Source organism: Amblyraja radiata, chromosome 31, assembly GCF_010909765.2.
Source record: "Amblyraja radiata isolate CabotCenter1 chromosome 31, sAmbRad1.1.pri, whole genome shotgun sequence".
Classification (NCBI taxonomy): domain Eukaryota; kingdom Metazoa; phylum Chordata; class Chondrichthyes; order Rajiformes; family Rajidae; genus Amblyraja; species Amblyraja radiata.
The window spans coordinates 28,425,831-28,568,993 of NC_045986.1; the positions used below are offsets into that span (position 1 = coordinate 28,425,831).

General features: G+C 43.4%; 7 protein-coding genes across 11 annotated transcripts; 4 read left to right on the forward strand and 3 right to left on the reverse strand.

The window, feature by feature from the left end:
• Positions 1–10,636: 10,636 nt before the first annotated feature.
• Positions 10,637–35,264, reverse strand: slc66a1 (solute carrier family 66 member 1). Of its 3 annotated transcripts, none has more exons than XM_033048335.1 (9): positions 35,154–35,264; positions 25,699–25,867; positions 24,635–24,879; positions 20,255–20,380; positions 19,149–19,236; positions 17,262–17,413; positions 16,291–16,383; positions 15,454–15,639; positions 10,637–13,572 (listed from the first exon to the last, which is right to left on the reverse strand). In XM_033048335.1, the coding sequence occupies exons 4-9, from the start codon at positions 20,351–20,353 to the stop codon at positions 13,486–13,488; spliced, it is 705 nt and encodes a 234-aa protein (XP_032904226.1). In that variant the 5' UTR covers positions 20,354–20,380; positions 24,635–24,879; positions 25,699–25,867; positions 35,154–35,264; the 3' UTR covers positions 10,637–13,485. The 3 variants fall into 3 exon arrangements, with proteins under 3 accessions (XP_032904226.1, XP_032904224.1, XP_032904225.1); XM_033048333.1 differs by having other exon boundaries at positions 20,255–20,384; XM_033048334.1 differs by lacking the exons at positions 25,699–25,867; positions 35,154–35,264 and adding an exon at positions 25,339–25,384 and having other exon boundaries at positions 20,255–20,384.
• pink1 (PTEN induced kinase 1) lies at positions 35,228–44,811 on the forward strand. The gene is made up of 8 exons (XM_033048332.1): positions 35,228–35,745; positions 37,203–37,613; positions 38,664–38,770; positions 39,675–39,857; positions 40,624–40,787; positions 41,715–41,842; positions 42,305–42,541; positions 43,690–44,811. The coding sequence occupies exons 1-8, from the start codon at positions 35,425–35,427 to the stop codon at positions 43,942–43,944; spliced, it is 1,806 nt and encodes a 601-aa protein (XP_032904223.1). The 5' UTR covers positions 35,228–35,424; the 3' UTR covers positions 43,945–44,811.
• Positions 44,812–50,906: 6,095 nt separating this feature from the next.
• On the forward strand, positions 50,907–61,447 carry agmat (agmatinase). Its single transcript, XM_033048337.1, has 7 exons — positions 50,907–51,202; positions 53,844–54,046; positions 56,082–56,130; positions 57,205–57,400; positions 58,762–58,941; positions 60,212–60,296; positions 61,228–61,447. Exons 1-7 carry the CDS (start codon positions 50,946–50,948, stop codon positions 61,299–61,301), a joined length of 1,044 nt encoding a protein of 347 aa, XP_032904228.1. The 5' UTR covers positions 50,907–50,945; the 3' UTR covers positions 61,302–61,447.
• A 1,638-nt stretch (positions 61,448–63,085) lies between these two features.
• dnajc16 (DnaJ heat shock protein family (Hsp40) member C16) lies at positions 63,086–88,924 on the reverse strand. 2 transcript variants are annotated; one of them, XM_033048338.1, is made up of 16 exons: positions 88,750–88,924; positions 88,348–88,453; positions 84,749–84,907; positions 84,248–84,314; positions 82,351–82,684; positions 81,255–81,439; positions 80,930–81,034; positions 79,787–79,945; positions 78,917–79,047; positions 75,015–75,198; positions 73,310–73,498; positions 72,414–72,490; positions 69,134–69,214; positions 67,955–68,068; positions 66,730–66,897; positions 63,086–64,914 (listed from the first exon to the last, which is right to left on the reverse strand). In XM_033048338.1, the coding sequence occupies exons 3-16, from the start codon at positions 84,904–84,906 to the stop codon at positions 64,479–64,481; spliced, it is 2,388 nt and encodes a 795-aa protein (XP_032904229.1). In that variant the 5' UTR covers position 84,907; positions 88,348–88,453; positions 88,750–88,924; the 3' UTR covers positions 63,086–64,478. The 2 variants fall into 2 exon arrangements, with proteins under 2 accessions (XP_032904229.1, XP_032904230.1); XM_033048339.1 differs by lacking the exon at positions 88,348–88,453 and having other exon boundaries at positions 64,479–64,914; positions 88,750–88,907.
• A 2,965-nt stretch (positions 88,925–91,889) lies between these two features.
• casp9 (caspase 9) lies at positions 91,890–104,649 on the reverse strand. Of its 2 annotated transcripts, XM_033048340.1 has the most exons (10): positions 104,287–104,649; positions 103,126–103,360; positions 100,382–100,446; positions 99,271–99,447; positions 98,619–98,708; positions 98,080–98,097; positions 97,213–97,363; positions 95,670–95,846; positions 93,748–93,857; positions 91,890–92,994 (listed from the first exon to the last, which is right to left on the reverse strand). In XM_033048340.1, exons 1-10 carry the CDS (start codon positions 104,416–104,418, stop codon positions 92,896–92,898), a joined length of 1,254 nt encoding a protein of 417 aa, XP_032904231.1. In that variant the 5' UTR covers positions 104,419–104,649; the 3' UTR covers positions 91,890–92,895. The 2 variants fall into 2 exon arrangements, with proteins under 2 accessions (XP_032904231.1, XP_032904232.1); XM_033048341.1 differs by lacking the exon at positions 98,080–98,097 and having other exon boundaries at positions 104,287–104,648.
• A 2,659-nt stretch (positions 104,650–107,308) lies between these two features.
• ddost (dolichyl-diphosphooligosaccharide--protein glycosyltransferase non-catalytic subunit) lies at positions 107,309–120,623 on the forward strand. The gene is made up of 11 exons (XM_033048342.1): positions 107,309–107,545; positions 109,405–109,515; positions 110,469–110,555; positions 112,293–112,396; positions 113,322–113,416; positions 114,447–114,540; positions 115,381–115,529; positions 116,162–116,309; positions 117,525–117,645; positions 118,572–118,678; positions 119,819–120,623. The coding sequence occupies exons 1-11, from the start codon at positions 107,350–107,352 to the stop codon at positions 119,966–119,968; spliced, it is 1,362 nt and encodes a 453-aa protein (XP_032904233.1). The 5' UTR covers positions 107,309–107,349; the 3' UTR covers positions 119,969–120,623.
• A 2,375-nt stretch (positions 120,624–122,998) lies between these two features.
• On the forward strand, positions 122,999–141,969 carry ddi2 (DNA damage inducible 1 homolog 2). Its single transcript, XM_033048343.1, has 10 exons — positions 122,999–123,307; positions 129,972–130,110; positions 130,615–130,881; positions 131,403–131,529; positions 132,840–132,967; positions 134,212–134,340; positions 134,776–134,879; positions 135,537–135,726; positions 136,952–137,012; positions 139,434–141,969. Exons 1-9 carry the CDS (start codon positions 123,170–123,172, stop codon positions 136,966–136,968), a joined length of 1,239 nt encoding a protein of 412 aa, XP_032904234.1. The 5' UTR covers positions 122,999–123,169; the 3' UTR covers positions 136,969–137,012; positions 139,434–141,969.
• Positions 141,970–143,163: the final 1,194 nt, after the last annotated feature.

Genomic DNA, 143,163 nt, shown 5'->3' on the forward strand with positions numbered 1-143,163 from the left:
CACCACCAACCTTGGCAGCACATTCCACGCACCCACCACTCTGTAAAAAAACGTGCCCCGTACATCTTTAAATTTATGTTTTGTTTTAGTTTATTATATTTATCATGTGTACCGAGGTACGGTGAAAAGCTTGTGTTGCGTGCTAACCAGTCAGCGGAAAGACAATGTATGATTACAATCTGACTATCTATAAATATCATAATTTTATAAACTTCTATCAGGTCTCTCCTCAGCCTCTGACAATCTCGGGGAAAACAAGTCTATCCAGCCTCTCCTTGCAGCTAATCTATAACCCGGGCAGCATTCTGGTAAACCCCTTCTGTACACTCATCAAAGTGCCACATGCTTCTCCTAAGGGGGTGACCAGAACAGCACACAGAAATGTAGTTTGAAGTCCCAGTCGAATCTTTGATGAAGTCTCACAAAAGCCAACAGACTAATAGACTTTCATTAATGTTGCTCCTACTCCATTAATTCCCACTGTTCAACTCCCTTTAAGGGAACAGTGTGTAACAAAAGGGATTTTGTGACGATTAAATGAAATGTTTAATCTGCTGCTATCCTGCTTCATCTCTATCTGGGGAAGTTCTTTCATTCGCAGAAACCTCGTCATATCTTGTTCAACAGGTTTCATTGTGTCTAATCAAAGATTCAATTTGCAAACTCACTCATTGGAACCGCGGTTTACAAGGCTGCTCTTTCTACCTGGAAACCTATTACCTTCCATGATCGCTCTACTGGTTAATTAAATTCAGTTTCAACATGTCCTGGCACTTCTTTCGACAAAGGTTCTTTATTTTTCTTAAATTTCTATTTAAAAGAAACCTAAGCTTGTTCCAACGTGCATCGGCTCAAATTCCTCACACAGTAGCAAGCATCTCCCATCTCACACAGAGGGCAGTGGGTGTATGGAACAAGCTGCCGGAGGAGGTAGTTGAGGCAGTTCAGTTTAGTTTCTTGTCACATGTACCAAGGTACAGTGAAAAGCTTTTGTTGCATGCTCACCAGGCAAGTACTATTGCAACGTTTAAGAAACAATTATACAGGAATATGGAGAGCACAGGTTTGGAGGGTTGCGGGCCAACTGCAGGCTGATGGAACTAATGTAGATGGGGCATGTTGGTCAGTGTCGGTGTGGGCAAGCAGGGCCAAAGCGCTTGTTTCCACACCGTAAGACTCTGACTCTGCACAGAATCCTTCAGAACTTGGAAATCAGATGCAACCAAGTGTGGAGTTGCAACACTGGAGCAATGCAGCACAGAAACAGGCTTGTCGACCCACCGAGTCCATGCCAGCAGCTCCTTTATACTAATCTTATTTTTTTAAATTCTCTCCACTTCCTCAATAACACACATGCATCAGAGTCTGCCCCCCCCCCATTGACCCCATCTTACAATCATTTGAACACAAAAGGATACAAAGTGCTGGAATAACTCATCAGGTCAGGCATCATCTCTGGAGAACACGGATAGGTGACGTTTCGTGTCGAGGCCTGAGGAAGGTTCAGGTGTGAAGAAGGTTCTCGACCAGAAACGTCACCTATTCATATTCTCCAGATACGCTGCCTGACCTGCTGAGCCTCTACAGCGCGCTGTGCCCTTTTGTTCGGGAAATGTGATCCATCTAAGGGTAAAGAGAGTGGCCAAAAGCCTCTACAATCTTTACCAAAGCCAATTAACTGACAACCCTGCATGTCTTTGGAATGTGGGAGGAAACCGGTACACCCGGGGAAAACCCACTCGGTCGCGGGAAGAACGTACAAACTTTGTGCAGACAGCACCCGTAGTCAGGATCGAACCCAGGTCCCTGGTGCTGTGCGGCAGCAACTCTACTGCTGTCCACTAATGACATGACTTGTCTATCACTGTGGATGTGGTCAATTTTGGACTACATTCTAAAAGGTATCTGGTACCGCTTCATAGTTTAATGTGCTCGACTGCAGAGGGTAGCTGGAAGGAACCAAGGAGCAGTACTAATTTTGAAGAGTTCAGACTGCAGGGAGTCCCTGCACACTTCCACTGTATTACAACCCAGTTTAATCTTTGTGCCTCAATCCCACACCCACCTACACCTGCATCAGCCACTTCACTCCCAAAAGCTGCCCCATAATCACAGCTGAGTGGCCTGCCGGTGGTTTCGATGAGTTTAGTTTAGAGATACAGCATGGAAACAGGCACTTCGGCTCACCGAGTCCACGCCGACCAGCGATCCCTGCACCACTAACACGATCCTATACACACTAGGGACAATTTACAATTATACCAAGCCAATGAACCTACAAACCTGTACATCTTTAGAGTGTGGGAGGAAACTGGAGATCCCGGAGAAAACCCAGGCGGGTCAAAGGGAGAACGTACAAACTCCGTACAGACAGCACCTGTAGTCAGGATTGAACCTGGGTCTCTGGTGCAGTAAGGCAGCAACTCTACTGTTGCGCCACCACGCCACCTGTTGGTAATATAGGGAAATGAGAAACCAGCCCAATGTACTGACAATTTGGGGAATAATTCACGTTTACACCGTGAATAAATCTTTGGAGAAGAGTGATCATTAGATGCTAGACTTGTACATAAAGATTCTAACATTTGAAGAACTAATATAAAGTTTTCAACTATCCCTTTAAACTACATATTACGACGTGAAAAGTGAGGAAACGAGGAACTGCAGATGCTGGCTAATACGAAAAAGGACACAAAGTGCTGGAGTAACTCAGCAGGTCAGGTAGAATCTCTGGAGAACATGGATAGGTGAGGTTTCAGGTTGAGGAGTGAAGAAGGTTCAGGTCTGAGGAAGGGTCTTGACCCCAAACATCACCCATTCCTTCTCTCCAGAGATGCTGCCTGTCCACGCTGAGTTAATCCAGCATTTTGTGTCTACCATCACCTATACATGTTCTCCGGAGATGCTGCCTGATCTGCTGAGTTACTCCAGCACTTTATGTCATTTTGTACATGAAAAGTGATCGAACTCTGGCTAAAAAGAGAAGCTAGTTTTAGATCAGAAGTAAAAGTTTAGAATGTTGATATGTAAACCTGAAATTTAAAAAAAAATCTAAGAAAAAATTGAAAAGGAAAGAGAGTGGCTCACCAGAAAAATAAAAGTAAGGATTAAGTTTATGCAATGTTTCTAGTCTTTACAGCTGCACTTAAGTAAGTAAGTAAGTAAGTAAGTTAATTGGCCAGGTATTCACATACAAGGAATTTGCCTTGGTGCTCCGCCCACAAGTAACTACATGACATACAGTGACAGTTACGAATAACTCAGAAAACACTAAACATTAATAATCTTCATCTGGAGAATGAGACTGCAACTATTTTCTCAATCGTTGATGACTTTATCTTTCTAACTATATATCCCTGAAATAATACAGTGATTTTGAGACTAATTTGTTCTGAAATCACCAAAAGGCCTGCATTGTTTAATCCAACATTCTTCACATATTCAAGCAGTTTTACTGACTTGGAGTTAATCCTCCAACAGCCCATCTCCTCACGGAGTAATGAACTCAATCAAAGATTTTAAATCAGCTTAATCAGCAGAGATCATCTCATGCAGAAGAGAAAAACACACACTCACTCACACACACACACACACACACACACACACACACACACACCACACACACACACACACACGCGCACACACACACACGCACACACACACCACACACGCACACGCACACGCACACACGCACACACCACACACACGCACGCACACACACCACACACACGCACACACACACCACACACACACACACACACACACGCACACGCACACGCACACACGCACACACCACACACACGCACGCACACACACACCACACACACGCACGCACGCACACACACACACACACACACACACACACACACACAAACACACACACCACACACGCACACACGCACACGCACGCACGCACGCACACACATACACACTCCACGCAAACCAACCTCCCTTCCATTGACTCCATCTACACCTCGCGCTGCCTCGGCAAGGCCAGCAGCATCATCAAAGACCCCGGCCACTCCCTCTTCTCCCCTCTCCCATCGGGCAAAAGATACAGAAGTGTGAAAACGCACACCTCCAGATTCAGGGACAGTTTCTCCCCGGTGTTATCAGGCAACTGAACCATCCTACCAACAACTAGAGAGCGGTCCTGAACTACTATCTACCTCATTGTAGACCCTCGGACTATATATAATCGGACTTCACTGGATTTTGTCTTGAACTAAATGTTATTTCCTTTATCCTGTTTCTGTCAAAGATCCTACAGCGAGCAAGATGGTCCACTCGATGAAAAAGACGTAGTACGGTCGTGGGCAGATTCATGGGTCATTTTCGGCCCCGTTTCCGTAACCGGCTTCCGTCTCCGCACCAAAGATCCCGTAGCGGAGCAAAGATACTAGTGCGGAGACGGAAGCCGGTTACGGAAACATCCTCGTAAAAATAAAAGTTATTTGGTAAAAATCTTCTCATTTTCAGGATTATAATCTATTAACACAAACTGTTCCCCCGCAACGTTGATTACACTGCGAGTCGGGTCGGGTCCGGTTACTGAAATGGATGAAAAAAAGGCCCACGTTCCGCTCCGTTGCGTACTACACGTCAGCCCATTGCATTTAGAAGGAGTGGTCTATCTTGCTCCGCTATATGATCTTTGGTTTCTGTACCCTGTGGATGGCTCGATTGTAATCATGTGGTCTTTCTGCTGACTGGTTAGCAGTTGAAACAGTATCGCACTGCGGCCTAACATCGAGGAGTTGGCGGCCTTTGCTGGAGACCGACTTCGGGAGCTCCAAAGCCTGAGGCCTTACCATCATGGAGCTCGCGATCCCTGTCGGGGATCGATCTCTGAACAACAACGGCAGGAGCCTGCGGACTTAACATTGTGGAGTTCATTGCGATCTCTGGTTAGAGACCGACTTCGGGAGCTCCAAGCCGCAGGAGCTACGACTGCCCCGACTCCGGAGCTTCGATCGCCCCAACTGTGGATGGTTCGTCTGCCCAGACACAGGAGAATATAAAGGAAGAAGCTTTGACCTTATTGCCTTCCATCAGTGAGGAACGTGGGGAATCCACTGTGGTGGAGGTTTATGTTAATTTATGTAGTTGTGCGTCTTGTTGCTTTTTTTTAGTATGGCTGTATGGTAATACGAATTTCACTGTTACCTTAATTGGTACATGTGACAATAAACTGCCCTTGAACCAATTCTGGTGTTAAAGGCACAGGAGATATGTAACCTGTCACAATGGCGGCACCTACTGGTAATTCAGTGCACAACTGTCACACACTATTGTCAATCGGAAATAAAAATGGATAAAAGATGGGCCATTGACAGCATTACAGGATGCATTACAGCCTGGTTTGGGAACTGCTCCGTCCAACACCGCAATAAATTGTAGAGGCTTGTGGACGCAGCCCAGACCATCACACAAACCAGATTCTCTTCCATCTACACTTCACGTTGCCTCGGCAAGGTTCACCTCTTCTCCCCTCTGGTGGGAGATACAGAAGTGTGAAACGCACACGTCCAGAATCAGGACGTTTCTTCCCAGCTGTTCCCAGACAACAGAACAGTCCTCTCATTAGCTAGAGTGTGGTCATCCCATCCACCTCATTGGAGACCTTTGAATTTTCTTTAAATCAGACTTTATTGGACTTCAATATAATATCTTTGCACTAATTGTATTTGATTGTATTCATGTATAATCTGTCTTGACTGGATAACACACAAACAAAAGCTTTTCACTGTATCTCGGTACACGTGACAATAATTAACAAACAAGTTTAGATGGCTGAGGAAGTATCTTATTGAAACCTACCAAATAATGAAAGGGGTGTCCAGAACCAGGGGCCACAGTTTAAGAATAAGGGGTAAGCCATTTAGAACAGAGACGAGGAAACACTTTTTCTCACAGAGAGTGGTGAGTCTGTGGAATTCTCTGCCTCAGAGGGCAGTGGAGGCTGGTTCTCTGGATACTTTCAAGAGAGAGCTAGATAGGGCTCTTAAAGATAGTGGAGTCAGGTGTAATGGGGAGAAGGCAGGAACGGGGTACTGATTGGGGATGATCAGCCATGATCACATTGAATGGCGGTGCTGGCTCGAAGGGCCAAATGGCCTCTACTCCTGCACCTATTGTCTATTGTTTAGATTGGGTGGATATGGAGAGGAAGTAGTGGGAGAAGGTAGTGGGAGAGTCTCGGACTAGAGACCACAGTCTAAGAATAAAGGGACGTAGCTTTAGAATGGAGATGCGGAGGAATTTCTATAGTGGGTGGTGAACCTGTGGAATCCATTGCCACAGATAGAGGCTAAGTCATTGGTGTTTTTGAAGTGGAGATTGATTAGTATGGGTGTCAAAGGTGGTGGAGAGAAGGCAGGAGAATGGAGTTCAGAGGGAAAGATAGATCAGCCATGATTGAATGTTGGAGCAGACTCAATGGGTTGAATAATCTAATTCTGCTCACATGTCTTATGAATTTATTATTTTACCTATTATGTATATTTCTCAAGGCAGAAACAAAATCATATTCCTTTACCTCCTAGACTGCAGGGCATGAATCCCCACATACACCACCGTGGGCTGATTGACAGTGGTGGACTGGGTCTAAATATATTGGTTGCCAGGAGACAAAGGGGGCCCACTTGATATAGGGGGCCCATATCATCAGAGGCCCACTTGCCATTGGGCAAGCTGACACCCTGGCCAGTCCGCCACTGCTGATTGACATGGTAACGGATCTGAGAGGCAACCACAAATAGTAAACATGATCTGCATTTGTAACAGTCGCAATAGGACACCCTGTACAATTTCACCCTTACAGTCAGAGTCATAGAGTGATACAGCATTTGGAAACAAGCCCTTCGGCCCAACGTGCCCATAGCGGTCAACATGTCCCAACCACACTAGTTCCATCATCTCGCCTTTGGTCCATATCCCTCCAAACCTGTCCTATCCATGTACCTGTCTTAACTGTTTCTTAAATGTTGGGATAGTCCCAGCCTCAACTACCTCCTCTGGCAGCTTGTTCCATACACCCACCACCCTTTGTGCGATTCCTCTTCAATCTTTTCCCCTTCACCTTAAACCCATGTCCTCTGATCCTCGATTCCCCTACTCTGGCCAAGAGATTCTGTGCATCTACCCGATCTATTCCTCTCATGATTTTATACACCTATATAAGATCACCCCTCATCCTCCTGCGCTCCAAGGAATAGAGTCCCAGCCGACACAACCTCTCCCTACAGCTCACACCCTCTGGTCCTGGCAACATAGAAAATAGATGCAGAAGTATGCCATTCGGCCCTTCGAGCCAGCACCGTCATTCAATATGATCATGGCTCATCATCCATAATCAGTACCCCGTTCCTGCTTTCACTCCATATCCCTTGATTCCATTAGCCCTAAGAGCATATATCTAACTCTCTCTTGAAAACATCCAGTGAACTGGCCTCGACTGCCTTTTGTGGCAGAGAATTCCACATCTCTGGGTGAAAATGCTTTTCCTCATCTCAGTCCTAAATGGCCTACCCCTTATTCTTAAAATTAGAGTTTCTGAATCATACTCCTGTGTGCAAGTTGGTAGTGATATTAATTTTAAGCCCTGGATCCATGTTCCCTTCGGTTCTTCTCTTTCAAGTATCTACTGTGTTCTATTTCTCCGGTGTTTATCCATTCCTGTGGTTTTCCGTTTATCCGTGGGGAATTAGGTGCAGATATTCAAAAAAGACAAACGCGCAGATTTTTGAAATAATTATTAAAAAGACCAATCCATTAGACAAACAAACATTGGCTAACATAGGAATGTTTAAAACATCTGTGTAAACCTTTACATTAGAAATTATTGTGAATTTATCACTGATTATGTCATAATACAAATCAAAGTAAAATTGCATTCAAGAATAAGAGCTTGCAATTGGAAATGTAAACAGAATGAAAGCAAGATCATGGATTAGTAACTACTGAATGTTCGAAGCAAACCAGCTAATTTCAGTGAAAATTGAATACTTTCCTAGTCACGACAGAGGCATCTCCCTTTGAGCCTGTACTGACATCCCCATTCTAGCTGATATGGTCTCCAAAATAAACTTATTAAAGGCAAACAATTTTTTTTAGTTCATCAGGGCAGGGGTATAGCGGGGCAAGAATGTTTATAATCTGCTAAATCAGACCCCTGTTGTAACAAACAATGTGTTCATCTCTGGCCACCACATCCAGGAATAACATCAAAGCCTTGATGAAGTTACACGAGGGAATTGTTTTCAGCTGGAAGTGCAGTTTTATGAAAAGGAGAGTGGAGAGTCAGCTCATCTTGGAGCACACAGGTCGAGGGAAGGAGTCCATCATTGATTGAGCAGAAGCAGCTGCATTGTGCTGTTTTCTGGCACGAGGGCTGGTGTATACACGGCACAGTCGTAATCAAGTGGCCACGAGAACCAGATGGGAGTGGAACTGAATTTCTACCATCGGTGAACAGTATTGATTGGAAACGCCCAAAGGGTGATGGAATAACGTTCAATCGGAACTTTTATAAGAGAAGTGTATAAACATAGAAGGGCAAATACTGCAAGGCTTGAGGGAAGTTGGGCAGGCAGCCCCGGCAAGAGCACCTAATTGTAAAGCCTTCTGAGAGATGGCACGGATATTTGATGGTCGGCTTGTGGAACACTGCCAAGATCAGTCCGTTTAAGCAGCAGATAATTGGATGCATTTAAACATTTATTTTCTCATTCCAAAATGGTTTGGTTAATTAAACCCACAGTACTCTGATGGCTAAGATCCTTTGATGTTTGACTTATTCAGGGGGGAAAAAAACAACAGCCAAACATTAAAAGAGCAGGAGGATGAGCAACATTCAGTTAATTAACACCTATGTTGGCACAAGCAGTAAATACATAATATATTAACCATTTCTACTAATAAATAAAATAAACTCTAAATGCCAGAAATATAACCATCATCACTGATTTACTGTATATGCTATCTTTAAAAAAAATCATTAAATCACAAATTGACATTTTCCATTAGTCAATTAACCCAGAAGGAATATTATAGTACCTGTACAATGAATTAACATATTTCTTCCCTTTAACTTGTAACTTACAATGTATCTGGAAAAGAACCACAGGTACACTAAACTGAAGTAAATCCACATAAAACTCCTGTGTTGAAAATAACTAGCTGGCAAATATAATGTTAAAGCAGATTTGCAACCGAATACTTCACGAGAAGTGGGTTGGTCAGAGTCCATCACTGCCTGTGGACACACAAACATCCTTTCTAGTGCTGGGATATCCTCCATACACTTGTGCTGCATGTTCATTTAAGATCTTTAATGAGCATTCCTGTCCACGTGGCTGTAGCAGTCAGGACAGATTCGCTCTGATACTACTTGACAATTTAATTGTGACCAAGTATCTTCATTCCCTCTTTAAAAAGCTCATATTATGAAATGCCTTGCATTAAAATCACCGCGGGACGGCAGAAATCAGAGTCTCTTCCAAGAAGCCACCGACCCCAATTGAACAGATAAGAGCCAGATTAAACGGGAACATTGAGTTGACAGATTTTGGTGAAGTGGAGAAGATTTAAAAGGCTGCGAATAAAAAAAGATCAAAGTATTGAATTGACGATCTAAGTAAATGGGAGTATGGGGTCAATGGGATCTCTATTCCTTTCTACCACGGCACATGTGCAATTGTTGTACATTTAAAGGTGTTGGGGTTATGGGGAGAAGGGAGGAGAATGGGGATGAGAGGTAAAGATAGATCAACCATGATTGAATGGCGGAACAGGCTTGATGGGCCGAATGGCCTATTTCTGCTTTCTATTTCTAAATGGCCTTTTTTCTATTGCCTTAAAGACGTCGTTCAGGATGGATTAAATGTTCATAAGTTCTAGAACTTATGAACATTTAATCCATCCTGAACGACGTCTTTAAGGCAATAGAAAAAAGGTTACATTTTCCCCCTCATCTCTCCTGCCCTCCCATCAATGGATTTTCCTGTCATTTGACCTCTCCGAGGACTATCAGACACCCAACTTTGTCAAATGCCGTCCAGAAAGATGGATTCAAGGTTGATAGAGGATCCTAGCTCAGGCAGCGTTCAACCATCCACCCAGCGAGATATCGGGGTCACATGTCCCTCTTCATACAGTTTCTTTAAGTTATGAGACCCCCAAAAACAGGTAGCCCTGACAAGTTAGAAGAGTTAAGAGTTTAACATGAGTGAACAAATACTTGCACTAGATTATTGAATCAGATACCATGTTGCCCAGAGGCAAATCTGCACACAGACACCAAATCCTTTTGCTCACCGGCTTAGTGGTGCGATTTTTCTGCTACATGCAGAGAAAAACAGAAGCCATTTTGTCCTCATTAGCACCTTGGAAATTATACTGTTTAAACCAAACGAACACAGAAGGTAACCAAGTCAAAAACAGAGTCGAATATACAGGAACTTAACCCGGATGGGAATTGAAGGGAATGCAAAGGTCACACCAACTATTGACTCAGGACAAGTATAAATTAAACAATGACATTAATAATTGATTTGAGGCTATCAGGAGGGAAGGCCTTGCTGGCATCATATGATCTGCAATCAATTGCACATTCTCCCATTTTTAAATTTTTTTTAAAAAAAAGGCCAAACTTTGGTGCATATTTTTAAATTAAATGTTGTTAAATGTGAGGAGCGGCTAGTCGAGTCCAGATGAGCGTCATAACGTTTCAGACAATGAAGTGTGGAAGCAGAGCCTAAAGTTCCAGTTGATTATAATAATGATGTAGGAGCACCGCTCTCACTAGCCCTCGTGTAGGTAGATGGGCATCTTGCCCACACGCGACTGCATTAACCATTAATGGTCAGATTCAGCATTGGGAGATAAACAAAAAACCCAACACATTTGTGCGACAGATCTCGATCTCATTACTTTCAAGTAGCATCGAGTCCAGGACTTGGAACTGGGTTCTGCCGCTGATGAAATCCAGGCAGCAAGAGCGTTCTATTTTTAGATAGCGCACATGGAAGAGACTCTGGTTTCATTCCAAAAAGAGGCTAAATAAAAAGTTCTTAAAATAAAGTGCAATTTTAAAATATCGCTACTTTGATGAGAGAGTACATTTTTAGACATCAACTCGTTTATGTAAAGTGCAACTTATCAAAGGATCTATCATTCTATATTTGACTTCTTTTGCATTATAATAACGCTGATATTCTCGAGGTAAAATTAAACGAGGTGACACTAAGATTGAGTTTTAAAAAGTGAGCAAATTGAATAAACTGTGAGGAATATAGATAGAGCATATCTAAATGTTATTGACAAAGAAACAAGGAAGTTACCTGGGCCCGTGGCCCAGAGTTATAGGGAAAACCTTGGTTTGGCTGAAACATTTTTCTTTGGAATGCAGGAGGCTGAGGATTGATTTAATTGAGGTGTACTATATCATGATAAAACTGAACGCTCACAGTCTTTTTCCCCGGGATAGAGGATTCAAATACTAGAGGACATAGGCTTAAGGTGAGAAGGGAGGTGTTGAAAATAGATCTCAGGGGCAATTTTTTTAAACTGAGATTAGTCCATATCTGGAGTGAGATGTCACAGGAAGCTATAGAAGCGGATACAATTAGGACTTTTAAAATACATTTGGACAGATGTGGATAGGAAAGGTTTAGAGGGTTGTGGGCCAAATGCAAATGGGACTAGCCCAGTATGCAAACTTGGTTGGCATGGACTCTGCAGAGTGAAATAATCCGTCTCCATGCCAATTAGTTGTATGATTATCAGGAGGAAAATAAATTACCTTGAATGGTTAGAACATAATGCAATGTCAAGGGGGGGGGGGGGTTATATAAGCAGTTGGACAATTATCTGAAGGAACTGGATAATACTTTGCCTTGATCTTGTCACTGGAGTTCACACAAGGCATATCATGTTTCAACACTGATGATGGCTTCCAAAACTAGAACTGTATTTATCATTAGCTGCCCAGAACCATCCTCTATACCCCAAAGTCCTGTTGGGGTACAAGGATATTTTTTAAAGCAGATTCTTTAACAGATTCTTGATTAGTAAATGTATCGTTATGGGGAGAAAGCAGGAGACTGGGGTTGAGAAGGAAAGATAGATCGGCCATGATTGTACGATGGAGTAGACTCGATGGGCCGAATGGCCTAATTCAGCTCTAGTGGTCATATCCCATCAAGTGTCAGTTGGATAGTCAACTTTGGAATGTGTGATGGCCAAGCCCCAGTGCATGCTTACCTGGAGACATCGCCTAGACATGGCCAAGCTCAGACAACTGGATAGAAATCTGCAACTTGGCCAACGTCTTTATGCTTCGCTACCTTAGGAATGTCATCACCAATAATCAGCAGAAACAAGGAATAACAGATTGGGCCACCTGTTTGGAATGGCTCATCACCATACCAGGCAATATTTTCACCAGGACTGTCGTAGAGTTGAGAGACACAACATGGAAACAAGCCCACTATGTCAACATCCACTTTTACACCAAATTCCGTCAACCACCATCCCCACAACAAATTTGGCAATGCGTCTACACAACAGGGCCATTTCACCGTGGCCAGTTGCCTGCTAAACCCACACATTTCATTTGGATGTGGGAGGAGACCAGAGCACCCACAGGAAACCGGTTACAGAGATCAGAGGTAAGGATTGAAGGTGGGTCACTGGGCCAGAGTGGCAGTAGTTCTACCAGCTGCATGCACCACTGTGATGTCCAGTGCTTCCTTCTATTTTTAAACAGGTGAATATCTGTATTGATATTTCAGATTCAATAAAAGTCTAATGAAAACCCACTGGTAATTTAAATCATTGCAAGATGGACAAGAATAACAATCTTGTCTAGGCAGCGTTACCAGGCCTCCCGAATTGTAACACAATATTGGCCAGTTAATTTCTGGACTACAGCATCTGCTGGTGTGAGATTTGATCCGACTCCTCTTCCAAGCATTCACGATCAAAATCACTGACCAACGTAAAAAAGGCCTGTTGATGTTAAATGTTGACATCAGCCCCCAATGTGTCCGCAGCAGCATTCATTATACACGGATAAAGAAAGCGATCGCATGTTGCAGTTCGGTGGACAAGCCCACAATTATTTTGAGGTAGACAAAAATCATTGCCTCACATGAAATGATTAGATAAGATTTTACACTCTTTTTCCCTGATCTTTCATTCAATTCTTTTCGTCCACTGATTTCCAAAGATATTAACATTGTGCATTGATTGATCCTCTTCAACCAGTTGGAACATGATGATGCTTGAAGGTCCGGATTGTGCGGCGAGTTCTTACAAAGCGAGTGTCTGGGACTCGAGGATATTTGCAAAATATATATATTTATAGTCAAGATTAATTAATGCGCTGAGATCCAGCAAGAATTTGGATGTTTCTAAAATGAACCTGGTTCTGCCCGGTTCAGCTGGTGGAAGTAGCTTCCCGTTACGTAAGAGATGTCCCCACTAGTGTAATGATTTCCGTGGTACTTTAGGAATTAATAGTTCACTTTCGGAGCTCTGTGTTTTATACATAGCAAATTGAATTAAAATCTGAGGTATCATTAAGGAGAAACAAACGTCAACGTCAAAATGATTTTGGCAATCACAAACATAAAGAAAAATCAGAAAAACAAGTGTTCCCAATTTTGACACCTAAGATGACTGCTGAGCTTTCTAGATGATCCAGGTCACAGCAGGCCATGATCCAGGGGAGAGCTTTCCCCACCTCTCCCCAATACATCAGACAGAGTATTGAGTATAGAGTTTAAGAAGGAACTGCAGATGCTGGAAAATCGTAGGTACACAAAAATGCTGGAGAAACTCAGCGGGTGCAGCAGCATCTATGGAGCGAAGGAAATAGGCAATGCTTCTTCAGTCTGAAGAAGGGTTTCGGCCCGAAACGTTGCCTATTTCCTTCGCTCCATAGATGCTGCTGCACCGGCTGAGTTTCTCCAGCATTTATGTGTACCTATTGAGTATAGCGGTTGGGTTGCAGTTAAACAAGACATTGGTGAGGCCACATTTAGGGTATAGTTTTGGTCAGTTTTGGGCACCGTGTTATAGGAATGATGATGCAGCACGGAAACAGGCCCTTCGGCCCACCAGGTCCGTGCCGACCAGTGATCCCCGCACATTAACACTACCCTACACACACTAGGGACAATTTATTTTTACATTTACAAAGCCAATTAACCTACAAATCTGTACGTCTTTGGAGTGTGGGAGGAAACCGAAGTTCTCGGAGAAAACCCAAGCAGGTCACGGGGAGAACGCACAAACTCTGCAGACAGTACCCGTAGATGGGATCGAACCCGGAGTCTCCGGCGCTGCAAGCGCTGTAAGGCAGCAACTCTACCGCTGCGCCACCGTGCCGTCCACATAACGCTATTAGAACGTGGAAAACAGCACAGGAACAGGCTCCCAAACATGACGCCAAGATAAACGAACCTCATCTGCCTGCACACAGTCCACATCCCTCCTGTCCCTGCATTTCCATGAGCCTATCCTTAAGCCTCTTAGATGCCATGATCATATCTGCCTCCACCACCAACCCCAGCATCTCCTTTCAACTCTGCCCCTCTCACCTTTAAGCCTTCATGCCTTCTAGTCTTTGACCTTTCCACCCTGGGAAAAAGGCTTTCACCGTTCCCCCTATCGATGCCTCTCATAATTTTATATACTTCTATCAGATCTCCTCTCAACCTCCAGAGAACGCTCTAGAGAATACAACCCAAGTTTGTTCAAACCCTCCTTGTACCTATCAACCCCTAATCCGGAGTAGGCGAAAAATGCTGGAGAAATTCAGCAGGTGAGGCAGCATCTGTGGAGCGAAGGAATAGGTGACGTTTCGGGTCGAGACCCTAAGGGTCTCGACCCGAAACGTCACCTATTCCTTCCAAGGACGGTCTCGACCGAAACGTCACCTATTTCTTCGCTCCATTGATGCTGCCTCACCCGCTGAGTTTCTCCAGCATTTTTGTCTACCTTCGATTTTTTCCAGCATCTGCAGTTCCTTCTTAAACAAACCCCTAATCCAGACATCATTCTGGTATAGAAAGACACAAAATGCTGGAGTAATTCAGCAGGTCAGGCAGCATCCCTGGAGAACATGGATAGGTGATATTTCAGGTCAGGACCTTTCTTCAGATTGACTGCAGGGGTGGGGGGGGGGGAGAAAGAAAGTTAGAAGAGCATACTGGCAAATTCTGTTGCACCCTCTCCAAAGCCTCCACATCCATTAATAGACCAGTGGAAACACAGCTGTCAGCAACCAACTACACATGTCTCCAGTCTGAAGAAGGCTCCTCACCCAAATCGTCACCTATTCTTCTCTCCAGACCTACATAGGTCTCCAAGTAGACTGGCTGCTGGATATCTGGCCACGAGGTACCTCTGGAGGAAAGAAAGAATGTTTGGGCAAGTAAAGGATACCATTATATCAAGCGCCATGGTCCCCAAGCTGCCCACCAACCAGGGAAGGTGATGCACCACGTAGTTAGCCTCGGTTTGCCCTCGTCTCGGGATCTTCAGCAGCACACTCAGGCCATATGTAAGATTCCCTATAATCATCAGGGCGAAGAGGGAAAGGGATATGCCTTTGGTAGACTTCCTTTTCATCTGCGGAATAAATTGCGAAAAATGTATAAATGACAGAGTTAGTTTATTGTCACGTGTACCGAGGTACAATGATGTGCACTAACCAGTCAGCGGAGAGACAAAACATGATTACAATCGAGCCAATTACAGGATAAGGGAATAACGTTTAGTGCAAGCTAAAGCCAGCAAAGTCCGATCAAAGACAGTCTGAGGGTCGCCAAAGAGGTAGATAGTAGTCCAGCACTGCTCTCTGGTTGTGGTAGGATGAATCAGTTCCCTGATCCAGCTTGCCTGATATAAAGAGCAATGTTTGACTTCGAATGTTCCTTCTATGGAGAATGAGTGTTCTGGATTTTATGAATTCCATATAGCATCAATACCGAACAATGCTTTTAATATTCATGGAATGGGTTTAGAAATTAGGTGCAGGAGTAGGCCATTCGGCCCTTCGAGCCTGCACACTTTGAGAGGGAAAGATAGATCAGCCATGATTGAATGGCAGAGTTGGCTTGGGGGGCTGAACAGCCTAATTCTGCTCCTCACATGAACTTAGGAACCTTAATGGAGTCAGAGTCATAAGGCACGGAAACAAGCCCTTCGGCCCATCTCGTCCCTATCTATGCTAGCCCCATTTGCCCACCTATCCAGTTTATTAACCTGAAATGCACTTACATTTCTGCACAGCTGAGGTAACCTGGATGCCAGGTAGAATACTGATGAAAATGATCCAATTACAAATCCACTGATTTCTTTGGGAGTAAATGCCTGCAAAGAAAAAAAACCCCCTCAAAATTACAGATTAAACAGTTTGCAAATCAAATTACAAAGAAAACAAGCACAAGGTCATATCGAAAATGAGCAGCAGCTGAACTCTTTTTCATGTAATTGAATCTTAGGATTTTAAGGAACTATATGTTGCTTTTAATGTGTGAAAACATGCAAGAGGCTTCTATAGCAATGTTTGTGTCAAACATGTGGCCAAGTTAACCTGATCTCATCTGCCTGCACACGATCCATATCCCTCTATTCCCTGCACTTCCATGTGCTTTATCTAAAAGCATCTGAAACGCGATTATCGTATCTGCCTCCACCACCACCGGATCGCAGTGCGTTCCAGATCCCCGCTGCTCTGTGTAAAAAAAACTTGCCCTGCACATCTCCAATAAACTTTCCCCCTCTCACCTTATAGCCACGCCCTCTAGTTTTGGACATTTCCACCCTGGGCATAAAGGTTCTGGCTGTCTACCCTATCTATGCCTCTTATAATTTTATAAACTTCTATCAAGTCTCACCTGAATCTCGGACATTCCAGGGAAAACAATCCAAGTCTATCCAACTTCTCGAGTGCTGGCTCGAAGGGCCAAATGGCCTACTCCTGCACCTATTGTCTATTGTCTTCTCCCTGTAGCTTGTGGTCAATGTAAATTTACTATAAGTTGCAGTACAAGCTTGTAGTAATTATGAAGATCAAGATATATCATAATTTGGTTTAGAGATACAGCGTGGAAACAGGCCCTTCAGCCCACTGAGTCTGTGCTGACCAGCTATCCCCGTACACTAGCATCATTAGGGGCAATTCTATCCTGCACAATAGACCGGGGCAAGCGGTATCGTTTGTGCGAATTCTCAAGTTAGAAACTGACCTGATTAGCAGATAATTGTGGAATAGCCAAAAGAGAGCGTTTATTAAATCTTGGTTTTTCTCCGATTGGATATATTACATGGCTGCCCGGTATTAAGGAACCAGCTGCTCCAAGCATCACAAACATGACAACAATATTAATTGCAGTCCCATCTGTAAGAAAACACAGTTTTGGATTATTTGCACCAATATATTTCAACACTTAGACAGAGTTTGCTGCATTTGCTTAGTGAAGAGTAAAGACGAGTTTAAAAAAAACAAGTGCTGGAAATATTCAATAGACCAGAGAACAACCTCTAGATGGAAAAAGTGATAAAAATGTAATGTTTGTCCACTTTCATCAGAACCAGACAATGTCGAAATATGTAGCTAGGGAAAAACAAATGTTTTGATAGGGTGGAATACAGGTTGTTTACATTTCAAAACAGGAAATGGTGCAACATAGAGATGACAACGGAACAATTTAAACAACAAAATACAACTCGATGAGTTTTAAATTACAAGTTTAGTTTGGTTTAGTTTATTGTCACGTGTACCGAGGTACAGTGAAAAGCTTTTGTTGCGTGCTATCCAGTCAGCAGAAAGACAATACATGATTACAATCGATGCCATTTACAATGTATAGATACATGATAAGGGAATAACGTTTAGTGCAAGGCGAAGCCAGCAAAGTCCAATCAAGGATAGTCTGAGGGTCACCAAAGAGGTTCAGCACTGCTCTCTGGTTGCAGTAGGATGCCTGATAACAGCTGGAAAGAAACTGTCCCTGAATCTGGAGGTGGGCGTTTTCATATTTCTATACCTTGTGTCTGATGGGAGAGGGGAGAAGAGGGAGTTTTCAGGATGTGACTCATCCTTGATTATGCTGCAGGCTTTGCCAAGGTATAAATGGAGTCAATAGAAGGGAGGTTGGTCTGCATCTAATTGCCCAGAAGGAGCTCAAGTAATCTTTTCAAATAGCTCAGAATGCACTAAATAGAATACAAACTCCTAAAGGCTCAATCAAAAGATGAGGTTCTTTTCTCCGATGTGCAACAAAACAGATTATCATCTAAATGGAAAGTAGATAAAAAATGCTGGAGAAACTCAGCGGGTGAGGCAGCATCTATGGAGAAAAGGAGTAGGTGACGTTTTGGGTCGAGACCCTGTTTAGCATCATCTAAATGGAGAGACGCCATAAATCTGAGCATGAAACACAAGTTCGCAGACAAATAGAACAAGCTATTAAGATAGCTATTAAGAAAGCAATTGGCATCTTTGCCTCTCTGTCTTGGTGGTTGGAGTTTAAAAATAGAGCATTGTCACAACTGAGAAGGCAATTGGCCGTGTCTGGTATAGAATGCATGGTTTTGTTCTACTTATTTAAGAAGGGACATAAGAGGCCATTCAAACTGGCTAATTCCCTGGGTGAGAGGGTTGTCCTATTATGAGCAGCTAAAGAAAATAGATCTATATCAGTTGGAGTTGGCGGCGTGACTCACATTATTCAGTGATGTTGGTTAGACTATAATATTATAGGTTTGTAAAGGATAAAATACGAGGCCATTGAGGCTTACGACATGGAAACAAGCCCTTCAGCTCAACCTGCCCACACCGGCCAACGTGTCCCATCTAATTAATATATTAGGCACTTAATCTGAAAAACTGTGATTGCTATGATTAGCCCAGTGCATGGGCTGACTGGCCTGTTTCTTTATTGTCATTATGATTCTATGAGTGAGCACGCAGTGTGTGCTTGGCTGCAACATTTACAAAGCACGTTATATCTATGGCATGACATGAGGAAAAAAACCCTCTCAGTTGGTTTAATACTTATGAGAAAAACAGAGAATTTGGTAAAGGACCTCAAAACGTATGGAGCAACAGCAGTTGGGAAAGAGTAGCTCACCTGGTCTGGATCGGTTCTTCACTTTGTAATAACAATACAGCGAGACCATGACTATGTCTACTATCACGTAGTACACAGCGGTGTAAGTCTGAAAGAGTGAATAACAACCGTAGAAATATGAGGTAGAGTCACAGCCATACAGCATGGAAACAGGGACTTTGGCCCAACCCCTCCATGCTAACCAAGATGTCCCATCTACACATTTGCCCGTGTTTGACCCATATCTCACTAAACCTTCCCTATCCAACTATCTTTTAAGGGCTGTTATGGTATTTGCCTCAACTACCTCCTCCAGCAGCTCGTTTCATATACCGACCATCATCTGAGAGACAAATTTGCCACTCCGGTTCCTATGAAATCTTGTCACTCTCACCTTAACTCTATATCCTCTGAATCTCTGGCCTAATGGGATACCATAAAAAATAATCTTATAGAATCTACAGAAACCCAAACCTTTACAAGATACAGCAAATTAATTCTTATGCTGCAATACTGACACACAATGCATTAATATTAACTTGAATGGGTAATTTAGTGGATCTAGCCTTTGTTTATTGCAGATCAAAGTCATATTTTAGTTACATTCAGTGTTGATCTAATTTTGGTGTAGGGAGGAACTGCAGGCGCTGGTTTATACCAAAGATAGACACAAAGTGCTGAGGTAACTCAGTGGGTCAGGCAGCATCTCTGGGGTAAAATAATAGGTGATTTTTTTTTAAGTCAGAACCCTTCTTTAGACTGTGAAGAATCTGAAGACGTTAGATTTTGCTCTTAGGGCTAATTAAATCAAGGGATATGGGGAAAAAGCAGGAACGGGGTACTGATTTTGGATGATCAGCCATGATCATATTGAATGGCGGTGCAGGCTCGAAGGGCCGAATGGCCTACTCCTGCACCTATTTTCTATGTTTTCTAAGTAAATCTGAAGAAGGGTTCTGACCCGAAACATCACCTATTCATTTTCTCCAGAGATGCTGCCTGACCCGCTGAGTTACTCCAACACTTCAGATATCCAATTTTGATAGCAGATTATTCCTCACCTGTAATACCAAAAGCATTCCGTGCATATAATACTCTTAGCAGTTTACCAAACAGCGATCATTTACCTGCAGAGGCAATTGTTGAGCCAGGAAAGCACCAAGAAAATTGCACGAGTCACCTCCCAACCAACCCAAGAGGAACCAGAGAGAGAGAGCTTCGTCCATGTTCCCATTCTTGTAGGAACTGTAACACTGTCTAAATAAAAAGGGAGTTACTTGGTAACATTCCTCAACAGGGAAACGAAACACTGAAAATAATACGTTTAAGAAGGAACTGCAGATGCTGGAAAATTGAAGGTAGACAAAAATGCTGGAGAAACTCTGCGGGTGAGGCAGCATCTATGGAGCGAAGGAAATAGGTAACGTTTCTGGTCGAAACCCTTGGGTTTCGACTCGAAACGTTGCCTATTTCCTTTTTTATTTGTGTGTAAGTAAACATGTTAGTCTGTGTCCAAGATGGCTGTCGGAAGGGAGAGTGTACGCTGGCACGGTTTGGCTGCCGCTGCTCTCTCTTCACATTGTGTTTTTGATTTTTTGTCTTTGGTTCGAATTCTGTTTTTAATTTGTGTATTGGTGATGTCTTTATTATTTATTTTATTCCGATTATATGTTTTATTATTCTTGTTAATCTCTGTAAGGTGTCCTTGAGACTTTTGAAAGGCGCCCACAAATAAAATTTATTATTATTATTATTATAACCCCTGACACCCATACTAATCAAGAAGATTTTCTTCTCTTTGGATGATTCAGGAGTGCTTTTCTGCAGTTAAGTTGTAACTGGATTTGAAAAATATTGAGTAAGAAACATATGAAGTTAGCATCCAGGTGTTGCAAGTAATTAGAAAGGTGAATGGAAGGTAAAAATATCCTTTATTGCTTGAGATAAATGAGCTAGTTTGTTTAGTTCATTGTCACGTGTACCGAAGTACAGTGAAAAGCTTTGCTTGTGTGCTAACCAGTCAGCGGAAAGACAATACATGATTACAATGATGTACAGATACATGATAAAGGGAATAATGATTAGTGCAGGATAAAGTCCAGTAAAGTCTTATTAAAGATTGTCCAAGGGTCTCCAATAAGGTAGATAGTAGTTGAGGACCGCTCCCTAGTGGTTGATAGAATGGTTCAGTCGCCTAATAACAGCTGGGAAGAAACTGTCCCTGAGTCTGGAGGTGTGTGTTTTCACACTTCTGTACCTCTTGCCTGATGGGAGAGGGGAGAAGAGGGAGTGACTGGAGTCAGGAAGTTTTCACGCAACTGTACGTATTACATTTGTAGTGTTGGTGTCCTTGCAATGAAGGCACTGCAGGGAAAGTCCATGAGGTTGATTCCTGGGAAGACAGGATTGATGTATGAAGAAAGGTTGATCCTGTACTCATTGGAATTTGTGCTTTCTGGTCATCCAATCCATCCAAATGAAAACTGAGGTTTACCCAGAGTTAAACATTTCATCTTCTCTAAGCTGTTCATGAACTAGATTATTTGAATAATGTGTTGTGAGCAACTGGTAGTGATGGAATTTACATCCCAGTACGATCAAGTGTTTTCAGAATAGGGGTGAACAGTGTCGCAGCTAGTAGAACTGCTGCCTCATAGCAACAGCAACCCGGGTTTGATCCTGACCCCCGGTGCTGCCTGTGTGGAGTTTGCACGTTCCCCCTACAATCACATAGGTTTCCTTTCGGGTGCTCCAGTTTCCACCAACATCACTAAGGCGTGCAGGTTTGTAGGTTAATTGTCCTCTGTAAATTTCCCCTACTGTGCAGGGAATGGAAGAGAAAGTGGGATAACATAGAACTAGTGTGATGGTTGGTTTGGACAACGGGCTGAAGGGCCTGTTTACATGCTGTATCTCTAAACTAAACTCAACAAACAGACAGATAAAAGACTTGCCTGCTGGAAATAATGGAGTAGACTTTGTACACACAAACCGATGTCACAATGCACAATGATGCAAGTTGCACTTTATTTCCTCAATCTGCTTGCGTCATGGCTTTTTGCTTAGCTTTTTTTTCAACTAACCACAGAGTACTGCTGAACTGGGCAATGCACAAAGTGCTGGAGGAACTCAGCGGGTCAGGCAGCATCTCAGGAGGTATGAATAAGCGATGATTTGGGCCCGACCCTTCTTCAGACTAATAGGAATAGAAAAGAAAAGCTGGAAAAGGCGGGAGTGGGACAAGCCTAGGCCTGTTATTCTCGAAGAACCACAAAACATGTATCAGAGCATGTTTAAACAACGGTGACAAGACTCTTATTTCACATTTCCAGTTTTTCTTGTTTATGATGTTGTTGCAATTTGTCTACATAGAAATATGATACTGCCATTGAAATAATCTTAGATTCATAGTCATACAGCGTGGAAACAGGCCCTTCGGCCCAACTTGCCCACACTGGCCAACATGTCCCATCTACACTAGTCCCATCTGCCTGCATTTGGACCATATCCCTCCAAACCTGTCCTATCCTTATACCCTGTCTAAATGTTTCTTAAATGTTGCGATAGTACCTGCCTCAACTACCTCCTCCGGCAGCTCGTTCCATACACCTACCACCCTTTGCCAGAAAAAATTACTTCTCGGGTTCCTATTAAATATTTCCCCCTTCACCTTAAACCTATGTCCCCAGGTTCTCGATTCCCCAACTCTGAGCAAGAGACTCTGTGCATCTATCCAATCTATTCCTCTCGTGATTTTGTACACTTTTCTCATATGCATCAGGACCTTCAGCACCTCTGCGACCGTAATACTAACTGCTCTCAAGACACTTCCAGTGACTACCTCTAGATCTCCATTCCTCCTGCCTTTCTCCGCGCTAAAAACGGAGGAGAAATACTCATTAAGGACCTTGCCCATCTCCTGTGGCTCCACACAGAGTTGACTGCTTTGATTCCTGGGGGGTCCCTGGTCCCCCTCTCCCTGGTTACCCTTTTTCCCTTTATGTGCTTATAAAATCTCTTGGGATTATCCTTAATGCTATCTGCCAGTCAGTCTAATCACTTTAGTCAAAATATATAATTACAAGTATATTTCCACCTCAATTCCACCCACTTCCCTGTGCCCCATCTGGATGCATCCATATCTCCCTCCCCCCCCCCCCCCCCCCTCCCCTTCCACCAATATTCTATTTAGAACAATATGATACGATAGAACTTTATTTATCCCAGGAGGGAAATTGATCTGCCTACAGTCATAAACACAAGATTCATGAAACATGAAATTAAATTGAGAAGTGGAAATGATTGGGGATGTGCAAGGATTGGGGAGGATTTGGGAGGGATGGGGGAGGGAGAATGGGGAAGTCAGTCTCAGTCTACCCTACAACAGACAGTGGATGAGTTGTACAGTTTGATATCCACGGGGAAAAGGGATCTCCTGTGATGTTCTGTACTGCATCTTAGGAACAAGAAACAAGTAATTGCAGATGCTGGTTTACAAACGAGGATTCAAAGTGCTGAAGTAACTCAGCGGGTCAGGCAGCATCTATGGAGAACACAATGGGTCAGTCTGAAGAAAGGTCTCAACTCAAAATATCATCTATCCTTGTTCTCCAGAGTTCCCGACTTAGACAATAGGTGCAGGAGTAGGCCATTCGGCCCTTCGAGCCAGCACCGCCATCACTGTGATCATGGCTGATCATCCACAATCAGAGTCACTCCAGCACTTTGTGTCTTTTCTTTTTAACCTATATTCCTTCTGCTGACTTCACAATGTGCACTTCTTCTATCCTTATCTCACACCTTTTGTCTTTTCATCTCCGGGCTTTGTGCAACCATCTGCCCAACAACCGCCCTGTATCTACCCATCACTTACTAAGCTTTGTTCAGTTTCTTCCAGCTTTCTCCCCCCCCCCCCCCACTTTAACACAATCAGTCTGAAGAAGGGTTCCAACCAAAATGTCATCATCCATCCATGTTCTCCAGAGATGCTGAACTGATGAGTTACTCCAGGATTTTGTGTCTTTTTTTTTGTAAACCAGCATCTGTAGTTCCTTGTAGAAACAAATAACTGCCTTCTCCCCCCCCCCCCCCCACACCCCATCAGTCTGAAGAAGGGTTTCGGCCCGAAATGTCGCCTATTTCCTACGCTCCATAGATGCTGCTGCACCCGCTGAGTTTCCCCAGCAATTTTGTGTACCTTCGATATTCCAGCATCTGCAGTTCCTTTTTGAACAAATAACTGCAGATCCTGGTTTATACCAAAGATGGACACAAAATGCTTGAGCAACTCAGCAGGTCAGGCAGCACCTCTGGAGAAAAAGGATAGGTGACATTTCAGGTAGGCACCCAACTTCAGACTCAAGACGTCTGAAGAAGGATCCTGACCGAAACACTCCTTATCCTTTTACTCCAGAGATGCTGCCTGAGCCACTGAGTTACTCCGGCACTTTGTGTCCATCTGTAGTTCTAATTTAATTGGCATTGGGATTCGAGTAAATTATACTTACGGGAAAGCTGAAAACATGAAACAGATGACAGAAAACAATCCCAACGTTATGCTTGCTACATCTCTGGCATCTTCAGTGCACGCCTGGAGGATGTCCCAAATAATATAGGACCCATTCGGACAGTCGGTGGTATAATTTCCCACACGCTTTTGTGGAGCTAAGATGTACCACAGCATTGTTTCCACAGTATTACTCAAGTTTGTTTTGTCCACAAAATAACTTCAGAACCAACAGCCCAGTCAGTACTGCGAAGGAGAAAAAAAATGAAATGCTGTTTAATTTTTTTACAAAATGTGTACTTAGTTCATAAACGTTTACAAGACCAGACATTCCTACATCCACCCTTCACTGTACCTCCCATATGACATCAATCCCAGTCTGCCATCGATAAATGTGCAAATACTCAGGCAAATTAAGCAGCGAAATAAATTTGTTAAAGCCGATATTTGCCTCCACGGCGGGCGGTGGGAGCCAATTACACGACGGAAAGATGTGTAGAAGGTTGGTTCTTCCCAGGGAAAGTTCAGAATCTTGTGGAAGATTCTTGCATGCGATCAGTTGCCCTGGCTGCTTTAAACGCAAATGGTCCATGGCTATTACTGACAGCAACACCAAAAAAAAATGTATCTGATCAGATGTGATTTCTTGAAACGGCTTGAAGCAATTGCACTTTGCAAAACAATAAAATCTTACTCACACAATACCTGTTTAAGAAGGAACTGCAGATGCTGGAAAATCGAAGACAGACAAAAAATGCTGGAGAAACTCAGCGGGTGAGGCAGCATCTATGGAGCGAAGGAAATAGGCAACGTTTCGGGACGAAACGTTGCCTATTTCCTTCGCTCCATAGATGCTGCCTCACCCGCTGAGTTTCTCCAGCATTTCTGTCCAAAGATCCTATAGCGCTATAGGATCTTTGTTTTTTTGTCTACTTCACACAATACCCACTGACTACACCCCTTGGTTTTAACGCTCCCATACACAGGGAGAACCAATGCACCGTTTCCTCCCACTCCACGGGGCAGATGTAACATTATTTATATTAGATTAAGGATAAAACTCACACTTCTAGCCGGGAGCTGCCGCGACCGCTGACACTTGCAGACTGAACCGGGCGTCACATGACGGGCCCGGGTCACGAGAGATGGGCGCTGACGTCGGGCTCGGGTGATTGACAGGGCATCTGGGGCCGGCGTTCATTCGCAAACTGGCTGGCCCGGGCAGGCGAGGACGCTGCAGGATGAACACAAAAACGCTGCAGTAGCAACTCAGCGGCACTGGCATTCTGCATAAGCAATATTTCTTTTTTCCATCAAAAATAAATCCTACCCTTGCACTCTAGGAGACAGGAAGGACCCGAGTTCTGGCTGCCAACTTGCATTTTTACAAGAACATACATCACATTTTGAAACAAAATCTTCCATAAGGGCAGTGTAGATGTCCTAAGGTCATAATAATAATAATAATAATAATGGATGGGATTTATATAGCGCCTTTCTAATACTCAAGGCGCTTTACATCGCATTATTCATTCACTCCTCAGTCACACTCGGTGGTGGTAAGCTACTTCTGTAGCCACAGCTGCCCTGGGGCAGACTGACGGAAGCGTGGCTGCCAATCTGCGCCTACGGCCCCTCCGACCACCACCAATCACTCACACACATTCACACACATTCACACACAGGCAAAGGTGGGTGAAGTGTCTTGCCCAAGGACACAACGACAGTATGCACTCCAAGCGGGATTCGAACCGGCTACCTTCCGGTCGCCAGCCGAACACTTAGCCCATTGTGCCATCTGTCGTAGGTTCTAGCAGCAGATTTAAGCCATTCGGCCCATCGTTCACTCTGCCATTCAATCATAGCTGATCTCTCCCTCCCGACCCCATTCTCCTGCCTTCACCCTATAACACGTACTAATCAAGAATCTATCAATCCCTGCCTTAAAAATATCAATTGACGGCCTCCGCAGCCATCAGTGGCAAATAATTCCACTAAAGAAACCCTCCTACTAAAGAAATTCCTCCTCCTCCTCATCTTCTTCCTAAAGGAACAACCTTTAATTATGCGGCTATGACCTCTATCTAGCCCTAGACTCTCCCACTCGTGGAAACTTTCCACATCCACTCTTCAAGTCTTTCACTATTAAGGGCCTGTCCCACTGTACGAGGTAATTCAAGAGCTCTCCCGAGTTTAAAAAAAAATCAAACTCGTGGTAAGTACGTAGAATGTACGTAGTGGCTACGTCGGAGCTCGTGGATGTCTCGTAGCGGCTCGTAACGCTAACGACAGATACTCGGGAAATGCGGTAACTCGTGAAGTTTTTTCAGCACTGAAAAATGTCCACGAGAGCCCCGAGTACCTACAAACGGCTATTACCGTAATTCTCCGAGTTCGAATCAGGGGAAACTTGGGAGAGCTCTTGAATGACCTCGTACAGTGGGACAGGCCCTTTACAAGGTTTATTACAGATCATAGTCATATCATTATTACATTCAGTGTTGATCCAATCAACTGATAGTTCAGTCTGAAATAGGGTCTCGATCCGAAATGTCACCCATTCCTTCTCTCCAGAGAGGCCAAGGACAAAAGGTCAGTGTGGGAATGGGAAAGGAAGTTAAACTGTTTGGCAACTGGGAGATCGCGTAAGCCTAGGCGGATTCTTAGATCAATATATCAACATTGTACATATTGTTTTAACCAGTATTTTACTACTTTGCACTCTGATTAGATGCTAAACTGCATTTCGTTGTACAGGTACCTGTACCCGTATTTGTGCAATGACAATAGAGTTGAATCCAATCTAATCTAATCTAATCTAAAACTGAGCGAAGGCGTTCAGCGAAACGATCGGCGAGTCTGCGTTTGATACGCTGCTTGGCTTCATTTGTTTCAATTACTATTACATATTAACCGTGGAAAAATCAATACATACCAATTTAGTGTCTACCTCGCCACTCAATGTTTGGTCAGAAACCTTTTAGGATAAAATTACAGGGCGTTTGCAGCATGATGACAGGGAGAAAAAAAGCACAAAGGTTAATACAAGTTTGAAGAGAGGCTTAAAATACATCAAAAGATCTTGATGCATATTTCCTCAGGAGAAAAAAAAGTCACGAATTTATGTTAAAACGTAGGCAATGTATTCAAGTTAAATTTTGCAGTTTAAACAAAAAATGACTGTGCCAATTTTCCACAGAATAACCACACCATCACTTCCGCAATGATTACGTCATTAATAACCGTAACCCTTCTCCTTTTTTGACTCAACTCCCTTCCCCCAACATAGAATGTAGGATAGGCCCTTTGGCTCACCATATCTGTGTAGACCATGATGCCAATATAAATTGCACATCGGTCTGCAGTGATCGATATTCCTCCAATACACACCTGTTCATGTGTCTGTCTAAATGCATGCTAAACATCACTATCGTATCTGCTTCCAAGGATTCCCTTGGCAGCCCATTCCAAGCACCACCACTCTCTCTCTCTCTCTCTGCAAAAATACTTTCCTCATAGATCTCCCTTCTCACTATAAACCTGGGCTCTCTTGAATATGACATTTCCACCCTTGCAAAAGATTTCCACCATATTTATAACTCTCATAACCTGATATACTTCTAATAGGGAAGAATGACACAAAATGCCGGAGTAACTCTGAAGAAGGGCCTTGACCCGAAATGTCACCCATTCCTTCTCTTCAGAGATGCTGCCTGGCCCGCTAAATTACTCCAGCATTTTGTGTCTATCTTCAGTGTAAAACAGCACCTGCAGACCCTTCTACATCTAATAGGCCTTTGATGTTCCAGAGAAAACAATCCAAGTTTGTCCTAGTTAGCTAATGCATTCTGATCCAGGCAACATCCTGGTGAACCCTCTCCAGAGCCTGCATGTTCTTCCTATAGTGCAGCGATCAGCTGCACACAGTGCTCCAAATGTGGCTCAACCAGAGTTTTATAAAGCTGCAATGTGGCATCTCTACTTTAATACCTGCACCTCTCAAGGCAGTCTGCAACTTTATCTGCTTGTGTTGCCACTTTCTGGGACCATCCCAAGATCCCTTTGTACATTAATGCTCCCAAAGGTCTTGCCTCAATATACTTTCCTCTAACATCTGACATTAATATATCACGCTTGTCTGGATTAAACTCCAATTCCCATTTCTTGGCCCGTATTTCCAAATGATCTACATCATTTGACAACCTAACTCACCATCCACACCTCTCCCAATTTCCTAGTCAGTCCTCTACATTTTCATCCAGATCGGTTGCACATATACACAACAAAGGTCGCAGAACTGAACATTGCAGAACTCCACCGATCACAGGCCTCCATCAGAATAACTCCCTTCCACTACTATCCATTATCTTCCATGGCCTAGCCAATTTGAATCCAATTTACTCGTCTCCGTGGATCCCACGTTACCTTAATGGATCAGCCTACCATGAAGGACCTGGTCAAAGATTTTGTCCTATTCCACTGCTCTATTCAATCCATTATTTTTGTCACTTCTTCAAAATTTCAGTCACATTTGTAGCACATGACCTGTCCCCCCACACAAAGTCTTGCTGACTATCCCTAATAATAGTACGTAAGCATTGCCCAATCTTCACGCTTAGTGCTAGCAATTTGCCTTCTCCATTCCACAAGCACCACAATAAACTCCCTCGATTCCTGGATGCCAATCCTGTTTTAAGTCCTTCTGTTATGATGTGCCCCCGGCCATGGCATGCAGTGAGTGGTGTTCCTAATTTCGCAAGATAGGCTCAAAAAGATGGAGTAACTCAGTGGGTCAGACAGCATCTCTGGAGAAAAGGAATAGGTGACGTTTCGGGTCGAGACCCTTCTTCAGAAAGGGTTAGCAACATTGGTTAGGACTATTTTACAAACCAGAAGGGAAGATTTGTGTTGGTTGTAACGCGGAATATTTGCTGAATGTGGAAAATCAATGACACCAAATGACAGTGTTAATTCTGAAGTTTGCTGTATAAGGTGTCATTCCTGGGGATCATAAAACTACCTCTGGCACCAAGGCAAAATGGTGTTTATCTGCTATTTTGGAAACAGGGCCAATCTGTTCATCAGAACTTGAGGTTCAAATTATTCATTTGCAGACCACTTATCTAAATTTCAACCAGTTTTAAATTGGGTCACCAATATTCTCCCTTGCTCTTTAAAAGATTATTTGCTGGAAGTCAAAAGCCATCCTGTTTTCAATTCATTGGCTTGCACAGTATGCCAATAATAAGCGCTCTGTACTTCATGATCATTTATGAATAACTTTTTTTTGTTGCAATCTCCAACGGTTGGTAAGAGTTTTCGAGGAAAGAAAATTAACTTAATTACATGCAAAGCAGTTAGCACTTGTTATGATGTATGTGAACCAGAAACTAAACTTAAAAATAGATTCACATAATTTTGTACTGTACATCACAATTTTGTTTGGCAACCCCACTTCTAATCAAATGATCTGGTAAAATGGCAACTACCTCATTTTGAACTGTCAATTATTGTACGTTCCAACACAAATCAGACCCTGAGCATATAATATTTTACTGACACTCCTGTGCAATGTCAAGGGAAATGTTTTCTTGGAGTTGCTGCCCTTCAAGTTAGGTATTAAACAGATTCAGTCCACAAGTTCTGGCACATTAGATAAACATGTGCTGCCAATTGTTGTTATAGATGTACTGGACCAAACCTCCTCTGAGTTTAGCATAACTTTAGACTTTAGAGACACAGTGCGGTAAAACAGGCCCATCGGCTCACCGAGTCCGCGCCGACCAACGATCACCCCATACACCAACATGATCCTACACACTAAGGACATTTCACAATTTTTACCAAAGCCAATTAACCTACAAACCTGTACATCTTTGATGTGTGGGATGAAACCAGTGCTCCCAGAGAAAACCCACGTGGTCACAGTGAAAAGGTTAAAACTCCGTACAGACAGCACCCGTAGTTAGGATCAAAACCGGGCCTCTGGCGCTGTAAGGCAACAACTCAACTGCTGCGCCACTGTGCCACCCTAACGTAACACAAATCAAGCAGTTATTATCAAAATATTATTTGTACTTATGTTGCTGAAGAACAAAGCAAGGTAGCATCGGTGAAAGAGGAATATAGGAAGCCACAAAGGAATAGCAGATCAAGAGAATTGGAGAAGGGAAGTTCTTGGTTCTTGGTTTCTTGGTCCTCCAAAATATTCCAAATGGAATTTAAACTGGAGGTGGCGGAGGCAGGACTTAAAGTTGAAGAGGAATCCTGAGGGATGGGTAAGAGATTGAGAATCAAAAAGAGAAGCTGGAAGCCAAGTTTGTATGATGGGTTGGCTGAAGGCTGGCAGTGAGGGAATGAGAATCTGATGCAACAAAAGTTGTGTTGGCCACAAGATACAATGGCAAAAGATGATGAATGTGTTCTCAAAGTGAGTTGTAACATCATCCATCAGAATGCCGTGTCATTTTCAAGAACCTGATGGTTGTTGGGAAGACGCTGTTCCTGAACCTGGTGGTCACAGTTTTCAGACTCCTACACCTTCTGCCTGATGGTAGTAGTGAAATGAGAGCATGGCCGAGATTGTGTGGGTCTTTACCGAACCAGGCCGTCATACAATTAATATGCTCCCTCCTTGTAAAAGTTCAAGAGAGTATTTCTCAACACGCCCAATCTCTTCAATCTTGTAACAAAGTAGAAGTGTTCTGTATGATTGCATCAATGTGCTGGGCCTAGGACAGATCTTCAGTGATATGCACGCCCAATTCCTCCGTCTACACCGCATCTGCGCCCAGGATGAGGTGTTCCATACCAGGGCATTGGAAATGTCCTCATGCTTTAGGAAACGGGGGTTCCCCTCTTCCATTATAGATGATTCTTTCAAAAGGGTCTCCTCGATATCCCACAGCTCAGCTCTTACTCCCCCTCCCGCCCATTCGTAACATGGACAGTGTCCCCCTTGTCCTCACTTTCCACCCCATCAGCCATCGTATACAGCATATAATCCTCCAACATTTTCACCACCTCCAACGGGATCCCACTACTCGCCACATCTTCCCATCTCCACCCCTTTCTGCTTTCAGGAGAGACCGTTTCCTCCGAAATTCCCTGGTCAACTCTCCCTTCCCACCCAAACCACCCCATCCCCAGGTACTTTACCGTGCAACTGCAGGAGAAGCAACACCTGCCCCTTTAACTCCCCCCTCGACTCCATCCAAGGGCATAAAAAGTATTTCCAGGTGAGGCAGAGGTTCACTTGCACCTCCTCCAACCTCATCTACTGTATCCGCTGTTCCAGGTGTCAACTTCTCTACATCGGCGAGACCAAGTGCAGACTCGGCGATCGTTTCACTGAACACCTCTGCTCAGTCTGTCTTAACCTACCTGATCTTCCAGCAGCTCAGCACCTCAACTCCCCCTTCCATTCCTAATCTGACCTTTCTGTCCTGGGCCTCCTCCATTGTCAGAATGAGGCCCAGCACAAATTGGAGGAACAGCATCTCATATTTTGCTTGGGTAGTTTACACCCTAGTGGTATGAACATTGACTTCTCTAACTTCAGATAGCCCTTGCTTTCTCTCTCCATCCTCTTCCACTTCCCAGTTCTCCTACTAGTCTTACTGTCTCCGACTACATTCTATCCTTGTCCCGCTCCCCACCACTGACATCAGCCTAAAGAAGGGTCTCGACCCGAAACGTAGCCCATTCCTTCTCTCCAGCTGCCTCACTCGCTGAGTTACTCCAGCATTTTGTGTCCACCCAAGAAATTCAAGTTGTCGACTCTCTCCACCACCGACAGGTTCATGGATCTTCAGTTTCCCTCTTCTGAAGTCAACAATAAGCTCCCTGGTGTTGCTGACACTGAGAGCAAGGTTGTTGTTCCTGCACCATTCAATCAGATTATCAATCTCTCTCCTATACATCATTATCCATAATTCGTCCAACAACAGTGGTGTCATTGGCAAATTAAAAAAGGGTGTTGGAACTGTGTGTCTACACAGTCATGAGTACAGAGTGAGTAGACCAGTGGGCTGAGCACACGGCTTCTGAAGTGCTCCAGTGCTGATGGTTATCGAGGAGGAAGTGTTCTTGCCAATTCATTCTGATTGTGGTCTGTTCATGAGGAACTCAAGGTTCCAGTTGCATAGGGATGCACAGTCAGTTCCCTGAGTTTGGTAACAAGCTTGGAGGGGATGATGGTGTCAAAAGCCAAGCTGTTGTTGATGACCAACAGCCTGACATACGTATTCTTATTGTCAAAGTTGCCCAGTGCAGAGAAAGTGTAAATCTGTGAAATATGGTTATCAACTTTAAATAAGTTGTACAGCTGTAGAACACAGGTTGAATTAAATGTCAAGAAGGTGGACATCTTGTACACTGATGATGACAATGGTTGATTGAATTCAATGTATGAATTCCTCCAATAATAATTTTGGAAGTTGGATAAAGGGCAATGGGGGAGGGAAGAGATTATTTTTGGCAACTAGATGATCACGTTGATAGGTTAAGAATAAAAGTCACCTTATTTACATTTATGAGAGAGAAATCTTATTAATTTATGAACAACCGAAATGGCCAAATTATCATTGGCCATTTCGGTTGTTCATAAATTAATAAGATTTCTCTCTCATAAATGTAAATAAGGTGACTTTTATTCTTAACCTATCAACGTGATCATCTAGTTGCCAAAAATAATCTCTTCCCTCCCCCATTGCCCTTTATGCATTTGCATATTCAGAACTTCCTGGGGTACTATTAACCGGTGACTCATCTCCTTAAACAAATAAAACACATTTTTTATGTTTTCAACATTAACATTTCTACTTTTGAAGCTTTTACAGAGCTATGTTTGCCTTTCTAACTACTACATGCCATACAATAAAAATGAGAACCCCTTAAATGATTCTGTATAGGTGAAGTGAAACAGCGTTAACGTTGTTGGCTGATGACCTTTCATCAGAAATGCACAATGATTTTTAAATAAGTATAAAGCCGGCTTGTTTAATTAGGCAACTGGGTGGTGCCGCATAACTCTGTAAAATATCGTAAACCAGTACACAGTACGTAAAGAAACGATTGTGGACAAGTACAAATTGGAAATTAAAGAGATGGGGTGAACGGTAAATGAAAAATGAGGAAATGGAGAGGGCAAGCGAGGGAAGCGAGCGGGCAAGATCATCTCTGACCCCTCTCACCCTGGCCACAAACTCTTTGAATCGCTTCCCTCTGGAAGGCGACTCCGGATTGTCAAAGCTGTCACAGCCAGACATAAAAACAGTTTTTATCCACGAGTAGTTGCTCTACTCAACAGCCAAAAATCTGTAGCTTCCCTTAGATCTGGTATTTTGTTGGTTAACATGCTTGATCAATGGTGTTCTATCATTATTGTTTTAATATTATTAATGTTTCGTGCTTTCTGAGTCATTCGCAACTATCACTGTATGTCATGTTGTTACATGCAGGCACAGCACCAAGGCAAATTCCTTGTATGTGAATTCCTTGGCCAATAAACTTCCTTACTTAAAAAGTTCTGTATTATCCCAGTGTTTAAGTGATACAAAAAATGAGGAGCATGCAAGCAGCATGCTATTTGAATAACAGACGTTATGTCATGCAGCCAATTCACGCATGCCATGATTAGTTTTATTTTCTTTGCATGATATCCCCCATTGTTAAGCGCTCTTAGAGATGACAGCATTGTTAGGGAATGCTTCAAGTCTTAATTGGAAGTTGGGTAGGTTAAGGGTAGAATGGGGGAGGGAAGAGTGATCATATAGTTGAGGTTATTTCTGGCAATGAGCTGATCAGGTTGATATGTTAAAAATAAAAGTAACCTTGTTTACTTGTACGAGATAAATCTTTTTAAACTTAAGAACAATTGAAATGGTTAATGACATTTCTTGGATTATAATACAACTACAGTGGTCCCCAAGAAAAAAACCCCAGAGTTATTCTTTCAGGGACTAAAAAGAAACCAGAGCATTGTCCAGAAAGGAATGGTCAGATTGCCATTATATTACAATTTTGGAACAATTACTTATTTTACTTGTTATGGAGCATCCATCACATGAGAAGTTTAAGAGATGTTTTCAGCTGTTGGCCGTCATTTACCATTTGCTAAGTTGGCTAATATTGTCCTGAAAGGAATGGTGAGATTGACATTACATTACATATTTTTGGAACAATTTTACTTGTTATGGAACTTCACAGAAGAAGTTGAATAGCTGTTGACCCTCTAATTTATTCACGTGTGTATATATTTATATCATGGTATATGGACACATTTATCTGTTTTGTAGTAAATGCCTACTATGTTCTGTGTGCTGAAGCAAAGCAAGAATTTCATTGTCCTATACAGGGACACATGACAATAAACTCACTTGAACTTGATTTGCTAATTTTCTAGGCCAGACAATTTGTAGCCACCACTAACTAGTTTTCCATCTTGCACAAGATCTGGAGTTGGTTTTGAAAGGCCTCGCCCTCCCCAGGCCGGCCTGCCTGCCCGGGTGTGGGATTACCTGGCACAGGCTGGTGCCATGGAACAGGGCAGGAATGTCTTCAGTTTCCACAGGTGGTGCCCTGGGCTGAGAAGGTGGTGCAGAGACAACCGGCCATTTGTTTGATGCGTCACCTCACACTCTGGGCCTGTTGACTGTTGCCGCGTTGCCATGGTGACGGCGCGGAGTAATACCGCGGGCCGAGCTAGCCGGGGACTGGAGTTGAGTTGTTGACCCAGTAACTCTACCTCGCCGACGGATGCGGCGCCCACTTCGCTCCTAATCGTTCGCCATGTCGATGCGGAGCCTGTTGGCCCGCGGGTGGCAGCTGGGCCGCTCGGCCCTGCGCCTGGTCGCCCCGGCGGCGGGACTGCGGCCTAGTGCGGGGATCCTGAGGCCTGCGGGCCGCCCGCCGCTCCAGTACGAGCTGCCGGCCCGCTACCGCTATTACCGCCACTCGATCAGCAGCCTGGCTGCCCAGCTGCAGCGCCAGGCCTTCCGACGGAACCGCGGGCCCCGCGGGGCCTTGCTGGCCTTCGGCCTGGGCCTGGGTTTCATCGAGCAGCGGGTGGAGGAGGCGAGGACCGGCACCGCTGCGTGTGAGGAGATCCAGGTAAGCAAGAACATCTGATAGTATATACTTTTACTGCTGCGTGTGAGGAGATCCAGGTAAGTAGCAATGTTACACAAATTTGTGATTTATCCCATCAGATAAAGCATAAAAAGAAGTTTAATTTGACACCTAATTCACTTTCATATCTTCAGTATTAAACAAAGTTATGGCCATTTAGGGGGCTGATAGTATGTACTTTTACTTTTTCACAAATATACGTTATTCGTAATAAAAAGTATACCGAACAAAAACCGTGCATAAACTCATCATATTCTTAGCGTATAGTATATATGCCATATTGTCATATTCGGTAGTGTTACATGGAACATAGTACATGTACAGCACACAAAACCTATGCCCAATATGATGCTATGTTAAACTAATCTTCTCTGTCTGTGCATGATCAAGTGAGGCTATGTAGGTGCAGGTAAGAAATAAAAAGGGGATCATGGAGCAGAACTGTAGATGCTGGTTTGTACCAAAGATAGACACAAAATGCTGGAGTAAGTCAAGCAGCAACTCTGGAGGAAGTAGTTCATCTTTGGATCGAAACCCTTTTTCAGACTGAGAGTCCGGGAGGGGGACACTAGAGGTATGGGGAGGTACAGAAATAAAGAGGGGATGATCATCTTGTTGGGAGTGTACTTCATGCCCCAAAATAGACAATGGTAATGAGAAGAGCAAATATGCCAGGAGTTTTCAGGCACCTGCAAGACTAATAAGATTGCATTTGGAGACAGGAGCTGATTAGGGATAGTCAACATGGTTTTGTACATGGAATATCATGTCTTACAAATCTGAGTTTTCTGAAGAATTAACCAAAAAGATTAATGCCATGGAAGTTGTTTATATAGACCAGGCAAGGCATTTGATAAGGTTCCACATGATAGGCTGCTCTGGAAGGTTAGATTGCATGGGATCCAAGGAGATAAATGTTGATAACCATTGTGTACCAGTTGATATATATTTTGGAAGCATCGTGCAATTTATCCTCCACTCAGTTTGCATTAACCAACCTGATCTCCCGGTGGCTCAGCACTTACACCCCCCCCCCTCTCCCATCCCGAATCTGACCCTTCTATCCTGGGCCTCCTCCATGGCCAGAGTGAGTCCCACTGCAAATTGGAGGAGCAGCACCCCATATTTTGCTTGGGTAGTTTACACCCCAGGTATGAACATTGACTTCTCCAATTTCAGGTAGTCCTTGCTTTCTCCCTCCTTCCCCTCCCCTTCTCAGCTCTCCCGCAGCCTATTGTCTCCATCTCTTCCTTTCTTTTTCCCACCCGCCCCCCTCCCCCCACATCAGTCTGAAGAAGGGTCTCGACCCAAAACGTCACCTATTCCTTCACTCCATACATGCTGCCTCACCCGCTGAGTTTCTCCAGCATTTTTGTCTGCGTGCAATTTACCTAGTGGCTCTTAATAAGTGTCTTTTTTTTCATTTTTCCATTTGCCAGATGCTGTTTAAAAGAAAGAATATTCAATATGAAAAATCCATACCCTTGTCCAGCATTGGCCATTGTCTGGAAGATTACAAGATCGGACTCCCCATTGGAAAAGGATGCAGCGCTGCTGTGTACAAGGCCGCCATTCCTGTAGTGGCCATTCCAAAAGCAAGCAGTAAGACCAGGACAAAGGAGACACCGCCGGAAAGTAAAAGCGAGGGAGTGAAAGCAGCTGCTGCGCCAGATGTCTCCAGTGTTGGAGCCGAAATAACGGAAATTAATTCCCCAATTTCTGAGGAAAAATCAAGTTTGAGTTTTGTGGTTTTGGAGAGAGATCCACCTGCTGCATCCGAAGGAGAAGCCAGCCACCCACACAACGACTCAGACTATCCTTTGGCTTTAAAAATGCTTTGGAACATAAAAGTAAGTTAAGCAGTCCCTTCCAGTGAAAATTCATTGCTTGGGCTCAAATGTTTGAGCTGGTAAAATTGTTTAAAATACTACATATATAAATCTTAAAATTATTCCTCTTTAAGAATAATAAATTGTGAATTGCAGTAAGCAGCATTAAACGTTCCCTTAAAGTCACCTGACTCTCATTCTGAAGAAGGGTCTCAACCTGAAACGTATCCTATTCCTTTTTTCCAGTGATGCTGCCTGAACCGCTGAGGTACTCCAGCAATTTGTGTCTATCTGTGGTGTAAACCAGCATCTGCAGTTCATTCCTAAGCATTAAAGGTTTATCAGGGTGGTAGTGAAAAGTAAATGACCACTACTATTGTTAGTATTTGTACTTTGCTCACTACATAGGAACCATTCTTAACCACATGAATGTATGTCATCTCAGGGTCTGGATAATCACAGAATTAAAATTGCTACTCAAGTAGTAATTCTATCCAAATCATATCAAAATCAGGGAATCAAATTATTCCTTGGAGGCAATGGTTCCAACTATTCCTAATGCTTTATCTGGCGAGTTTGGCTGCGGGAATATATTCTTCCATTATATTAAACCACTATTGTCAACCTTGGGCAGCCCTGTGACACAGGTGGCAGTGTTCTTGCATACTTTTAATTTTTTGTGTTCCCACCAGTCATTTATGATTTCCCTTTTTTTCATGGACCTAGTTAATTTACAAAAGAGCCATTGATGTACTGACTTCCCTCAGTTTGAAAAATAATTAATTTCATGCAAGAAAAGAGTTCATTGGAAACTGGTATTGACAATTTATAGATACCTGAGCCAGGACATGGTTTGTACCGCACCTTTGTGTCTTGAAGATAGACACAAATGCTGGAGTAACTCAGCGGGACAGGCAGCATCTCTGGATAGAAGGAATGGGTGATGTTTTGGGTCGAGACTCTTCTTCAGACTTGAACCTGGTTCCTGTGATGCAAAGTAAATGATGCAAATTGTTAGTTGGCAAATCATTTTAAAGTGCTTTTGTTTGATATGTAAACTTGTCGTTGCAGGCTGGGTCCTCCACTGATGCTATCCTGAGAACAATGGGCAAGGAGCTGGTTCCAACCATCCCCAATGCTTTGTCTGGAGAGTTTGGTACCACCAAAGGATTAGTTCTGTATGTACTGGTGCTTTACTAGGGACTTAGTCAGTATGGATATGATGGAATAAATAAATGTAGATACTGCGACAATTACACTGTGTTTGTATGGGGTGGGATTATCCTTTTGATCTTTTTTCTTGTACACTCAATCATAACACAGAGCTGAAATACAGACACAAAATGCTGGAATAACTCAGCGGGACAGGCAGCATCTCTGGAGAGAAGGAATGGGTGACGTTTCAGGTTCAGACCCTTCCTCAGACTGAGCATCAGGGGAGAGGGAAACTAGATATGGAAAGGTACAAAGAACGGAAGATGTGAAAAGACCAGATCAAAGCAGACGATGATCAAGGATATGTACAATGGTTCATTGTTGGATGTGGGGAAGGTGACAATGAGGAATACAAACAGTAACATTAATCAGGACAGTGAAACTATTGGAGAACTTGGGTTGGGGGAGGAACAGAGATAGAGAGAGAAAACAATGGTTACTTGAAGTTAGATAAATCAATATTCATATCGCTGGGTTGTAAGTTTCCCATGCGAAATATGAGATGCTGTTCCTCCAATTTGCGTGTGGCCTCACTTTGGCAGTCGGGGTGTCCCAGGATAGAAAGGTCAGTGTGGGAATGTTAAGGGGTGTTAAAGTGTTTAGCAACTGGGAGATTTGCAACAGAATAGATTTGAGGATATAACAAAGAAGATCAGGCAGAACATATGGAACAGTGGAAAAAAAGGTTAATGTTTCAGATCCAGAGACTTCATCAAAACTGGAAAAAAAATTAAAACCAAGTTGTGAGATGTAGAAAATAGGGGAAGGACACAAGGGAAGTCTATGGGAGACAAGGAATAATTGATAATATTTAGTGTTATCAAACCTACTCTATGACTATTCATGACTTTCTCTTTCTTTGGTCAGACCGTATCATTATAACAGAGAAAAGTTGAAACCACATCCAAACATAATCCAGATTGTCCGGGCATTTACAGCCAAGGTTCCTCTATTACCTGGAGCATGGGTGGACTATCCTGATGTACTGCCCACCAGTTTGAATCCTAATGGGATAGGATGCAACCGCACGCTATTTCTGGTGATGAAAAGGTAGGTATTTTAGACCATGCGCTGGCTAAAGAACTAGCTCTGGCCTAGAATTTAATGAGCTTGTTATTGGAGGCATGGGCGGAAATCCAGGGGGGGGACACACACGTTTCCCCCCCCCCCCCTCCCCCATGTTTTGTAATCCGGATATTTATATTAGGTGGAAAAAAAATCTATTAAAAATCTCCGCATTCCGTGGGACTGATGATCGAGGGCGCCGATTGGATGAGAGAGACGTTGGTCAGCAGGCAGATGGGGAGGGGGGGGGGACCATGATGATTCAGCGCGATGATTGGAGGAGGTAGGTGTCAGTCAGAGGCGGGAGTAGGGGGGTGGGACTGAGGATAGAGCACGATGATTGGAGGAGGGAGACGAGGGAACTGCATCTAAGAATTGGTACTTTCAGGAGGGGAATAGGGAAAACTAACATGAAGGGAGCAGCAACACCTTGGGGTTAACAGTGTGTGGAACTGCAACAATTACTAACAGAACAGACAGTGCTGGAGTAACTCAATGGATCATGCAGCATCTCTGGAGGACATGGATAGGCAACATTTTGGATCTGGTCCTAAAACGTCGTCTATCTGTGACCTCCACAGATGATGCCTGTTCAATTGAGTTACTCCAGCACTTTGTACTTTGCTCAAGATTCCAGCATCTGTTCTGTTAAAATTATTGGTTCCTTTCAAATAAAATGAAGCATTGAGGAATTTGCAGTGGGGTTTTTGATGACTTTTGGGCAGCTGATATGTGTCGTTTTGTATTGTAGTTACCCCTGTACCCTGAAGCAATACTTGCAAGTCTGTACCCCTTGGAGGGACTCTGCTGTGCTGATGATTCTTCAGTTACTGGAGGGAGTGGATCACCTGGTTCAGCACAACATTGCCCACAGAGATCTGAAGACTGACAATATTCTGGTGGAGTTTGATTCCGGTAGGAGTGACACTTCTATAAACTATCAACGTTCAGATTTCTGTAAATCTTAATGACTTTGCACTAACTTTGTTCAGTAACAAGTTCAATATGACACAACACAATATAGAACGACAATATAACACAGTGGTGCAGCTGGTAGTAGAGCTGATGCCTCAAAGAACCCGAGACCCTGGTTCGATCCTGACCTCGGCTGCTGTCTGTGTGGAGTTCGCACATTCTATCTGTGATCGCATCGGTTTCATAGAAACATAGAAAATAGGTGCAGGAGTAGGCCATTCAGCCCTTCGAGCCTGCACCGCCATTCAATATGATCATGGCTGATCATCCAACTCAGTATCCTGTACCTGCCTTCTCTTCATACCCCCTGATCCCTTTAGCCACAAGGGCCACATCTAACTCCCTCTTAAATATAGCCAATGAACTGGCCTCAACTACTTTCTGTGGCAGAGAATTCCACAGATTCACCACTCTCTGTGTGAAAAGAAATATTCTCATCTCGGTCCTAAAAGACATCCCCCTTATCCTTAAACTGTGACCCCTTGTTCTGGACTTCCCCAACATCGGGAACAATCTTCCTGCATCTTCCACCCACATCCCAAAGACGTGCGGGTTTGTAGGTCAATTAACCCTTTGTACATTGCCCCTTGGTGTACAAGGAGTGGGTGAGATAATGTAGAACTAGTGTGAACGCGCGATTGATGGTCAGCGCGGACTTGGTGGGCCAAAGGGCCTGATTCACGCTGCGCCTCTAAACTAAACTATAGTTCATGCAGTGTCCACCACACTATTTCTGAGGCACCACAGGAGATATTTAGCTATATTTGTTTGTGTTTTTTGAAGGCCTGTCCTATTACGGGCTCAGTTGTTAGCTATTAACAAGGGACGGGTCTAGCTGGAATGTGTTTCTTTTTGTGCACTGTTCAGTTGGATGTCCACGTTTGGTGATCACTGATTTTGGTTGCTGCCTCGTGAATTGGGATGAAGGATTGAAGCTTCCCTTTACCAGTATGGAGGTGGACCGGGGCGGAAATGCCTGTCTAATGGCCCCTGAGGTAAGTGTGCTGGGTGGAAAAAAATCAAAGCAAACCTGGCACCTGTGCATGGTTTATGTTGGTGCTGTAACCTGCCTTATTGCAACAGTAATCAGAACCATAGGTAGAAACAAAATGCTGGAGTAACTCAGCGGGTGAGGCAGCATCTCCGGAGAGAAGGAATGGGCGACGTTTCGGGTCGAGCCCCTTCGGGGCTCGACCCGAAACGTCACCCATTCCTTCAAGGGTCTCGACCTGAAACGTCGCCCATTCCTTCAAGGGTCTCGACCCGAAACATCCCCCATTCCTTCTCTCCAGAGATGCTGCCTCACCCGCTGAGTTACTCCAGCATTTTGTGTCTACCTTCGATTTAAGCCAGCATCTGCAGTTCTTTCTTGCACAGTAATCAGAACCCTATGTTTCTTGTAATTGAAGCTGGTGTACAAAGGCTTAAATCACACGCCGACTCTTGTCCTTTCCTAGATCAGTACGGCAGTACCTGGACCCCGGGTGACTTTAGACTACAGCAGATCTGATGCCTGGGCAGTGGGTACTCTGGCCTATGAGGTCCTGGGGTTTACCAATCCCTTCTATCAACACGGAGGGGATTATCTGGAGAGCAGGAGCTACGATGAGAACAAGCTGCCGCCTTTGCCGAGCACCATTCATAGAAACGTGAGACTGGTGCTGAAGCTTTTATTGTGCAGAGATCCCAAGAGGGTGAGTACGGTGATTATATCCAACTGTGGGTAATGAGCTGTTGGACATTAAGTATCAATCCATCTGTGCATTGTTGAAGCGAGGCTTCGGAGGCTCAATCCAGCGCTAAATGCAGCTCAACTCTGCCTGTCTCGCCGGGTTAACCTACAGCCCTGCCTGGACTGACGGGACAACAGCGCTGCATCTCCGCGCTGGCCATATTCCCCGCAACCCCAGGCAGGTTAACCTGGCGGGACAGGCAGAGTTGCGCTGGGTTTAGCGCTGCTTCTCTGCGCTGGCTGTGGGCCTGGAGGTACAGCTCCCGTCTGACTCCCGACCTCTCTGGCCACCCGTGGGGGGGGGGGGGGAGGCACTCGGGTGGGGACGGGACAGCGCCGGAGACCCGGCCGGGATCGATCCTGGCTGCGGATGAGGCGCAGAGTGTTTTGGCACGTCTCCCTCCTCCAATCATCGCACTATCCTCAGTCCCCCGCCCACTCCTCCCTCCTCCAATCATCGCGCTGAATCCTCATGTCCCGCCCCCATTGCCTGCTGACCCACGTCTCTCTCGTACAATCGGCGCCCTCGATCAGCAGTCCCACCTCCGTCTCGCGGGAAGCGGAGATTTCACCGGGTTTTAAAATCCGGATCACAAAAACTTGGAGGGGATGTCCCCCACCTCTCAAAACAGAGGGGGGGCGTGTGTCCCCTGCCCCCCCCCCCCCCCCCCCCCCCCCCCGGGTTTTCCGCCGCTGCTTTTCACCTTTAGCCATTGTCAGTCACCTGCCCCCACCTCTCACTTGCCAGGCTTTGTCCAGCCTCCCTCCACCATACTTCTCCAGCTTTCTCCCCCCCCCCCCATTGCAATTGGTCTGAAAATGATTCACGACCCAAAGTGCCGCCTATCCATTCCCTCCAAAGATGTTGGCTGACTTGGGTTTTTCCAGCACTCTGTGTTTTGCTATGAATTTAGTATGGGTGTCGGGGGTGATGGGGAGAAGGCAGGAGAATGGGGGTTAAGAGGGAAATATAGAGCAGCCATGATTGAATGGCGGAGAGAATTGACGGACCGAATGGCCTAATCCTGCTCCTATCACTTATGTACTTGTAATATGTTGAGCTGTCTAAGCAAGTGTAAACACAGGCCCTTTATTCCTTGCCGGCCCCAGCGCCTGTCAGCACGAGTCGCTGCCGACATGCTGCATCTACACCAGTGGGGGGCAGAGCTCCTGTCTTCAGACGACATCAGTGTGGAGAAGCTATTCGACTGGCTGCGGTGCCAGACTCTACTCACCTCCCTGCAGGGAGCGATGAATTGTGGATCTAAAGTGCAGACTGAACTGAGGAGGAACTTCTTGGCAAATCTCAACTTTGAACAACTGAACCTGGGGCTGGACCTGCTGCTAAGTGGAAAAAACAATTAAAGATCTGCTTCGAAAACACAATTGGGTGAAAATGAATGCTACTAAGTGCACGCCTAGGAATAAAACGTTGCATTTTGTTCCTAACTAGTTAGACGGATATGCATTTAATCAATTGGGGCTTATGTTGGTTTGTAGTTAATGAAGTAAACTCTGCTGTCTATTGCCATTCAATGCTGATACTATGGACATGTGTTGGTGGAACCAGTTCACTGCCAAGTTTTGTTTCACTATTGGCCATGATCTGAGTTAAGTACAGGTGAAGTTGACCTCACACAGTTGGGAAGTAAATGTTCTGATGTGCCATTGAATGTGTACTGAAGAATGTTACTGAGGGCAGCAGAATGAAATGAAGGCCAGCGCACCTTTTTTTAAAAACGTGTTGCTTGTTTACACCTTGTCCCCAGTTCTAGCACTCGGCACTTTAACCTCTTGTTTATTTTTAATAGAATATCCAAGACCCACAGTGTAAGGAATCGTCAGGTTGTAAAATGTACAGACATGCAAAGAAGACATTGTTAAATAGCACAGTTGGAGTCACAAAGTCTAGGTTCCATGAGACAAGTGGATGTGAGGAGTTCCACAGTTTTGAGATTTTAGAGAGGGGGGGGGGGAAGGTGGAAGAAATATGTTTACAGGTTATGAAATATCAATCCTGTGGGTGGAAAGTACTATATGTTTTCTGAATGCTATCTGCGCTTGACTTGCAACTCGTATTTTTCTTCCTTTCTTTGCATTGTAAATGTTTCTCCCATCTAGATAACTCCGTGAGCTTTGTCGTTCACATTAATCCACAGATATGTTTTCAGTTTGATTTACAGTATGGTTCTGTTAAACTGATTTAATTAAAAATAGGATTTGAAATTTGAACAGTGATTTTCATTTCTTGCATATTACAGAAATTGTTACTTTCTAGTACTGCCCTCTGAGACAACATCAGAAAGTTAAACACATTCTTAAGAGTGCACAGAACTGCTAAAATATATTGAAGACAAAAGAAACCGCAGATGCTGGAAAGTAGAACAAAGAACTGAAGAAGGGTTTCGACCCGAAACGTTGCCTATTTCCTTCGCTCCATAGATGCTGCCTCACCCGCTGAGTTTCTCCAGCACTTTTGTCCAGAACAAAATAAATGCTGTGTAGGAAGGAACTGCAGATGCTGGTTTAAACCGAAGATAGACACAAAAAACTGGAGTAACTCAGCGGGACAGGCAGCATCTCTGGAGAGAAGGAATGGGTGACGTTTCGGGTCGAGACTCTTCTTCAGACTGGTCTCTCCAGAGATGCTGCCTGTCCTGCTGAGTTACTCCAGCTTTTTGTGCCTTATCTTCGACAAAAAACAATGCTGGGTGAATTCAGTGGATCAAACGACTTCTGTGGGGGCAAAAGATAGACATAAGGTTCAGGTTTCAGGTCGAGACACTGCATCAGGACTGAGGAAATGGGAAAGATTACAAGTGTAGAGCAGTAAAAAGTACAATGGGACAGAGGCAGGTGGGGAGGGGGTGATGGGCAGATGGAAATTGGGTGAAAATGAATGCTACTAAGTCCACGTCTGGGAATAAAACATTGCATTTTGTTCCTAACTAATTAGACGAATATGCGGTTAATCAGTTGGGGCTTATGTTGTGAAGTGGGCGCATGTGCGTGGCTCTTCTAGAGTGTGCGCGAGTAAATGAAGTTTCATTTGCCTCCCAACATGATGCAAACTATGCTGTCTTTTGCCATTCAATGGAGATGTTGTGGTTGAACCAGTTCACTGCCGAGTTTTGTTTCATTATCAAGCTCAAGTTCAAGTGAGTTTATTGTCATGTGTCCCTGATAGGACAATGAAATTCTTGCTTTGTTTCAGCACAACAGAACATAGTAGGCATTTACTACAAAACAGATCAGTGTGTCCATATACCATTATATAAATATATACACACATGAATAAATAAACTGATAAAGTGCAAATAACAGTTAATGGGTTATTAATGTTCATAGTTTTGTCCGAGCCAAGTTTAATAGCCTGATGGCTGTGGGGAAGTAGCTTTTCCTGAACCTGGTTGTTGCAGTCTTCAGGCTCCTGTACCTTCTACCTGAAGGTAGCGGGGAGATGAGTGTGTGGCCAGGATGGTGTGGGTCTTTGATGATACTGCCAGCCTTTTTGAGGCAGCGACTGCGATAGATCCCCTCGATGGAAGGGAGGTCAGAGCCGATGATGGACTGGGCAGTGTTTACTACTTTTTGTAGTCTTTTCCTCTCCAGGGCGCTCAAGTTGCCGAACCAAGCCACGATGCAACCGGTCAGCATGCTCTACTGGCCATGATCCGAGTTAAGTACAGGTTAACTCGATCTCACACAGTTGGGAAGAAAATGTTCTGATGTGCCATTAATTGTGTAATGAAGAATGTTACTGAGGGCAGCAGAATGAAATGAAGGCCAGCGCACCTTTTTATCTGTTGCTTGTACCTTGTCCCCAGTTCTAGCACTCGGCACTTTAACCTCTTGGTTTTTTTAATAGAATATCCAAGACCCGCAGTGTAAGGGATCGTCAGATAGAGAGGGGGTGATGGGCAGATGGAACGAGAAGGAGGTGATGATGGGAGAGGTGAACAAGGAGAAGAAAAGTTTGAGTTGGAGTTAGTTTATTGTCACGTGTACCAAGGTACAGTGAAAAGCTTTTGTGGCCTGCTAACTAGTCGGTGGAAAGACAATACATGATTACTATCCACAGTGTGCAGATACGTGATAAAGAGAATAACGTGAATAGCATTTAGTGCAAGATAAAACCAGTGAAATCCGATCAAGGATAGTCCGAGGAACTCCCCTGATGAGGTAGATAATAGTCCAGGACTACTCTCTAGTTGATGGTGGAATGGTTCTGTTGCTTGATAACAGCTGGGAAGAAACTGTCCCAGAATCTGGAGGAGTGCATTTTCACACTTATACGCATTTTATGCAATGGGAGAGGAGCGAAGAGGAAGTGGTCGGGATGCGACATGTCCTTGACCGGAAAACTAGGCGAAAGGGCGAGTGTGTGTGAGAGGAGAGTACCAGTGGTGTGTGTTACCTGAAATTAGAAGATTATATATTTATGTTTGTTAATCCTACTTGTCCCCTTCCCCCATCTGGTTCCATCTGTCCCTCACCCTCTCACCCCATCTAACTCCACCTATCACTGTTCCACTCCTCCTTCCCCCATCTGCCCCTCATCCCATCTTCTTCCACCTTTTGCCTCCCAACCTCCAGACTAGGGGACCGTTGAGTGCCACGGGGAGTGGGGGGGGGGGGGGCTTTGACGGCACCTTGACAATATGCCTAGTTATGCAAAACAAAGACAACAGACAATAAGTGCAGGAGTAGGCCATTCGGCCCTTCGAGCCAGCACCGCCATTCACTGTGATCATGGCTGATCATCCACAATCAGCACCCCGTTCCTGCCTTCTCCCCATATCCCTTGACTCCGCTATCTTTAAGAGCCCTATCTAGCTCTCTTGAAAGCATCCAGAGAATTGGCCTCCACTGCCTTCCTGAGGCAGAGAATTCCAGATTCACAACTCTGGGTAAAAAAGGTTTTCCTCATCTCCGTTCTAAATGGCCTACCCCTTATTTTTAAACAGTGACTCCTGGTTCTGGACTTCCCCCAACATCGGGAACATGTTTCCTGCCTCTAGCGTGTCCAATCCCTTAATAATCTTATGTTTCAATATGATCCCCTCTCATCCTTCTAAATTCCAGTGTATATAAGCCCAGTCGCTCCATTCTATCAACATATGACAGTCACGCAATCCCAGGAATTAACTTTGTGAACCTACGCTGCGCTCCCTCAATATCAAGAATGTCCTTCCTCAAATTTGGAAACCAAAACTGCACTCAATACTCCAGGTGTGGTCTCACTAGGGCCCTGTACAACTGCAGAAGGACCTCTTTGCTCCTATACACAACTCTTGTTATGAAGGCCAACATACCATTAGCTCCCTTCACTGCCTGCTGTACCTGCATGCTTACTTTCAGTGACTGATGAACAAGGACACCCAGATCTCATTCTACTTCCCCTTTTCCTAACTTGACACCATTCAGATAATAATCTGCCTTCCTGTTCTTGCCACCAAAGTGGATAACCTCACATCTCACTGTGACTTGTCACATGCATCGATAAAAGTATCTAATCCAAGCCATCCCTCTGTTATATACTGACGATCTTCCCTGTTCCCTCTTGGTTATTTAACCTCCATAGATGCTGCCTGACCTGCTAAGTTCTTTCAATGTTCTGATTTTTTTATTATTATTTTTTTTTTTAGCAACAATATATTGTCATGACGGAATTCCTCTACAAACTACAAGTTCAATATCACTGAGAATTTGAATCGTAACATTAAGCCCTGCACAATATATACATTTAAGAAGGATCATTCGCCATCTGCCGTGACAATTATTTGCATTGCCCCAAAGAAGATCCCCATTGCTTTTCAGATTATACCTCTTCCCTACTGCATTTCACCACAACATTTATCATCTTCCTCTTTCATTATAATTTCCCAGCCCCATAGCAGAAGTGTCCACGTCGCGGGGCTGGAAACTGGAAGTTTCCCGAGCTAATTCTGCTACCACCATTATCTACTGCGACAAGTGACGGTCACACTGTACGAGGTAATTCAAGAGTTCTCCCGAGTTTTCCCCTGATTTGAGCTCGGAGAATGTCCGTAGCGGGTCCGTAGGAGCTCGTGGATGTCCCATTGCGGCCCGTAATGCTAACGGTAGGTACTCGGGAAATCCAGCAAACTCGTGACGTTTTTTCAATACTGTGACAAATGTCCACAAGTAAAAAAAATACTCGTGATGAAAAAAATTGTTACTTTTTACTCGTGCGAGCCGCTACGAGACATCCACGAACTCCTACGGACCCGCTACGGACATTCTCCGAGTTCGAATCCGGGGAAAACACGGGAGAACTCTTCACTGGGATCACTCGAGGGTCAGTCATGTTTTTAATTATTAGCAAATATACAGTCATACTTTGAATCTGTTGGGGAACAGCTGCTCCCTGCAAAAGATGTGTCCTTTGAACTTGGTGCTTACATTTGTAAGGGAAACGATCCCCATTCGGCAACGTTGAGCGTTGCAAGCAAGCAAGGAACTATATTGAATTACCCAGTGCAGGGGTGGGGAACCTGTGGCCTTAAGGCCGCATGCGGCCTTCTAGGCCATTAAGTGCGGCCTTTTGAATAAATCCAATATTTGTAGAACAAATGTTTTTATTAATATGTTTTTGTTAGTCTTTTATTATTTTAATTTTAATCTTAAAATGAACGTATTTAAAATACCAAAGAGTAAAAGAAGATTCAACAAAATAATCCTCCTCGACTGACAATTAAAACATTAGTAAATCATGAGGGCCATTTTAACTAAATAATGTATATTTTAAAGTATATCTAGTTGAAGTTTCTTGGATGCGGCCTTATTACAGCTAACTTGATGCGGCATTCCAACATGAAAAGGTTCCCCACCCTAGATCCAGTGGGTGCTTTGAGGAAAATAGGTTTAAGGGGGAAAAAACAACATATTTGAGCAAGCTTATGATGCTGTAGGAGGGTATGTCACCAGCAAAGATTTGGTCGCTAGATGCAGGAAGATTGTTCCTGATGTTGGGGAATTCCAGAACAAGGGGTCACAGTTTAAAGATAAGGGGGAAGTCTTTTAGGACCAAGATGAGAATAACATTTTTCACAGAGAGTTCAAGTTCAAGTTCAACTTTATTGTCATGTGTCCCTGATAGGACAATGAAATTCTTGCTTTGCTTCAGCACACAGAACATAATAGGCATTGACTACAAAACACATGAATAAATAAACTGATAAATTGAATCCTTTATTTGTCATTCAGACCTTTCAGTCTGAACGAAATGTTCAGTGCAAATAACAAATAAAGGGTTACTAATGTTCAGAGTTTTGGCCGAGCCAGGTTTAATAGCCTGATGGCTGTGGGGAAGTAGCTATTCCTGAACCTGGTCGTTGCAGTCTTCAGGCTCCTGTACCTTCTACCCGAAGGTAGCAGGGAGACGAGTGTGTGGTGAATCTGTGGAGCTCTGCAAATAGACACAGAGTTCACGGGTATCTAGCCCTGGACAGAGATGCCAGAGCGGATCCTAGTATCTTTCAAAGATCTTAGAGCGGAGCAAGATGGGTTACTCTCACGCAAACGTGTAGTACGGTCATGGGTGATTATAGGGCCCATTTTAGCAACCAGCCCCCGTCATCTTGCTTCCGGCAGCGGGGAGAGGGAGTGCGCGGCCCGGGGAGAGGGGCATAGGAGGGGGGGGGGGGGGGGAGATATTGTAGTGTGGGGGGAGGCGAGGGAGTGCCGGGGGGGGGGGTTACAATATTTCTTATTTAATGTCCCTTGTCTAGTCTGAAATAAAGTTAATTGGATATAAAAATCAGAAGAAATATAATTGTGTGTGTTATATGATTAAATACATTTATATCACATTCATGTATGTGTGTTTATAAACATTTTATTCTTTAACAAGAATTATGAACTGACAGAATTATGAATCTAACCCTATATCACACATACACACACTGTTGCCCCGCAACGTTGATTACACTGCGAGTCGAGTCAGGTAAGGTCAGGTAGGCTCCGGTTACTAAATGCCCAGGATTCCCTCCGTAGCTACTACACGTCAGCCCATTGTATTTCGCAGGGGTGACCTATCTGGCTCCGCTGTAAGATCTATCTTTGGCCCTGGGTGTGTCTCAAGTAATGCAACATCACTCCAAAAGGAGATGGAGGCATCTTTTAAAATAAACTCTGTTTAAAGGGGACGGAGACGGCTGCAACCAAAGATCTTATGGTTTAAGATCTGCTCTAAGATCTGCGGCTGCAACAGAGCGACATGTAGCGACAAGTCTGCGGCCACATGTAGCGACAAGTCGCTCTCTCGCTTTGCTTGCACAAGGGCGACTCTCACCAGTGGGGTTAAAGTCCGAATCTTTGCTCAGAGGAGAGAGAGAGAACACATGGAGTGGTTGCTGTGCCGGTGCCGACGCCTCCCTTCCCTGCTGAGACGGCAGCCGCGGCTCGTCCTGCAACCCCCGGCCGGCCGGAGCTACTCCTCGACGCGGCTCAATGTGCCCAAGAGTGGCGCCGATGTGGCCCGTTCGGTCGGCGTCTGCTCCATGATGCGGCTCCCGGTGCAGGACAGCTCGCAGGGGCTGGACGCTGCCTTCGTCGGAGTTCCCCTGGACACAGGCACCTCCAACCGGCCCGGCGCCAGGTACAGGGGGGAGAATTGGATACAATTCATCATAGCTAACGGAATCAAGGGAGGAGCGGGGGCACTGATCCTAGATGACCAGCCATGGTCAGATTGAATGGTGGTGCTGGCTCGAAGCCGACTCCTGCAGCTGTTTTTTTTTTTTTCTCTCCATGTTTGCAAAGCACGAGCTGTAGACACAGACACACACAAATAAACAAAAATGCTGGAGTACTAACTATCCCAGGCAGTGTGTCTGGAGAGAAGGAGGTTCGGGTCGAAACGGGGAATTACAGACCAGTTAGTCTAACATCGGTAGTGGGGAAACAGCTAGAGTCAGTTATTAAAGATGGGATAGCAGCACATTTGGAAAGTGGTGAATTCATTGGACAAAGTCAGCATGGATTTACAAAAGGTAAATCATGTCTGACGAATCTTATAGAATTCTTCGAGGATGTAACTAGTAGCGTGGATAGGGGAGAACCAGTGGATGTGGTGTATCTGGACTTCCAGAAGGCTTTCGACAAGGTCCCACATAAGAGATTAGTATACAAACTTAAAGCACACGGCATTGGGGGTTCAGTATTGATGTGGATAGAGAACTGGCTGGCAAACAGGAAGCAAAGAGTAGGAGTAAACGGGTCCTTTTCACAATGGCAGGCAGTGACTAGTGGGGTACCGCAAGGCTCAGTGCTGGGACCCCAGCTATTTACAATATATATTAATGATCTGGATGAGGGAATTGAAGGCAATATCTCCAAGTTTGCGGATGACACTAAGCTGGGGGGCAGGGTTAGCTGTGAGGAGGATGCTAGGAGACTGCAAGGTGACTTGGATAGGCTGGGTGAGTGGGTAAATGTTTGGCTGATGCAGTATAATGTGGATAAATGTGAGGTTATCCATTTTGGTGGCAAAAACAGGAAAGCAGACTATTATCTAAATGGTGGCCGATTAGGAAAAGGGGAGATGCAGCGAGACCTGGGTGTCATGGTACACCAGTCATTGAAAGTAGGCATGCAGGTGCAGCAGGCAGTGAAGAAAGCGAATGGTATGTTAGCTTTCATAGCAAAAGGATTTGAGTATAGGAGCAGGGAGGTTCTACTGCAGTTGTACAGGGTCTTGGTGAGACCACACCTGGAGTATTGCGTACAGTTTTGGTCTCCAAATCTGAGGAAGGACATTATTGCCATAGAGGGAGTGCAGAGAAGGTTCACCAGACTGATTCCTGGGATGTCAGGACTGTCTTACGAAGAAAGACTGGATAGACTTGGTTTATACTCTCTAGAATTTAGGAGATTGAGAGGGGATCTTATAGAAACTTACAAAATTCTTAAGGGCAAAGTTGGACAGGCTAGATGCAGGAAGATTGCTCCCGATGTTGGGGAAGTCCAGGACAAGGGGTCACAGCTTAAGGATAAGGGGGAAATCCTTTAAAACCGAGATGAGAAGAAATTTTTTCACACAGAGAGTGGTGAATCTCTGGAACTCTCTGCCACAGAGGGTAGTCGAGGCCAGTTCATTGGCTATATTTAAGAGGGAGTTAGATGTGGCCCTTGGGGATCAGAGGATATGGAGAGAAGGCAGGTACGGGATACTGAGTTGGATGATCAGCCATGATCATATTGAATGGCGGTGCAGGCTCGAAGGGCCGAATGGCCTACTCCTGCACCTAATTTCTATGTTTCTATGTTTCAGTCTGAAGACTGAAACCCAAACTATGGTCCCGAAACCCAAAAGGAAATAGGTAACGTTTCGGGCCGAAACCCCAAAGGGTTTCGGCCCGAAACGTTGCCTATTTCCTTCGCTCCATAGATGCTGCTGCACCCGCTGAGTTTCTCCAGCATTTTTGTCTACCTTTAGGAGAAATGAGCTGTGATGGGTTCAAGTAACACTGCAATCTTCACCCTAGTTTAGAAGCAAAACCAATTTTGGAAAAGGGAGTCAAGGGATGGAGGTGAGTCCAGTTGCTATTGCAGAGGAGAAGGTGCTTGGGAACCTGAAGGGGCTGAAGGTGGATAAGTTACCTTGGAGCAGGTAGACTGCACCCCAGGGGTCTATAGAGATGGTGGAGGAATTAGGAGTGATCTTTCAAGAGTCACTATTCTTGGGGGGGGGGGCAAACAAGGGGATGGGGGGCAGTTGGGGGGGGGGGGGGGCACAGAGAACAAAAGTTGGGGTCCAGCTGGCAGTCTGCGGCCACATGTAGCGACAAGCCTGGTTCCCCGCTGGACGCTGAAGATAAGACCGTGGAGTTTCATTGCCACTGACGCCTGTGGAGGCCAAGTCAATGGACATTTTTAGGACGGAGATAGACGGATTCTTGATTAGTACGGGTGTCAGGGGTTATGAGGAGAAGGCAGGAGAATGGGAGCAGAGAGGGAAAGATAGATCGGCCAAGACTGAATGGTGGAGTAGACTTGATGGGCCGAATGGCCTAATTCTGCTCCTATGACTTTATGAACTTGTGGAGACCGTTCGATTAACTCTTTGTAACTTTGTCGATGCCAGAAACGTGGCGACTCTTTGTGTACTGCCCAGGTGAGGTCTACTGCATGGTTCCACCGGGCTGTGTACAAAAATAAAGCACTTCACTGTAGCTAGGTACATGCAACAATAACGTATCGTTGAATCATTGAATAATTGTTTTTTTCTCTCTGTGTAGGTTTGGGCCCCGACATATCCGGGCAGAGTCGTGTTTAATCCGGGCTTACAACGGGGCGACTAAGGCAGCCCCCTTCGAATCCCTGATGGTGGCCGACATCGGAGACGTCAACATCAACCTTTACGACCTGAAGCAGAGCTGCAAGATGATCAGGGAGGCCTTCCAGAAGATCACATCCACTGGCTGCATACCCCTCACCTTGGGTATGAATCTTGGGTGGAATCTCCTCGGGAGGAGAATATGAATACAGTTTATAAAGATACAAGAAGACAGACACACAAATGCTGGAGTAACTCAACGGGTCAGACACCATCTCTGGAGAGAAGGAATGGGCGACGTTTCGGGCCGAGACCCTTGCATTGCCAGTAATCGCTGCCCTTATAGACACAAATTGCTGGAGTAACTCAGCGGGACAGGCAGCATCTCTGGACGTTCTGTCACCCATTCCTTCTCTCCAGAGATGCTGCCTGACCCGCTAAGTTACTCCAGCATTTCGTATCTTCTTCAGTGTAAACCAGCATCTGCAGTTCATTCATTACACAGAGAGTGGTGAATCTGTGGAATTCTCTGCCACAGAAGGTAGTTGAGGCCAGTTCATTGGCTATATTTAAGAGGTAGTTAGATGTGGCCCTTGTGGCTAAAGGGATCAGGGGGTATGGAGAGAAGGCAGGGATGGGATACTGAGTTGGATGATCAGCCATGATCATATCGAATGGCGGTGCAGGCTCGAGGGGCCGAATGGCCTACTCCTGCACCTATTTTCTATGTTTCTATTACACATAAATGTGGCAGTCACTATAAATGCTATCAAACAGGTACAACAGCATTTGTAGCCAGAATTTCAGCCTGATGATCCCTGCACGATGGGATCAACAAAAAACAGGTAGAATGTGTCTGTTCTCCTGCAAGATCCCGCTCAGTCGGTAGCACCCTTGCCGTGTGGGTTCAGATTTCACTCCAGAGAATTCAGCAACACTCATTTAATTAGCAAATAAGTACTGGTTTTCACTTGAAACAGATGTTGCACAAAGCCCATTCTTGCCATTGCAGGTAAATTATTCCACGATGCAATTTAAAATAGCACGGAAATTCTCCCCGGTGTCCACAAATGAAGACAAAGCAGAATTTTTAATCCCCGTCAAATATCACTAATTATGCCTTCACATCTCACTCCTCCTCTCCTTTATCTTACACCCTTTTGCTTCCTTTTTATCCCTGGCCTTTGTCCACCATTATGCCATTAAAAACACCTGAGTTGTATCCACCTATGTCAGTCTGAGGAAGGGTTTCGGCCCGAAACGTTGCCTATTTCCTTCGCTCCATAGATGCTGCCGCACCCGCTGAGTTTCTCCAGCAGTTTTGTCTACCTTCGATTTTCCAGCATCTGCAGTCCCTTCTTGAACATTGTATCCACCTATCACTTGCCAGGCTTTGTCTCACCCTATCCCTCTTCCAGCTTTCTCCCTCTTTACCACAATCAGTCTGAAGAAAGATCCCAACACGAACATTCTTCAGCGATGGTGCCTGACCCGCTGTTACTTTGTTTTGTTTTTTTTGTAAGCCAGCATCTGCAGTTCCTTTTGTCTACTAATTTGGGGCAGCACAGTGGCACGGCAGTAGAGTTGCTGCCTTGCAGCCCCCGTGACTCGGGTTCGATCCTGACTACAGGCGCTGTTTGTACATTCTCCCTGTGACCTGCGTGGGTTTGCTCCGGGTGCTCCGGTTTCCTCCCACACTCCAAAGACGTGCAGGTTTGAAGGTGAATTGGCTTTGGTAAAAAAATTGTGAATTGTCCCCAGTGTGTGGAATAGCGTTAGGGTGCGGGGATTGCTCGCTGGTCGGCGTGGACTCGGTGGTCCGAGGGGCCTGTTTCCTCGCCGTATCTCTAAACTAAACTAAACTGCGTTAATAATGTCTTCCCTTCCTCTGACCTCACATGTCACTCCTCTTCTCCTTATCTTACATCCTTTTGCCTCTCGCCTCTGTCCACTTCATATGCAAATCAAACCCCCTCCTCGACTGTATCCACTCATCACTTGCCCTACCCCCACCTCTCCTCCAGCATTCTCCTCCCTACTACAATCAGTCTGAAGAAGGGTCCCGATCTGAAACGTCACCTATCCCTGTTCTCCAGAGGTGCTGCTTGACCTGCTGAATTATTCCAGCATTTTGTGTCTTTTTTTTGTGCCCGGCATTGCAGTTCCTTGTGTCTAACTATGTCTGTTTAATATGGTCTAGGTGGCGATCACACAATAACATACCCCATACTTCAGGCACTGACAGAAAAGTAAGTGTTGCTGTTCGTCATTGTCATTGAAATGCTTGAGGGATCCTGGACTCTGTACTCTCCTCATACACGCGACCTGTAAATGCACGCTGACGTTATTTGTTTTCATGTTTTATCCATTTGATCACCACTGCTCTGATGAAATATACTTTTCATACGTGCTGCCGAATACATCCTTTCAGACAGGGAAAATACAAAGTGTATTATTTCTAAAGCAGTTAATTGTCTAAAAATAAATTATTCAGAAATATATATATTTTTTCCAAATTAGTTTTCTCCTCAGGGCAGCACGGGGGGGGGGGGGGGGGGGGGGGGGGGTGCAGCGGTAGAGTTGCTGCCACACAGCACCATAGTCCCGGGTTCGATCCTGACTACAGGTGCTGTGTGTAGGGAGTTTGTACTTGCTCCCCGAGGCCGCGTGGGTTTTCTCCAGGTGCTCTGGTTTCCTCCCACACTCCAAAATTCATTCAGGTTTGTAGGTTAATTAGCTTTGGTAAAAATTGTAAATTGTCCGTCGAGTATAGGATAGTGCTAGTGTGCGGGGATCGCTGGTAGGTGCGGACTCGATGGGCCGAAGGGCCTTGCTTCTGCCCTGTACCTCTAAACTAAACTAAAGTCTGCTTTTTTCCCCTGAATATTTCAAGCTCTGAGGTTTACATCTGGAGCTATTATCCTTTTAATATTCTATCCGTGGCCATTAAGTATGAGACAAGACTGAATATTTATTGTATTGGAGGAATATCATGGCTGAGAATTTTAAGAATAAGGAGTAAGCCATTTAGAACGGAGACGAGGAAACACTTTTTCTCACAGAGAGTGGTGAGTCTGTGGAATTCTCTGCCTCAGAGGGCGGCGGAGGCAGGTTCTCTGGATGCTTTCAAGAGAGAGCTAGATAGGGCTCTTAAAGATAGCAGAGTCAGGGGATATGGGGAGAAGGCAGGAACGGGGTACTGATTGGGGACGATCAGCCATGATCACATCAAATGGCGGTGCTGGCTCAAAGGGCCAAATGGCCTACTTCCTGCACCTATTGTCTATTGGGAACCAGATGGTCTGTCTTGTGTTTTTACTCAGACATGGCCCAGTGGGACTGGTTCATATCGACGCTCATGCTGACACCAGTGATACTGTCCTCGGGTCGAAAATATGCCACGGGACGCCCTTCAGACGCTGCGTGGAAGAGGGGCTTCTCGACTGTAAGCGGGTCGTGCAGATCGGCCTCCGCGGTTCCACGTACGAACCAGACGGTTACATTTGGGGCAGAGAACAGGTAAGCTTTCACTTCCTTTTTCTCCCTTCCCCTCATGGCTCAAGGGGTCAGCTAGTCATCCAAACATCCTAGACAGACACAAAATGCTGGGTTAACTCAGCGGGACAGGCAGGATCTCTGGAGAGAAGGAATGGGTGACGTTTCGGGTCGCCTATTCCTTTTCTCCATAGAAACATAGAAAATAGGTGCAGGAGTAGAGGCCATTCGGCCCTTCGAGCCTGCACCGCCATTCAATATGATCATGGCTGATCATCCAACTCAGTATCCTGTACCTGCCTTCTCTCCATACCCCCTGATCCCTTTAGCCACAAGGGCCACATCTAACTCCCTCTTAAATATAGCATGGATTCCATGAATATAGCTCCAGTGATGGTGTCTGACCCGTTGAGTTACTCCAGCATTTTGTGTCTTATCGTCCTCAGTCTCAACCCGAAACATCACCCATTCCTTCTCTCCTTAGATGCTGCCTGTCCCGCTGAGTTACTCCAGCATTTTGTGGGTGTCTTCCAGCATCTGCAGTGCCTTCCTACACATCCTAACATCCAAGTCAGGTTTATTGATATGAACTCTCAAGTGCCTTTACTTATTTTTCTCCCAAACTGATCTCCCAACTACATCATCTTTCGCTAGGTTTGCCTGACGTTTGTGTTTAGGTGCAGGAGTAGGCCACTCGGCTCTTCGAGCCAGCACCGCCATTCAATGTGATCATGGCTGATCATCCCCAATTAGTACCCCGTTCCTGCCTTCTCCCCATATCCCCTGACTCCGCTATTTTTAAGAGCCCTATCTAGCTCTCTCTTGAAAGCATACAGAGAACCTGCCTCCACCGCCCTCTGAGGCAGAGAATTCCACAGACTCACCACTCTCTGTGAGAAAAAGTGTTTCCTCGTCTCCGTTCTAAATGGCTTACTCCTTATTCTTAAACTGTGGGCCCTGGTTCTGGACTCCCCCAACATCGGGAACATGTTTCCTGCCTCTAGCGTGTCCAAGCGTTTAGTTTGGACATACAGCACGGAAACAGGCCCTCCGGCCCACCGAGTCCATGCTGACCAGCGATCCCCGTACACTAACACTATCCTACACACACTAGGGGGAGAATTTACAATTTTACCGAAGCCAATTAGCCTAAAAACCCTCATGTCTTTGGAGTGTGGGAGGAAACCGGAGCACCCAGAGAAAACCCACGCGGTCACAGAGAGAACAGACAAACTCTGTACAGGCAGCACCCGTGGTCAGGATCGAACCTGGGTCTCTGGTGCTGTGAGGCAGCAACTCTACTGCTACACCACCGAATTTATAAACATTTTAGAGAAAAATGAATCATTGAACTCCTCGCTGCTGTGGGCATTTGTTGGTTCCAGGGTTTTCGGACAGTTACTGGACATGAATGTTGGCTGCGTTCCCTGGCTCCACTGATGGTTGAGGTGAGGCAGCAAATGGGGGATGGCCCTGTGTACATTAGCTTTGACATCGATGGCCTGGACCCAGCCTTCGCACCTGGGACCGGAACGCCGGAGATCGCAGGTCTTCATCCCAGTCAGGTAATTGATCACAACATGTATCGCACTGGAGAGAAGGAATGGGTGATGTTTCGGAGCTTCAGTCTGAAGAAGGGTATCGACCCGAAACCTCACCCATTCCTTCTTTCCAGAGATGCTGCCTGTCCTGCTGAATTACTCCAGCATTTTGTGTCTATCTTCGGTTTAAATCAGCATCTGCAGTTCCTTCCTACACGGATATTCCACTGCCCATCTGCAGTTGGCAAGCGGGGAGGAAGCCATGCTGGGCTTTATGAATATTACAGACAGGAGACTATAATAAGAATTTTATAGACAGGAGACTATCGGTAGTAAGGAAGGCATCTCTGCAGGTTCAGGCAGTCAGTCAATTTTATTTGTATAGCACATTTAAAAACAACTCTGCGTTGACCAAAGTGGTGTACATCAGTGGGTGCAGCAGCATCTATGGAGCGAAGGAAATAGGCAATGTTAGTAACGTCGGTAGTAAGGAGTAGGCCATTAGGCCCTTCGAGCCAGCACCGCCATTCAATGTGATCATCCCCAATCAGTAACCCGTTCCTGCCTTCTCCCCATACCCCCTGACTCTGCTATTTTTAAGAGCCCTTTCTAGCTCTCTCTTGAAAGCATCCAGAGAACCTGCCTCCACCGCCCTCTGAGGCAGAGAATTACACAGACTCACCACTCTCTGTGAGAAAAAGTGTTTCCTCGTCTCCGTTCTAAATGGCTTACTCCTTATTCTTAAACTGTGGCCCCTGGTTCTGGACTCTCCCAACATCGGGAACATGTTTCCTGCCTCTAGTGTGTCCAAGCCCTTTATAATCTTATATGTTTCAATGAGATACCCTCTCATCCTTCTAAACTCCAGAGTGTTACAAGCCCAGCAGCTCCATTCTCTCAGCATATGACAGTCCCGCCATCCCGGGAATTAACCTTGTAAACCTACGCTGCACTCCCTCAATAGCAAGAATGTCCTTCCTCAAATTAGGGGACCAAAACTGCGCACAATACTCCAGGTGTGGTTTAGTTTAGAGATCACAGGAGGGGTGGCCGTTAGCTTTACTAGCTACTTGCTTTGCTCTTGAGATGGGCAGGAGTACTCCCGTGAAACCAAGCTGGCAATGTGCTAACTATCCGATTGTGTGACTGTCAAAGTATGTGAAACGTTTGTGGGAGTGGTCTTTAATAATATGTAACATTAAGCTGGAAGGTGGCTCTTGGCTGTTCATATTATTGATAAGATGTCACTGAATGTAGTGTGGAAATATGAAATCTGCTGCTTGTGTGTCCACAGGCCTTGGAGATTATCCAAGGGTGTCGGGGGATGAGAATAATCGGCTGCGACTTGGTTGAGGTCGCGCCCTTATATGATACTTCTGGTAAGAAATAATTTGGAGTAAAATTTTGTATATTAACCTAATTGAGGAATTTTGCTCTGTTAAACCAAATGGACAGTGGTGCAGCGGTAGAGTTGCTGCCTCACAGCGCCAGAGACCCGGGTTCGATCCTGACTATGGGTGATGTCTGCACAGAGTTTGTACCTTCTCCCTGTGGGTTTCCACGGGAGCTCCGGTTTCCTCCCACTCCAAAGATGTGCAGGTTGGTAGGTTAGGTTAATTAGCTTGGTAAAACTGTCCCTAGTGCGTGTGGGATAGTGTTAATGTGCGGGGATCGCTAGTAGGCGCAGACTCGGTGGGCCGAAGAGCCTGTTTCCACGCTGTATCTCCAAACTCGATCATGGTCCAAGTTATCCATATGTATAATTTGTGCTAGAAAACATTGTTGTACATTTAAAAGAACAATGTACATTTAAGTACACAATCTGGATTGGTACTCAGCTGTGGAACAGGGTGCTATGCTACGCTTTGGGAGGAGTGGTGTTTTGAGTGAGGCAGTGTGGATGAATAATGTATTGCCAAATCTTCCATTTTGTCGCTTGAAATGAATGAGGATGGCATCCAGTAACTGTCCTTGTCACAGAATGATACAGCGTGGAAACAGGCTCTCCTGCCCAACTTGCCCACACCGGCCAACATGTCCCAGATACACTAGTCCCACCTGCCCGCGTTTAGTCCTTATCCCTCCAATCCTGTCCTATCCATGTACCTGTCGTGCATGATCAAGGCACAAGTCTCCCCTCCCCCCCCCCCCCCCCCAATACCCACTACTAATAACATCAGAAAACTAACCTGCACAAGAAACAATGGATGATTGTTAGCATCAGTGCATGATAAATACCAGCCATTAGTAATACCTCACACAGGTATACAAGGGAAGTCCACACCATTTAAGCATATTCTTTTCTTTCAGGTAATACAGCTCTGACAGCCGCTAATCTGCTCTTTGAGATGCTGTGTGTTCTACCCAACGTTAAATACTACTGAGATTCATACGTCGTTTGGGCCAAACTGGCGACATTAGCTCACAATAATGACTGTACTGGTTGCAGCCAAATCCATTTGATGGCTGCTCTGTACACTTTACTCTGTATAGTACAATTTTACATGTAATAAAGGAATGTTGAACTTGCTGTTATATGGTGTGAAGCTTTAACCAACTTGCGATGGCACAGCAAAATTAATGATTTGCAACAGACAGGGATGGAATCAGGGGTTATGGGGAGAAGGCAGAATGGGATTAAGAGAGAAAGATAGATCAGCCATGATTGAATGGCTGACTTGATGGGCTGAATGGCCTAATTTTGCTCCTATCACTTATGAACTAAAGTACTTATAAAATGTTAAACTGTATAAGCAAGTATAAACACAAAATGCTGGAGTGAGTCAGCAGGACATCTCTGGAGAGAAGGAATGGGTGATATTTCGGGTTGAGACTGAAGAAGGGTCTCCTATTCCTTCTCTGCAGTGATGCTGCCTGTCCCGCTGAGCTACTCCAGCATTTTGTGTCTATCTTCCATTTAAACCAGCATTCTTTCCTACACATAAGCAAGTATAAGCACGGGCACTTTATTCGCTAATAACAATGCTGCAAATAGCAGTCTAAAGTCTTTTAAAGCATTACACAAGTTGGTTTGGAACTAAGTCACATTAGTAACTAACTAAGTGCAGAAATGGGTCACTTAAACGACGGTCATGCAGCACAGAAACAGGACTTTCAGCTCCGTTTGCCCACGTTCGGCCCATCTAAGATAGACACAAAATGCTGGAGTATCAGCGGGTCATGCAGTTTCTCTGGAGAAAAGGAATCCTTCTTCGTTGGCCCATCTATGTTTGAACCGGCCCGTTCGCGGAGCTCGGATTTGGCCGCTGGACTTACTATCAAGATTGAGGCTTAGCAGGCTGTCGTCTTGTTTCCCCAAGGAGGGAAATATAGCTGAGAGAGGACCCCAAAGTCCTTAGTTACACAGGCAAATATATATATCACAAGTTCACGGGCAGATATATTTTCCCCACCCTTATTGCATGTTGTTCATTGTGCACTTATGGCTGGGACGACAGATGGTGCAATGGGCTAAGTGTTCGGCTGGCAACCGGAAGGTAGCCGGTTCGAATCCCGCTTGGAGTGCATACTGTCGTTGTGTCCTTGGGCAAGACACTTCACCCACCTTTGCCTGTGTGTGAATGTGTGTGAGTGATTGGTGGTGGTCGGAGGGGCCGTAGGCGCAGATTGGCAGCCACGCTTCCGTCAGTCTGCCCCAGGGCAGCTGTGGCTACAGAAGTAGCTTACCACCACCGAGTGTGACTGAGGAGTGAATGAATAATGCGATGTAAAGCGCCTTGAGTATTAGAAAGGCGCTATATAAATCCCATCCATTATAAAACTAGCCTGCCTGCCAGCCAGGAAGGAATCTTTGACACTTGGCTACCATTCGATTGCCGCACAACCTTCAGGCCATTATCTTTTAGGTTCCATGTCTTCCTTCATCTCTCTCAAAAGCTGATCAATGTGCCATGAATTGCCAGTAATCGCTGCCCTTATAGACACAAAATGCTGGAGTAACTCAGCGGGACAGGCAGCATCTCTGGACGTTCCGTCACCCATTCCTTCTCTCCAGAGATGCTGCCTGCCCCACTGAGTTACTCCAGCATTTTGTGTCTATCTTCGGTTTAAACCAGCATCTGCAGTTCCATCCCACACATTTCGCTGCCTTTATTTCAGGTTCCATTCTCTCGCAGTGACACAAACTGGACACCGAACGAGTTAGAAATACTCCTAAACTTTAAAATTTAATAAATACATTAAATGCAGTTTACATTACTTGCATTAGATACTGCTAGAGGCAACCGAGCACAGGAAGTGCAGAATAAATTATTTCAGTCCATGAGTCCATGAGTTATGGTTCAGTTCTGTTAATATTTGATCTATTCTAATGCAGGCCAAACTGCATCCCCAAAGCCGGCTCCACCAATAATCTTACACAACCGTTAATCCTGCAATTGACATTACAACTATAATTAAACTCCTGTTCCGAAATGCTTCTCATTCCGTTGGTTAAATCTGTCAAATGTTGGTTTGTCGCACCATGTGATGAAGGGTTGTTCAGAAAGTCCAAGTTTGTCCAAGCATCAGATGTCAGCGAGGATGGACAGTGAAGGGCAGGAGGTGGGGTTGGTGGCTAACAGAGGTTTGTATGAGGCGAGGGAGGGGGGTGAGGAGGGAGGGGGGTGAGGAGGGAGGGAGGAGGGAGGGGGAGCAGAGGGAGGGGGAGCAGAGGGAGGGCAGGAGGGGGAGCAGAGGAAGGAGGGGGTGGGGAGGAGGGAGGAGGGAGTTGAAACTCGTCAGGTTTCTCCCAGACGGCCAACCGGTGGCAGCTCTTTGTAAATTCATCTCAGTGCTTGCGGCCGCAGGGACGAGGAACATTGTCCACATGCGCTGCGGCCATTTTGGCTGCTGAAGGACCGTTGGAAGATGGCGGTCAGTTCCAGTACCTCAGCAGGAGTGGAGAAACCAGAGTAGGGTTTGGGTGGCGGGGAGAGAGGGAAACGGGAGGACAGCTGTAAAGTGCACCAGGTGAAGTAAAACCTCACAATGACCAACCAGCAACTTCAGTAAAGTCCACCACACCTCCACTCAATTCCAAATTGGAGGACGGGGCTAAAATCAAGTTTCTTTCCGTTTTTCTCAGCGGTTTCTGTTGGGAAAGGTGGAGGTAGCTGTCTGTCTTTGTTCTTATTCCCTTATTTATTGTGAGTTAACTGTATCAAACACAGGGCAGTGGGGGGAGGTAGGGCCAGAGCACCTTAGTTAAACTTAACAATTCAAGTACTTACGCAAATTCTGGTGAAAACATCTCCGATGTCTTTGTGTTATTACCCATTCTGCTCTACAAATCCACTCACTCACCAACCCCCTCATTTAGTCGCAGTGCAAATTAAGGAGTTTATTCTTTTCCCAGGCAGGAAAAAGTGTGTAAACATAGATTTTGTAACTGTCCAATTGCCCTCTTCTTGTGTTTCACTTTATATGACTCTTTTTTTCTAAAAAAAGTGGACAGAATCTTTTTTTTTTTTTTTTAAATGAAAGAGGTGTGTGTTGCTGCTGTATGAAAATGTGGCTCAGATGCAACTTTCGGCAAAAAATGCTGTCAAGACTACAGAATGTCAGTGAAGCTCAGGCCAAATGGGTACGTAATATCGCTGCAGAATCCCCTCGAGCAGCCTGTCCATCCACAGATTAAGTCTGTTGAGCAGTTGCTTGGTCTGCTTGGTAGATAGATTGGAGCTGGACAGTTGCGGATGTGGGCAGTCTGGTTCCGGTGCATTCGATGCACCCTCACATCCACTCCAATCTTGTTTCGATTCTGAGCTGCTCAGTGCACCACGGTTCTCAATTTCATTACAGAGTTTGGGTTTAAACAGGCAAAAGTATTTCCGATATCCATTTAATGCCAGCACGTAGCCAGTGTAGTTCTGGTCGTGGCAATTTTCATCTTGTGCGTTGGAAATCCGAGCAGGATCCTGGGCATACTCCAGCAGGTCTTCCAGCCACCTGCGATGTTTTGATAAGTTTAAAAAGGAGAAGTGTAACGATTTATTCCTGGAACAAAAATAAAAGTAAACATTTAGAACTGTACAACAATGGTGCAGTTCTTAAAGAATATTTCAACGGGATAGAGAGAACAAGGAAATAAGAAATTGATATCACTTGATCTCAAGATATTTCACCTGTCACCCAAATTTACAAGAGCATTTCTAACATCTATCCATCTATCTATCTATATAATATTAAAACTGTGTGTGTGTGTGTGTGTTTCTGCCTGACTTGTGGGTGCCAGCCTTTGATTCGTTGCTACGCCAACACCAGACCCACAAACACCCAGATTTTTCCCATTTCGGTAGAGATTTCACTTTTCATTCCAAGTATCCACTCCTGATTAAATTCCGTCGTGTTTATGTACACATTTTTAATAAAATCCTTCTTCCCCCCCCCCCTCCCCACTCACTCATGTTGTCGCCTCCTGCTGGCCAGCGACCATAACGGCTGCTGGCGCCCGCATCTCGCCTCAAAGACGGCATTTAAAAACAGCCGCACTGCTGAGTCCTGAACGGCTTGAGTTGGAGGACCACGTCTCCCATGGGGGCTACGGGTAGGGAATGGCTGCGTTGGGGGAGCAGACCCAACGGGTCTGCACTTGGTCTAGTATACTATTAAAAGTCTCATGTTGTATGTGTGTTGTATGTATGTTTTGTATCTTCCTCAAAACACTACGCACTAGCACTTAATTTTTTACATATTCTAACTCACATTTTCCCGACCACGCCCTACTTAGCTTCACTTAAGATTTCATCCTATATTTCTCAAGTTATTCATGATTAAAGTTTTTTTTAAAAAGGCAAAAAACAGTTCTCACACACAGCCTTTTTCCAGGACCTTCCACTGATGATGTCACAATTCCACTCACAACACACCAATCACAATGAGCTCTCAAGCTGCCGAGTGGCACAATGACATCACAATGGGACGTTGCCAACCGCAACCGCAGAAGGAGAGGTTGCCAAAGGCGGGTCCCATCAGAGGGTGGGCAACGAGTGCCATTTGTCATGGGCCTCATGCCTGTCTACTTCAAAGAGATCTCGATTTGGGGGCCTCTAAAATTGAGGGGCCTCTGCTTGATCTTAGTTTGGGGGCCTCTAAAACTGAAATTGGCCTGGGTCTCAGTTCATCTATGAGAGGGTCTGGCCAAAGCTGCCATAGTGGGAGAGGGGGAGAGAGGGGGATGGAGAGTGTTGCACAGGGCCGGTTCATGGGCTTGCCGGCCTCCTGTGTTTTCTGCGGCCATGTAGAGACCGTGTTCCACTTGTATATGGAGTGTGTGAGGTTGCTGCCCCTGTACGGATATCTGAAGGGGCTGCTCCTCAAGTTCTGGTTGCATCGTAGTCCCATGATCCTGGTGTTTGGACACAAGGCAGGGAGTGGGGGGGGGGGATGATCTCCCTGTCGGTTTGCTCTTGGGCCAGGCCAAGGTGCCCATTCGCGAGTCTCCCCTGCCCCCCGCCCCCCCACTGCTGTTCCTCCTCCTAAGTGTTTTGGCCCGAAACGTTGCCTATTTCCTTCGCTCCATAGATGCTGCTGCACCCGCTGAGTTTCTCCAGCACTTTTGTCTACCTTCGATTTTCCAGCATCTGCAGTTCCTTCTTAAACATGATTGGTGTAGACTTGATGGGCCAAATGGCCTAATTCTGCTGCTATCACATGACGTTATGACCTTAGTGTGAACGGGTGTTCCATGGTCGGCATGGACTCAGTGGGCTGAAGGGCCTGATTCCATGCTGGTCCATCAACTTAACTAACAGCAGTGCATTCCTCGACAAAGTTTCACAACTTCCACCCCTGCCCACATGCAAAACTCACCAGGTTACAGGGTAGACTTCATGTGCAAACCTTTGGATCAAAGTATTCTTGGTAGCATCAGTAACAGCGACCAGCACATTGATGTTTCCAGGCATGAGCCGCATGAGGTTGCTGGTATAGTTAACATAAGTGAGTTCTGTCACTTCCACAAAGACCTGCTCCGCTGACCTATTGAGTAAAGATGCATTATGCAAATGCCATTATGGTCTCACCTTCAGATGCATTTTTATCCTTCACATTCAAATTGAGTAACACCTCATTGCCAGCCAAGTTTAAAAAACGTATACAGTGAAACTCAGCTCAGTTTAGCTTATTGTCACGTGTACCGAGGTACAGTGAAAAGCTTTTGTTCCGATATTCTGGCATGCTCTGGAATTCAGTGGCCAATTGGAAGATTTTCCATGGATATTGAATGTAATTTTGATTAATACCCCCAAACACTTTGAAGTTGTTATCTTCTGACAAAAAAAATTACGTGGTATTATAATATACTTTCCTCAATGGACCAGGTGAGTGAAGAGGGAGTTCGGGGGGGGGGGCATGCTCTGCTGAGTGTAGTGGACATGAGGGAACTGGGGTGTCGGTGAGTGGAAGGCGAGCGTGGGAAGCGGTTGAGTTGAAAAGAAACGCGGCAAATATCACAGTTCGAGCCAAATGTCATCCATTGGGATTTCTAAGTAAGTAACTCAGCGGGTCATGCAGCATCTCTAAAAACATAGACAGCACGACGGCATGCGGTAGAGTTGCTGCCTTGCAGCGAATGCAGCGCCGGAGACCCGGGTTCGATCCTGACCACGGGTGCTGACTGTACGGAGTTGGTACGTTCTCCCCGTGAGTTTTCTCCGAGATCTTCGGTTTCCTCCCACACTCCAAAGATGTACAGGTATGTAGGTTAATTGGTTTGGTAATTGTAAAAAATTGGCGCTAGTGGGTGTAGGATAGTGTTCATGTGCGGGGATCGCTGGTCGGCGCGGACCCGGTGGGCCGAAAGAGCCTGTTTCCGTGCTGTATCTCTAAACTAGAAGATGATGTTTCAGATCGGGACCCTTCTTCAGAAAGTCTGGAACTTAATAGGATGTGCCTTGTGGAGCATGTCTTTGGTGACAATAAACAATGGATCTGATTCAGAGTTGAAGGTGGAAAAATAACAAGCCCATTAGGTCAAAATTAGTGGTAAGCAAGAATATAGATAAGTGTAATGCATTTAATGTTCAGACAGCAGTACCTTATGTTGCTGGAGGTGTTGGGTTGCTGCTTCTTTGATACATCCTGAACCTTGGCTGTTTCTGGTTCCTCCATCTTTTCAGGTTCAGACTTCCTCTCCAGCTCGTTCGGTTCCCTGAAATAGTTTTGGAATGAAGTTTTTAATTTCCCCATTTCCAGGACGTTTTATTATGTACCGATTGGCTTAAAAATCATCCCGAGACAGCAATAAGGTCCAAGTGAACCATATTAAAAATAAAGGTTAATCAGACACGTGTAGACATTACACACAAAAAGCTGGAGTAACTCAGCGGGTCAGGCAGCATCTCCAGAGGGAAGGGATGGGTGACGTTTCGGGACCCGAAACGTCACCCATTCCTTTTCTCCAGAGATGCTGGCCAATCCGCTGAGTTACTCCAACTTTTTATGTCTTTGGTTGAAACCAGCACCTGCAGTTCCTTCCTGCATTGCACTGAAGGAGATGAATTATTAGGAGCCCAGATCAAGAGCTGCATCAGATGGGTGGGTTTCAGGGAGTCTTATGAACAGCAATAGACAGGAGACGCTCAACAACTGCAGGCAAACCCACTAATGGAAGCTCAAAACCCCACCTTAACTTGACAGACCGGGAAAGTCCAGCTGGTCTTCAATGTTCTGCCCCATGAACAGAGAGCTATGCAAAAGTTGTAAAGAAGTTAGGCAAGATAGATGGCAAGGGTATGGAAACAGAGTGCAGAAGTATCAAATGGTGTTAAAGGTTTGCATTGCAGAATGGAGAAGAACTCAAGATTCATTTTCGGATATCAACACCTAACTTCCAAATATTTTGTTTAAATTCTGTACTGGGGTAGGGGGGGGGGGGGGGGGGAGATACATCCACATGAAGGGGTATAGGCTTTGTGGAGGCAGTTGAATACTCTGGCATTGGTCTTGAATTTGTTACCGTAACCATTAAGCAACCTATTGTCCTTCAGCTGCCATTAGAACTGTTGTCAACTTCCAGAATTTTTTTATTTGCAATCCAGGACACAAATTGGCATGTGTAGGAAAGAATTGCAGATGCTGGTTTAAACCGAAGATAGACACAAAATGCTGGAGTAACTCAGTGAGACAGGCAGCATCTCTGGAGAGAAGGAATGGGTGACGCTTTGGGTCCGAGACCCTTCTTCAGACCAAATTCACAAATTGGCATGTTGCTTACCCAAAAGCCTGAATGATGAATGCTCCAAGCAGAATGAAGATCACAGAGAACAGCAGAGAGATCAAAGGCATCATTTCCCTCCTGAAATAGAAAAAGAATCAGCGTTATTCATGTTTGTTTCTCCCGGGGTAATTTCCGATACTCACAACTGCACCTCCTCCACAATGACCTTTTATCCCATCATTTATCCACTTGTCCCAATACTGGCATCTTTCACCTTGCTCTATTTAATCGTTCCTCATTTATCTCTTCTGTTTCTCTGGCGTTGACCTTCCCTTTCGTTCACCTCCCCCCTCTTTTCCATGAATCTTATAACCATATAACAATTACAGCACGGATTAAAACTCTTGTCTTTAACATTTTCCTGAAAGGTCATGACTTGAAATATTAACTGTGTTTCTTTGCCACAGAATCAGACCTAGCTGAGTATATCTAGCTTTTCCTGTTTTACCCCTGACCTTCTCCGTCTGCAGGCTCTCCACTCCTCTACTTACTGAGTTTATTCCTTTGCTCCCATTGACATTGTGGTCTGGCAGAACTTTCTAAGTTCCAGTAACCCAGTGATAGCTGTGCAATTGCCAATAGTTCGTGCTGCCCGACCTGCTGAGGTTTCCATAGAAGAGTACAGCACCAGAACAGGCCCCCAGCCCAGTGTCCATGCCGAACATGATGCCAGGTTAAACTAACCTCTTCTGTTTGCATGTGATCCATTGCCTGCATATCCATGTATCAGTTTAAATGCCTCTTGAACACCACTATCGTATCTGCCTCCACCACCACCACCACTGGCAGTGCCTTCTAGGCTCTAATCCACGCTAATACCCTCTTGTCTATTCCTGCTTTTTTTTTGTTTTGTTTATGTTATTAGAAGTTAATACAGTACAAAACAGTACAGTGGAACCTAATTTTAGGTGCCAACTATGTCATACCGTAATCCATTCTATGTACAACCTCTAGTTTTATGTTTTGAGAAGGGAGTAAGCAAGACAAGAAAAAGAAAACAATAGAAAGGGGAAAAAGAGGAAAAATAGATGGTAGAGAGTAGCGAAACGTGAAGTGTGTATATAAAAAAAAAAAGAAAAAGTGGAAAGTAGAAATAGGAAAGAAGGCCCCTTAAAAGAGAAATTTTCAAATCTATATTCGGAGATGTAAATCTATCCACGTCATAAACTGAAATCAGCAATCCTTATGGTACCGCTGCATCATGATTCCAAAAAGTCGATGAAAGGAGACCAACTCCTTAAGAATTGGTCATATTTCTCTATTAGTCGGAGTCTCATTTCTTCAAGGCGTGCTATATCCATCATATTCCTAATCCACATTTTAACAGTTGGTATGGTTGTATTTTTCCAAAATTTAAGTATCAATTTCTTTCCAATTATTAACCCATAATTAAAAAAAACGTTTTGGTCTTTATTTAAATTGATATCTTCTACTATTATTCCAAATATAATCCATTCCGTTTTAGGTTCTATTGTGGACTTAAAAAGCTTTGTAAATATATCAAATATATCACTCCAAAATGTATTCAACTTTGTACATCCTACAAATGAATGTGTTGTATTAGCGTTTTGAAACAAACATTTATCGCATCTGGGAGAGACGTTTGGATAAAATTTATTCAACCTCGTTTTTGAATAATATAGTCTATGTAATAATTTGAATTGAATTAAATTATGTCTTGCATTAATAGAACAATTATGTGTGTTCATCAGATACTTTTCCCATCTATCCTTCGAGATCTTTATCATTAGCTCATGTTCCCAATCTTCTCTTAGTGCTTCTGTTGAGGGTAATTCTCTATTTAATATATTATTATAAAAGTATGATATTAGTTTTTGTGAATCAGCCTTAATATTCATTGCTTCTTCTAAAGGGTCTAAAAATAGTTTGAAATCTATGTATATATTTCTTCATAAAGTCACATATCTGTATATATTTAAAATATTGATTATCCTTCAGTTTAAATTTTAATTTTAACTGTTGAAATGATAACAGTTTGCCCAATTCATACATATCCCCTACTTTCCTGCATTTCAATGGCAATTATTAATGATTGAACCTTGAAAGTAACATCAGGTTATGTCGAAGTAGTAGTCAAGCATAATGCTTTTCTCAAGCAAAAAACTGCTGGGGGAACTCAGCAGATCAGGCACCATCTGTCGAAGGAAATAGACAAATGACATTTAGTGTTGGGACTCTAGGGGAGATAGCTGGTCGAGAGAGGCAAGGGGAAGGGGTGGGGGCAAGAGCTAACAAGTAGGTGAATCGAAGCGGGGAGGGTTGAAGTTGAGTCAGGTGGGGGAAGAGATGAGCGGAGATGGTGAAAGTGGAGAGGACTAAAGGGCGCAATGGTGGAATCTGATAAGGAAGGAAAGCGGGGAGTGAAATGTAGAACCAGAAGGCGGGATGGTGGGTAGAAGGGACTAACGTGGGGGGGGGAGGGGAGCTGAAAAATGGGGGGGGGGGGGGGCAAGGGAAAGGAAATTGATGTATGGGGGAGGTCAAGGAAGGGAACTGGGTGACAGGAACAGTGGAAGTGAAATGAAAGGTGTGCATGGGTTGGGGATGAGGAAAGTGGGGTGGATAAGGAGGGGGGGGTTACCAAAGATTGGATCATTCAATGTGCATGCCATGGGTTGTGGGCTACCTAAGGCACCGATCTTCCAGTTTGAATGGGGCTTCACTCTGGCAGTGGCGGAGGCCTATATAATCCTATTCTCACCAGACCTCTGCACCTGTAAAACTTTCCACTGGGGGAGTGGAAATCACACAGGAGGAATTAGAAGAGAAGAATGCTCCAGTGGGAATATTAACCAGCATCTCCTCATTCAGAATGTAATTGGCCCACTCTGCCAGAGCATCAACCCTCGTCACCTCAGAATTTAAATGTTTGTGGATTTTGTTTTAGTTCTTCCATAGTTTTAGAACGGAGACGAGGAAACACAGTGGTGAGTGTGGAATTCTCTGCCTCAGAGGGCGGTGGAGGCAGTTTCTCTGAATGCTTTCAAGAGAGAGCTAGATAGGGCTCTTAAAAATAGCGGAGTCAGGGTACATAGGGAGAAGGCAGGAACAGGGTACTGATTGGGGATGATCAGCCATGATCACATTGAATGGCGGTGCTGGCTCGAAGGGCCGAATGGCCTACTCCTGCACCTATTGTCTATTGTTTTCTGATAGCTCTCTGTCACCCGCTACAATTTCATGCTTCAACTGGTTTCAAAGCAGTGGGTGACACGAGCTACTTTAATGATGACCAGCTGCAATATCAGGCACTTACCAGTTATGAGTGAACCCAGATTTCCAGATTTGCGATACATAATCCATCACGGCATACAGCCAGCGGACCAGGAAGATCTGGAGAGAGAGTGTACTTTTAGAGTTTTACACAACAGTTCATTATCAACTGATACCACCATTTTTTCCCTGCACAAATACAACTGTTAAAACACAAATTGGAGGAACAGCACCTCCTATTTCGCTCAGGCAGCTCGCACCCCAGCGGTATGAATATTGATTTCTCCAACTTCAAGTAACCCTTGCTTTCCCCCCTTCCGTCCCTCCCCTACCCTAGTTCTCCAACTAGTTTCACTGACTTCCTGATTAATTTTATTGCCTGTACATTGATCAGCATCTGCTTTGATCTGTCCTTTTCACACCCTACGTGCTCTTTGAACCCTTCCATATTTTTAATCTCCCTCTCCCCTGACTCTGTTTAAAAAAGGATCTTGACCCAAAACTTCACCTGTTCCTTCTCTCCAGAAATGCTGCCTGACCTGCTGACTTACTCCTCCATTTTGTGTCTATTATCGGTCGGTGTAAACTAGCATCTGCAGTTCCCTCCTACACAAATGTTAAAACTTGTTTTTGGAAATGTCTAAGGATCTCGAACTGAAACTGTTCAAAAATACCCATTCTGATTTTTAAACGCAAGATTAACCTGTTTGCCCTTGTGCTGATTCCCCGATACAGAATAGATTACTGAGAGAATTTCTACTGATAATGAGGAATAATGGCAGTTAAAACAATCAAATTGGTGGCCATGGATGGGCATCCTTTTGGGTCAGGACCCTTCTTCAGGTATGGGCATCTTATTTTGTTTTGAAAATCACAGGTAAAGTTGATGTCCATTCAAGCAGATGTTTTACTTTTAAAAACACTTTTTAAAACACTTACTGGTGCAAATTCGTCATTCAGTTCTGGGAGAACAGCTTCGTGGGCGAAGAATGTATGGTGCCCCGCGTCTAATAACTGATTCACCTCAGTAAAGAGTTGGACTTTATCTTCCTCACTCCCATTCCATCCACTTTCAAGCAATTTATAGAACACTTTCCTTGGAATAGTGCTTTGCTGTAGAATCACAATCTGTCCAACAGATATTTTAGAAAAAAAAGAAAAGATTTTATAATAAAAACATGTCCAGTGTAAGCAAGGAGTATGATGAAATACAGTACAGGATGCATTATCAGAATAATGGACAATAGATATACCTTTGCAGATGAAAGATCACCAAGATCAAACATTAAATCTATCCACCGCTGTTTTCAGCTTTGTTTTTCTATAGCTTTATAAATATCATTTTCACGAGCCAGCAAACATGCAGATTGATGATCCGGGGCAAAAGGAGCAAAGATCTTTTCCTGATATTCTAAATTACCTTAGTTGTGATAATTTCTGTTTATTGGATATTCTATAACTGCATATAGTCAAGTCAAGTCAAGTTTATTCGTCACATACACATACGAGATGTGCAGTGAAATGAAAAGTGGCAATGCTCGTGGACTTTGTGCAAAAAACAAACAAACAAACAAACAAACTACAAACAGAATGGAACAGAATCACATATTATTTTACATATAGGTAAGGGTTTTAATATGATTCTAAAGAACAGGCTCAGAATGCGCACTAGAACACAGCAGCACAGCTGAATGTTCAAAATCTTAAAGAAAGAACCAGGGGTGGAGCTGAAGTTCATGCGATGGACCAAAGGATCGTTTCAAAGACAAGAAATGGCTTCTCGTGAATGCACAGAAGAAAGTACATTTATAAGTGATTCTGTCTTTAAATAATTTGAGTTGATATCTTCGAAGAAAAGACTAATTTCTAAAGTATTTCCACAAGTTGTGTGGCTCTTTAGGATGTCCCATCCAAGAATCCTAATATAACAAATTAAAAATCCTATTTGCTCGCAGTTGGCCCATATTCCTCTAGTTTAGACCAAAACGCCAAACATGGGCAAATGTTCAGTTTAGTTTAGTTTAGTTCATTGTCAGGTACAATGAAAAGCTTTTGTTGCGTGCTAACCAGCTAGCAGAAAGACAATACATGATTACAATCGTGCCATTGCAGTGTATAGATACATTATAAGGGAATAACGTTTAGTGCAAGGTTAAGCCAGCAAAGTCCAATCAAGGATAGTCCGAGGGTCACGAATGAGGTAGATAGTAGTTCAGCACTGCTCTCAACCTCATTGGTGACTCTCGGACAATCCTTGGGACAAGCTTGGATGGGGCATCTTGTTCGCCATGGACGAGTTGGACCGAAGGGCCTATTTCTGTGTTGTTGGACTCTATGACCAATGAAATGGCTGCCACTGTCTTCTATCACAGACAAATACTGACAATTATATCAAGCCGTAACCTCAGCTTAAAGATATAGACACAAAAAGCTGGAGTAACTCAGCAGGACAGGCAGCATCTCTGGAGAGAAGGAATGGGTGACATTTCAGGTCTCGACCTGAAAAATCTCTGCAGAGATGCTGCCTGTCCCGCTGAGTTACTCCAGCTTTTTGTGCCTATCTTTGGTTTAAACCACCATCTTCAGTTCCTTCCTCCACAAACCTCAGCTTAAAAGTGTATAAAGTTACAGTTATTTTACTCACATTTGGCGTCAGACTACCTCTCAGTACTGGTGGGAGTAAGGCATTAACAAATGCTTGCTGCCGTTCTGGGTAGATGTATGCAAATCTCAGAGACTCTTTCACATTCGCAGAGGCAAAGGAAACAAAAGAGTTGTACGGGGTTTGCAGCTTCTGTATCTCTCCAATTATTAGCAGGACACAATATCTGCAGAAGTCAAATGATCACGCATATATTACCATCTTGCTCTTCATCCCAGTCAGTTTTGAAAATCTTTGACTTCATGTATCAGAGTATCAAGAAGCATGATAGGCAGAAATAGTGAACCTGGTGAACTACCAACCTGCCCACATTGTCAGGCACTGACTGCTCCATTGTGGAAGAATCTGCTGTTCTCATTGTGCTCTTTTGTGTTACTGCAGAACCCACAAAACCAAAGTAGATGTGCGTCATCCTCAACCATAGCACATAGAACAGCACAGGAATAGGCCCTTTGATCCAGGATGCCCTTGCTGAACACAATGCCATTTTAAACTAATCTCCTCTGCCTGTATATAATCCATAATCCCTCTGTATCTATGTGCCCATCCAAAAGCCTCCATTATAACTGTTTCCACCACCACCACCCCTGGAAGTGTGTTCTAGGCACCCACCACCCTTTGTGTAAAGATCTTGTTCTGCACAAGAAGCAGGAGTAACTCAGCGGGTGAGGCAGCATCCATGGAGAGAAGGAATTGGTGATGTTTCTCGACCCGAAACATCGCCAATTCCTCTCTCCATAGATTCTGCCTCACCCGCTGAGTTACTCCAGCTTTTTTGTGTTTACCTTTGATTTAACCAGCATCTGCAGTTCTATCTTAAACACTTGTTCCGCACATCTCCTCTAAACTTTGCCCCTCTCACCTTAAAGCTATGCTCTCTCTCGTCTTTGATATTTCGGGAAAAAAAAGTTCCGACTGTCTACAGTGTATATGCCTCTCGTAATGTTTTACTCTTCACATTGTGTTTTTTGATTTTTTTTGATTTTGTGTCTTTGGAACAATTTCTATCTTTAATTTGTATATTGATGATGTCCTTATTATTTATTTTTCTCCGACTATATGTTTTTTTCTCTTCTGTTAATCTTTGTAAGGTGTCCTTGAGATTTGAAAGGTGCCCGAAAATAAAATTTATTATTATTATTATTATTATATCTGACCTCAACTCGGCCTCCAACGATCCAGAGAAAACACAAATGTTATCTCAATTAAACAAAACAATTGTATGCAATTAATGTCTCATTGGCAATGTTACTCAATGGCAGAATTTGCAAATTAGTGAAATCAAATATGCAAAATGTTAATTGCACAATGGATATTTGACAGATGATAAATGTGCATTGCTATCTTGTTGCATTTACTATTCGACAAAACAGAGCATAACGAATCTGTGCCTTCTAAATCACAACTCATGTACATGTGCTACAATCACAAGCAACCCATGGTGTCAACAGGCCATATTCCCAGTTGGCACTGATATACCTGTAGGCTCCTTTAGCCCCAAGAGCACTGGCTCACTGTTGCATTATTGCTTTGTTTCCCTGCTCTCTCCAGTCATTTGTCTTGAAGCTGCTGGCTCTGCTGAGCCACAGTTTCACAGGTGACACAAGAATCTGCAGATGCTGTCATCTTGAGCAAAGCACCAAAGCGCTGGAGGAACTCAGCAGGTCAGGCAGCATCTGTGGAGGGAATTACCAGATAACGTTTCTGGTTGGGACTCCTTTTTGGACAAAATGGGTCTGAAGCAGAGTGCTGAACCAAAACGTCACTTGTCCATTCCTTCCACAGATGCTGCCTGACCCGCTGAGTTCAGGACTCTTCTTCAGACTCCTTCCGTCTGAAAAAGAGTCCTGATCCAAAACGTTGTCAGTCAGTTCCCTCCACAGATGTTGTCTGTCCCGCTCGAGTTCCTCCAGCGCTTTGATTTGCACAGTTTCACAGGAGCCGTTTGCCTTTTTTATTGGCTTAAACAGTGAGTGCTGACAACCAAGTGATTCAACCCTTAAAACATCATTTATACAGTAGATGCATCCTACGGCAAAGGACACATGGATAATAGTCACTTCAAGAAACCATGGATAATTCTAATTCTTTCAGAACCTTAAGCTGTAGTTAAATTTGACTATTTTAGCACAGATATTGCATCAGTTCTTGCCCATCTACAATACAATACAATACAATTTATTTGTGTCATTTGAACCTCATTGAGGTTCAAACGAAATTTGGTTTCTGCAGTCATACACACAAGAAAAAGAACCAAGACACAACACAATTACACAAACATCCATCACAGTGAATCTCCTCCTCACTGTGATGGAAGGCAAAGTCTTATCTCTCTTATCTAGCAAAGTCTTATGTCTGGTCTCTGTTGTGCAATATTAACATGCTCAACCAAGGCAACAGGAAACCTTCCAAAACCTTGGTAGCTCCTCACTGCTGAAGTAGAATGTACCCGGCTGTACAATGCATCTTGCCTTCAAGGAAGACCAGACAGATTTGCTGCACTTTATCAATGACATCCTAGAGCTAAAGGCACCCGTAAATGTGACAGACATAAAATGCTGGAGTCACTCAGCGGGTCAGGCAGCATCTCTGGAGAGAAGGGATACGTGGCGTGAACATCATCTATTCCTTCACTCCACAGATGCTACCTGACCCGCTGAGTTACTCCAGCATTTTGTGTCTATCTTCAGTGTAAACCAGCATCTGCAGTTCCTTCTAACATATAAATGTGGCAGTCACTATAAATGCTTTCAAGCAGGTACAACAGCATTTGAAGCCAGAATTTCAGCCTGATGATCCCTGCACGACGGGATCAACAAAAAACAAGTAGAATGTGTCTGTTCTCCTGCAAGATCACGCTCAGTCGGTAGCACCCTTGCTGTGTGGATTCAGATTTCACTCCAGAGAATTCAGCGACACTCATTCAATTAGCAAGGAAGTACTGCTTTGACTTGAAACAGATGTTACACAAATTCTTGCCACTGCAGGTAAATGATTCCACGATGCAATTTAAAATAGCACAGAAATTCTCCCTGGTGTCCACAAATGAAGACAGCCTTCAGCTGACATCACAACAAAAATTGAGGATATCTGGTTATTATCTGTGCTGAGTAACTCAGTGGGTCAGGCAGATTTGTGGAGGCAACATGAGGTCGGGACCCTTCTTCAGACTGGTTATAGTAGTGAGGCGTAAGTAAAAAGTTGGAAAAGAGAGTTGGGGGCGAGAGAATCCTGACAAGTGAAAGGTGGATACCAGGCTTTGTCTTGTGGCCCCACCAATTTTCTCCAGCTCCCCCCCCCCCTTACTACAAGCAGTCTAGACCCAAAACGTTGCCTATCCATTCCCTCTACAGATGCTGCCCAACCCGCAGAGTTACTCTAGTACTTTATGTGGACCAAAAAGCAGGAGAAACTCAGCGGGTGAGACAGCATCTATGGAGCGAAGGAATAGGTGACGTTTCGGGTAATAGATGCTGCCTATAATAGATGCTGCCTCACCCGCTGAGTTTCTCCAGCTTTTTTGTCTACCTTCAATTTTTCCAGCCTCTGCAGTTCTTTCTTTAACAACTAGTACTTTATGTTATGTTCAATATTCCAGCATCTGCAGTTCTTTGTAGTCATTGTAGGCGCTGCTTTGTTGAATCTAAACAACTGGCCCTTGCATTTCCTGAGATTCAAAGCATTTCAATGACCATAAAATATTTTGGGAATCTCAAGTTCATGAAAGATGATATAAAAATATAGAAAATACAGATTTCTTTGTCTCTTGTCTCTTCTTGTCCCCTTCCCTTCAACTGAAGGACATGATGACTGCCAGACAAATAAATGTAATCCATTCAGCAATGAAAATCAAAAGAAATTATGATTTCTGTAAGATCAGTTACCTCTTCTGGCGACGATACTGTTTCACTGGACATAACTCCTCAAAAAGCCTTTGGTTTGCAAGGCGCGGAGCCACTAGGAATTTGTTGCTGGATATCAATTCTTCCATCATCTGTTTTTTTATTCCTTTTCCCTGCAGGAAATAATTTAAAACCATGAATTATTTCAACGCATCAAGTTGATAAACAATTACATCTTTCTTTTAAAACTACACTCCTACTCTTTTTTTTCTGCTGGAAACACTAATGCTCACTGGTTTGCTCCTCACAGCTAGGATAGCCAAGATAGCACAGGTTACCCAAGTATGGAAGTGCTGAGAATGATGGTTTGATTAGGGAGAGGAAGATAGCAGACCAAGCTCATGCATAAGGGGTTGTATCGTGATAACGTGATAACAGAGGCAGTTATAACCTAACAAATTCTATTACTGTAAGAATCGGCACTGTTAAAGAGGAAAGAAATTATGAGAGTAACAGGAAAACCCCTTGTGTTTGGGGATATCAGGCAACTGAGCAATCCTGTCAACAGCTAGAGAGCAGTCCTGAACTACTATCAACCTCACTGGAGACCCTCGGACTATCTTTAATCGGACTTTACCTTGCACTAAATGTTATTCCCTTCATCATGTATCTGTACACTGGACGGCTTCATTGTAATCATGTACAGTCTTTCTACTGACTGGTAGCACGCAACAAAAGCTTCACAAATACATGTGACAATAAACTAAACTAATAATAGAGAGAAGCAACAAGTCTCAGAGTAACACTGTGGCAATGTTTAACCTGACTTTAGCAACTGGAGGGAAACCTATATTCTATAGGAACTGAATTCTTCACAGTAACAGATATCTGAAACATTAAACATTCACTTACCTGAATAACATCAGATGCTTTGTGAATGTTCTCTTTAAAAATCATTATGGTAGATGTGTAGCTATTTATATTGTAATTAGTTAGGATTTCTTCAGTATTTTCTATTCCGGTCTCCACATAACCAAATGTAATATAATCTTTAAACTGGAAGGCAGTCAACTTCAGAAAGAAAAATGGATGTTAGAACAGCAGCTTGATTATTTTCCACAATCTGTGTTTGAATTAACAATAAGTTAATTGTTGCCAAGATGATATTTTAGCACCAACTTACAGATATTGTACACCATCGGAAATAAAAAATAAGAAGCATTTTTACAGATTATACTGAATATCTATGGCCACACAATTCGAGATAGAATATTAAACATTAGGGTACAAAAGGTACCTATATTCATTTAGAAAAAAAAAAAAATCACAAATACTATTAATAACCTCTATTTGAATGTTAATATCTATTTAATTAAATAAAAGTTTAATTAAAGAGCTGAAGCAAATTATTCAGAGAAGGCAACAAGCATGCTCGAAAATAAGTCTTAAATTTGTATACGAAGAAATATGCTTCGATGGTTAAAATGATTAGTTGTTGGAAGTTTTAAATGGTTTACAAAATGGACATTACAAAAATAATGAGGATATTACTGGGTGAGAGAGGGGGGAATCTGACAAAGACAATGAGGAAAAAATGACTGAAATGTAAATCCCATGGAGTAAAATTTGCAGGAAGGACATGTAGACAAACACCAGGGAGAGAATTAAGCACATGATTTATTGGGCATAACCCAAGTGGTAATTCCATCCAAAGTTAACTAGATATCAAGGTCAATTGTTAATTCTATCTCAAAATGGGCTTTGACACTATTATTGTGACAGGTTTCTTCAGTCTTGTCTATTTTCAAAAGAACATGTCTTATCGAACATGGAAAACAATTCATAGTTTAATGCCTTCAAAATCAAGACTCAGCAAGACCGTTGCTTTTTACCTAAATGGACCATGAACTACATGACCATGGAAAGGGATTTCATTTTAAATTTGTTTAGGATAATTTGACACAAGTAAAAGGAATATGCAGCACACATGCACAGTTATGCCTATAACACCACCATTACATGCTACAGTTCAACCAACTATCCAAAATGGATTACCTTGTACAAGAGTGGCACAATAGGTTTCTGGTGAAAGATTAACGCATGAGGCTTGTTATCATCCTCCCACGCGGACAGAAACTGTACATAATTCTTGTTAGTTACCTAAAAATGAAATCCAATATTTAGTGACATTCTAAAGGTGGGACAATGTGAGAGCATCTTTCCATTTTTCCACTGTCCCCCAACCATGACATTTGATTCAAAATGATTGCATATGTGCAGGGTAAACAGTGAGATTTCCAATCTTGGCTCAGTTTTATTACTCTGGCCACTAGCGAGACTTGATTATATTATTCAGACTAATATTCACAGAAATATATACCTGATCCAGAAGCTTACTCGGTAGAAGATTTTCCACAAACTGCCTCAAGTTATCTCGAACCACAACATTTTTAAAGAAGGACACTCTCCCATTGACGACTCCCACTATCGTTGGATGCTGGTAAATTCTAAGATGATTTAACAGGTGCCGCTCATACCCGGAATCAATCACACCAATCCCAACACCTGAAAAGAAATCAAAATGTGGCTTATTTAGTCAGTGTAAACACTGCCACAATGCAAAAATGTTCCCAATCCCCTCCCACACACCTATTCATACCACCCCACCTGTAAGCCAAGATTTGTACCGTGGTATAGTCAGCCCAAATAGGGATGCTTCATGCATGCCTGGTCCGCAAGTGTCGCTTTACGCCAATCACAAGAGCTGAACCTGATCTCGTCTCACCCAATGTAAACATAAAAATCATTTAATCATTTTTGTTAAAAGCCAGAGTGGCCAATTGCATTAATGGTCAGAATGCATTTTATTAACGTTAAATAATTCCTCTCTACATGTATAAGGGCAGCAGAGTGGTGCAGCTGGTAGAGCTGCTGCCTCACAGCACCAGAAACCCAGGTTCGATCCTCATTTCAGGAGCTCTCTGTGTGGAGTTTGCATGTTCTCCCTGTGACCACGTGGGTTTCCTCCGGGTGCTCCGGTTTCCTCCCACATCCCAAAATGGTAGATATGCAGGTATGTAGGCTAAATGTTTAAGAAGGAACTGCAGATGCTGGCAAATCGAAGGTAGACAAAAATGCTGGAGAAACTCAGCGGGTGAGGCAGCATCTATGGAGTGAAGGAAATAGGCAACGTTTCGGGCCGAAACCCTTGGGTTTCGGCCCGAAACGTTGCCTATTTCCGCTGAGTTTCTCCAGCATTTTTGTCTACCAGGTATGTAGGCTACTTGGCCTCTGTAAACTATCCATAGTGTGCCCCTAGAGAATGAAAGAGAAAGTGGGATAACCTAGAACTAGTGTGAACAGGTGATCAATGGATCACCCGTTGGATGGCGTGGACTCGGTGGGCCGAAGGGCCTGTCTCCATGCTGAATCCCCAAACTAAATAAGCTTTGCGATATATTCAGAGACTGACGTACCCAGAGGTTCAAGCTCTTGCACCACCTCCTTCCAGATTGGCTCAATATGAATGCAGCTGAAACACCAGTCGGAAGTCACTTTGATCAGATAAGGTTTCTTATGGCTGTCCGGCACTACTTCGTTCATGTACTGAGAGAAATGCAGTAGGTATTTATCATCAAATGAGTCACGGGCAGAATTAAACTCAAAGTTAAAAATAGAATCGTCGAAGAAGAAGCTGTCATATTTATGAAAACTCCGGAAGTGTTGATGCGGTTGTTTGTGATTCCCCGGCTGCCCGTCCACATCTCCATATTTATCAAAGTTCAACCTTCTCTCCTCATTTGACAGTACCTGAACAAAGAGAAGAGACGATCAGTTCATGTAGAGGACACAACGTTCAGCTAAAATTAGACTCAAAGTGCTGGAGTAGCTCAATGAGTCAGGCAGCATCCCTGGAGAAAATGGATAGATGATCTTTCGTATCGGAAGTCTGTAGAAGGGTCCTGACCCGAATCGTCACCTATCCATGTTCTCCAGAGCTGCTGCCTGACCTGCTGATTTATTCCAGAGCTGTGTGTTTTGTTTTTGTAAACCAGCACCTGCATTTACTTGCATCTCCTAACAATAATGTAAATGCACACAATGTTTGGAGGCACAGATGCCTACTGCCTTCACAATGTGGTCCCCTAGACAACTTAAGGATTTATAGACCCAAGCTCGAGGGATTAGTATAAACGCTACAAGGTAAAAAGTTAAAAATATCAATTTATCATTAGGAACAGAGTACAAATAAGATGTTATTTCAAATTAAAAGGCAAAACACTGACGCAAGGAGCAGGTTGCAAACTTACGGTACAGGAAGATGCAGAAGATTAAATTGAATAAAGAAAAATGTCATGGCAAATATTTTGGAAGAGAAATGGGAGGAGCCAGCATAAACAAATTGTACTATTTTAAAGGATATGAAGGGATAGAGGCCTCTCGGAGTGTATACGTAAATCTTTGAAACTGAGAAGGATCTTTAAAATAAAAATACAGGTGGGATCGTGGGCTCCCTTAATAAGAGGCGAGTCTACTTCTTGCAAATGAAACATAAATAAACCAAAGGAATAGTTAGATCTCAAGCCGGGTGTTGAGCAGCCAGGTTGTTGTCTCTGCGTCAATGTCTGTCAGGCCCTGAGCTCCATTTGGTGAGTGGAGAATTGTAATTATTTTCTGTTTCTGGGTCAAATTTCAGAACTTTGTTTCAGCACTTCCGGCAAGGAAGCACCCTTGAGAGTTAATGTAATTTGGATATGAGGAGCATGTGGGATAACATTATTCCTCTAGCAATACTCTTTTTAGATCCTGGCCACTGATTCTGCAGGTCCCCACTTTCCACCTCCTAGGTCTGACCCAGTTCTCTCTTCTCTCCACTAAACACCGGCCGCGACGCATTTAATCCTCAACATAACCACCAACCGCAAGCCCCCACACCAAATACCAATACTCTTTTCATAAGATCATAAGTGACAGGAGCAGAATTAGGTCATTCGGCCCATCATTCCGTCTTTCAATCATAGCCGATCTAGCTCTCCATCCCAACTCCTCTCTCCTGCCTTCTCCCCATAACCCTTGACACCCGTACTAATCAATAATCTATCTATCTCTGCCTTAATAATGTCTATTGACTTAGTCTACACATCCTTCTATACCAATGAATTCCACAGATTCACCATCCTCTGACTAAAGCAATACGTCCTCATCGCATTTCTAAAGTAACATTCTTTAATTCTGAGGCAAAGACCTCTGTTCCTAGACTCTCCCACTAGTGGAAACATCCTCTCCACATCTACTCTATCCAAGCCTTTCACTATTCGGTGAGTTTCAATAAGGTCCTCCCTCTTCCTTCCACTAACACAAAACTCATAATACCTCATATGACTTGCTGATCTGAATGAAATGATCTTCCGCCTTTGGGTCCTTATTCTTATCAGGGTGCCTGAAGAGAAAAATAATCAGTGATTGGATAAAGAAGACTAAAACCATTGCCATACATAAATAAAATGTGTTTTTTTTAAAGTTTGATAGAGCAATCCACTCGGCTAACGGGAATATTGACAGTAATTTTGACATTATTTCACATTAATTTTAAAACTAAAGAAAACCCAGTGCACAGACCACAATAAAGGTCAAAGAATGAAAAATGAAACAATTTGAATGAAAAATGATTAAGACATCAGCATGATTATGTTTATACAATTCTTATATCTTTATCGACATTCAAACTATTTCTTAAAGTTTAAACTGGAGTGTATGTAAATGTCCAACTAACCTCAAGGTATCTACTAAATACACAACATAACAGGAGAAATATTTCATGTAAATAAAATGATCCCCTCGTCCCAATTTCAACCGGTTTAGTCATAAACTCACCATTCCCGAGCCAGCTGCTTATAAGCTTTCTTTATTTCTGCCTGGTTAGCGGTTCTACTAACACCCAATAACTTGTAAGGATCAAACTCTCCTCCATGCAAGAGAGGGATGTTGAGCAGAAAGACTAGAATCACCAGTAATCTTCCAAAAGCAGCCATTCTAAAAACATTGAAAATTTGAAAAACATTGAATCATCTTTAATATTTTACATTTCAAAAGCTGACAAACAAAATGAATAAAACAAAAAGGATCACCTCCCCCCCCCCCATTTCAAAATCTAGCCCATTTTGTGGAAAGGTGTTCACCTAATGCAAAATAACATGGGGCCTCAAATATTTTATTCTGATACTATAGACCTGGGGTCTTAAGGCCATTAATGCAAATTTTGTAGAACAAATCCTTTTATTTTTATTAATATGTTTTTGTTTGTCGTTTATTATTTTTATTTTAATCTTAAAATGAACGCATTTAAAATACTAAAGAGTAAAAGAAAATTCAACAAATTGATCCTCCCCGACCGACGGCCACAATTAAAATATTAGTACGTCATGAGGGCTATTTTAACAAAATAATGTACATTTTGAAGTATATCTAATTGAAGTTTCTTGGATGCGGCCTTATTAGATTACAGCTAACTTAATGCAGCATTCCAACATGAAAAGGTTCCCCACCTCTGCTATAGACAATAGGTGCAGGCCATTTGGCCCTACGAGCCAGCACCACCATTCAATGTGATCATGGCTGATCATCCATGAGTTTAAAACATCAATATTTCACTTCATATTGAAACATTAATTAACACTTAATGGTAAATAATTAACAGCACCCAGCACAAGTTGAAAAAGTCTTAATAAATAATATAAAGAACCAATTTATAACAGCAACCTGTTCAAAGCAAACCACTTGGTCCACAAACACTTGCTGCTGGTCTGCTACAGTTCTCAATCTAAAGATTAACCATTATTGTCAATTGCAACTCTCTGCTAGAAGTGGTGTCACATCTACAAATATAACCCTAACTTTCGAAAGAAATAATAATTATTCAGAGTGTAATTAAATCGCCCCAAAGTAAATTTGTCAAAGATTAATGGGATTAACAACTAAATACAAAGTAAAATACAAAGATGAATGACAAGGTGAGGTTTCTAATGTTAATTCTCACATGACACCTACAAGTGTCAAAAAAAAGCAGAGGAGCAGGGCCATCAATCAGCCTACAATGCTCTGCCAAAACAGTGCCAAGTTAAAGTGATCTCCTCTACCTGCACATGATACATAGCTCTCTATTCCCTGCAGGACCATGTTTAAGGCAGATTTTAGAAATTTAGGAGATTTTCCAGTTTCAACCCAGGATCACCTGCAGCACAATTCCTTTAATTAGCCAAATCCACAAAGAGTGAGCATTGAACCTTAGCTACTTCATGGTGCAGGGGCTCAGCTGGACTATAGATAAACAATCATCAGAATTGCTAGATGCGGATCTGATTCCGTTCTGCTCCATAGATATTTAGTTAAAGAAGTTGGCACTAAGGGCAGTGAGATATCTTGTCATATCGCTAAAATACAGATGAAAGGGGGAAGATGGATTGGCACAAACACATATATTAGGTTTAGATTAATTATTGTTACGTACTGAGGTACCATGAACAATTGTTTTACGTGCTGTCCCATCACATCAGATGATACTACACGAATATAGTATAAAACGATAAAGTGCTGGAGTAACTCAGCGGGTCAGGCAGCACCACTGGAGAACACATATGGGTGATGTTTCGGGTCAGAACTCTTCTTCAGACTCCATCTATTGAGTTTGGCTTGACTAACCAAACTAAACTCAAGTACTAGAACATAGAACAGGCCCTACAACCCACAATGTTTCTGCCAAACATGATGCCAAGTTAAACTGATCTCATCTGCCTACACATGATACATGATCCATACCCCTCTATTTCCTCCACTTCCATGTGCCCATCTAAAGCCTCTTAAACAATACAATTATAGCTGCCTTTACCACCACCCCAGCAATACATTCCAAGCTCCCATTCCTCTCTGTGGAAAAAAAAAACTTGTCCCGCACATCTCCATTAAACTGTCCCCCTCTCATCTGATATCTACGCCCGCTAGTGTTGGATATTTCCACACTAGGAAAAAGGGTCTGAGCGTCTATCCTATCTATGCCTCTCATAATTTTATATACTTCTATTAAGTCTCCACTCAACCTGTGACATTTGAAAGAAAACAATCCAAGTCTATCCAACCTCTATCTGTAGCTGAAACTCTCTAATCCAGGCAGCATTTTGGTAAACCTCCTCTGTACCCTCTCCAAAGTCTCCACATCTCTCCTGTAATGGGACAACCAGAACTCCACACAATACTTGAAATGCAGTACCACAGTACTCGAGCTGCAACATGACTTCCTGGTTCTTATATTCAATGCACCTACCAATGAAGGCAAGCATACCGTACACTTATTTCCCACTAAAGTTGAAAGAAAGATACAATGTGCAGGCTCGAAGGGCCGAATGGCCTACTCCTGCACCTATTTTCTATGTTTCTAATGTGCAGAATATAGTCCTCAGAATTGTAGCATAGTGCCAGATTTACAGGTAGAAAAGATATACCAAAGACTAGGAAGATTGTATCAGATTGGTCAACAAAATAGAGAGAGTACAGAGGAGATTTACTAGAATGTTGCCTGGGTTTCAGCAACTAAGTTACAGAGAAAGGTTGAACAAGTTAGGTCTTTATTCTTTGGAGCGTAGAAGGTTAAGGGGGGAACTTGATAGAGGTCTTTAAAATGATGAGAGGGATAGGCAGAGTTGACGTGGATAAGCTTTTCCCACTGAGAGTAGGGAAGATTCAAACAAGAGGACATGACTTGAGAATTAAGGGACAGAAGTTTAGGGGTAACATGAGGGGGAACTTCTTTACTCAGAGAGTGGTAGCTGTGTGGAATGAGCTTCCAGTGAAGGTGGTAGAGGCAGGTTCGATTTTATCATTTAAAAATAAATTGGATAGTTATATGGACGGGAAAGGAATGGAGGGTTATGGTCTGAGTGCAGGTAGATGGGATTAGGGGAGAATACGTGTTCGGCACGGACTAGAAGGGCCGAGATGGCCTGTTTCCGTGCTGTAATTGTTATATGGTTATATTATATTGTATTTCCTCTTCTGGGACTAGCATGGAAAGTGTTGCGACATTTCCTTAGATTATCAAATAAATCATGAAGTGATTTTCAAAAGAGATAGATGCTGCTGCACCCGCTGAGTTTCTCCAGCTTCTTTGTGTACCTACTCACAATTCTATCAGGTCTACTACAGTCTTGCTCTCAACAACTTTACATAACAAATATTTTGAATTATAGGGATAGCAGCACTGGGTGACAGGATACAATCTGCAGTTTCATTCCAGATAGGACTGCCAGGTTAATTTACCAAGGGGTTCAGAAACTTCGACAGCACTCGAGTTAGTAAATGGTACTAAACTTGCTCTGGACACTACACAGTACTTATTACACGTGCGGCGTCGAGGGAAGAGGTTTTGATGGTTCTCGGGTATTGCCCTTCAAGGTCGTAAAAAGAATCCTGGGCATACTCACAGTCTAGCCGGAGACAAGGAAGGCCACAGTGACAAAATGCCAGAGGACAAGCAGAACCCATTGATCCGTAGTCGAGTTTGCAGCAGAGAAGGGAAGAGAGTCTGATCTGTAGGAGAAATTCCCAAGTTATTAAGAAAGGTAATATAAAACAGTTGTCACATGAATGCGCCTATGTAGATAAACGCCAGGCCGATCTGTCGCAGGGTTCAGGGTTTTGGGGTAGGAAGGAAGGAAGGCAGGTGCTGGTTTCACCTAAGATATAGACACAAAATGCTGGAGTAACTCAGGCAGCATCTCTGGAGAGATGGAATGGGTGACTGTGGGGGGGTGTTTAGTCCTGGCTTGTTATGTGTCAATGTTCAGGCGGCTGGGGGCCGGGGTGTGGGCCGGCTCCTGACTTACCCCTCGCAGCGGTCGGTCGGTCGGGCAAAACTTCACATCTCTCTCTATCTCTATCTCTCTATCTCTATCCCTTCCTGACTGACTTGACTGATGGAGCCGCAAGGCCGCAGGAGCGGACAACAAACAACGGCGCTTGTCCCGCCCCGCCCACGCCGGCTTCCGGTCCGCCGTCTATTCCCGACCCGTTGCCATGGTTTCCAGGCCTAGGCCCAAATATCACCCAGCACAACCAGAAGCAACAAACGTAAGGAATTGCTTTAAGAACCATTCCCTCCTTTGAAAGCTGTGTTTGTGTGTATTATCACGTATTAACAATAGATACTAAATACTTCCTATCCATATTATCTGGCGAAATATCTTTTCAAAGTCGTAATTGTATCCACTTCCATATCGGAATTTTTACCCTCTTCCATATCACCCACAGGGTCGGCTGCAGAAAAACGGTTTACGGGGATGTTTCCAGGGAGGGCCTGAGCTACAGGGAGAGGTTAAACAGATTAGGACCTTATTCCTTGGAGCACAGGAGGATGAGGGGGGTGATATTACTAACAGAGCAAAGGTGTATAAGATCATGATGGGAATAGTTCGGGTAGATGAACAGAGTCTCTTGTCAAGAACCAAAGGTCTTAGGCTTAAGGTGAGAGGGGGAAGATTCAATAGGAAACGGAGGGACAACCTGAGGGACACTCAGAGGTTGGTGGGCATATGGAATAAGCTGCCTGAGGAGGTAGTGAAGCAGGTACTTTCACATCATTTAAAAGACACCTGGACAGTGGCACATAGGTAGAGTTGTTGCCTTACAGCGCCAGATACCTGGGTTTGATCCTGACTATGTGTGCTGTCTGCACAGAATTTATACGTTCTCCCTGTGATAAAGTATCAGTGTTGTCCCTGTGACAAAGAGTCAGTGTTGTCCCTGTGACTACTTGGGTTTTCTCCGGGTGCCCCGGCTCCCTCCCACATTCCAAAGACGTGCAGGTTTGTAGGTTCATTGGCTTCTGTAAATTGTCCCTCGTGTGTAAAATAGAACTAGTTTAATGGTGATTGCTGTGCCTTTGCTGTTTCCACGCTATATCTCTAATCTATGGTACATGCATAGGAAAGGTCTAATTCTATGGTGCATGGATAGGATAGGAAAGGGATATAGATACAAGAAACTGCAGATTCTGGAATTGTGCATAGAACACAAAGCGCTGGAGTAACTCAGTGGGTCAGGCAGCATGTATGAAGGTCGTAGATGGGCGATGTTTCAGTATGAAGGGTCCCAACCTGAAATCTGGCCTATCCATGTCCTCAATAAATGCTGCTTGACCTGCTGAGTTATTCTAGCACGTTGAGTTGAATAATATCAATTTCAAACTGGGACTATATCTGGTTTCACTTCAAAACTAATCAATTTTAAGCAGCAGGAGGTCCCTCTGCCCCTTGAGATTATTCTGCTGATTAGTAAAAGCATGGTTGGTCTTATTGTAACCATTCACCCAGGATAACCTTTCACTCCATTTACTCTACCCATGCTATAACAACAAACAAAAACTCTACTTCCAACCCCCTATGTGGAATTCAGTTACAAAGACCTCAAGAGAGAAGAAAAATGCCTTTTCTCTGCATCAATTATATCAAATGCTCATTTTATTCCCTAGTATGTAGTCAGATAAAAGTATTTAAGGTTAAAACTTTTTTACTGTCTTCATTAATACTGCCGAAGCACTTTCCTCAAACATCATTAGCAACTATTGTCCTCTGCTCATAGTGGTTCAATTCTCTCAGCCCTTAGCACTGGTCCGACTGAAGCTTTCTTGATAAATGTAATTAGTTTCTCAGGTCTTCAGATAGGAATTTGTGTACTGTACATCGCAGCCACGCCTTTCATGAAATGCTATCTTTGGCACCTGTGCCTTTGCAATATGAAACTTGTGCATTCACTTTTCTAAGAATAGATTGGCTTCACAGAAAGTGAAGGCAAGATATCCTCATTTTTAGCCATGTTTTCTGACGTATTTGATCTTTCTGAGCTCAAAATGAAGGGATTAACAGTCTTTGGGAACAGAAAGTAGTTCATGAGCTAAAGGGGAGGTGTTTCCTCTGGAATTTTATTTTTTGTATAACACACATCATGTTGTCGCCTCCATACTTGAATGACAGCCAACTGCACCTCTCCGTCATTTCTTTCATCCCAGCAGCCTGTGCGCTCTCAGGTTTTGGCCCAACATCTAATTGCATGGGAATTGCAACTTATCTTTAAAAAGGTAAATTCCTTCAATTTCAAGTAACACCCCTCTACCTCATCTCTTTCTTGTGTGCCCCCCCACCCATCCCAGTGTGCACCCCCTATCACCCACCCCATCACCCTGCAATATATATATACTTACTCCCATCCCTGTGCCTCTCATTTTGTTTTTATCCCCCTCCCTCTCTTCCCCTTTCCTCTTGCACCCACATCCCTCTCTGGTCACTCTTATTGATTGTACAGATAGTAAGTAGGTAAGTAAGTAAATGTTATTTATATAGCACGTTTAAATCAACTCGCGTTGAAACCAAAGTGCTTTACATAGAAGAAATAATTAAGTTTCCGTACATCGATAGAAAAATTAAAATAAAGAAAAAAGACACCACATTATAGAATTCAACATGAATGTGGGTTAAATCATTCTTTCCCTAATTCTTGGCTGTTAACTGCTGTCTCCGTTACTTCCCAAACCTTTGCTTTGACTCCTTCTCTTCCAGGCAAAAGTTGGAAGACTTTGTTCTCACTTTCCACGTCAGCAGCCTCCACAGTTTGAAGAAGAGTCTCGTCCCCGAAACATCACCTAGTCCTTTTCTCCAGAGATGCTGTCTGACCCGCTGGGTTACGCCAGCTTTTTGTGTCTATCTTCACATTCAACAGTGCATCCTCCCTAATTTCATAGAACTTCAACACGATTCCATCACCATTTACCCATCCCATCCAATCCAGCAACTGCAGTTGTTGCCGTGATTTCCAATCACTATCTCATTTTGTGACATTGTGTCAAATTTTATTTCATTGCTTCTTAACAAAGGATTTGGGTATATTGAAGCTGTGTTGAACCATATGCTGAAGCTTAATGGGGCATTCATTTCAAAAGGTCATGTAATTATGGAATCCAACAAACTATAACTAGATTTCATCATGAAAATTTTATTTTACCACAGTTGTCATCCAAGATGTACAAAAAAACAATACTAAAAGATTATTGTATAACAAATATAACATGAAACAGAAAGACACAGGAGTGAACATTTGGCTATTGGGAGTCCTTTATGAAATGAGGAAACTGCAAACCTTTCCACAAATTATTTGAGGGGAATGCCATTGTAGAGTAGCAATTTCTGGTATAAATACTTATGCAATATTCTCTTAATATGAAAATATACCATTCATAACATCTTTTGTGGCTGTGTAGTATCAAGTTATCGGTTTAGAAAACAAAGAACTGCAGATGCCGGTTTATACCAAAGATAGACGCAAAGTACAGGAGTAACTCAGTGGGTCAGGCAGTGTCTCTGGAGAAGAAGGATGGGTGACTTTTCAGCTCGGGATCTTTTCAGTCTGATGCAGGGTCCCGATCCGAAACATCAGCTATCCTTTTACTCCAGAGAAGCTGCCTGTCCTGCTGAGTTACTTCAGCACTTTGTGTCGATCAAGTTGTAGGTGTGTCATGTTAAGTATCTTTTCAAGTACTATCTATTTCAAACCATTAAATAAGATATCAGATATCAAGATTTCTGTGACTCGCCCTTCCCACAAAACTGCAGTTATATACTGTATCCTGAAAATCAATTTAATTATTCCTTCTGCACCATAAAGCAAAGTTTATTTTGCAAATATTTTGGTATAATTGCATCAATGGTGGTTTGTTTAGAAGCTTTTAAGTGTCATCCCCCACATGTTAAATCAATTCTATAATTAATTTGCATCTAATAGTTTCCATTTAGATCATAAAAACCTGCTACATATGTAATACAAATATATAATCAAGAAGATTGCAGTTAATCAGAATACAGTGATAATTATTCCTTTTAAAACAGGGCACTGAGATTGTTTGAGATTTTTCAAAGTGAATTGCACTATTGTAACTGTATGTGCATAGTCATAATCCAACAAAAAGTCGCTGGTTCTCCTTGTTAAGAAAAGTAAAGATGTTTCCGGAGAAAGTTGAACGAACCAGGAATCTGCTTATACACTCCAATAGCTTCTTCGTTTTCTGAAATATTTCTTGTCACCTGGAAAACAGACATATTTTAAACCGTGTCTCTAACATTGTCCATTGCAAACCACATGGGGGTAAGCAGACTTATATTAAAAAAAATATACGAAAAGCTTACAAAAATGTGTAGGGTGGAACTGCAGATGCAGGTTTAAAGTGAAGACAGACACAAAGTGTTGGAGTAACTCAGTAGCATCTCTGTAGAAAAGGAATAGGTGATGTTCTGGATCAAGACCCTTCTTCAGACTGAGAGGGAAATGCGAACTATATCTCTCGTTCCCCTTTCTGCTGACACTCGTTGACATTGTCTATGTTTAGTGATACAGCCCCTTCTGCCCACCGAATCTGTGCTGACCAATGATCACCTGCACACAAGTTCTATGTTATCCCAGTTTCGCATCCTACACACTAAGGGCAATTTGCAGAAGCCAATTAACCTACAAACCTTTGGAAAGTAGGAGAAAACCGAGGCACCCAGAGAAAACCATGCGGTCACAGGGAGAACATGCAAACTCTGTACAGACAGCACCTGTAGTCAGGATTGAACCCAGGTCTCTGGTTCTTTAAGGCAGCAACTCTACTGTTGCGCCAATGTGCCATCCTATAAAGGAAAAACTAATTGAAAAAGTTAAATCCTATCCACAAATATCTAACACTGGACTGAGAAGACTATCCAGATAAATACATGCAAGCTTAGAAACATCTGGGTCACCAGATCTGCGTGAACTACAGTATAAATGTCATTTGGGCTTAAAATAAAAGAACTCACCCTTGTAAGTAACGTTTGTAGGTCTTCTTCTTTAGCAAATTCACTGAAGACACGCACTAACGTTTTAATGTACCAAGATCCCTCTTTTTTATCTCGCCAAGACACATAGCCTAAAGGAAGAGTTCAAAACCATCTTTATGATCTATTGCCACATCAAAGTACAGGGGAAAAATATATATCAAGCTGAAATTCCAGTCATGGCCTGCAAAAATCAATGGTGATTGTCAAAACTATCACTGCATATCAAGGGCCCATCAAATAATGAGCCCAGACATTGAGTACAACTTATCATTGTTGTTCACCATAGTCTCAGCTATTGCAAGCCACTTAGTAAGATTCACTAACCATTGTATACACATTCTGAATTTAATTAAAAAAAGTTAAGCTAAAGAGCAACTAAAACAAGATAACTCCAAACGCAGATGTAATTGAATTTACAATCCTCTAATTCAGTGGTTCTTAACCTTTTTGGCCTCACGACCCCATCAGACATTCTTGGTCAGTACCGTGACCCCCGAAACAAAAATTGGAAAAAAAACAGCCCGATTTATTAAAACACGTTTGCCAATACTCAGTCAATGGGATGGCTGGAATTGCTTCACAGCCATCAGGCGATCAAAACGAGGACGAATTCTCGACAGGCAGCACCTCATGTCAGCGTCGATCACAATTGTGCCTATTGCGTTCCTTCGTTTTCAGAGTTACCATGGTTGAGAATCCAGCCTCACAGCGATAGGTTGAGGGGGACTGGACCAATAGGGTCAGGGCCCTCTTCGAAAAAACAGTCTAATTCAATAATGGGGTGGAAATTGGGTCTAGGTTTGGTACCGAACACGATCTCTGGGAATACAAGTTATTCCTGCTGGCAAAAAATGGGATGTGCTGTTCAATGGAATCATTTATCACTCATCACTTACATAAGTGACTTCATCTCTGAACTCAGAGGTAGCATTTACATTTTATTGGATGACACCAAACTCAGTGTATAGTTAATACTGAGGATTGCGTTGGTGGCATTAATAAACTTGGCGATGTATCTCATCAGCAAATGGCATTTCATATAAATGCCGCCCCATCAAACCATTCTGTCAAAGCATGATTATAAAACAGCACCAAACACAAAGTGCTGGATGAACTCAGCGGGTCAGGCAGCATCAGTGGAGAACAAGGTCATGTGGTGCTTCTGGTCAGGTGGGGGGGGGGGGGGGGGAAGCTGGAATGAGAAGTGATGGTGGGACAAAGGTTAACATATGACGAGCATTTGACGGCACTGGGCCTGGACTCGTTGGAGTTTAGAAGGATGAGGGGGAACCTCATTGAAAGGTGCCGACCAATGCAAGGCCTGGGTAGAGTGGATGTGGAGAGGATGTTTCCACTAGTGGGAGAGTCTAGGACCAGACTCGGAATAAAAGGAAGTACCTTTGGAAAGGAGAGGAGAAATATCTTTAGCCTTATCTTAGCCATATCTTCTCATATGGATGAGAAGGGAATGGAGGGTTATGGTATGAGTGCAGGCAGGTGGGACTAAGGGAAAAAAATTGTTCGGCGCGGACTTGTAGGGCCGAGATGGCCTGTTTCCGTGCTGTAATTGTTATATGGTTATATGGTTAGAGGGTGGTGAATCTGTGGAATTCCTTGCCACAGGTAACTGTGGAGGCCAAGTCTTTGGGTATTTTTAAAGTGGAGGTTAATTAGTGATGGTGAGGTGAGAGATGTACAAATGTTGGAGATAGGATTCCTGAAATGGGTTTGGGTGCCAGCATTACTGTTCATTACTAACACAATCATTAAAATCCTGTTAAAAGTCAATATTAGTTCTGTTAAACTGACTAATATATATTATAGGTAAGTAGCTGATCAAGCCCCAAAATGTGCAATATGGATCTTTATTCCCGACTCATCAACTGGATAGGTGTAAGTACCTGGGAATGTGGAGTACGAAACTAAAATATCACTGGGGGTTGGTAAACTCGATACTGCATCAGGCTCATCCTCCGCTCGATATGGGGTAGCATCGGTCTGTAAACTGCTGGTTTCAGAGGATTTATCAGGAGCCCAGTCCATTTCCTCTGCTGTGTGGAATCCTGTGTCCTTTTGTTCTGCAAGAAAGTTGAAGTTCAACTCTAAATTCATGGTTTGATATTTCAGCAAATTTGCACACCCGGATATAGAATGCAAAAGAGATCCATCTCATTACATCATCTGTCTCCCTTTCTCTCTGCAAACATTGTTTTTTTTAAAAATATTCTCCATTTATTCTGATCTCCATTTCAAAAGTACACTCACCCCTGATTTCTAAGTTGTAGGAAAGACAGTCTTATGGATAGACACAGTGAAATATAAAGGGATCACAAGGCAAAAGAAGATGACGACACAGTAACATAGAGGAAATGACCATAAACAGCAGCAAAGGGAATTGGATATGTACATGAAGAAACTTGAATAGAATGTGAAGACAGTGGGATTCTCAGCTAATATGCTAGGAACATTACAGTGTACAACTTTCTTATAAATGCTATGAAAAAAAGATAAATAATACTTGACAAACTATGTTTTGATGAAAAAAGACAAAGTGCTGGAGTAACTCAGCGGGCCAGGCAGCATCTCTGGAGAACATGCATGGGTGACGTTTCAGGTCAGGACCCTTCTTCAGACTGAAGAAGGGTCCCGACCTGAAACGTCACCTGTCCATGTTCTCCAGGGTTGCTGCCTGACAAGCTAAGTTTCTCCAGCAGTTTGTGTCTTTTTTGTAAACCAGCATCTGCAGTTCTTTGTTTCTAAAAGTTTTGATGAATGTTTTGCCCTGAATAAGGTTCTTCAATAAGGTCCAGTGGTGAATCTCTGGAATTATCTGCCACAGAAGGTAGTTGAGGCCAGTTCATTGCCTATATTTAAGAGGGAGTTAGATGTGGCCCTGTGGCTAAAGGGATCAGGGGGTATGGAGAGAAGGCAGGTACAGGATACCGAGTTGGATGATCAGCCATGATCATATTGAATGGTGGTGCAGGCTCGAAGGGCCGAATGGCCTACTCCTGCACCTATTTTCTATGTTTCTATGTCACCAGCTGCTCCATTAAGGACCAATTGTAACTGACAAGGCGGCACAAAAGGTGCAGCGGTAGAGTTGCTGCCTTACTGCGCTAGGGAGCAAGGTTCGATCCTGACTACGGATGCTGTCTGTACGGTGTTTGTACCTTTTCCCCATGATCTGCTTGGGTTTTCTCTGGGATCTCTGGTTTCCTCCCACACTCCAAAGACGTACAGGTTTATAGGTTAATTGGCTTGGTATAATTATAAATTGTCCTAGTGTGTGTAGCATAGCGTTAGAGAGTGGTGATCGCTGGTCGGCATTGACTCGGTGGGCCGTAGAGCCTGTTTCCGTGCCGTATCTCCAAGCTAAACTGAACTAAATTAATTATTTTAATGCCGCCAAATGGTAACCTAATTATATAACTCAGCACTTACCTCCACCACAAGCTTGAATGAAGAATATTTTGGGCTTTTCGCGCAGTGTTGGACTATGCAAACCATCAAAGTAGCTGACAATATGTTGCACTGGTATTGGGGGAGTTCCATCCACTCCGTATATTGCACCAGGAAATTGTCGGTGTGGTGCCTGAGTACAGAAACAAATGTACAACTTTCAACATTATTACAGCACAAAAAGCACATAACCCCAAGAGTTATAACTCCATCAGTCTGAAGAAGGGTCTCGACCCGAAACGTCACCCATTCCTTTGCTCCATAGATGCTGCCTCACCCCCTGAGTTTCTCCAGCATTTTTGTCTACCTTCGATTTTTCCAGCATCTGCAGTTCTTAAACATAACTCAAAGAAATGTGGCTAATACTGTTACTAATAGATTATTCACTCATAGAGTACATGATTTTGGTTGAAATATAATGAAGTGGGAATTCGAATCAATATATGAAAAATTGTTCTCCAAAGTTTAATCTTGCCTCTGGTCTTTAATAAATATTAACAATCATAGTGGTATCCATTTCCTGTGTTATCATATCCAGCCTTTGTGACCATCCTCACCTTCTCTACCCCCCCCCCCCCACCCCACCCTAACTCATTTGTCGATCAACCCCTCTGCACCTGGATCCACCTGCCATTTGCTAGCTCTTGCCCTAGCCCTTCCCCTCACTTCTTTCTACCCAACATCTCCCCTCTATTCAGAAAAATGATCCCAACCCGAAACGCAGTCCATCCGTATCCCTCCATAGACCTGACTCGTTCTTCCAGCTGTATGGTTTTTGTTCATCCGTTTCCAGCATTTGGTTTTTAATTCAGTTCTTTCAAAATGCTTTATGTAAGGGTTTACACTTACCTTGCTGGTGACTCTGTCCTTTGCAGCAATAATAAAGAAATTACAACTTCATCACAGTGGATTTTATAATCAAGTTATGCATAAAGGTTAATTAAGCATTCAATATTTCACACAATAATTGTCATAAGTAATAGGAGCAGAATTAGTCCATTTTGCCCATCAAGCCATTCAATCATGGTTCATCTATCCTTTCCTCTCAACGCCATTCTCCTGCCTTCTCCCCACAGCCCCTGAAACCCTTAATAATCAATAATCTGTCAATCTCCACCGTACAATATTAACTAGGCCTTCACAGCTGCCTGTGGCAATTAATTCCAAACCAGGATTTCCAAGTCAGACTCAGCAAGAATGCAACAATAAAACGGACACTGGAGGTAGATAATTGTTAATTGATAATGGAACCAAGGAGAAAAATTGCAAAACGGAAAGAGAGAGATGAAACGAAAACAGCAACTGCATCCTATTCAGATAATACTGATACATGGAACTAAATGATGCCATTGAACAATCATGCTGCTGAGGTCCACATCATGACTCACCTGATTGCCATGAGAAAGAATAACTACAACACAGCAATCAAAATGTGCATGGTTCTTCTGTGCCAGGCTTTTCAGTTCCTCCAACATAAGCTGTAAAAAAAAGACATAAATTATAAAGGAAATAACATTGCTCTCAAAAACCGTAGAGTGACAATGCAAAGTGGCCAGGAGGAAAATGAAAAGGAAAAGCAACAGGTCCCTCTACGCACTATAATAGAAACATAGAAAAATAGGTGCAGGAGTTCAGGCCCTTCAAGCCAGCACTGCCATTCAATATGATCATGGCTGATCGTCTAAAATCAGTATCAGGCCTGCTTTTCCCCCCATATCCCTTGATTCCTTTAGCCCCAAGAGCTAAGTCTAACTCTCTCTTGACAACATCCAGTGAATTGGCCTCCACTGCTGCCTTCTGTGCCAGAGAATTCCAGATTCACAACTCGCTGGGTGAAGAAGTTTTTCCTCATCTCAGTCCTAAATGGCCGACCCCTTATTCTTAAACTGTGACCCCCTGGTTCTGGACTCCCACAACATCGGGAACATTTTTCCTACATCGAGCTTGTCCAATCCTTTAAGAATTTCATATGTTTCAATAAGATTCCCTCTCATCCTTTTTAGATTCCAGTGATTAGTGTTTAAGTTTGGAAATGCTCACTTGTTTGGTCAAATTCTTTCGAACGATAATTTTAAAGCTCAGCATCTCAAAGAGATTTTCGACACTTTTGCAATCAACGTCAGAGCCCATGCGAGATTTCAAATGACTGTTTGGCTGGAAGTCCACATTGTTGATGATCAAACAACATCCTCTAGGATTGGCCTCCATTCTGTAAACCTAGAAGTAAGCAATGGGGAAAAAGTGTACTCAATTCCGTGCTGTAAATTCTGATAACTCTAAGGCATATGCTGGAAAAAGAAAAGTAATTTCCAGCCATTATAGGCACATCTAGATAATGTAATGTATTTTGTTTCACAGAAATATAAACTAATGTAATAATTAACTTTCAGAGAAATCCAATAAGTATTCGGATGGATATTTTTAAGGAAATTGAAGTGATTTGGTAGACAAGGAAAATATGGCAACGCTAGGAACTGCAAATTTATATGTTTTTGGAGTGTGGGAGAAAACCGGAGCACCCGAGGAAAACCCACGCAAGTCACGGGGAGTACGTACAAACTCCAAACAGACAGCACCCGCAATCAGGATCAAACCCAGGTCTCTGGCGCTGTAACGCAGCAACTTTACTGATGCACCACTGTTGCCAACTTGTGCAACAACTAACAATGACAACTAAATGGAGAGTAACTTTCTATAAGACACTCACAGTCAACTATCAGACTTTTTCAGTAAATTTAAAATGGACAAATTCTCCAGTCCCAACACAAAGGAACTGAATGGTTATCAGCCGGTCCTTAGTTAATATCTTAATAAAGTATATATTCCATCTTTGTAATATTATACTGGTTTGGATTTGCACACAAATGATGTACAAAAACTCAATTTTATAGGAGTTTATAGGTGAAGGCGCTGTGCTCAAGGCAGCCAGCCAACAGTCAGTCGCTTGTCTTTTTGTTTTTGTTTTCACTTTTAATTTCAAGTTTTTTTGTACACTTGTGTGTTGTGATTGTCAGCAGAGCAACTTCACTCTGGGGATGAATAAAGTTTTATCGTATCGTATTGTAACTATTACCTTCCACGTCAATCAATATCATTTAGAAATTAAAAATAGGAGTGAATATCTTGCTTTGATGATGATTTAAATACTCACGGTGTCATACTTTTGCGCTTGTTTGTTAGTTGGTTTTCTTGGACCCAAGAAATCAGGATCCGTACCTGCAAAATGAGGATAATTATCATGATACAGCTCCCTCCGTGTAAAGATTCCTCGCTAAGTTACCAAAGCTGTGATTTAAAACTGATTCATGTTTAACATTAGACTTCCCATTTGTTGTTATTAGTCTATATGCCCGCGCCACACTTCATAATTTTATTCCCAGAAAAACCTTAATAATTCCCCTTGATAAGACCTTGTTTTCACAAATTGATCAAAATTCTGCTTCTTGTACTTTGAAGATGTGTATAATTGCACCAACTTTCCTTTGTTCTGTGAGTGGAGCCCGAGAAGCACTGAACAACGTTTGTGCTCTTTGTAGATCTCGCCACTCCCGTCTGACGATATCGATTAAAGATTGGTTTGGTTTACCTTTAACCCTTTTGTTGTTGTCTGCTTTAAGAAGCGAACTTAACAGTACATTGAAGATATGTCTAAAATGTTAACTCTGTTTCCCTTTCTGCATTAATGTTTCCAGCATTATGTTTTATTTCTGCATATGCAAATGTGCTCCACAGTAAGTCCTGTTCATCATTTACTCACGATACCTTGATTCCTCAAATCCTAAAATATAAGCATCAAGTTTAAATCTTTTCATGGACTTTCTCCTCCTTACCTCTGGAAATGCTTCAGATCTCATATGCCCCAGTTGTCAAACTCTCTTCACCACCAGCTTATTCAAGGCTCAATGCAACTCACATATCTATCCCCTACCTCACCATGCCAATTAGCAGCTGTGCTTTGGATCCCCTGTACCATAAATCCTGTATCTCTCTCACAACTCTTCTGCATCTCCCTCTTAGAGCTTCCTAAAAACCCACTTCTCTAACCAGGATTTTGAATACTCCTTCGAATATCGATGTGAACTCTTTGAATCCCAAACATGTGCCTTCCACTTCCAAGGACAAGGGCAAGCAGATGCACGAGGTCATCACCCCCTTCAAGATGCACGCAGTCCTGACTTAGAACAGAGAATAGTACAGCAAAATAGCAGGCCCTTCAGCCCACAACGTCTGTGCCAAACATGATACAAACCAATTCTTATCTGCCTGCATATAATTCATATCCCTCCATTCCCTGCACCTCCATGTGCCTCTCCAAAAATCTCTTAAATGCCGCTATCGTACCTGCCTCCATCACCAACCCCAGCAGCGCATTGCCACCACTCTCTGTAAAAACAAACTTGCTCTGCACATCAAATTTAAACTTTGCCCCTCTCACATGAAGCTATACCCTTTAGTATTTGATATTTCTATTCTGGGAAACGGGTTCTGACGGTCTACCCTATCTAAGCTCTCATAATTCTATACACTTCTATCAGGTCTCCCCTCAACCTCCAGTGTTCCAGAGAAAACAATCCAATGTTCAACCTCTCCCTGTAGCTAATATCCACATATCATTCTGGTAAACCTCCTCTGCAACCTTTCCAAAGCCCCGCATCTTTTCTGCAATGGGGCGACCAGAACTGCACGCAATACCCCAAATGCGGCCAAACCAAAGTCCTATAAAGGCTGCATCGTGACTTAGTGATTCTTATACTCAATGCCCCGTCCAATGATGAGAAACATACCATATGCCTTCTTTACCACTCTATCTACTTGTGTTACCACTCTCAGGGAGTTATAGACTTGGACCCCGAGATCACTCTGCACACCAATGCTGTTAAGGCTCTTGCCATTAATTGTATATTTTTCCCAGACATTTGACCTCCCAAAGTGCAACACCTCACACTTGCTCAGATTAAACTCCAAATACCGTTTTTTACCTATTTCTGAAGCTGATCTATATCCCGCCATATACTTTAACTGCCTTCCTCAGAGTCCATGACCCTGGCAATCTTGGTGTCATCTGCAAATTTACTAACCAAAGATAGACACAAAATGCTGGAGTAACTCAGCAGGACAGGCTTTGGACCCAGACAACTCAGCGAATCAGACAGCATCACCGGTGAGAAGGAATGGGTGATGTTTCAGGTCGAGACCCTTCTTCATACAATCTGTCTACGTTTACATCCAAGTCATTTACAGATGTAACAAACAGGATCGGTCCCAGCACAGATCCGTGAGGAGCTCCACTGGTCACAGATCTCCAGCCTGAATATTGCCCTTCCACCACAACCCTCTGTGTTCTAGCAGCAATCCATACAACTCCACTGTTAATCTGTGCATCTTTATCTTCTGGATCAGCCTACCATGGGGGACTTTGTCAAATGCCTTACTAAAATCCATGCAGACAACATCCACCTCCCTACCATCATCGATCTCCTTTGTCACCTCCTCAAAGGACTTGGTCAAGTTAATAAGACTTGACCTGCCTTGTGCAAAGCCAGACTGGCTGTCCCAAATGAACCCATTCTTTTCCAAATGGGAGCAAATTGTATCCCGAAGAATCCTCTCCAACAGCTTCCCTACCATTGATGTGAGGTTCATTGGCCTACAATTCCCATGATTCTTTCTATTTCCCTTCTTAAACAAAGGAACAACTTCAGTTACTCTTCAGTCTTCTGGGACCTTGCATGTGGCTAGGGAGGATGCAAAGACTCCTCAAGTCTCCTCTCTTGCTTCTCTTAATAACCTGGGATAAATCCCATCAAGTGCCCAGAACATAATTAAACAATTCAAATACCAAGTAATTGATTTCTTAAAGATGCAGAACCAAATTCCTTAAGATTCTTTACATACATTGGACTGGGTCAGTAGTCATTGGTCTGTCTTGCTGCGCGGGTCTGTATGTTTTCACTGGCACGTCAGGGATGAAGGGGCTGGGTTTGAAGGAGAGTCCCTTTCCCAGTAAATCAGCAAGATTATCTTGTCCAGTTTCCTTCAGACTTTCCAAAAAAGCTGGGAATGCTCTTGTCCCACGAGTCTGCAGATCCGTTATCAACTGTCGTGCCTGGTCTCTGCGTGTGCCTGAATTCTACAGTCAAATTATGATCATGTAGTTTTGAGAGATTAGCATGAAAACAGACCATTCCACCCATCGAGTCCACATCAGCCATCTATCACCCATTCACACCAGTTCTATATTATACCATTTACCCCATCCACTCCCTACACTAGGGGCAATTTACAGAAGCCGATTAACATCTTGTGGGAGGAACTGGAGGAAAGGGCTAGCGAGTAATAGGTGGATCTCTCTCTCTGCATTCCTCCCCCATCCCAGTTCTCAGACTAGTTTCACGATTCTCCTGATTAATTTTACTGATTGTATGCCTCGTTATCACCTTCGCCCCTGAGCCAAAAATGAACCTTGATAATCGTCAAGGCTTTGATCTGTCATTTTCACGCCACTGTTGCAGACTGATTGTAGAAGGGAGGAAGAAAGTTGGAGAAGCGAGGTGCGGGCAGGTTAAAGCCAGGCGAGTGATGGGTGTAGAGGAAGGAACTGCAGATGCTGGTTTACACAAAGATAGACACAAAGTGCTGGAGTAACTCAGCCGGTCAGTCCGCATATTTGGAGAGAAGGAATGGATGACGTTGGTTGTTGTTTGATACAGCTGAATAGCTTACTAGGTTCATTTATGACAGTCGGGGGAGAGGGAAAGTGGGGAATATGGAAAAGTATAAAGAGAACGTACGGTGTGAAAAGGACAGATCAAAGCAGACGTTGGTCAAAGGAAATGTTGAATGGTTCAATGTTGGCTGAGGGGGAAGTGATAGGTGGGTCTGTGGCGCTAGATTGTTTTATTTATTTACTTAGCAATAGCAACCGAGGCCAGGGACTATCTTATTCCTGTACATCACCCGGAATGTCCTGAGAAATGAAGCAGTTAAAGGAGCGGGGAGAGTCAGTGAAACTTGCCGGTGGCCCCAGCCCCTCCCAGGGCCCACTCCCTCTCACACCTCCACTTCCTCCATCATGTCCTTGGTGAAAATGCCTTTCTCCAGCAATCGGCTGTAGAGGAGTTCGGGTTGCAGCTCGGTCACCAGCGTGACGCGGTGTTTCTGTAGCAATCTTCTTTGACTGTCTTCCATCTTGGCGATGCGCCCCGAACCAAAGGTATCTTTGCCCCGAACTGCCTGCCTGTCTGGGGATCAGGTCTTGACCCACCCAAGATGGCTGCGCGGCTGTGACCCACCCAAGATGGCTGCGCGGCTGTGACCCACCCAAGATGGCTGCGCGGCTGTGACCCACCCAAGATGGCTGCGCGGCTGTGACCCACCCAAGATGGCTGCGCGGCTGTGACCCACCCAAGATGGCTGCGCGGCTGTGACCCACCCAGCTGTTAATTGGATAATAATAATAAAATGTCCTGATTTTGTCCAATTAACAGCTGACAATTATCCCATTCCTTAGCTTGCATCTGAGTAAAATTCATTTCAAAACGCATTTATGGTTTACGATTATTTAAATGGTAAATGTGGCCTCAGAAGCGTTTTCTTTTTGCATGTTAAAACCCACCTGAGAACCATTCAGATTCAGATTCAGATTCAATTTTAATTGTCATTGTCAGTGTACAGTACAGAGACAACGAAATGCATTTAGCATCTCCCTGGAAGAGCGACATAGCAAATGATTTGAATAAATAATAATAAGTGATAATAAGTGTCCGGGGGGTGGGGGGGTGATTGGCAGTCACCGAGGTACGTTGTTGAGTAGAGTGACAGCCGCCGGGAAGAAGCTGTTCCTGGACCTGCTGGTTCGGCAACGGAGAGACTTGTAGCGCCTCCCGGATGGTAGGAGGGTAAACAGTCCATGGTTGGGGTGAGAGCAGTCCTTGGCGATGCTGAGCGCCCTCCGCAGACAACGCTTGCTTTGGACAGACTCAATGGAGGGGAGCGAGGAACCGGTGATGCGTTGGGCAATTTTCACCACCCTCTGCAATGCCTTCCGGTCGGAGACAGAGCAGTTGCCATACCATACTGTGATGCAGTTGGTAAGGATGCTCTCGATGGTGCAGCGGTAGAAGTTCACCAGGATCTGAGGAGACAGATGGACCTTCTTCAGTCTCCTCAGGAAGAAGAGACGCTGGTGAGCCTTCTTGATCAGAGTTGAGGTATTGTGGGTCCAAGAGAGGTCATCGGAGATGTTGACTCCCAGGAACCTGAAGCTAGAAACACGTTCCACCTCCGTCCCGTTAATGTGGATGGGGGTGTGCGTGCCGCCCCTGGACTTCCTGAAGTCTACAATGAGCTCCTTGGTCTTCTTGGAGTTAAGGGCCAGGTTGTTGTCAGCGCACCATGCTGCTAAGTGCTGGACCTCCTCCCTGTAGGCCGACTCATCGTTGTTGCTGATGAGGCCAATCACCGTTGTATCATCTGCATACTTGATTATGGTGTTAGTACCATGTACAGGTGTGCAGTCATAGGTGAAGAGGGAGTAGAGATGGAAGATGGAAGATTTTGCAATTTTAATGATGGATTTTTCACTTTTAAAACTTTTTATATAACAAATTAATAAAGATAAAACATAATGCCTTAGTTTTGATGAAATGCAGCGAGCAAACGCGATAATTCCCCATATTTTCTATCTTTATATCTCCACGGCCAATGTCCGCTAAGCACTTCCGCTGTTGTTGCCCCTTCAGCTCCCTCCTGTCTTTACCTTCTTTTTTCTTTATCTTCTGGACTGTAAAGTAAGATAACTGTGTCTCGCGGTCACCCCGACTGGCACAGTTATTTACAGCTCAAAAACGGGCCGTTTTCTTGTTTTTTAACGGGTGTGAAAGTTCGCGTTTCCAGCATCAATAACATGTACCGGAAGTGACGTTTGTACCCCAGTTAAATTTTGCGGTCACGTGGGTGAGGATCTATGATCCAGTGACCTTTCGTGAAATCACCCTATTAGCTCTTTTATGGTAGAAACAAGTCCTTCTTCCTCAGATTCTCCTGATTTACACATCTGTGTACGTATAGCTGCTGGTGTACATATGGTGTACATATAGCTGCTAAATTTGTATAAGATAATTATAAGCAGTTGGATAAGGGGTGGGAATTAATAAGCTTCCTGCTCCTTTTCGGACACATACGATTTCATTCATTTATAGATATTGTTTATTAAGTGTAGACACTTTATAAATGTTCTTGTTTTGTTTTTTTGTATGCTGTTTCACACTTGCTTTTTATTCTTTTATTCTGTTCGAAATAAAGAATTAAATTAAAAAAATTAAAAAATCTTCACAGCGGCTGGAAACTATCGCTGATTCGGCAGGCCTTGCCGGGTGAAGGCCCCACACATGCGCACACTTCACTCTGTTTCTTCCTTGCCCTGGGTTGGGAACCTTTGATAAGACCCGGGTTGTCGGGGGGCGTCTTTCCCCGCTGCAAATTGGGCCCAGTGGCAAGTTGGCCTCTGCTGATTGGTTAGATTTGAGAAGCCACAGTGCTTTTTTTAAATTTTATTTTACCCAGTGACGGAGTTTAGCGATTAATAATGTTGAGGACCGATAATAATGACGATAAAGTGAATATTCCGCGATAGATCACTTATGCTAAACGCAATGGGCTGACGTGTAGTACCCATAGGAGCGGAACGTGGGCCTTTTGTCGTCCATTTTAGTAACCGGACCCGACTCGACTCGCAGTGTAATCAACGTTGCGGGGGAACAGTGTGTGTGTGTGTGATTATAGGGTTAGATTCATAAATCTGTTAGGTATGCGCAGTTCCTTCTTGAAAACATCATAAATCTGTTAGTTCGTAATTCTGTTAATTCTTGTTAAAGAATAAAATGTTTATAAATTTTGACTCTGGTAATTTTCTTTTTTTTTAAATGTTTTTTTAAATCATTTCTTTTTAAATGGCTCATGTGTTTGTTGTGTTTGAGTTGAGTTGATTTTGTATTATCCAAAGATTATAGAGCCGAGCTCCTCTAGTATCTTTGGTATTATCCGCTGTAGCATCTTTGGGAAGGGGGAAGCGGTGGGCTGCTTCCGGATCCGGTCTTGCTGGTGGTGACGGCGCTGGAGATGGCGGACTGTCGGAGTGGGAGCTCCGTGGAGATGGGGATGGGGATGTGGAAGGCGGCGAGTCGGGCCTCAGCGCCCCTGCTGCTCCTGCTCGTCTCCCTCGTGTCGGCGGCAGACGGGGCCGGGCGGACGCTGGTGCTTCTGGAGAACGTCAACATGAAGGAGACGCACTCCATGTACTTCAGGAGCCTGGCGGGTAGGTCGGGGTCAGGAGCGTTTAATTGTCACTGGAACCATGAAATTCTCGCTTGCAGCAGCTTAATAGACCCGCAAACGCAATACTCAGATAATACACGACAAATAAAATATCAATAAAGACCTCCAGGGTCTGAAGAAGGGTTTCGGCTCGAAACGTTGCCTATTTCCCTTGTGGCTAAAGGGATCAGGGGGTATGGAGAGAAGGCAGGTACAGGATACTGAGTTGGATGATCAGCCATGATCATATTGAAAGGCGGTGCAGGCTCGAAGGGCCGAATGGCCTACTCCTGCACCTATTTTCTGTGTTTCCATCGCTCCATAGATGCTGCTGCAGCCGCTGAATTCCTCCAACATTTCTGTGTAACCATCAATAAATTAATATTGTGTAGGAATTCCCTGCCACAGAGCAAAGATCCTAAAGCGATATAGGATCTTTGCCACAGAGGGCAGTGGAGGCCAAATCACTGGATGGATTTAAGAGAGAGTTAGATAGAGCTCTAGGGGCTGGTGGAGTCAAACATAGAAAATAGGTGCAGGAGTAGGCCATTCGGCCCTTCCAGCCTGCACCGCCATTCGATATGATCATGGCTGATCATCCAACTCGGTATCCCATCCCTGCCTTCTCTCCATACCCCCTGATCCCTTTAGCCACAAGGGCCACATCTAACTCCCTCTTAAATATAGCCAATGAACTGGCCTCAACTACCTTCTGTGGCAGAGAATTCCACAGATTCACCACTCTCTGTGTAAAAAATGATTTTCTCATCTCGAGGGATATGGGGAGTCAAGTCAAGTCACTTTTATTTATATAGCACATTTAAAAAACAACTCTCGTTGGCCAAAGTGCTTTACATTTGTATAAGAATAGTATAACAAATAAACTACATCCATATAGGCAGGCACGGGTTATTGATTGGGGACGATCAGCCATGATCACAATGAATCGCGGTGCTGGCTCGAAGGGCTGAATGGCCTCCTCCTGCACCCATTTTCTATGTTTCTATGCAGGTGCTGGTTTTTCACCGAAGATGGACACAAAATGCTGTTGTAACTCAGCGGGGCAGGCAGCGTCTCTGGAGAGAAAGAACGGGTGACGAAGAAGGGTCTTGATTAGAAACGTCTTCCCTTCTCTCCAGAGATACTGCTTGTCCCGCCGAGTTACTCCAATAACTTAATATCGACTGGTTAGCGCGCAACAAAAACTTTTGACTGTGCTTCAACTGAACTAATAGCCACAATAGTGCCATGAAATAAAACCCCAAATCCTTAGTATAGTCAAAGGTTGAGATTAGTGTTGTGTGGCCTTGGAGCCATACGGTGTGAAAACAGGACCACGCTGACCAACATGCTCCATTTACACCAGAACCACCTGCTGATGTTTGGCCCATATCCCTCTAAACCTGTCCTATCCATGTAGTACCTGCCTCATCTATCTCCCCCAGCAGTTTGCTCCATTGACTTACCGCCCTTTATGTGGGGGGAATAGAGACATTGTTGGGCTTTGTGGGGAATCTGATTCAGCTCCACTTCTGCCTCGAAAACCCTAGCTGGTCAATGTCCTTCCCAACTGCCACATCAAATGGCAATGCAGATGTTGGAACCATTCTGGAATCCGGCAAATCAGATTTGGGGAGTTTTGGTGGATATTCACATCAGTGTGGCCTGCGATAGTTGAATGAGTGCAGAGAAGTCATATTGATGAGAATTTAAAATGGTGTGTTTCAAACTGAACTATTTTCTGCAACTGTAGGGTGAGATGATTCATTCTGTAAATATCAATATCGTGGTATGTTTGAATATTCCCATCAACTGTTGAAACACATTAACCTGTTGTTTTTTCCTGTAATCTCAAATTAGATCTTGGGTTCAATTTGACTTTCAAGATTTCAGATGATCCTGGTCTGTCTCTGATTAAACATGGAGAATTCTTGTTTGATCACCTCATCATATTTTCACCATCTGTGGAAGGTAAAAGTGCCTGCCTTTTATTGTATACGTTTTTTATTTCGAAATGTCAATTTGCCTTTGAAATCATTTTTATGCTTTTGACTGTATTTGACTCGATTGCCTATTTGAAATGAGGCAATGTAAACAATCAGTACCATCATAAAGTTTTAGTTTTCTGTGATGTAGAATCATTATGGTTGTTGTCAATCCTGAATTGAGGTATATTTTGTATCAATTTTCTCATCTAATTCACCTTAAATAAAGGCACATTTCTGAAAATCGCAAAACCGTGTAACAGAGAGATTTTGTTATTTCTAAAAATAACTGGGATTTTGTCAGTTTATAGAGGACATTAGATTTCTAAAATACATTTAGAAGATTTTTTTAAACTAATCTGCAGGAAGATGAACTCAAGCAGATGGACTGTAATTTTGGATTTATTTTTAGAGAATGAAATTGTAGGTAGGAGTGTCAACAAGAGAGCATCTTTTTTCTGACTTTGTCCTTATTCCGCTAGACGTGCGTTGTTTGTGGAGCCGCATCGTTAAAAAAAGGGGATCTTATGCGAGATGTAGATTAACTTAAAAGAAAGCCGAGGAAACTAGGAGCGAATTTAGGAAAGCAAAGCGAGTGTGAAAAAATACTGGCATGTAAAATCGGAGAAACTCCAAAGATATATAAAGTATATTATACAAACGTACATAAAGAACACAAAAGAAAAATACTGGGGAACAAAACAGTAACTTTTGTGTGGGGATGTGAGCTGTAGATGAGGCACTTAATAGCTACTTTTCTTTTCTAAAGTTGGAGTTGACAAAAAATGTGAAATAGTGGGTGGAGGAAAGGAAAGTCGAGTTAATATTAATTACCTTGTACCGAGCAGATGGGCTTTAGAACAATGTTTCAGTTGGTGGCGCTGAACAGCTAGAATGGATTCAAAGTTGGGATGAATAAAAGGTTGTGTTTGTTTTCAGATTTTGGAGGCAACATTAATGTTGACACCATTTCAACATTCATTGATGGAGGTGGAAATGTACTGGTCGCTGCAAGCTCTGACATTGGTGAGTAATACGCAATTGTCATAAAGTCTTACAGCATGGAATCAGGCCCTTCGGCCCAACTTGCCAACATGCCCCATCTGCACTAGTCTCACCTGCCTGCATTTGGCCCATATCCTTTTAAACCTATCCTATCCATGTACCTGTCTAAATGTTTGTCAAACATCGTGTTAATACCGGTCTCAACTACCTCCTCTGGCAGCTCGTTCCATACACCCATCACCTTTTGTGTGAAAAAGTTACCCCTCAGATTCCTATTAAATCTTTCCCCCGCCTCACCTTAAACCTATGCCCTTTGGTTCTTATTTCTGTGCTTCTACCTGATCTATTCCTCTCATGAAATATAATGACATTGGAAATGTTATCTGCTTACTAAGTAATATTATTTTGTTTTTTAAAAAACAAACCTCCGTTTGTTCATCACTTCTTGAGGATGTCCCAAAGTCATTACCAGATGGCTTCTGAAATGTAGGCACTGCTTTCATATGTTGAATGTGCCAGTCAATTTGTATATAATGAGGACCCACAAATGGTGATTATTCACCTGTTCATCCGTTTGCGATATAGGTTATAGCCTCCACAGGTCTGGACGAGGTGCAAAGAGATATTTACATTCGTGAGGGAGGCAAAGTGGCCTCTATTTTAAATCAATTATTACTAAGGAAAATATTGCCAGCAATGCTTTGCATTGATGTCAGGGGGATATCTGCACATTTAGTTTGTTTAGTTTATTATGTTCACGTTTGCCAAGTTACAGTGAAAAGCTTTTTTGTTGCGTGCTTTCCAGTCAGCGGAAAGACTAAGCATGAGCTGTCCCCAGGGTACAGATACAGGAGTGGAGGTTCAAGAGAATGGAACAATTCTAATGAATGAATTGTAATCCTCTTCTGGGACCATGCACCAAATGTTCCAATATAGGCACACGACAGCTGGTGGAACTGCTGTCTCACAGCGCCAGAAGCCTGGGTTCAAGCCTAATCTCGGATGCTGTCTGTGTGGTGTTTGCATGTTCTCCCTGTGATCACATGGCTTTCCTTTGGGTGCTCCGGTTGAATCCCACATCTCAAAGACATGCAGTCACGGTGGCGCAGCAGTAGCGTTGCTGCCTTGCAGCAAAATGCAGTGCCTGAGACCCAGGTTCGATCCTGACTATGGGTGCTGTCTGTATGGAATTTGTACGTTCTCCCCGTGATCTGCGCGGGTTTTCCCCGAGATCTTCGATTTCCTCCCACACTACAAAGTCGTACAGGTTTGTAGGTTAATTGGCTTGATAAATGTAAAAATTGTCCAGTATAAAATTGTCCAACTTCCAGTATAGTCCTTGGTGGACTCTTGGGAAGGTACAAGGTACAAGATTGTAAGTCAATTGGACTTTGTAAAATGCCCCTAGTGTGTAGAGAGTGGACAAGAAAGCGGGATAATATAGAGCTGGTGTAACCGTGTGATGGATGGATGGCTGGCTTGGACTCAGCGGACAGAAGTGCCTGTTGCCATGCTTTGTCTTTCGATCAGTTCAATCAATTCCCAAATATCAAACTGTTTCTGAAATTCAAAGTTATGATTTTTCGACATTAACTGGTGTAATTTTGCAGAAGTAAAATTGCGCAGATTGAGAAATCTGAAGGAAAAAAAACCACCCACACATGTTGGATATACATGGAAGCTCAAGATGCATTTGTGGATAGAGAACCTTGGCCAGCAACCCTGATAATGTGTTTAACTTTGCTTATTTATTTTTAGGGGATCCTTTACGGGAACTGGGTAGTGAGTGCGGGATTGAATTTGACGAGGAGAAGACGTTGGTTATTGACCATCATAACTACGATATTTCTGATTCTGGCCAGGTAAGGATCACCTGGAGAGAAACAACGGCATAGTGTCTCGGGGTAGATACAAGATGCTGGAGTAACTCAGCTGGTGAGGCAGCATCTATGGAGAGAAGGAACTGGTGACGTTTCGAGTCGAGACCCTTCATGGAAGGGGGCAGGATAGAGAAGAATGTAGGCGGAGACAGTAAGACCAATCGGAGAACGGGAAAGCAAGGGCTACCTGAAATTGGAGAAGTCAATGTTCATACCGCTGGGGTGTAAACTGCCCAAGCGAAATATGAGGAACTGTTCCTCCAATTTGCGCTGGGCCTCACTCTGACAATGTGAGAAGTCTGCTTCATCATGTTCGTGCTCGCATTTGTAGTGGAAAATCTGGGACGTTTTTAGTCTATGGTGAATTTTATATATCAGGAGGATGAGGAATAGATGAGCTGGATTATAACATTTTCCTATATTATTCACCTGTTCATCCATTTGCGATATAGGTTATATTTAGGATATAGCCTCCACAGATCTGGACGAGGTGCAAAGAGATCGTTCCATCAGTGAAGGAGGCAAAGTGGCCTCCATTTTAAATCAATTATTACTAAGGAAAATATTGCCAGCAATGCTTTGCATTGATGTCACGGGGATATCTGCACATTTAGTTTATTATTATTATTATTATTATTATTATTATTATTATTATTATTATTCATTGTCATTGTTATTATTATCACGTTTGCCAAGGTACAGTGAAAATATAGCTCAAACATGCTAGCCGACAACTGGTATTTAAGACAAGTTAAAATTCTATTAGTAAGAATATTGGATGTGTTTAATTAATGCTAACAAATTTTAATTTATTAAACATTGTAAAGTAAACCAAGTGATTTATCACGAAAGTGACTGTATAACAACACATAGAATGTTTAAGTTGATGATATCCTTGTTTCTAAAGCACACCTTGATCATTGCCGACAATGAACAACTACTGAAAGCTCCCACTATTGTGGGGAAGCGGCCAACAAATCCTCTTTTATTCCAAGGCGTTGGGTAAGTACTTTGTTACTCAATTAATGCACTCGTTCCTATAGAGCATAGCTGCAGAAATGTTTCAATAATTAGCTACAGACCTGACCATTAAATACTTCATATATATGACTTGCAATCCTTAAACGTCAGAGTCAAGAGTGTTTAATTGTCACGTACTGACAACTGAACAATGAAATTCTTACTTGCAGCAACAGGCTTGTAAATGCAATAACATAGACAATATCTGATAATGAAAACATAATAAATTAATAACTGTAAAACTCAGTAACCTTAATAGTGCAAAAAATGAAGTCCATAGTGCAACTGAAGACACAACCCATAGAAGATTATAATTGCTGGGTGGAGTTCAGAGCCTGATAGTTGGGAAGAAACTCTTCTTGAACCTGGAGGTCATGGTTATCAGGCTCCTAAGTCTTTTTCCCAATAGTAGAGAGATGAGAGTATGCCCAGGGTAATGTGGGTCTTTGATGATACTGGCTGCTTTTTTTTGAGGCAGCGGCTCCGATAGATCCCATCGATGGTGGGAATCCGTTGAATAGCATAATGTTTAAGTAATGTTGAGAAATGCCGCTGGATAAGAATGGAATGTCTCGTTCTCCAGAATAATTTTTTACATAGAAAAATAGGTGCATAATAGTTTGAGAAATGGAAATGGTGAATAGCTCTTTATATCGAATCTTTAATTTAGGTTTGTTTTAAAGGGTTCACATTTGAGTCAGACTAGAGTAGATTAGATTAGATTAGATTCCTTTATTGTCATTCAGACCTTTTGGTCTGAACAAAATTATGTTGCCTGCAGCCATACACAGAACCAATAAAAACAAAACATACAATAAACACAAATTAAACATCCACCACAGTGAGTTCACCAAGCACATCCTCACTGTGATGGAGGCAAAGTCTTAGTCTCCGTCTCTTCCCTCCTTGTTCTCCCTCTGCGCAAAAGAAAGATATTTTGCAATCCAGCATCACCAGTTTATTGTGTTGAGAGCAGTAAAGATATTGGCAAAGACTTTTTTTCACTTTTCAGCATGGTGGCAGATCCTGATAATCCTCTGGTCTTGGATATTCTGACCGGATCCTCCAGCTCTTATTCCTTCTTTCCAGACAAACCAGTGACACAGGTAACTTTGGTGTACAATCTTCTAGCTGAGGACAAATCCTATGTCTTTCCTTAAAGCCCTGATATTCTTGGGGACAATTCTGATAAGTATCCTGGTTCCCTAGATGTATGGGAATATGGACTTGAGATTACAATGACATTAGCTGTGATCTTATTTGAAAGCCAGAGTGGATTCGAGAGGCCATTGGCGTTCTCCAGCTTCCATTTTTGGTGTGTGTGATGTATTTGTAATGTAGATGCTTATGGGATGCCCATTCTATGTAATTGGCATTGGGCGTTCTATTCTACCCTTCTTCAGAGCATTCACTGGGAACTTTGTGTGTGCACCGTGCAATTAATCTCTGGTTGTTTTTTTTTTAATTGAAGAAAATGTTAGCACGTTGAAGTTCAGCATATCCTGAGCATTAGTGCACACTAATTGGAGCGCAGGAAGATGAGGTTGTACAGAGGTGTACAAAATCATAAGAGAAATAGATTGGGCAGATGTACATTGGCTGTTGCCAAGAGTAGGTGAACCAAGAACCAGAGATGGAGGTTTAAGGTCGGCGGGAAAGATTTAATAGGAATCAATGACGTTTTCCCACACAGGGTGGTGGGTGTATGGAACGAGCTGCGGGAGGAGGTAGTTGAGGCAAGTATATTAGCAATGTTTAGATAGGTATATAGTTAGGACAGGTTTAGAAAGAGGATGGGAATAGTGTAGATGAGACATTTTGGTCGGTATGGGGAAGTTGTGCCGACTCTAGAACCCATAAAGTTTGTGTATAAAATGCAAATTGCCACTGTATATAAAATAGGGAATGCTTAATAATGGTCATCTGGACTTTCCACACTTTACTAGTATCCTCATGCGGTGGGGAAGAACACCTTGCTGATTGCTGGACTCCAAGCACGGAACAACGCCCGTGCTATCTTCAGTGGATCTATCGATTTCTTCAGCGATGCCTTCTTTAACACCCCTGTGCAAAAAGCAGTCGCGGGAGCTGAGCGGTAAGACCAGATGACAAAAATAGTTTTTGCAAGCGTGTGATTTATTATTGTTTTTCTTACTCTCTCATTCAAGTACCACTTGAGAAATTTCTGAATAGTCAGAGCCGAGACTGAATTGTAATGTATAATGGCCGTTTGATGGTGCCGGGCCTGTACTGGCTGACGTTTAGAAGGATGAGGGGGAGGAACCGCATTGAAACTTACCGAATAGTAAAGGCCCGCATAGAGTGGATGTGGAGAGGATGTTTCCACTAGTGGGAGAGTCTAGGACCTGAGGAGCACTGCCTGAGAATAAAAGTTGTGCCTTTAGAAAGTAGCTGAGGAGGGATTTCTTTAGTCAGGGTGGCGAATCTGTGGAATTCATTGCCACAGTGGGCTGAATGGCCTAATTCTGCTCCTGTGACTTATGAACTTAAGAGATAATTGGCCATGCAAAGTTTCATGTTTATAATATTGGATCTACACCTGAATTTCCAGGCATGGAGTTTGGGCTGTTGAGTTCATGGCAATAAAAGTTCTATAAATGTAAATCTCTTCCTAGAATTTTATGGGTTATTTTTTGGAGTGTGATAAGGGTGTCGGATCGTACAAAAGATTTACACGGCATTTTATCAACCTTTCCTTGAATTCAGATTTTCAAAAAATGGGAACTATGAACTGGCAATAGCACTGTCACGCTGGGTATTCAAAGAAGAAGGAGTTCTCCGTGTTGGAAAGGTGTATCACCACCCAGTTGGCGAAGCCAGTCCACCAAATGCTTATACCATAACTGATCTGGTGGTAAGTATCAATGAAATCCACGTTAATTGTCATTAAATTATCAGAATAATTTTTCAGTGGCTAAATTGGAAGTTATGAATTATTAATATATGCGTGATATGAATTTGTAGATACAAATGTAGCACATGGTGGATTCAACATTGCAAGAATACCACAAGAAAATTCCAATTCCCTAGATTGAATTGGCAAGGACAATAATGCATTTTGGCAGAAGGTTCTCTATTAAATGGGCCTTGATGTGAAAGGGATGAAGCTATTCCTGTTTGTGGTGCTGTCTCGATGGGCCGAATGGCCTACTCCTGCGTCTATTGTCTATTGTTTAATTAATTTAGCCCATCCTTTACTGTTGTCGCAGATTGAAACAGTTGCATAATTACAGGCGTACTACAACTTTTAAACACTAATCGTGTTTAAACTGATTTGGCTATTGGTCCCTTAACATTAATAAGCTGGGGGTAAACTTTATCTCCAATCAAATTTAGTTCACTCAAATTTACCCAATAATTCAGAATCAAATTTACCCAATAATTTAGATTTTACAACAGACTAAAGTGGCTTAAATTACTGGCGTGGAATCAGACACTTGTACTTTAGGCTACAATACTAAACATTAGAACTTAAGGGGAATTATTAGATGCTGAACATAAGGGGGATTGTTAGAGTTCCAACCTGGGTACCAAATTCTTCAATTATTCAAATACATAATGGTTTTGAGATCGAGCATTGAAACGGGCCCTTCAGACTACTAGGTCCATGCCGACCATCGATCTCTCGTTCACTCTCATGGTTCAAATGTACGTGTCACGTGCACCATTAGGTGCAGTGAAATGACTTTACCATGCAGCGTTACAATTAAAAACAACTAGTTCTATGTTATCCTAATTTTGCATCCACTCCCTACACACTAGGGGCATTTAAAAAAAAAAAGAGACCAATTGACCTATAAACCTGCATGTCTGGGATGTGGGGGGGAAACCAGAGCACCTGGAGGAAACCCACGTGGCCACAGCGAGAAAGTGTACAGACAGCACCGGAGGTCAGGATTGAACCCAGTTCTAATCCAGGCATCAGCTCTTATCATGTGCGTGACTGTGCCACACTCTGTTGTTTTTTTTTAAAACAAGTTTGGTCTCAACTTTCTGAACCCTGCAATAATGCTCCAAGAAATATGCGATTTACTTGTGATGATGGTAGTAGTGTTCTCTCTTGGTTTAGGAATACAGCGTTGTTATCGAGAAACTCTCGGATGGAAAATGGATCCCGTTTGATGGAGATGACATTCAACTGGAGTTTGTTCGTATTGATCCTTTTGTTAGAACCTACCTAAAGAAAAACGGTGAGTGGAATTTGTGCAGGTGTGGTAATGCAAAGTAAATATTTGATCTAAAAGAGCCAGAGGGTGTTATCGGCTAAATTGACTTTGTCTTTTATGTATGCATTTGATATCTAATTTGAATTGTTTATCACTGCTGCCTCTGAAGGCAAGAACTGAGCATTCAAAAGATTTGGGAAGGGGGATAATGTAAGTGGGAGGATTGTCCTTGGCACAGAGAGAGAGAGAGAGAGAGATGCGAATTGAGTTGTGATTATAAAATGATAAATAAGTTTCCAGGTTCATAGATTACACAGCCTCAATAAAAAAATTAAGCTGACATCTTTGTTATCACAGTTCTGAGCCTGGAGTAAATCCCCCCCCACCGATAACCCTAAGGAAAATTAATTCCAGGCCAAACATAGCACTTTTGTATTTGGACCTGGGAATGGAAAGATATGTCGTGGGCGACCTTCAAGATGCTGGTGACAATAGTTAAGGCTAATACTAATCTGGAGATGTCGCAGATTAAAAGTTCTGTGACCTGGGGTTTATTCATATGATACCAGTGGAAATTTTGAATGGGAAGGAGAGTTATTTTTGTTTTATGCTCAAGATGAGGAATTCTAATGCTGGAAAATAGAACTCTTTCCATTTCAGTTATTTGTGCATTAGACACGCCAATAGTCAGAGCAAAATAAAACTCGTCCTCAACTTGCAGAACATTCCTTATTGAACTACCGTGAAGAGTTATAATTAAATCACCTCTTTCACAAGCGATGGGATAATACAAGGACAAGATAATGCCTTGCTGCCTCTCAGAAACTGCCATGTTCTTTATACCTCTTGGAGTTTCTTGCCACACTGTCTTTCAATTTGGGAATTAATTGCACAATAATAGATTCAGAGTGTTCCTGGACAGCTTTGAAATCTTTAACTTGTTTTTGCAGGTGGTAAATACACTGTACAGTTCAAACTGCCTGATGTGTATGGCGTGTTCCAGTTTAAAGTGGATTATAACAGGCTTGGATACACCCACCTGTACTCCTCCACTCAGGTATGTGTGAACTAGTGCAAAAATATCACACAAAATGTAACATTACTTCGTATAGTAAAAGCAAGAACCAGCATTCGTTTAATTTCCGATATTAGCCAGCACTATTCGGCCTTTTCCTGGAAATTGAAAGATATATTTTGCCTCATTTCTTGGTGGTGTCCACCATTAACTTAATCTGCTCATGTCGTGTTGATGATGGCTTCAGCAGCAGAGAAGTTGAGCAATGTTACAAATATAGAAACCGGTGAACTTATCGTACCACTGTAATTTGACACTCGCCTCGATTCTAGTATTGATTCCAATAATCTTTCTCAACCTCGGGTTCAATGGGTTTACACCAAGTGTTGTTCACCCACATCACGTGCTCTGCTGCCTTGAACTAAATGTCTATGCTCCTCCAATTCTGGTCTCCAAATGCATTTAGTTTCTTCTCTTGGTCATGCCATAAGCTGCCCTAAGTTCTGATATCTCCTCCCTAAAACTCTCCCATGCTCACTAGCTCACCTCCTTTAAGGGATGCATTTATAGAGGCTTCTTGTTATTTGTGCTGTTATCACCTTGTATCATTTGATGTCACATTCACATATGCCCAGAAGATCCTCAGGATATTTTAATCTCTCAGTCTGAAGAAGGGTCTCGACCCGAAACGTCACCCATTCCTTCTCTCCAGAGATGGTGCCTGTCCTGCAGAATTACTCCAGCATTTTGTGCCTCCTTTCGATTTAAACCAGCATCTGCAGTTCCCGGAGGTTGCAGGTGGTTGCCGGAGGTTGCAGGTAGGGAGACTAAAAACCCCGGGAACCTCCGGGAACCTCACGGAAACCTTGGGTGGGGCACAAAGTCTCCAGAGGTTTCCATTCAGGTTTCCGAAGTGGGACAGGGGCATTACACACTAAGGATATTTTACTTCATCCTGTTCTCTCAAATGTTTTTGCAGTCACATGTGTGCTACGGGAGCAGATTTTACTGATTGCACCACAAAGAAAGGGCATAAGAAGATGTTTGTGCATCAGAGCAAGGACTCAATATAGATGTTTTTATTTTAAAGTCTTCCCGGTAGTCACAGGACCACCATGGGACTCGCAAAGAAATGGCAGCTGTGTTGCTGGATTTCACCGAAGCTGTTTCTCTTTGTTCTAGGTATCTGTGCGTCCTCTTCAACACACTCAGTACGAACGTTTCATCCCGTCTGCCTACCCCTACTATGCCAGCAGCTTCTCCATGATGATTGGCCTTTTCTTGTTCTCTGTGGTCTTCTTGCACATGAAAGAGAAAGAGAAGTCTGAGTGAGGGATTGACGAGGGTGTCCATTCTTGGTCTCCAATGCTGAGAATTTAAGTTGGTTAATAACGGTGAACGACGGTTGCAAATTCACACTTTTCTGGAGCTGCTGCCATCTCAGGTGCAACTAAACTACAAATCCCACTTATTGAGATCCCTCCGTTGATCAGAGGCTAGCCGTGAACTGCAGGTTGCAGAAAGTAGTGGGAGCATCAATTTTAGTGTTGATTTTCATTGGACTGTAGAACAAAATAACTTGGTTTAAAAAATTAAAAAAAAAAAAAAAATTAATAGCCTGAAATGTTGGTGTTATTTTCCATTTTGGAAAAAGAGAATTAAATCCTTGGTAAAATAACAGGGAAAATGTAAATAATTCCTGGTGTTTCTTCACCACTGGCAGTAAAAGCTCCAGAAACACAGAACAACACATGTTGGCCAACTTCAGTTTCAAACAATATAACCACTTGGGGTCTCATTGGTGGAATCATACCATTTAGTAAATGATGTTAAGAGAAATTAGTGGAAAATTATTTTCAGATCTATCAAATCACTTTTTTTAAATGCTCCCCAACACTTCTTTTTTTAAATGCACCTATGTTGATTCTGCACCTAAACTTCTCAATCTGTTTCTTACCATTGGAAATAAAGTTTAACATTCCATTTACTGTTGTTTCTGATTCTTCTTCTCTTTCCATACGTAGCGTGATCAGATTTGTGTGTAAATTTAGTTTTCCTTGCTACTTTGAGATGGTACCTTGGTGTTCAACAAGATGAGTTCACCACAATCACTACTAAATATGATTGGGTGATGGCGTGTGTTTTCTGAACAGCTTAATTAAAAGCATAGAAGGTCCTAATGGAAACAAATGGGATTAAATGGGGGGGGGGGGGAATGGTCAGCATAGATCGGTGGACTAAAGGGTCAATTTCTGTGCTGAATAACTAAATCTAAGCCAAATTCACTTTTCCATTTTTTCCTTCTCAAATAGACACAGTCAAGAGTGTATCAAGACGGGGGGAAATTTTGTTACTTCATACTTTTTGTTACTATGAAATAATATAATGAGGGGAAGACTTTGGAACTTGCCTCATAAGCTTCAAAATGTTATTTATTCATGAGAAATGCAGGACCTGGCGTGGGGGGACCGCCGTGAGAGACGGTGACAACAAAGGGGGACCCTGTGTGGGTGAAGGGGGGATGGGCACAGTTTTAGAATTCTCTGCCCAGGGGATAAGCCTGTTTGTTTATTTGTTCGTTCCAGTGAAGGTGCTGTGCACACGGCAGCCAGCCAAGTCGCTTTTGTCTTTTTCTTTTTTTTCACCTTTAATTTAAAGTTTGTGTACTTTGTGTGTTATGACTGCTACCAGACTAATTTCCCTCCGAGGATGAATAAAGTTGTATCGTATCGATAGAACATTACTGTCCATAACTGCAAATTCATGTTAAAGCAAGTGCCGTTCTGCACAGATGGCAGCTTTCAAAATTATTTGGTTCAATCTAACCAAACATTTGAATGTTTTAATTTATTGTTAATTCAAAAGTAATTCAATTTAGTTTAGTCACGTGTGCCGAGGTACAGTGAAATACTTTTTGTTGTTGTATGCTATCCAGTCAGATCGACGATAGAGACACAAAATGCTGGAGTAACTCAGTGGGCCAGGCAGAATATTTAGAGAGAAGGAATGGGTAATGTTTTGGGTCCCTTCTTCTCAGACTCAGGGTGAGGAAGACATGGAGATAAGGAAGGGTAAGGTGTGAAAACACATCAAAGGGGACTTTTGTCAAAGAAAAATGTAGAATGTTTCATTGTTGGCTGAGGGGAAGGTGACAACGAGTCCCACATTCAGTAAAATTTAATCAGGAGGACCCTTGGTACATATGACAATAAAACACTGGACTTTCATGACTGAACAATAAACACCACTGTTTAAGAAATAATTTAAGTATTTAATGAAAGTATTTAAGAGGGAGTTAGATGTGGCCCTTGTGGCTAAAGGGATCAGGGGGTATGGAGAGAAGGCAGGTATGGGATACTGAGTTGGATGATCATATTGAATGGTCGTAGGGCCGAATGGCCTACTCCTGCACCTATTTTCTATGTTTCTATACCCAAATTGATAGATTGATGATGTTTGAGTGGTTTTAATGCAGAATTAATAACCCCAGTGCCTAGTGTCAATCAGTATCAAATAGTGTTACAAATAAATTCCAATTTAAATTCCATTTGGAATATTTTGGGGTAGAAGGTAAACAGAAATGCTGGAGGAACTCGGCGGGAGGAGCAGCATCTATGGAGAGAAGGAAATAGGCAACGTTTCCTTCGCTCCATGCAGAGTTGAACAATCATCCCTATAGGAAATAGGCAACGTTTCCTTCGCTCCATGCAGAGTTGAACAATCATCTCTATAGGAAATAGGCAACATTTCCTTCGCTCCATGCAGAGTTGAACAATCATCACTATAGGAAATAGGCAACGTTTCCTTCGCTCCATGCAGAGTTGAACAATCATCACTATAGGAAATAGGCAACGTTTCCTTCGCTCCATGCAGAGTTGAACAATCATCACTATAGGAAATAGGCAACGTTTCGGGCCGAAACCCTTCTGGGTTTCGGCCCGAAACGTTGCCTATTTCCTTCTCTCCACATAGATGCCCCCTCTGGACTGTCTCCCTCGGATGGTCACGTCACACAGCTTATTTATTTATTTTACTCTTCTTTTACATCGGTTGGAAGCTGCATACTAAATCTTTATTATTATTATTATTATTATTATTATTATTATTATTATTATTATTATTATTATTATTATTATTTATTATTATTATTATTATTATTTTTTTTTTTTATGATGCCCCCACCCGCTGAGTTTCTCCAATCAATCAACCCATCCATCCATCCATCCAGCAGCACCACTTGGCTTCTGCCTGAGTCCCTCATCAAGATGGCGCGTCTTTGTGACACACTGAGACACGTGTGTGGCTGCGGCTGCCGCTTTACGGCAGTGTGGCGGCTGCTTTGCGACGTTTTTGCGACTGAGTTGAGTGAAGCTGCGGCGGGCGGGCCGGGCGGTGCGGACGGAGAAGGCGCCGTGTGTGTGTGTGTGAGGGGAAGGAGGAGGAGGAGGAGGAGGGTTTATTCAGGCGCTGCTGGGGCCGGGATTTGGCTGGGCCCGGGGTGTGTGTGTGAGGGAGTGTCGGTGCCCGCCCGCCATGTTGCTCACCGTGTACTGTGTGCGGCGCGACCTGAGCGAGATCACCTTCACCCTGCAGGTGGACAGCGGCCTCCAGCTCAACACCTTCCGGGCGCTCTGCGAGATGGAGAGCAACATCCCCGCCGCCGAGAGCCAGGTGAGACCAAGTCAGGGGCCTCCACAGGCTGAACATCCAGGATCCAGGCACACTGGTTCATAGCAAAAGGATTTGAGTGTAGGAGCAGGGAGGTTCTATTGCAGTTCAGCCTGAAGAAGGGTTTCGGCCTATTTCCTTCGCTCCATAGATTAGATTAGATTAGATTCCTTTATTGTCATTCAGACCTTTCGGTCCGAACGAAATTATGTTGCCTGCAGTCATACACAGAATCAATAATAACAAAAACATACAATAAACACAAATTAAATATCCACCACAGTGAGTTCACCAAGCACTGTGATGGAGGCAAAGTCTGCTGCACCCGCTGAGTTTCTCCAGCAACAAAACCTTCGATTTCCCAGCATCTGCAGTTCCTTCTTGAACACAGGTTCTACTGCAGTTGTACAGGGCCTTAATAATAATAATGGATGGGATTTATATAGCGCCTTTCTAATACTCAAGGCCTTGGTGAGACCACACCTGGAGTATTGCGTACAGTTTTGGTCGTCTCCTAATCTGAGGAAGGACATTTTTCCCATAGAGGGAGTACAGAGAAGGCTCTCCAGACTGATTCCTGGGATGTCAGGACTTTCATATGAAGAAAGACAGGATAGACTCGGTTTGTACTCGCTAGAATTTAGAAGATTGAGGAGATCTTATAGAAACTTACAAAATTCTTAAGGGGTTGGACAGGCTAGATGCAGGAAGATTGTTCCCGATGTTGGGGAAGTCCAGAACAAGGGGTCACAGTTTAAGGATAAGGGGGAAATCTTTTAGGACCGAGATGAGGAAAACATTTTTCACGCAGAGAGTGGTGAATCTCTGGAATTCTCTGCCAGAGAAGGTAGTTGAGGACAGTTCATTGGCTATATTTAAGAGGGAATTAGATGTGGCCCTTGTGGCTAAAGGGATCAGGGGGTATGGAGAGAAGGCAGGTACAGGATACTGAATTGGATGATCAGCCATGATCATATTGAATGGCGGTGCAGGCTCGAAGGGCTAAATGGCCTACTCCTGCACCTATTTTCTATGTTTCTATGATCCAGGCACACTGGTTCATAAATTACAGGAGTAGAATTGGGCCATTCGGTCCATTGAGTCTATCCCCCCCTCGTTCAATCATGGCTGTTCTATCTTCCCCTCTCAAGCCCTTCTCCCCATAAACCATGACACCCGTACTAATCATGTGTGTATATATTTATATCATGGTATATGGACACACTTATCTGTTTAATAGTAAATGCCTACTATGTTCTGTGTGCTGAAGCAAAGCAAGAATTTCATTGTCCTATACAGGGACACATGACAATAAACTCACTTGAACTTGAACCTATCAATCTCCGCCTTCAAAATACCCAATGACTTGTCCTCCACAGCCATCTGTCGCAATGAATTCCACAGATTTACCACCCTATTTCTGCCTTAAAAATATCCATTGACTTGATCGGTGGCGCAGCAGTAGATTTGCTGCCTTACAGCGCCAGAGTCATGGGCACGATCCTCACAACGTGTGCCGGTTTCCTCCCACACTCCAAAGACGTACAGGTTTGTAGGTTAATTGGCTTTGATAAAATAGTACGTTGCCCCTTGTGTGTGTACGATAGTGTAAGTGTGCGGGGATCGGCGCGGACTCGGTGGGTTGAAGGGCCTGCTTCCGCGCTATATCTAAACTAAACTAAAACTTCCATATCGAGCCAATTCCTTTTCTCCATAGATGCTGCCTCACCCACTGAGTTTCTCCAGCATTTTATGTCTACCTTTGATTTTACCAGCATCTGCAATTCTTTCTGAACTCAGCTCCATAATACAGATTCAGAGTTATGAACTGGAGTATAAACTTCGATTCCAGTTATGCTTCAGCTAATGTGTGTGTGTGTGTGTGTAGCCCTATGGGCTGTGTATGGATAGCCACTGATAGATAAACACAAATATACCTCCCCTAGATAGTATTTATACAGGAAATAACCTTATTATTTAAAACCATGTGAACACAAATCTTATAAGCATACACAAATAGAGTATATAGCAAAACACAAAATGCAGGAGGAACGGAGCGGCTCATGGAGCATCTGACGAGGGAATAGACGGCCGGTGTTTTGGGCAGGGACCCTTCTTCAGAATGGTATGCATTGGATTGAGTTTTGTTGAGGTTGCATGGTTTGTTAATGAACTATAGTTCTTCAGTTTTGTTAAGATATTATACTTCTTTAGATATATAGTATATGTATCTGAGTGCAGACAGCATACCTGATACGTAAACTCTGTATGTAGTTATAAATGCACCTACATTCATGAATGCATATGCACAACCTCGTGTGTGTATATATATATATATATATATATATATATATATTTGCAGCAGTGCTATAGATACAACAACCTTCCTATTCCTGGCTGTAGTATTCGGCTACATTTCTCTTCTACCGCTCTTTCCTTCCAACAACTTGCAATAGAAACCATCTGCAGCTACAAACTGAGATATAACTGCAGCTGTCTCTACACATCAACCTTGGCACAATTTAAATCAAGTAAATGAAAGAAGACCAGTTTGACTCTTAATTGACCTGAGGTTTTGGCCTACTAATCAGCTTGCACATGAAATAGGAGCAGGAGGAAGTAAACTACTCTGCCATTCAGTACGATCATGGCTGATCAGACCTTGATCTCAGCTCTACTTTCCTCCTTCATGATAATCCCTGATTCCGCTACAGTTAAAAAAATCTATCACTGCCTTGAATACGTTAAATTACTCTGTCTTCACATCCCTGGGACAAAGAATTCCAAAAGATCGTAATCTTCTAACAGAAGAAATTCAAACACCATTTCTTATACCACTAATTGGGCAGTCTTACATTTGAAACTATGCCTCCTAGTACTAGATTTTCCCACAAGGGGAAATGTCCCTTCAACATCTACCCCGTAAAAACCCAATTAACATTGTAATTTTTTTTAAATCACAGCTACCATTAAAAAATCTGTGGCACACGCTATTCAGGCAAATCATACCATAAATACCAGTCTGAAGAAGGGTTTCGGCCCGAAACGTCGCCTATTTCCTTCGCTCCATAGATGCTGCTGCACCCGCTGAGTTTCTCCAGCAATTTTGTGTACCATAAATACTGGCTAGTTTAATGGCAGGCAGCATTTGTGGAACAAAGAATTAAGAAAAGTGAAAGTACAAACAGATTTTAGGCTGTGGTAAAGATTTTAGGCTGTGATGAAGAGAACAATGGGAATCTCTGTAACTGAGTGGATAACAAGAGAGTCTAAACAAGGCAAGAAAGTGCAGCTGGTGCAGTCTGAACAAGGATCCTGATCTGAAGAGTCTGAAGCAGGGTCTTGACCCAAAACGTTGCCTATTTCCTTCCCCCCATAGAAGCTGCCTCACCCGCAGAGTTTCTCCAGCATTTTTGTCTACCTTCGATTTTGCAGCATCTGCAGTTCCTTCTTAAACATCCTGATCTGAAACGTTGTCTGCAATTTCGCTAAATGGAAATTGCCAGAACTCCTGAGTTTGTCCAGCAAATTGTGTTCTAATGGGAATAGTGGCAGAACTGGATGAGAGTGGGTGGTTAAAACTTGCTGGTAATCCATCAGGACGAGATGTAAATAGAAAGGGTCAGTTGTATAATGCTAGAATTGCTGTTTACTTAAAATTGTAAACATTTCCTTGAAAGTAACCCACCTCATCTCAGGAATCAACCTTAACAAAACTGTCTCCAATACATTTATATTCCTGCTTAAATAGAGAGTCCAGAACTTTATCTAGTTCTTCATGCATGGCCTCATTAACATCCTTAGCAACACAGTACAGTTTTAGCAGAAGCTCACTTTTATACTCAGTCCCCTTGCATTAAAGATCAACATTCTGTTCCTAGGTACTTGCTCTACCAGAATGCTAAATAAATGTCTTACGAACACGGATACCCAGAACACTATGTACAGCAACATTCTTCAGTGTCCGTTTAAACAATATTCTGCATTTCTAACCTTCACATCATAGCGAATACCAAACTTTTGCACTCATTTAACATATCTGTATCTTTCTGCAGAGGTAATGTGTCTTCCATGAACGAGCCTAACCAATTGTCTCTGTATCCTTGTATCAAAATATTCACGGAGTGAGTCCTGGCAGATGTGAAATTGGTAGGAACGTCCAGCTCACTGTTGCAAACTAATGGGAGTCAACCATTCAGGACAGATAAGAAGACATTTTACACTTAAGAGGTGATGAACCTAATGGAACTGACTCCAATGCATCTCTATTCCTCCTTACATCTGGAAGGCCACACTGTATTCATCAAAATGAATATGTGCAAGAACGTGATGCTGAATGAACAGATTGGCCATGGTCTTATTGAATGGCAGAGCAGGCTGAGGGGCTGACTGACCTGCAGGTCTTCCCCTGGGTCATGAATGCCTGACTGGTGGATACCCTGTACATGGGAGACATGGGGATGGGTTTGCCGGCTGCTGCAGGCTGCAGGCATCACCTGCTGGTTAAGAATCTCCGATCTTGGTCCCCTACCTTACTCCAACCCACGCTCAAACTGTTAAACTGGTGGAAATCCTTACCTGGCCCTACGTACTAATCAGCTTCCTGCCCTGTAACACGTCACTTTCTGAAACGCAGTGCCACCTCTAGTCCTGCCACTCATCTCCGTTAGATGGTAAGCTCTCACAGGTATCCTCCCTCCCATCCGCTGCTGACTGTCAGTCTCACTGCAGCCTCCCATTCAATCCATGTCACAGTCTCCTGTTCACTGGGATGTCATCCTCCCCACACCATGCAGTCACTGTGTGTGTTGCACTGTATGTAATGCCTGTGATTGACTTAGAATACTGTCTAATTACAAACTTGGTAATTAAAGTTATCATTTTCCCTTTATCGGAGTTTGTGAGCATATTCAAAATTAATATTTAAAAACCCAGTCTGGAAATTTGAACCCATCACAATGAAGATATGAGACCGGTTGCGTCCATTAATATTTCTTCGACCAAGTAAGTCATTCTTTATTCATGGAGAGCATGTAATTAAGTAACCTACATTGTATAATTGGTGCAAGATTTCAGTTCATTAACAACTATTTTGTTTAATGAATGATATCATAGATATTGGAATTGAGAAACTGTTACAGTTTCTACTTCAAAGTATTCAGATTGTTGCTTTGGTGCATTGAGCCTTTTTCCTCTCCGCTCCATATTCCCTCCACAAAGACCAGCCTGTGATCTTGAAAAAAATGCAGAATGTAGGTCGTCAATCCTGCCAAAAATGTGCAGTTCAGCCGACAACGCATCTGTCAATAGTCGGCTGCTGAACTCCATTGTGCTTTAGTTGAATTGTGGAGGAATGTTCAGAACCTGAATTGATTATTGAAAGCACGGCCTTGCTTTGAAGAAATGATAGTCCTACCCATGATGTTTTTAAATCATGTGGCCACTGTCACGGAGACCCTTAGATGGTGAAATCAACCCAATCAAAGTGAATGTTCTTTAAGAAGGAACTGCAGATGCTGGAAAAGCGAAGGTAGACAAAAGTGCTGGAGAAACTCAGCGGGTGCAGCAGCATCTATGGAGAGAAGGAAATAGGCAATGTTTCGGGCCGAAATGTTGCCTACTTCCTTCGCTCCATAGATGGTGCTGCATCCGCTGAGTTTCTCCAGCACTTTTGGCTACCAAAGTGAATGTTCATTTGACAAGAGTATAATTTAGACAACCCCCCCTTGCTTGTATCCACCTATCACTTGCCTGGCTTTGTCCCGCGCCCACCTCTTTTTAAGCTTTGATTCCCCCCACCCCCCCAACTACAATCAGTTTGAAGAATGGTCCCAACCCAAAATGTTGCCTGTTATAAGGAATAGGAATAGAATTAGACCATTCAGCCCATCAAGTCTACTCTGCCATTCAATCATGGCTGATCTATCTCCCCCTCCTAACCCCATTCTCCCCATAACCTCTGTCACCCGTACTAATCAAGAATCTATCTATCTCTACCGTAAAAATATCCACTGATTTACCTCTACAGGCTTCTGTGGCAACAAATTCCACAGATTCACCGCCCTCTGACCATCATTCCCTCCACAGATGTTGCTTAACCTGTACTTTGTGTTTTGCTCAAGATTCCTTTATCTGCATTGATTGTGTTATCATTTTGACACATTGGGGAGGGCACAATCTATCTCTTTGATTCATGTTGAAGCAAGGAGAAGAGGGAAATCATTAAAATTCCAAAAAAATATTTTCTTTGAATTTCCAAAAAAAAATTGCAGATTTCTTTTTATCTCCTACATTCTCACTGGTCAAGAAATTGACACTATGGTGGAGATGAGACTTTGTCTGACTGAAGAGTCTGCCAATGGTAGAATCACCAAACATTAGTTTAATTTAGTGCAGATATACAGCACGCAGACCTGGCCCTTCGGCCCATCAAGTCCGCGCTGAGCAGTGATACCTGCACATTAACACCATCCTACACACTAGAGTCAATTTACAATCTTACTAAGCCAAGTAACCTACAAACGTGTATGTCTTTAGACTGTGGGGGGGAAACTGAAGATCTCTGAGAAAACCCACGCAGGTCACAGGGAGAACGTAAAAATTCTATACAGACGATACCTGTAGTGCTGAGTGTTAGTGTTAAATCCGAGTGTTGTTTCTGTTTCAGATAATCTTTGCAGAGAGGCCGTTAACAGATGATCATAAGACACTGAAAGCGTACGGACTCAAAGATGGCGATGTAGTGGTGTTGCGACAGTTGGACAGAGATCCAGTGCAGTCTAATGTACCACTTCCAGGTGTATCAGGTGAGAGATCCTATAGGAACATAGGATCACTAGTAACTTTGCCTATCAATTCATTGCCCTTCTCAGACCTTGTATTTACTACTTCGAATCCCCCCCCCCCCCCCTCCCACTCCATCCCAACAAAATACAATAGGTAGACAAAAATGCTGGAGAAACTCAGCGGGTGCAGCAGCATCTATGGAGCGAAGGAAATAGGCAACGTTTTGTCTACCTATTGTATTTTGTCAATTAATCATAATAAATGGTGGGTTCATTGCCATGTGACAGCAACCAGAGGATGAAGATGCCCATGGGGAAATCTAGCTTTTAGTTGGAGCCTATCGTATATTACTTTACAACATGTTTGTGCTCACAATCTTTTGTTATTACTGTTCAAGAGGTGTACGTGGCTCCTCAGCTTTGATTAATATGCTATCTTTCAGTGCAGTGAATAAACACAGTCAAGATTCACACATGGTTTTTATCCAGTTTAATCTAAATGCTTCTCTCTCCTTTCTCCATTAGGACTTCCTAGGATTGACTTCAGTGGTATCTCGGTGCCTCGATCACTGGCGCCCGGGAATCCAGTGCCAACTCCTAGATCACAGGCGCCCCAACCACTGCCAACTCCCAGCACCTCTGCAGCTTCTGCTCCCGCTGTGCCACCTCCACACAGTCTGGAAAATAACCCAGCGTTACTCCGGGACATGCTTCTGGCCAATCCACATGAGCTTTCGCTGTTGAAGGAAAGGAACCCTCCATTAGCAGAGGCACTTCTTAGTGGAGATGTTGGTGAATATGGAAATTCTGTCTTGTTATCTGTGGTGTTCGCCCTTCTGTGTTTGTGTGACTTCTATTCAATTTTTTTAATTGTCTTCCTCACTCTGTTCTTGGCATTGTCTCTTCGTAGTCGAAACAGGCCATTTGGCCCAATGAGTCCATGCCGGTCATCACGCATCTATCTGCCCGTACTAATCCTGCAAAAATCCCATTCTATTCTCCCCACATTTCCATAAAGATTCCCCCAGATTTGCCATTCACACAAGTAGCAAATTCTAATAGCCAATTAACCTACCAAACTGCACAACGTTGGGTTGTGGGACCAAACCAGAGCACTCGAGGGAGCCCATGTAAACTCCGCGAAGACACCAGGGGTCAAGGCAGCAGCAGTTCTCCCATTTGCCCAGATGTATTGAACCCTAAATAAAACAGTGCTGAAATAGATCCTCTTTGCTCCACAGTTCATGTATAAAATACAGCGTTTCAGTGGCTAAGCAATAGTTTTCAGTTTGGTTTGTCTCTCCTCTCCGTAGATAAGTTTACCAAGGTTCTTCGAGAGCAGCAGCAGGAGCGTGCACGTCGGGAGCAGGAGAGGATCCGACTTCTGAATGCCGACCCCTTTGACCTGGAGGCACAGGCCAAAATTGAGGAAGACATCCGGTACTTTGCAATATAGCTCTTGAGTTTTCCTGCTTCGCACTCCTGGTATTTCACTGTATATAGCAGAACAAGACATTTTGGTCTGACAATAGACAAATAGGTGCAGGAGTAGGCCATTCGGCCCTTCGAGCCAGCACCGCTATTCAATGTGATCATGGCTGATCATCCACAATCAGTATCCCGTTCCTGCCTTCTCCCCATATCCCCTGACTCCACTATTTTGAAGAGCCCTATCTAGCTCTCTTGAAAGCATCCAGAGAACCTGCCTCCACCGCCCTCTGAGGCGGTGGAGGAATCAAAGGAGAAGTTGTTGAGGGTGAGGACCAGCTCCGCTGGGCGGAGTAGAGTGGTAGTAGAGGGAAATTGGAACGTTCTGCAGTTGAGGAAGAAACAGAGGGCTTTAAGGCCTTCCTGGTGGGGGATGGAGGTAAAGAGTGACTGAACGTCCATCGTAAAGATGGAGTGGGGGCTCGGAAAGCGGAAGTCATTAAGGGAGACGAAGGGCTGGTGACCTTTTTTTACCCAAGCAGTCTTTCCAGGTGAGGCAGAGGTTCACCTGCACCTCCTCCAACCTCATCTATTGCATCAGCTGCTCTAGGTGTCAGCTGCTCTACATCGGTGAGACCAAGCGTAGGCTTGGCGATCACTTCGCCCAACACCTCCGCTCGGTTCGCACTCACCAACCTGATCTCCCGGTGGCTCAGCACTTCATCTCCCCCTCCCATTCCGAATCCGACCTTTCTGTCCTGAGCCTCTTCCATGGCCAGAGTGAGTCCCACCGCAAATTGGAGGAGCAGCACCTCATATTTCGCTGGGGCAGTTTACACCTCAGCGGAATGAACATTGACCTCCAATTTCATGTAGTTTTCTCCCTCCTTCCTCCTTGCTTTCTCCCTCCTTCCCCTCCCCAGCTCTCCCACAGCCTACTGTCTCCACCTCTTCCTTTCTACTCACCCCCCCCCCCCCCACCTCCACATCAGTCTGAAGAAGGGTCTCGACCCGAAACGTCACTTATTCCTTCGCTCCATAAATGCTGCCTCACCCGCTGAGCTTCTCCAGCATTTTTGTCTACCTTCGAAGGGCATGTGAGGTATCTTGAACATAGGTCGGGAGAAATTGGACCAGGCGGGGATAGGATGGAGTTAAGGCTCGTGGAAATCATTTCCGTGGGACAGGTCGGTTTCTATGCTGTGTGACTCTATATAGTAATTGATCTCAGCAGATGTTCTCGGCTAGTAAATTCTGCTTGAGGAGCGACTGGATTTGGCTTGTGGCTGGAGTATTGGCTTAATGCTGGCTTTGTATTGTAGACAGCAGAACATCGAGGAGAACATGACAATTGCAATGGAAGAATCGCCAGAGAGCTTTGGTCAGGTGGTAATGCTCTACATCAATTGCAAGGTTAATGGGAATCCAGTCAAAGCATTTGTAGATTCAGGTGAGTTCACTTGTAAAGTTGCTTGTAAATGTCTGAGCCGTCTGTCACAATGAATGTCATCCTGTTAAACTCTGTTAATCTGGCATGCTTGAGGTACTGGACCGTCAGATTTTCCAGTCTAGTGGACGTGATTGTATTAATACTCCAAATGTTTTTCTAAGTCACTTTATTTTTAGATGTTACACTTTAGAATAATACATTTTCCAGTGAAGTGAGAAAGTTTAAAGATAGCGCAAGGAAACTAGGCCCAGGTAAGTTTCAAAGGAGCATGGGAAACAGAACCAGGTGAGACAAAAGTGCTGGAGAAACTCAGCGGGTGCAGCAGCATCTATGGAGCGAAGGAAATAGGCAATGTTTCGGGCCGAAACCCTTCTTCAGACCAGGTGAATTGGGACCTGGCGTGTCAAACAGTGCGTAGCCCATTGAGTGAAAGGGCGTGTAGGAATCAGTGTTCAGTGAGCCAACTTTCAATCTGTCAAGATTGCTATAGTTTTTCCCGTAATTATTAAATGCTTCGTGATAGTCCACCTTAACAGATGGGAGGAGCAAGTTGATAAGGTAATGAAATTGTAAAATACATAATTGAATAACAGAAATTGTATGAAATCTTTTCATCTGACAACACCTTAGTTCAAAGGTAGACAAAAATGCTGGAGAAACTCAGCGGGTGAGGCAGGATCTATGGAGCGAAGGAATAGGTGACGTTTCGGGTCGAGACCCGAAACGTCGCCTATTCCTTCGCTCCATAGATGCTGCCTCACCCGCTGAGTTTCTCCAGCATTTTTGTCTACCTTCGATTATTCCAGCATCTGCAGTTCTTTCTGAAACACTTTAGTTCAAAGTTAGTCAATTCTTTCTCTCCCATATACATATAGACATCCTCTAAACGGTCCATTAAAAGTCGAAGATAGACGCAAAAAGCTGGAATAACTCAGTGGGCCAGACAGCATCTCTGGAGAAAAGGAGTAGGTAATGTTTCAGATCGAGACCCTTCTTCAGAGTCCACTTGATTCTTTGTCCTGATATTCTCAATATAGACATTAATACATGATTAGTATTTATTATTACAAAGCACAGCTATGCAATTGAAAATCTGTTCACCATCACTAATCTCCAGGCAAGACATTGGAATGGTTGAATTACGCTTAGAGGGTGGGGACGATTCCTCATTCTTTTTGCTTAGATGTCTGATAACAGAATTGCGAGCCAGATGTGTTAATGAATGTATTTTATCACTAACACAGGGGCACAGATGACAATCATGAGTCAGGCGTGCGCTGAGAGGTGCAACATTATGCGCTTGGTTGATAGGCGGTGGGCGGGGATCGCGAAAGGTGTTGGAACACAAAAAATCATTGGCAGAGTCCACCTGGGTGAGTAGTTATAACGTGATAATTACGAGAATTATTCAAGTTGACAGCAGAAGTGTGGTGGTACAGCAGTAGAGCACCACGCCAGAGACCTGGGTTCGATCCTGACTACGGGTGCTGTCTGTACGGAGTTTTATTGTTCTCCCTGTGACGGCATGGGGTTTTTCCTGCTACCCTCCAAAGACATACAGGTTTGTTGGTTAATTGGCTTTGGTAAAAATTGTAAATTGTTCCTAGCGTGCAAGATAGTGTTGGTGTACGGGGGTGTACGCTGGGTGGCATGGACTCGGTGGGCAAAAAGTCTGAACCAACAAGTCATATACCTAGGCAACAATACTGTGGGCATGGAATGGGAATAGAGATGATAAATTGTGTCAGGCTGTGTTTAGCTTTCAGTTCAGCCTCTTTATTTGATGTAGTGTATATTGTATTGTACAGCCCAGATTCAGATTGAAGGCGACTTTCTCCCTTGCTCCTTCTCTCTACTGGAAGATCAGCCGATGGATATGTTGCTTGGACTGGACATGCTCAAAAGGCATCAGGTAAGAGGCAAGTAACATTTCCAAGTCACAGAGATAAATTCTCTAAGAGAGGAGGTTATGCAGGTGGGGTTTGGGAAATGGCAGGTAGAATGGCACGACTGTTCCGCGACTATAATTCCACGACTTTTACTCGACAAGGCACATTTGCACAATTGTACAACTGGAACTTGCATTTACAGAGCACATCAAGCATCACAAGGCTCTGCACGGGAGTCTTTATTGAACATATTTTCTTAAAATTCACTGGGACCAATTACCCGTGCTGATCTTATACTCCTGTGTACTGACAGCATTTTATTGCACAACGAGATAAACTAATTGTGAAGGGAGAGAAGGAAAGGGTGACGTTTCGAGTCGAGGCCCTTCTTCGGACTTCGAAGAAGGGTCTCGACCCGAAACATCACTATCTTTGGTGTATATAAAAGTGCTGGAGAAACTCAGCGGGTGCAGCACCCGCTGAGTTTCTCCAGCACTTTTGTCTACCTTCGATTTTCCAGCATCTGCAGTTCCTTCTTCAACACTATCTTTGGTGTAAACCAGCTCCTGCAGTTCCTACCTAAACTAATTCTGAAGATCTTTCTATTGGCTCTTTGGAACAACGAGTTGAATTGACATTGTTTTAAATTCTGCTCTCTCTCCCTTTCTGCTCCGTGGCAGTGTTCCATCGACCTGAAGCGTAACGTGCTGGTCATTGGCACCACAGGAACAGAGACACGCTTCTTATCTGAAGCAGAACTGCCAGACTGTGCCCGGATGGCATACGGCACGCCACGAGATGATCTTCAGCCCGAAGAACTAGCGGATCAGGAGCTGGCTGAGGCCCTGCACAGATCAGCAGAGGAATCCGGTAACTTTCAAAAGCCCGCTTTATAATCGATACCATTGTGCACAAAATAATTTAATATTTGCAAGCCGCTGAAATGCATATATAGTTAATTTGCAGTAGATGTTTGATATAATGGACTCTGGGTGATGTTCTGGTCTCTTGAGTCTCATCATTTTCAGTAACAGGAACATAAGCAGAGAATATTATTTTATGCTTTGGCGCATCGCACGCACGCGCACACACACACACACACACACACTGTGATGTTTGTGTAGGAAGGAACTGCAGATGCTCGTTTACACCGATGATGGACACAAAATGCTGGAGTAACTTAGCGGGACAGGCTGCATCTCTGGAGAGAAGGAATGGGTGAATGGGAAAAGTCACCCATTCCTGCTCTCCAGAGATATTCCATGTCCCTCTGAGTTATTCCAGCATTTTGTGTCTATCTTCTGTGTAATGTTTGTGTTTCTCCACCTTCGTATACATTGCTTGGACGCAATCCTATGGCAGCTGGCAACTTCCAGATTGTTTCAGAGATACAGCAAGGAAACGGGCCTTTAGCCCACTGAGTCCTTACTGACCATCAATCTCACATTTACACCAGTTCTATGTTATCTCACCTTCGCATCGGGCTCCCTACACAATAGGGACAATTTACACAAACCTACAAAACCCACAACACGTCTTTGGATATGACAGAAAGCCCACGTGAGAACATGCAAACTCCACACAGACAGCACCTGAGGTCTGAGAAATGGCAGGTGTATGTCTGAGACCAACCAAATTTGGGATTAGAACAGAGCCCAACCCTGCTCTCACTTGACATCTATATGCATGACAGGGCTGGGGATACCAGACAGTGGTCAAGAGCAGAATTCTTGTTAATTAAATCACCTTGGACTTCTTCCCACTTCTGTGCTATCTGGCTCCATGCATAGATTCAGGTAGAACATTAAGCCATTCTACAGTTATATCCACTTACATTCACATTATCTACTAGGGGAAAGGTGAGACAGTTTCTTGTACAATTTTTTTGATCAGTCCAGCCGCCTTGCCAACTCCTTAATCTGAGACTACCAATGGCTAATATTATATTGTGTATTAATGTCAAGATGTGTTTGCGCGGAATATTAATCTGTTTGATATCTGCGGTGATTTGTAATTCTATATGCATGTTGCATGCCTCATTTGACTAATGGAGTTTGCTGTTGTGGTGTGGTTTTGCTTTTCTGTATCCTAACAGGACGCCAACGTCACTGATGCATGTTGCACTTTTGCTGCCCTTGAAGATGATTACAGTCCAGGTACTTAATATTCTGTCACTTTTGACTAATGTACGAGCGCAGTATAACATTTAAATATTCACATCGGGTAGGATGGTTCAGTTGCCTGATAACAGTAACTGCACCATGTTTCCGCAACTAGACAGCTGTCCTGAACTACCATCTAGATTCAAGAGAGTTTATTGTCATGTGTCCCAGATAGGGTCACTACCTCAATAGTGACCCCCAAACTGCCTTAGATTGGACGTTACTGGCTCTATCATGCACTAAATGTTATCCCCTTTATCATGTATCTGTACACTGGATGGCTCGATTGTAATCATGTATTGTCTTTCTGCTGACTAGTTAAAACATTTAAAAAACATTTTGTGCTAAAAGGAGGGGGAGGGGGGGGGTGGGGGGGTTACTTTCACAGTGACACTTCCCTTTTATTTTCAGTGAAAGATGAACTACTGCGGGTAGCTGCTCATGTAATGTAAATATCATACAAATTAAAGAACTGCCAGCTTTGTTTCTCTTTAGAGATACAGGGTGGAAACAGGCCCTTCGGCCCACCAAGTCCGTGCTGGCCAGCGATCCCCTCACACTAACACAATCCTACACACACTGGCGACAATTTACAATTTTACCAAGAGAATTAGCCTACGGACCTGTACGTCTTTGAGGTATGGGTGGAAACCGGAGCACCCGGGGGAAACCCACGCAGGTCACTGGGAGAACGTACAATTGCTATATAGTCAGCATCTGTAGTCAGGATTGAACCCAGGTCTCTGGCGTTGTAAGGCAACAACTTTACTGCTGCACCACCGTGCCACCCTTTCTCATAAATGGGGTTTTGTCATCCAGAATTGTAGAATTATCTATCATTTACATTAATATAAGGACCTTTTTAATTTACGATGGAAAGTATTTGGCTGGTGAGATTCCACATTGCTCTTCCCAGTGGCAGTGGGATTGTAGTTTATTCTCCACCAATATTTCCAGCATCAGCTGTGGCCGAGAGCATTAGGGAGGCATGAAATACAGCTGCCTGGTAATATATCTGCATAAACATTTCAATATTTTACCCTTTCTAATTGAATAGGGCTATTCCTTATCAACAAATTAATTTGGTTTTCCTACAAGCATCCCAGCTAACTCTACAGTTGTCCGAGAATCGTAGCATAGAAGGAGGTCCTTCCACTGTTCAGGGTGGAGGTGCTTGTCAGCTATATGTGGCCATAATTTCACTTTGTAAAATGCTTTTGAACTTTCTTGTTACTTTCTCCTGATCAATGGGGAGGGAGTCCATGTTGTTATTTTTGAGGTAGACAAAAGTGCTGGAGAAACTCAGCGGGTGCAGCAGCATCTATGGAGCGAAGGAAATAGGCAACGTTTCGGACCGAAACCCTTCTTCAGACTGATGTAGGGTTTGGGGGGGGGGGAGAAGAAAGGAAAAAGGAAGAGGAGGAGCCCGAGGGCTGAGGGAGAGCTGAGAAGGGGAGGAGACAGCAAGGGCTACCGGAAATTGGAGAATTCAATGTTTATGCCGCTAGGGTGCAGACTGATTGAAAGATACAGCTTGGAAACAGGCCCTTTGGCCCACCAAGTCCACGAGAACCATTGATCACTCTTTCACATTAGTTATGTTATCCCGCTCTCTCATCTCGGGGCAATTTACAGAGGCCATTTAAATCCGCGTGCCATTGGGATGTGAGAGGAAGCTGGAGCACCAGGAGGAAATCCAGTTATGTGTTAGGAGTGATTAGAAGGAACTGCAGATGCTGGAAAATCGAAGGTAGACAAAAGTGCTGGAGAAACTCAGCGGCATCAATGGTGCAAAGGAAATAGGCACGTTGGAAATAGGCAACGTTTGGGCCGAAACCCGGAAGGGTTTCGGCCCGAAACGTTGCCTATTTCCTTCGCTCCATAGATGCTGCTGCACCCGCTGAGTTTCTCCAGCACTTTTGTCTACCAGTGATTAGAACTGAACTGCTCTTCATTGAAAGGATTACACTGAGATTTACCCAAGGGAATTAAAATGTGATCCATAAAATTGGGCATTGATATTACCAAACCAGCACCAAATATATAATGAAGGGAAACATCAGCTGAGCAAGAAATAACATTGAGAAATTTGGTTATATAGTGATTTGGAATAAGGTGAGATTCACCACACAGAGAGTGGTGAATCTCTGGAACTCTCTGCCACAGAAGGTAGTTGAGGCCAGTTCATTGGCTATATTTAAGAGGGAGTTAGATGTGGCCCTTGTGGCTAAAGGGATCAGGGGTTATGGAGAGAAGGCGGGTACGGGATACTGAGTTGGATGATCAGCCATGATCATATTGAATGGCGGTGCAGGCTCGAAGGGCCGAAGGGCCTACTCCTGCACCTATGTATCAATGTATCTAAGGTGAATACATGGCTGTAATTCTGAGTTCCACTTTCTGTTTTTGTTTCAGGAACAGAAAACGGCAAAACTACCTCATTGGAGAGTCCTTCATTACCAGCACCTCATCATCTTCATCATCCTCTTCCTGATACGAGAAGTGACCTATCTCAAGTCCCCCGACCCCAATATCACTTGGACCATTCTCTTTCTGCCCCCGCTAACCTTCCCTCACAAAGCCAGAACAAACTTGAATTTTCAGATGTAAAAAGCTTTCATGACCCAGAGTGCATGGAAACAGAGGCGGAATACCCGAAACCTTCACGGTCATCGGATAATCTGTTGACTTCTCTGTCTCCGGATAGTCTGTCTGCTAATTCTCAGTCCTCACTAGGAGGAAAGCACACGCCGCAATATGAAAATGTTCACAGCAGCCCACAACACACTCTGAAACATCCAAGTTCGGATACTGGCAATGAATTTCTGCCAAAGCGCATATTAACTGACCCGTGTTCATACAAGTATGATATGCAGGAAGAGCATACTCTTCAAAATTTAAGACCTCAAACTCAACTGGAAAACCTAAACCAAGAAAGAATGGATCTGGAGGAGCCACTATTAAGAAACGTTGGCGGGTTTTCTCAAACTGCACAATCAAATACTGCTTCTGTGTTTGATGCAGTTGGAGAAGACACATCAGCCCAAGAACCCTCTACTGATGGTCCCCAGTACATTGAAGTGCAACCACACCGTGTAACTGGAGAGGAAATCCATGATTCAGAGGCTGTCAATGAACCCACTGAGATAGATCTCAGGATAGATGAAAATGATCCAAGTAGTACAAAGGAAACTGAGGTCGGTAAAAAATTATCAAATGATCCTTTAATTGGGAACGCTGAAACCTGTGATCCTGGAATAATGAGCGTTGCAGAAAAACATGGAGAAGATCTTGGATATGCGACGTCAACAAAGTCGCACACCAACAGGCACGGGGAAAATTTCCTTATTTCAGAAAAGGAATTTAAGGAAAATTGTTTTAGTCCAAACTCCTGCACACCTCAGGTGGATGGACCTGTTGAGTTTACAAATGGCGACATGGGAGAGAAGTCTGAAGCTCTTCTTGTTGCTGAGAAAAAGCAAGAGGAGACGCGTTTGTTTACTGAGATTGAAACGTCTTCCGAGCAGCAGGGTGCGACTTGGGAATGTGATCGGCTTGATTCACACCAATCTCCGGTGGCCACTTTATTTGAATTGCATCGTGAGTTGGTCTCTTGTCGGGACACTCCATTGAAGTTGTCAGCCAAATTAGAGGACAATAATCAGTCAGTCACGACAAATCAGGAGGAAAGTGTTCAACTAATGCAAGTCTCTAAAGAATGTTCGGAGATCGATGCCTTGAGTGAGGTATGTATTAATGCAGTGCCGGCAGCCGAAACGGAAAACGAACCCATGTTAACTGCTGATTCTGAGACGTCTTCAGTAAGAGACAATGTAGAGTATTCTAATCAGTTTACAACAGAACTGCCCATCTGTGGGTCACATGATGAATCTGAGGAAATTCTGATAGCAAAAACAAATGACGTGGATGGCGGCTGTATTTTTGTGTCAAAAAATCTAACTAATGAAATGGATGTTTCCCCCACTGACAAATTGATGGAGACCCGAGAACTATCATTACAGAGCCTAGCGCATACATCTGACACTGCTGTGGGTAAAAGTAGTCCCATCTCTCAAAGTACTGAGATGCATTTGACGTCACACAATGAAGGTTGTGGTCCAGAGATTGCAGCTGATTCAATGATGTGTGCAGGGACTGTGGAGGCCAGCGCGATCCAGCCTGACGGACGTTCTCTGGATAGTCCAGTAGAACGGCATCCTTCAGATTTACCAAACCTGAGTTTCCCAGCAGCGAACATTGAACGAATAAGAACATCAGGGTTTACTCGGCAGGAAGCAGTGGAAGCTCTTGACCGCTGTCATGGAAACACAGATCTGGCACTTCTGGTGCTTCTGGCAAAAGGAATCGTGGTTCCGACATGAAGGAGTTCAATGTGCAACGGTTGCGCAATAACGAGCTGGAACTGTTCAGACACATGGGTCGTCAAATGGGTGCATCTTTAATTGAAGCAAAGGAAGTTTAATCAGAGTCACTTTTTTTAGTATTGGAATAACCAGTTTTAACAGCTGAATCTCATCATCTCCAACAAACCTGTTTTAGGTTATAGCAGCATTTTCTGTGCCATTCTGGGTTCATTTAACCCACTCCAGCATATCCACAGGTATCCATAACCCAAACAACGCCTAATATTTAAATATTGTACCTAACGCTACTTAGAATTGCAAATGCCTACAGTTTTTTTTTAACTGAATGTCTTCAAAGATGGAACAGCAAGATAAAGGAGGGAAGTTTTGCGTTGAAATCCTTGGGAAGATGATTTACTTGTGTGCAGAGTATTCATGGTGGAATCATGTTAGACTTTAAAATCCGTGCAAGGTCAGGAATTGTCTACATTGGATTTATAGGTTTGGGTGTTTGATTTGATTAAAGGGAGAAATAGAAAATTCCTATCATGTTTCCTCCATTAAAGTTTATGTACTTCACCCTCTTAGTACAGAGTTTTTTAGAATTATTTTACTCTTTTATAGCCTTTGTCAAATGAGTCAGCAACACCACCTTCGCTGGGCAATGGTCTTGTGAAAATGAGGCACATTCAGTATTCGCAGTTGGCTAAAGTTGTTTTATGAAGATATTCTGATTTTTTTTTTTTGGTTAAACGCCACGAGGGATGTTGCTGTAATCTTCAATGGCTGCTTATTGCAACCTCTGATCTCTTTTTTTTCCTTTTTTTAACCAAATAAATAAAAATTATTGCCAACAAAATATTGGTTTGTATTTGCTGAAGGTTGAACTTAACGAAGGCTGGAAACTTGAACTGTTCCTGTTTCTTGCCTCTGAAAGCTAAAATGCCAGTAGTGGTAGTTAAAGTGTGGACTAGCCTTTGGAAAAGACCATGATCCCAGGCTGGGCCTGGAAATGCCTGAGATCAATCAGATGGCCTCTGTCAAATTTTCTTTTCAAATATCATTAAAACGAACGGATTTATCATTTGGATTCTTCACTTTTCACCTTCTACAAGCTGAAGAAGGGTCCCGATCCAAAACGTCTCCTATCCATGTCCTATAGAGATGCTGCCTGACCTGCTGAGTCTAGTTTAGTTTAGAGATACAGCGTGGAAACAGGCCCTTCAGCCCACTGAGTCTGCATCGACCAACGATCCCCGCACACTAACACTATCCTACGCACACTAGGGACAATTTTACATTCATACCAAGCCGATTAATCTACAAACCTGTACATGTGGGAGGAAACGGAAGATGTCAGAGAAAACCCATGCAGGTCACGGGGAGAACGTAGGGGCAAGCACCCGTAGTCAGGACCAAATCCAGGTCTCTGACACTAAGGCAACTTACACAAGGCAGCCTAATGTTGCACCACCGAGCGGTTACGTCAGCACTTTGTGTTTCTTTGGCTGAGCTTATTAATAGGTTACACGTATTGGTGATGTTAGAGTTATCCAGCGCAGAAACAAGCCCTTTGGCCCAACTCACCCATGTTGACCAAGGTGTCTATCGAAGCAAGTCCCATTTGCTTGCATGTGGCCCATAACCTTTACTATCCATGTACCTGACTTAATGCTTTTATACGGTTCTCATATGAGAAGCATAAAGCTGTTGATTTCAGTTCCTTGACTGAGATCTCTAATGGCCCAATAGGTATACAACCATATTTTTTATTTTTAAAA

Coding starts and splice junctions, on each gene's coding strand:
- slc66a1 (XM_033048333.1), bottom strand. CDS start 24,810: ATGCTGTGGTACATCTTAGCTCCACAAAAGCGTGTGGGAAATTATACC. Junction 17,414..19,148: donor GAAGAACCGATCCAGACCAG/GTGAGCTACTCT, acceptor GTTTTCTTACAG/ATGGGACTGCAATTAATATT. Junction 15,640..16,290: donor TACCTCAGCTGTGCAGAAAT/GTAAGTGCATTT, acceptor TTTATTCCGCAG/ATGAAAAGGAAGTCTACCAA.
- pink1 (XM_033048332.1), top strand. CDS start 35,425: ATGTCGATGCGGAGCCTGTTGGCCCGCGGGTGGCAGCTGGGCCGCTCG. Junction 38,771..39,674: donor ACCACCAAAGGATTAGTTCT/GTATGTACTGGT, acceptor TTCTTTGGTCAG/ACCGTATCATTATAACAGAG. Junction 40,788..41,714: donor TCTGGTGGAGTTTGATTCCG/GTAGGAGTGACA, acceptor TGCACTGTTCAG/TTGGATGTCCACGTTTGGTG.
- agmat (XM_033048337.1), top strand. CDS start 50,946: ATGGAGTGGTTGCTGTGCCGGTGCCGACGCCTCCCTTCCCTGCTGAGA. Junction 54,047..56,081: donor CTGCATACCCCTCACCTTGG/GTATGAATCTTG, acceptor AATATGGTCTAG/GTGGCGATCACACAATAACA. Junction 60,297..61,227: donor GCCCTTATATGATACTTCTG/GTAAGAAATAAT, acceptor CTTTTCTTTCAG/GTAATACAGCTCTGACAGCC.
- dnajc16 (XM_033048338.1), bottom strand. CDS start 84,906: ATGGCTGCTTTTGGAAGATTACTGGTGATTCTAGTCTTTCTGCTCAAC. Junction 81,440..82,350: donor GCAAGAGCTTGAACCTCTGG/GTACGTCAGTCT, acceptor ATTTCTTTTCAG/GTGTTGGGATTGGTGTGATT. Junction 72,491..73,309: donor TGAATGACGAATTTGCACCA/GTAAGTGTTTTA, acceptor CTCTCTCTCCAG/ATCTTCCTGGTCCGCTGGCT.
- casp9 (XM_033048340.1), bottom strand. CDS start 104,418: ATGGAAGACAGTCAAAGAAGATTGCTACAGAAACACCGCGTCACGCTG. Junction 103,361..104,286: donor ACATGATGGAGGAAGTGGAG/GTGTGAGAGGGA, acceptor ATTTGACTGTAG/AATTCAGGCACACGCAGAGA. Junction 92,995..93,747: donor TACAAACGTTACTTACAAGG/GTGAGTTCTTTT, acceptor TCTGTTTTCCAG/GTGACAAGAAATATTTCAGA.
- ddost (XM_033048342.1), top strand. CDS start 107,350: ATGGCGGACTGTCGGAGTGGGAGCTCCGTGGAGATGGGGATGGGGATG. Junction 110,556..112,292: donor CGCTGCAAGCTCTGACATTG/GTGAGTAATACG, acceptor ATTTATTTTTAG/GGGATCCTTTACGGGAACTG. Junction 115,530..116,161: donor GCAGTCGCGGGAGCTGAGCG/GTAAGACCAGAT, acceptor CCTTGAATTCAG/ATTTTCAAAAAATGGGAACT.
- ddi2 (XM_033048343.1), top strand. CDS start 123,170: ATGTTGCTCACCGTGTACTGTGTGCGGCGCGACCTGAGCGAGATCACC. Junction 130,882..131,402: donor ACTTCTTAGTGGAGATGTTG/GTGAATATGGAA, acceptor TCCTCTCCGTAG/ATAAGTTTACCAAGGTTCTT. Junction 132,968..134,211: donor CAAAGCATTTGTAGATTCAG/GTGAGTTCACTT, acceptor TCACTAACACAG/GGGCACAGATGACAATCATG.